The 144,179-nt window shown below is 37.8% G+C and overlaps 5 protein-coding genes across 10 annotated transcripts; 3 read left to right on the forward strand and 2 right to left on the reverse strand.

Moving 5' to 3' along the window:
* Positions 1–15,462: 15,462 nt before the first annotated feature.
* On the reverse strand, positions 15,463–16,937 carry LOC111540349 (putative olfactory receptor 10D4). The gene is given in 3 exon segments (XM_023208653.1): positions 15,463–15,758; positions 15,761–16,413; positions 16,843–16,937. Coding segments are annotated over 3 exon segments (1,044 nt in total).
* A 17,157-nt stretch (positions 16,938–34,094) lies between these two features.
* On the forward strand, positions 34,095–61,254 carry VWA5A (von Willebrand factor A domain containing 5A). Of its 6 annotated transcripts, XM_023208519.1 has the most exons (20): positions 34,151–34,215; positions 35,148–35,190; positions 35,302–35,416; positions 36,225–36,282; positions 36,401–36,603; positions 36,938–37,160; positions 37,281–37,456; positions 37,724–37,838; positions 41,677–41,846; positions 42,079–42,167; positions 42,373–42,517; positions 42,948–43,027; positions 49,101–49,215; positions 49,991–50,155; positions 50,430–50,530; positions 50,852–51,105; positions 55,553–55,696; positions 56,397–56,527; positions 59,545–59,671; positions 60,166–60,380. In XM_023208519.1, the coding sequence occupies exons 4-20, from the start codon at positions 36,240–36,242 to the stop codon at positions 60,243–60,245; spliced, it is 2,361 nt and encodes a 786-aa protein (XP_023064287.1). In that variant the 5' UTR covers positions 34,151–34,215; positions 35,148–35,190; positions 35,302–35,416; positions 36,225–36,239; the 3' UTR covers positions 60,246–60,380. The 6 variants fall into 6 exon arrangements, with proteins under 6 accessions (XP_023064286.1, XP_023064290.1, XP_023064288.1 ...); XM_023208518.1 differs by lacking the exon at positions 35,148–35,190 and having other exon boundaries at positions 34,095–34,215; positions 60,166–61,254; XM_023208522.1 differs by lacking the exons at positions 35,148–35,190; positions 55,553–55,696 and adding an exon at positions 55,752–55,880 and having other exon boundaries at positions 34,095–34,215; positions 60,166–61,254.
* An 11,543-nt stretch (positions 61,255–72,797) lies between these two features.
* LOC111540035 (olfactory receptor 149-like) lies at positions 72,798–73,733 on the forward strand. Its single transcript, XM_023208095.1, has one exon. The coding sequence runs from the start codon at positions 72,798–72,800 to the stop codon at positions 73,731–73,733; it is 936 nt and encodes a 311-aa protein (XP_023063863.1).
* A 51,929-nt stretch (positions 73,734–125,662) lies between these two features.
* LOC111540350 (olfactory receptor 149-like) lies at positions 125,663–126,595 on the forward strand. Its single transcript, XM_023208654.1, has one exon. The coding sequence runs from the start codon at positions 125,663–125,665 to the stop codon at positions 126,593–126,595; it is 933 nt and encodes a 310-aa protein (XP_023064422.1).
* Positions 126,596–137,170: 10,575 nt separating this feature from the next.
* Positions 137,171–141,089, reverse strand: LOC111540033 (olfactory receptor 8D1). The gene is made up of 3 exons (XM_023208093.1): positions 141,061–141,089; positions 138,946–139,045; positions 137,171–138,132 (listed from the first exon to the last, which is right to left on the reverse strand). Exon 3 carries the CDS (start codon positions 138,114–138,116, stop codon positions 137,193–137,195), a length of 924 nt encoding a protein of 307 aa, XP_023063861.1. The 5' UTR covers positions 138,117–138,132; positions 138,946–139,045; positions 141,061–141,089; the 3' UTR covers positions 137,171–137,192.
* Positions 141,090–144,179: the final 3,090 nt, after the last annotated feature.

Raw genomic sequence — 144,179 nt, forward strand, 5'->3', positions numbered from 1 at the left:
TCTGGTGTAGGGTTGGGGTTCCTGCAACCCCCTTTTTGGGCTCGATTATTTTGCTAGTGGCTCATAGAACTCAGGAGAACACTTTTTATACTTACCGGTTTATTTTAAAGGATTCTACAAAAGATACAGATGAAGACATGTGTCGGGTGAGATATCAGGGAAAGGGTGAGGAGCTTCCCTGCCCTTCCCAGGTACAACACCCTCCAGGAAACTCCATGTGCTCAGCTATCCAGAAGCTCTCTGAACCCTGTTTTCTGGGGCCTTTTATAGAGGCTTCATTGGATAGGCAAGATCAAAGTATGGGCAACCATATAGAAATATGATTGGAAAACAAGGGTACGATCTAACACTAATAGACTGAGTGGGGAAACCTAGCAAGGCCTGCCTGTTAAGATTCTTTTTGGCCTCTCTGTGCAGCATTCCATCCTCCTGGTACAGGACAGGACCCTCTTTGGAATGAGAGTTTCATGACCCCATATCAGAAAGGCAGGTGAAGCTTAGAGTCCTGCTTGGGCTGGTGAGAAGAGGTCAGGAAAAGGCCAGAGAGATTCTGTTTTCTGAGGCCTAAGTGCCCCAACATTACAACAAAAGACCATAACTAGAGCTATGGGAGTTATAAGCCAGGAACCATGAATGAGAACTTATATATTTTTTATATATAAGGTATCACAGGCTGGGTACAGTGGCTCATGCCTGTAATCCCAGCACTTGGGGAGGTCAAGGCGGGTGGATCATCTGAGGTCAGGAGTTCACGAACAGCCTGGCCAACATGGTGAAACCCAGACTCTACTAAAAACAAAAAAAATTACCCAGGTGTGGTGGCAGGCATCTGTAATCCCAGCTACTCAGGAGGCTTAGGCAGGAGAATCACTTGAACCTGGGAAGCGGAGGTTGCAATGAGCAGAGATCGTGCCACTGCACTCCAGCCTGGGTGACAGAGCCAGATTGAGTCTCAAAAAAAAAAAAAAAAAAAAAAAAAAAAGATATCACAATAGAGAATTATTTTTTCTTGTTTTCAATTGTAGTTAGTAATTATTCCATTTTCACTGTAATTTCTCTATGGTTAGAGAAAGAGATCACAGTTTTAGGACACATTTACTCTTTCTACTAAAATCAAAAGCCCCATTTTTAAATTACGATTTCCTAAGGTTTTGATACTTTTATTTTTCTAACACTCTGCAATGACACGTGGCAAACTTTGGAATTAAAAGGAGGTGGCAGGTGTGACTCATTTGAACGTAACTACATGGGGAATTATGTGTCTTTTTCACATTCTCTGCCCAAAGAGAACAAAGCCTAGGTGAGGAAAAGTGAAAAAGTGGTAGTTGGGGATAAAAGTAGATAGCAGACTGATTCTATAGGCCCTGTGAATAATTAAAACAGAAGCATGGCAAGCAATGTCGGGAACGAGTAAACACAAGAGTATGAATGAGCTGGAGGCCAGCACGGGTCTTCAGGAACAGACCGTTGGAAAATATAACAACTGCGTTCTATCATGCAGCTGTGAGATAATGTGATGTGTGTCTTAAGGAGATAAGAGGAAACTGGCCCGCATCTCAATTTAACATTCGATATTTGACAAGATATCTCACTTTCCATCTTCTTATCACTTATCACTGAGGACTTTCAGTGCCCTTAATGCCACTTAAGATTAGTATATTTTCATTTCTGACCATTTCTCTGGTTATTTCATTCCTATATAGGTTTTGCTAGAATAATTCAGAGTTCTTTGGAGATTTGCTACCATTGACCCAATAACCGTCATTAACAGGATCTTATATTTTACCCTTCCCTAGGTAGATGCAATCTAGTTTCCACTGAGAAACCCTACTGAGGGTCTTCTGATTGGGTCCTAGGAAGAGACAGAGAGAACTGATGGCATGGGAAATCGAATCCTGAGGTTCTTTCACCGTGTAACTGCATGTTCCTAAGGCCACAGGGTAACCTAAGCTTTAGCCTTCCCTCCCTGTTGTTGGGTCATCTTCTCCAGGGACATAACGGGAAAGGCTTTATCTAATGTTCTCATTTACCTCCTGGAGGGTGCCCCCTCAGTACTGTGTGCCCTTCCTGCTGCTGCTGAGCACCGTCTGGCTCTCTGATCATTTCAATACCTGGCACCCCTGGGGAGGCTATGGAGGAGAGAATGTGGGTAGCTGCCACTAGTGGAGCTCTGAGGTTATAACAGCCTGATAAACGAACTCACAGGATACTCTCAATCCAATACGGAGCTGATATAGTTTAAGACACTGATGCAGATGAGAAGAACAACTGCACAGCATATGTACTTCTAGTGAGAATTCATAAACTATCCCAGGCACAGCTTCCAGACCCCACCACAGCATGGACCATGCTTGTTTGTAAAAGGTGAGTCAAATATATGAGGATTCTTCAGTACAAGGAAGCTGGCATTGGATATTAATCATGTGGATCCTTCCTGGGCATGTGACCCGCCCTATTTCACTGCAGCCCATCATATTAATTACATCATATGGTAAGGAATCTCAACAACCAGGTTCTGTTGCTCTCAGTATCCTCAGAACATTGCACAGAACTTGGCAACCTTTAAAATACGCCTCATTTATGATCGGTTCAGCAGGTTCTTCATCTAAGTAGTGTGATCCATTTGGACATCTCTGGGTCTGTAGATGAGTTTGACAGTCCAGCTGATAAGGCCTCTCCTTTCAGTGAAATGGACCACACTTCCCCTTCATGTTTATTTTTCTTTATTCTTCACAATATCACCCATGGGCTGTGAATATATACCAGATGTTCTAATATGTGCGATACAGAGAATTCTATGAGATATACACTGCAATACTGGTTTTTTCATGAACAAGAAAAATTCACCCAAGATGTTAAACCCTTTGCAGAATCAGATATGCCCAGTTTTTAATCTTGCTTCATTCCCTTCATGCTCACATAGCTCTGAAAATTATTCTTCTAACCCTTTTCTATAACTAGTAATCAAATTTCTAGAAAGCCTAATCCCTAAGCATGAGACCGAATTTCACCCTGACCTTCATCACGCTGCATCCAGCAGCACTGACTTCCACCAGTTTGTTTTAATATTCCTCTTTGCTACCTAGGAGCTACCTGCTTAGCCTTACAAATCTCCCACGGGAAAACATTAATTTTCAGAACCAGTAAAGCCTATGTTGATGAGATGAAACGTATAGTTTAAGCTGTGATAATTTGCAAGATTGCCTCTCTCGCAGTGGAATTACTATCTCTCACTATTGGGCAGAGCACTATCAATTTCTTTTCTACATTTTGTCTTTCAATTCTGCCTCCTTATTGTACATAAAAATAAGCAATAGGCTTAAGAGTGAGTCATACATTTTTCAATTGCCTCCTACTGGATGCTTTGACATTTTGATTAAGTCCTCAGGCCAGCATTTCAGTAACAGAAGTCAACATGCATTAAAAAAAAAAAAAAAATTATGTAAACAACATTCTCTGAATTTTCCTCTTATTAATAGAAAAAAAAGCTGAATCAAAGATAACCTAAGACAATTCTCACCATATGAACACAAAGAGATGCAATATCATTATGATAATTGAGGTGAATTTTTCTTTTCTCTATATAGCTTAACTTTATTCCAAAAAAAATCCTGCCTTATCCAGAAAATCTTCTTAATTTTTTGTTCATGTACAGAAATTGAAAAATGTTTAATTTTGAGTAAGCTCTCTTCGAAAACATGTTTAGAATTCAGTGTTCTGACATAGGGGATATTATTATTTTTAGTGGATATTTTTGCAGTATAGGCTGCCTTCCAAGGCTTCTTCCATAGAAATCAGAAAAGGACCAAAAATTGTTTACTTTGCAGGCAAATCCAATGATAAATAGCAATTGAATATCTGCTATATATCTGCTATGCACATAAGCTATATTTACTTTAAAAGCATGGGTACTAGCAAATTTTCACACTAGGATGTAGGGTTTAGGAATGACGTTAAAGACACAGTACTATTTAATGCAAAGTTTTTTTGAAAGCTGCTAAGAAAAGAATATTCAAAATTCCTTTAGAAGTTCATCATCTTCTCATTTATTTTCATGAATAAAATTTGTTCTTTAAATATTTTATTTGAAGCTTGTTTCACACTTTCGTTTCTCAGGCTAGTGATCAAGGAGTTCAAGGAGAGGGTCACACAAATTTGGTCTCTGAATCATAGAATCGCAAAGAGCTCTTGGTCTGAGCTTCTGTCCATGGTCACAAAGAGTTGCAGACTGGTGAGCACTGCAGGTTGAGAAAGCGCCATGCACACTGTCTGCAGAGATAATTTTTGGTATGTCAATTTCATTGCAGATATAAGATATGGAAACAATGGAAGACAGAGGGAGAGAAAAAGAGAGAGGATAGAGAGAGAGAGAGAGAGAGAGACGCATAGGAACACCTGCCCTCTGGGCTTAGTATATGCTTGCATAGGTCACAGTTTGACTTCAGGAATGTGATGGGAATAACAGCCATAACTTCTTTGGCACAGAATTAGGGTAGCTGCCTAATAAAGCATCAGGCAATTGACATGTAGCTAACAGCCTCTCCAGGGCCCTGTGGTGAGCAGTATATACAGTTTGTTCATAATGGTGCACAAATCTTGCAGTGGATAACCAATAGCAATAAAAGGGTGGCACTGTGTCAGGGAATGCAAGAAGATCTCGGGGCAGTGTAGGCAAGGAAAGGAGAAAACTTGGATAGCACGGCCCTGAACATGGATGGCCCATTTCTGCGTTGAAGGTAAAGCGATTGTTGAAGAAAAACTCATGCCAATCACAACAATATTTTTTGAGGAAAAAAATACATGCATGATGTGTGAAATCCAAGGAACAAACAAGGGTCCTGAATATAACATTTCCCAAAAGGGTACAAAATTTACATGATATAATCAGGACAATGAAATACAATTTCCAGCCCTCAGCCATTCACAGTAACAAACTCAGACATCACCGTGTGGTTTTTCATTTTAAAGAAGAATCGACACAGGATATCAATGAAAGGAATATTTTGCTTATAATAAAAATCTTTCTAAACAAATAGCCTTTACGTATACGTACAACAAGTAGAAAAACCATAAAAAACTGTTGTTAATTTGTAACTTGGATTGGCAGGCATTCTTTTTTTAATAGCATCTGTCTCTAAACTGAGCTTTCTAATTTCAGATAATCCTCATTAGCACCCCCCCCCCGAGGAAACTCTTTGAATAGAGTCATTATTTTTTCCATATGTTTTCACCTTACAAATCTTCATAAAACCAGCAAATCACGCTCTTTCCTATTCTCCCACCCTTAGCTTCTGTCTCCCTCTACGCACCATGCTGACCTCTGTGCTGATCTGATTTTATTAAAACTACAGACTCTTTCATGAGATGAAGAAAAATGCGTAAGGAGAAGATGTAAGTTTTTCCTACCTCTAAACTCACCTCATCATGTGGGAGCATCAATGGATTAGAATGGCTATCATCAGAAAAATGAAATGTAACCAGTGTTAGCAAGGACGTGGAGAAAAGGGAACCCTTGCATACTGCACTACTGGTGGGAATGTAAATTCATGCAGCCATTATGGGAAAAATAGAGTTATCATATGATCCAGCAATTCTACTTCTGGGCATGTGTCCAACAGAACTGAAATCAGTATGTTGAAGAGATATCTCATGTGCATTGCAGCATCATTCACAATAGCCGAGATATAGAAACAAACTAAGTATCCATCAATGGATGAGAAGATAAAGAAAATGTGGTATATGTACACAATGGAATATTATTCAACCTCAAAAAGGGGGGAAATCCTGTCCTTTGCAACAGCATGGATGAACCTAGGGGACATTATGCAAAGTAAAATAAGTCAAGCACAAAAAGACAAATAGTCCTAGATCTCACTCATAAATGGAATCTTAAAAAGTCAAACTCGTGAAGTAGAGCTTAGAATAGTGGTTACTGGGGCTGGAGTGACAGGGCTGGGGATGGGGAGGGTGGATGGAGAAAGGAAAGGCGTTGGTTAAAGGATACAACATTTCAATTAGATAAGAGGAATAAATTTTCATGATGGAGTGATATGGTGACTATCACATTGTACCCCATAAGTATGTAGGATTACTATTTGTCAATTAAAAATAAAATAAATAAATTTGAAAGGATTATGAAGAAGATGAGAACACTGTTTCAGTGAGAACACACAATGACTAGCAAGTGTCTTTATTAGGATCTACAGAAAAAGAAAAGTCACTCGCAAAACATCTCATCAGATTTTTATAGATACCCTAGTTTCTACTTACTTTTGCTTTAAAGGAAACAAATCACTCCAAGTATTTGAGAGTTTAAATAAATTTGGTCTTCTTTTGGAGATTTTTTTTTTCCCTCTGTAGTCGTAGTTTCTATTATGGAAAGATTAATTAAGTAGTTCTTATTGTAAACTTTGGTGATAATAAGACTCTTAATTTTGGAATGAAACATGGTTATGATGTCTTTGTAAAATCAGTTTTAACTGGAGACCATGATTGCTGTTGTCAGAGCTATTTAGTTGGCCTGTGTCATAGTATAATAGTCATGACCATTTTATATAACTCTTTCTTGTCCTTCCAAGGCTAATTTCAAGTTGCTTTGTATCTCTGACAGCACATCGATTAATTTTCTTTAGCATCATAGTTAATCAATAAATGTTTGTTAATTGACATTGGCTTATGAATGTATCTATTAGTAATACTTCATTACTTTATTGACTGCTTATTATTGTACTTGGCATTGTACTAGGTGCTTAAGGCATTGTACTAGATGCTTAAGATTTACAATTTCATTAAGAATCTCATTACCTAGCTAAGAAGGAGAGGGAATTAAATAAAATAATTAAAAATTACTGCTTCAGTTCTATGAGCCAGCATTGTGATGTCCTTAATAGATATTATATCATCCTGCCAATATCCACATGAGGGGAGGTGGGAGGTGTATTATTCAGAACCAAAAGGGAGGAAACCAAGGCTCAGGGAGTTCACATAACAGGCCGAATGCCACACAGCGAGTAAGAAGAGTTTCTGGGAATTCAACTCGGGTCTGCATTCCCCACAGTCTCTAAAGTATGCAGCTGAAGGAAGTCCATCAGTAACCTACAAACTAGAGAGAAATGAAGGAGAAATCAACTTCTCCAGAGTTGGGATTGGGGAAGCGACATCATTTGAGAGCAGTCTAGATTGAAGAGTTTAGTAGAGGTTTATCAAACATTCTTGGTCCCACAGCAGAGTGTGTTTGAGAAGCCACAACTCAGTTTCACACACGGACATGTGAACAGAAAGGCCTGCAGGATCTGGCGATAAAGATTTTTACCCTATATGCTATGACGTTTGTACTTCATCCTCCGGGCTGTGAAGAGTGGCCAGTGAGCAATGTAATCAGACAGTGTCTTGAAAATGTGTCATAATATGAATCAGTGTGGACAGGCAGCTGGACAGGGGCCAGTGTAGTGGCTAAGATTCCTTTTAAGAGGACATCAGGGTGTGATCAAGGTGTGAAACAAAGTGGGACCAATTGATAGGGAGAGGGGATGATAATACAAAAAAGATTTTAAAATAGAGTTATGGAACTGAATGGATGATCAGCCGAGTGGGAGTGTGAAAAGGTAGAGGTGTGCTCTTAGTTTCTGACTTGGGCATCTCAGCATGATGTAAAGTCACTACTCTAAAGATGGAAGAGAGAAGGAAAATGTTAATTTATCACAGGCAGTATCACATCTTGAGCCTCATTAAGAGGCTCTGACAACTGATAGATCACCTTCTTCGTAGTGTGTTCAGCATGAAGCTTAGCTTGGTATGCACTTTAGAGAGTATTTGTGATGCTTCATTATACATATTAGGCTGAGGTTAGGAAGAAATTTAAACATGGTTATTGAATTCTGGTTCATAAATCCATTCCCTTGCCTATAAGCAACTTGGATTGTAGGAAGCTCCATAGCGACCTGGGAATAGAATGATGTGATAACGTATGCCGAGGGAGCCTAATCAGTCACCTTTCTGCCCACTTCCTTGTCTCTGTGTACCAACATTGATAAATAGAAATGAAGATCCAATTGGAGCAAAATGTTAGTATCATTAATGATAAAACTGGATTAAGAATGCAAGGGAAAATCGTATCTCTCTTCTTCTAAAGCCTTGGAACCAGCAGCATCTCAGATTGCCTTCTCCACTGCTGGGGGGGAAGCATGACTCTGACTTCAGCCAGCTTGTTGCCAGGCAACCCAGGGAGAGCTGCAGGGAATCAGCCAGCAGGATGCCCTGCTTGGCTCTCTTCAGAACACAGTGTACATTGATTTAATATCAAGGACACACTTCACTCTCAGCCAAAAATGCATTCTCTAATCTATTTCTCATCACAAATTGTCTAGTCATGGCATTCAATATAGCCCCAAAGAAAAAACTGTAAAACGAACATTCACAAGTGTTAAAATATGCCAAATAATATAATGCCAACAAAATTAAACTGCACACAAATATCAATTCTGAATATGAATTTTTCTTATTAAATTTTCAGAAAGAAATTAAAGTACAAATATGAAATATCCTTTTGTTGTATATTAAAGTCCAAAGAATTACAAGTTCAACATTTCTCCCTCCACAATTTTATATTCATGTTACTCTAAGGCTGAGTGCCTCATTTGAGGCCAGAGGTCCTTCTTCTGTGGCTAACCTCTGGGCTTTCTTTTGATGAAATAGAGTGAGGCTCCTTTTAGTATTTCCAAATTTGAATGCTCCAACTAGGAGGCTGTTTGTTAGTTTCTGCTTTTCCAAGCGGAAATATATGAATTTCGCAATACCAACCCAGTACCTAAAATAGTAAAAACCAATAAAAAAAAATCCTAGTAACATTTCAAGCTTCAAGCAAAATAACATTCCCAGGACCCAGGATATGGTATAATTTCAACCAACTGCTACTGCAAAAATTGTATGAGAGAACTAGTGGTCTGGAAGTTAGGAGTGTAAACAGAGACAATGTGAGAGAAAGGAGAAAAATCCTGATGTCATCCTGTCAGGGTACAGTCTGTGCAGGTTGCCTGGAACCCATAAACAGTGAGTCTGGATTTAGAATTCAACTGCCAGTAATATCTTATTGAGAGATTCATATGCTATTAGCCTGCCGTATCCTGGGAAATAATTTGCCGATAGATACTTCTTTCTCTCTTTGGTAAAGAAATGTCAGGTATTCCTGTTTTCATGACATATTTAGAAATTTACAGTGGTGACATCATAGTCTCCAAGTTTTACTTAAGGCTCCCTTCTTCCTTTAATGTAAGTTTCTTAAAGGTAGGGCCCATGTTAGTTTTATTCACCTCTGTACCTGAAGATCCTAACTATTGTACAGAGTATATCAACAAATAAAGTGCTGAATAATATCACGCAATTCAGTATATGCTTAACCTATTAATTTCCATTCCTTTTGAGCCTTGTGTTTCTGACACACCGATTATAAATGAAGTACAGTTATTCTAACTCATCTTATAATCAGGGGACCCTACATTTATAACTCTGCAAGCCTTGTTTATGGTTTTGCATTCTCTCCAGACAAAATCTCCTTCATTCTACAGAGGCGACTTGCTCTACGTTCAGTTGTGTCACAGGCTCCTCAGTGTCCATCTCTTATAAATGTCCAAAAACCGTTTAGGGGTCTGCCATTTAACTTATTGCCCACGTAAGTGGGTTTTAGACAAAGTTATTTCATATCATGTGCTGAAGGTGATAATCTGCAGAAAACCATAAAGGTTTATTAAGATTTTAATGGACAAAGAAATCACGTTTTTAAAGTGTTCTGGGCCTGGCGCAGTGGCTCACGCCTGTAATCTCAGCACTTTGGGAGACGGAGGTGGGCGGATCACAAGGTCAGGAGATCCAGACCATCCTAGCCAACATGGTGAAACCCTGTCTCTACTAAAAATACAAAATATTAGCCAGGCGTGGTGGTGGGCGCCTGTAGTCACAGCTACTTGGGAGGCTGAGGCAGGAGAATGGTGTGAACCTGGGAGGCGGAGCTTGCAGTGAGCTGAGATCACGCCACTGCACTCCAGCCTGGGCGACAGAGTGAAACTCCATCAAAAAAAAAAAAAAAAAAAAAAGTGTTCTATTCCCAATGCACTTGACTTAGGCCTTTTGACTAGTATAGAGTGCAAGACAATTATATTTTGTAGAAACTGTGAAACTTTTAAACAGCTTTGGATGATGTAAAAGTATAGATAGAAATAAAGTCCTGATTGAGATGGACGATGGAATTCTTGATGTGATTTCCCAAGAACTCTGGGAAACAGGTTCATTTTCTAATTCTGCAGCACCTAACTCAGAAATGTTTTCAGAGCAAATGCTGTAGACCACAGAGACTGAAAGCAGTGGTTTAGGACTTTGTCACGATCTGAGTTTTCTGTGCACACTATTCTATAATCGTATTGTGTACTCGTATAATGCTGAGATGAATGAGGTATAACTGCTCCTGGCTGAGGTGGTTGGCAACACATACATACAGGAATGGTCAAGCCTTATATTCTAATGTACACTCTGAAGGGAGTGAATGGTGTTTCCAGAGGCTCTAATGTAAACTTATTCATTCCTTTATTCTCATGAACAGCCCTGTGTTCAATGGCGAGATTTGGGTCCAGGGAACTTGCATTTCCTGTCTTGAAAAATGTTGGTGATCTCTCTATAATATATTCTGATCATGTCTCTTCTTAAAACAAATAAATCCTGTTATTTATTTGACTGCCATTGTTGCCTAGCGTTTAATATTTAATATTTACAACTGGCGGATGCCAAGCAAGTTAAAGAGGAATTTTTTTATTTGTTGGCTGATTTACAAAGGCTTCCTAACACCCCTCCCTCCCAGGCTTCCCATATGCCATTTCTTCCTCTGTCTATATTTCCATTTTTCCAACGACGTAAGTGATTTTACAGTTATGAGACAGCCATATGGAATCACAGAATTAGTATTTCAGAGTTGGAAGGTAACTTAAAAGTCATCTAGTTTAGTGGAAGGATCTCCCTTTAATATTTTTTTACATCTCCTCTCTTAAAAGGGGATGTTTCTCCTCCGATGAGAGATAATGTCCTAGTGTAATCATCTTTTCCCATGATTCCAGCTGACAGAGCAAAAAGATTGGTATCGCATGCTTTATTCAGTTAGTTACAGTGGCATTTTGATACAAATAGAGGGAGCGATAAAGATCTTCTTTATAATAGAAAACCAATTACCTAATGTGGTAAGAATAATTAATTTGGAAAGTTATTATTTGGCAATTATAACAATAATCAATTCAGACAAGAGTCATCTATGGATGCTAAAACTAGCAGGTAAAATTGAGAAGTAATAGGATATGTGCATAATTGCAAAGTTTCTATCCCTCCAAAAAATCACTATTAATTAGGAAGGTACAATAATAATTTTATGGTTGAGTAGTCTGACAGACACTACCTTAACCAAATGATCAAAATTAACCTCGCTACTAATGGAACAAATTCACAGCAAGTACCTCCTGATATAATATACTAGAAAGAACACAGTATCATTTCGGAGTTGGTTCTGTCAAAAACACATTACATATGTAACAAACCTGCATGTTGTGTACATGTACCCTAGAACAGGAATAATAATAATAAAAATAATAATAATAATAATAATAATATAAAATAAAGGAAGAACTGGCAAAAAAAAAAAAGCACATTACCTGAATCTAATCAGGAGAAAACGTTAGACAAACTTAAACTGATATATGTTCTACAAAGTACGCATCCTAAAATATTCAAAAACAATAGTCTCCTGGAATACAAAGGACTCAGGAACTATTCCAGATTTTAAAAAAAAAGATAAATAACATTATGCAATATATAATCCTGGACATTTTGTGCTATAAAGAACATTATTAGAATAATTGGGAAAAGCTAAAGAATACCTGTAGACCGGATGATAGTATTGTATCCATATTCATTTCCTGGTTTTGATAACTATATTATAGTTATATTAGAGGACACCCTTTGTTTTAGGAAATACACTTTAAGTAAGATACGGGGAAAGGACCACATGATTGCAACTCATTCAGAATAAAATGTACACACACACACACACACAAAATATTAGGGGGGCAGAGAGAATATGAGAAAGAGAAGAAATAAAAAAAATACAATATGCTGATAACATTGGGAATCTGAATAACAAATATATATGGACTTTATATTACTTTTTCAACTTTTCCGTAAGTCTGAAATTGTTTAAATCTTTAAAAGTCAATTTGATGAAACTTCTAGGAATGCTTCTTTCAGAACAGAAGAACTAGAAATTATTTCTTTTGTGTTAAATTTTTTTTAAAAAACTTTCAATGTTTTATATTAGAAGAAATAAACATTCTGATTCAATAAAGTTACCTTCTTACAACAAAATATTTATTTTTATTTAGTATATTTATTGCTGTTATGACTTGTGCAAAGATTAATTAAACTTATGTTGCATCAAGGTTATCCATAAATTTCTCACTTGGCATTGTAAGTTTGTGAAGTAAAATGAGAACTGAACTGAAAATCAGAAGACCCGGATTCTACTTGTGGTTCTTCGATTAACTAAAGAAATTTCTGAATCCAGGTGCTTAGCCTGTAAACCAGACCCTTGGATGAAAAGTGAAGTAACTGGAGAGAAGAGCTGGAATGACATTTTAATGTACATTAGAGGAAACTGTCAGGGAAAAATTCAAAGAGATTTTCTAAACCATTGTAACTTTACAAGTGATTATTATTTTTTAGTATTGCCATCTGTTTCTTTGTAGTGACAAGTGGTGACATGCTTAAAACAGAAGTGTGCGTGTGTGTGCACATGTGCGTGTTCAAAGACAGAAGAGTGGAGGTTGCGAAGCATATGGCTGTTTCAGCACTTGCATGCCAAAAAGAGAAGGCCAGGAAAGAAAACATGGACATTGAAGATAGGAGTGACTATTATGTGTCTTGGTTAACAGAACATTTAAAATTACAACAACCTTGCTGTAATGGATAGTTATTACCTGTTTCAATGTTTATATTAGAGAGATAAAGGGAAATAAAGCCATTATTTACATTTTATCTTTTAATATGTGACATGTTTAATATTACAATCCAATTATTACTTATCTGGAAGGAACTTCAGTGTTACAAAGACCTCTTGAAATTGAATTAGTGTCTATTTTATTTCTAGATAGAGTAACTGACTACCTGATTGCTTGTGAGGTACACTTATGGTTAACTCATCTTAGAGACTGTTATGTAGCACATCACAAGTCACCGGCCACCAATGTGCCTTCACTGGAGCTCATTTAATATCTTTTAATAGCTCACTGCATGCTCAGTGTGATGGCTTATAGTTTCCACTTGGAGAGCTGATCTTCAATCACCTGCGTTGATAGGAATTGAAGGTAAGAGAAGGAAGGTAATAATCATTCCATCATGAAGTACTATTTGAGCTCTAAATAAGCTTGCTTTCTATCTCCCTTATTCTTTCTTTCTTTCTTTCTTTTTCTTTCTTTCTTTTTTTCTTTCTTTCTTCCCTCCACCCTGCATCCCCCTCCTTCCTTCCTTCCTTCCTTCCTTCCTTTATTCCTTCCCTCCTTCCTTTCTTCTCTCCTTCCTTTCTTTCTTCTTTCTTTCTTTTTTTCTTTCGTCCTTTCTTTCGTTCTTTTCTTTCTTTCCTCCCTCCACCCTGCATCCCCCTCCTTCCTTCCTTCCTTTCTTCCCTCCTCTCTTCCTTTCTTCCTTCCTTCTTTCTTTCTTTCTTTCTTTCCTCTTTCTCTCTCTCTGTCTCTCTCTCCCCCCCCCTTCATTCCTTCCTCCCTCCTTCCATCTTTCTTTTTGTCTGCTTCTTTACAAAAAGGACTTAATATAGCTTAAAAGAAAAGGCAGACAACTTGGAAGTAAAATATAAAAAGAAACAGAAAACAAAATCAGGAAAAGAGAAATAAGAATACATTCATTATAAAGTGTAACATTATTTCCATAAGCAAAATTTACCTACTTTTTCCCAGCATTATGGAACACAGAGATTAGAAGAAGAAAAATAAACTATATAGGCTGTATTATGAGAAAAAAAGAAATGTGCTTTTTCTCAGATGTACAAATTTATTATTACCTGGATTTCAATGAAAATTCTAACATGGGCTTTCTATGACAGACATAAATACATCTACATTGCTTTTTAAATTAAATTAAATTAAAATAATATTTTTTAGGAAAAAATGTACACATACCTCTCCAGGGATTTAATAATACAAGGAAAATATATAGATTCCAAAGGAATCTGTATGCTAGAAAAATCTTGAAGTCGCACAAGACTGAATACTAGAAGGATTACCACTTAAGTTACTTTGAGTTTTAATATTGATTGGCAGAAAATTAAAGATTATAATCTGCAGTAAAGTAGGATTTTCTGATTTCTTTCATTCTCCCCTTCCTTTATATATATTTATATAGATAAATATATTTATATTTATATATATGCACTTTTAACTGTGACTATGATACGAGAAAGCAAATGTGTTCTCTTAACTCTTTCAAAGGTTTAAAGAACAAAGAAATGTTTGGGGTGAAGGTGTGTGTCCATGTGTTAACAGAATCCTTACCACAAAAGAATTGAGCCCATGCGGCTTGCAGTGAGCTACTGTTGCACCACTGCAATCCAGACTGGGTTACAGAGCAAGACCCTGACAAAAAAGAAAGAAGAAAAGAAAGAAAGAAAGAAAGAAAGAAAGAAAGAAAGAAAGAAAGAAAGAAAGAAAGAAAGAAAGAAAGAAAGAAAGAAAGAAAGAAAGAAAGAAAGTCAGGAAGGAAGGAAGGAAGGAAGCCAAGAAAGGAAGGAAGGAAGGAAGGAAAGAAGGAAGGAGGGAAGGAAAAGAAAGAAAGAAAGCAAAAGAAGAAAGAAAGAAAGAGAGAGAGAGAAAGAAAGAAAGAAAAAGAAAGAAAGAAAGATGTGCAATGTCTGCTAAATTACTCTATTAATTATATTTAATTCTAAGCTGGGTTTAGTGGCTCATGCCTGTAATCCCAGTACTTTGAAAGGCCAAGGTGGGCAGATCACTTGAAGCCAGGAGTTTGAGACGGTGAAATCCCGGCCCTACTAAAAATACAAAAATTAGCCGGGTGTGGTCCCCACTACTCGGGAAGATGAGGCGGGAGAATCGCTTGAGCCCGGGAGGCGGAGGTGGCAGTGAGCTGAGATCACGCAACTGCACTCCAGCCTGGAGTGCGGCAGTTACACATTATTTCTTTAAGCCCTCCAAAAGTAAAAATAATAATAATAATAATTCTAAAGTATAGGGAAATATACCAACAGGCATATATTTTAAAATAGCGAAGTTAAGTAGTAGATTGATTCAGAGTACATTTCATTTCAACATGCCTTGGCGGCAGTAGATGGGAAATATCCTTAGGGAATGGAGAATCAAACTTTAAAATGTAATCAAAATCTTAAATCCGGCAAAGCTTTAAATTGTCTCATTTATTTCCCAGAGCAAAGTTTTTCTTGGGAAATACATTCCTCAGGGCTGTTTTTACATCCTTATTCCTAAGGCTATAGATTAGTGGATTCAACATTGGGGTTACCAGATTATTCAATATCTGAATGATGGCACCAAGCAAGGCACTGGGATTGGGTTGTAGATAGTTAATGATGACTGGCCCATAAGCACAAAGGATTGCAGTGAGGTGGGCGCTGAAGGTGGAGAAGGCTCGTTGCCTGCCCCCTGCTGAGCGGATTTTTGATATGCAAGTATAGGAAACAAGGATGAGAAAAAGCAAATGAGAGCCAAAAGACCAACATTTGTAAAACCTACCCTCTGGGCTAAGGATGTGTCCTTACAGGCTAGCGGTAACACTGCAGGAATATCACAGAAGTAATAGCCCACCTTGTTAGAACCACAGTAAGGTAACTGGAAGGTGAGGGAGGTTTGGATCATGGCATGAACACAGCCACTCATCCAGGTCCCTGTGGCCAACATAAAGCACACCCTGTGGTTCATAATGACCATGTATCTCAAAGGAAAACATAAGGCAACAAAGCGGTCACAGGCCATCACTGTGTAGAGGAAACACTCGGTACAGCCTAGGAAATGGTAGAAGAAAAGCTGGGACACGCAGCCCGCGTATGAGATAGCATGGCTGTCCCCCGAAAGGCAGAGCAGCATCTTGGGAACAGCTGTCGAAGAGAAACCCAGGTCAAAGATGGAGAGGTTTCCCAAGAAAAAATACATAGGAGTGTGAAGCCGAGTGGAGGAGATGATAGCTGTAAGGATAAGCACATTTCCCAAGAGGGTGCATAAATAAAATGAGGAGAACAGGAATAAAAGGGCTGTCTCTAGGCCCTCTGTCTCAGGGATTCCCAGAAGGATGAGTTCAGTCACCATTGTGTGATTTCTCATTCCTAGGGAGGAATCAGCTCTTGGGTGTCTGTGAAAAGAAATAGGTGGTTAAATTTAATATGCATGTAAATTACCTGTGTTTAGATCAATGAAATAGAAAAGAAGCAAGAGATCTAGACAGTTACAGAGGAATGCTTCCTGGTAGAATCATCTTGATCTGCCTGCTTTGCTCTGTACTGGATATCATTCTGCAGTGGTTTCTTTTCTTGTTTGTAACTTTTTATTTTTACAGATTTAAGAGGTACCAGTGCATTTTTGTTACATGGATATATTTTGTTACATGGATATATTGCCAAGTACTGAAGTCTGGGTTTATAGCACATCCATCAGCCAAATGGTGTACATCGCACCCAATAGGTAATTTTTCTTCCCTCACCACCCGCTCCCACCCAAATCAACTTTTAGAGTTATTCCACTCTGTATGTCCACATGTGCCCATTGTTTAGCTCCCACTTACAAGTGACAAGACTGCAGTGCAGTTTCTAATTGCAGATGCCTCTCATTTAATAATTTCACCAAGAAGCCTCGCATGACTAGTCTCATAGCTGCCATTCTTCATATTTACCATTAAATAGCATAAATTATACATGCGCTAAAAGGACAAATGTAAATACTTAATGTCTTTATAACAAACAAAGTCTCATCCAAATTTCTTATATTCATCTAAGACAATTTGGTTACAGTAACTCTCCAAAAGTTATTTATAATTCCGTAAGACGTATACAAAATGTAGAGTATCTTTCCCTCATTGTCTCCCTGGCCATGAGGGTCAACAGTGAGAAATTATTCAAAAGGAGGATCTCAGATAGCTCTTAATGAACAGAAAATTACAATCACAAGTTCCTCATCCTCTGCAGTCACCTGAATTCAGTGCACATGAGTAACTGGTAGACTTCATTTCTGTCTCCAAAGTCTGTAATTGTCTAACCAGACCCAAGTTAAGCCACATCCCAATTTTGTGGCAGCAGAAGGTACAGGGGTAGCAGTAGTAAAGACTCCTTTCCTTTCCCAGTTTCATACTTTAAAAAAATCGAATATGTTTTTCTACTTGTTTTAATTTTTTTCGGCAGTGAGATCTATAGATTATAGATCAACTCATATATTCTACCTGGGATGATTCCCTTTCTCTCTCTCTTTTTTTTTCCTGGAGATTGGGAAGGGAGAAAGAGAGTGAAAACCAAGATAAAAAGTGAAGGACAAAATGTGTGCACTTACGTGGGAAACAGGGAACATAATTGTCTGCTGCTTGTGAGTGTTGTCTTCCTTTCCTTCCCCAGCAGAAGGAAGAAGTTTGTGCCTAAATCCCAATCAGCCTAGAGTCTACAAGTAGGTGATTTGAATTCTTTTTCTTTTCAACCACTTTCAAATAGAATGCCACAAATCTAAATATGCATCAGCTGCCTTACAGTAATTTCCTGTCTAACTCTAGGAACTGCAATCATTCCTCAATACAGGACATTTTAAATAACCTTGGTCTTCCCTGGGGTATTAATCCCTCAACTCAGGGAACTTTTTGAGCAAGGGAGCAATTAACTGCTTGGTATAATTACACCTTAGAAATGAATGAGAGAAGAGAAGAGAGAGAGGGAGAGAGAAAGAGAGAGAGCCTGATTATTAACATTTCCTTTGTAAAATATACTTCTGTGGAAGAATATTTTTAAACATTCCTTTGACACATATATCACACATATTTGTTGTGTGTTTTTATATTTACTGCGTTTCATGTGTGCATACTTTTTTAATAAATAAATTATACCTTATTTTCCTACCTAGTATTGACAGAATTGACTATTGTGAGCAACAGTAACTGGGGTAGCTTAGAGAACTAAAGAAACTAATGGAAAACTAGGCCCAGGAAGGGTGGGAAGTAGGGCAGCTGGAGGGACCTTAGCTGTTAGAATTCATGGAGCAGCCTCAGGGCATCGCCATCAGCTGGTTCTACCTCAGCTACCTTTGCTCCTGTGTGCCTCACCCCAAGATTGGAATCTGACTTCCTTGGCTGAGTCACATGCTGATCTCTGTGAGCAGGGTACAGGCTAAATGGTGGAATGGAGATGGGCAGTTCTCCAGCAGGGAGTGAAAGGGGCTGTTGCCAGAAGAAATGCAGCTGGAAATCACCATTCTCAACAAACTATCGCAAGAACAGAAAACTAAACACCGCATGTTCTCACTTATAGGTGGGAACTGAGCAATGAGATCACTTGGACACAGGAAGGGGAACATCACACACCGGGGCCTATTTTGGGGAGGGGGGAGGGGGGAGGAATAGCCTTAGGAAATATACCTAATGTAAATGACAAGTTAATGGGTACAGCACACCAACATGGCACATGTATACATGTGTAACAAACCTGCACATTGTGCACAGGTACAATAGAACTTAAAGTACAACTAAAAAAAAAAAAGAAAACATCCTAAAAAAAAAGAAAGACAGAAGAAATATGCTGGGAGTTCAAAAATAATGTTAATCTAGCACTTGAAGTATCTGTCCTTATACTTCCTGACATCTATTAAAACTTCTGAGCTAAATACCTTCAATACTCAATACATATTAGGGGTTGAGGTGGAATACAAACTTCCTCATTGAATACATTCTTTCATTTGTTTATTTACATATACATTTACCTTAACAAATGTTGAGTGCCAATCAACTGTCAGCATTGATTATTTGCCAGGAGAAAGGTTGGGGGTAAGTGAGGTGGGTTAGACATTGTCTCTCTGCTCAAAAAACATGTAAGCTATCTGGCAGAAAAATATATTTTACAGTTTTATTGAAACCTCAAAACTCTGGTGAAGTCCTCTACAGATGAGGAAAGTAAGGGTCAAAGAAGTTAAATCACTTTCTTAACCTGGAGGGAGTTTAGATTTGGTGTCTTCTTTAGGACTTTTGGTCACAAAGTTTCAGTGTTTAAGGAATGTTTAGGTAGTTGCACTATTTCAAATACATCTGGAATTTTTATATGAAAAGAAAATGTTCTGCTGCACATCTAGCAAATGATAAGAGTGGAACATTCAGTAATTCTGTCATTCTATTTATCTTTGATTATCTTTAATGTTTTGAAACATGACTAACTTGAAAAAATATTGTGTGCAAAAAAGAAAAAAGAGGAAATAAACTTTTAACTAGCAAGTAATATCTCATGAAATTTACCTGGTCTGGTAAAAAATGTATTCAGGGAAGTGAAATGCCACAGACTGTTTTAGATCTCCAAATAGAATGTTTTAGAATAAAAGTGGCACTTGCTAAATTAATGAGACGGTCATAGTAAAAACACTCGTGTTCTACGTTCCCAAAGGTCAAATGTTCTCAGTGATAATACCTGTTACAGAAGAAATAGTGATCAGATCATGGCAGGAAAGACTTCAATACAGTAACTAAAATGTTTTCTGGTCGGTTGCGGTGGCTCACACCTGTAATCCAAGCACTTTGGGAGGCCAAGGAGGATGGATTACCTGAGGTCAGGAGTCCAAGACCAGCCTGGCCAACATGGTGAAACCCTATCTCTACTAAAAATACAAAAATTAGCTGGGAGTAATGGCGCATGCCTGTAATCCCAGCTACGTGGGAAGCTGGGGCGGGAGAATGGCTTGCACCCAGGAGGTGGAGGTTGCAGTGAGCAAAGATGGCGCCATTGCACTCCAGTCTGGGCAACAAAAAAGAAACTCTGTCTAAAAAAAAAAAAAAAATGTTTTCTTATTACTGCTTGCAGTTCAATTATCATAAGCAACAAAAGTATCATTGCAAGTTGTATTTTGTCTGCATTTTAAATCCAAGTTTCAAGGTTTGATCAATTTTCGTGTTAAACGTAGATTCTATATGTGTCTTGAACATGTTACATATTTATATTTAATAAAATTTAACTTTATTTTAACTGACAAATAAAACTGGTATATACTTAGGTCTACAACATGATGGCTTGAAATATGTATACATTGTGGAATGGCTGAATCAAGCTAATTAACATGCGTTACCTCACATACTTTTTTGGGGGGGTAAGAACACTTAAAATCTATTCTCTTAGCAACTTTTCAGTGTACATTATTAACTATAATCACCATGTTGTACATTAGATATCTTGAACTTATTCCTTTGCTTTAACTGAAATTTTGTATCTTTCACCAACATCCACCCCACCTCACCTGGTAATGGTAACTATTATATAATTCAACTCTTCTGTTTCTGTGAATTTCACTTTTTTAGTCTCCACATAAAAGTGAGATCATGTGGTATTTGTCTTTCTGTACCTGGCTTATTTCACTTCACATAATATCCTTCAGTTTCATCTACACTATCACAAACGAATCGGCCGGGCGGAGTGGCTCACGCCTGTAATCCCAGCTACTCTGGAGGCTAGGGCAGGAGAATCGCTTGAACCCGGGAGGAGGAGGTTGCAGTGAGCCAAGATTGTGCCACTGCACTCCAGCCTGGGTGACAGAGCGAGACTCTGTCTCAAAAAAAAAAAAAAAGGTTGAATCATATTCCATTCATATTCCATTGTGTAGATATACCACAATTTCTGTACTTATTCATCCACTCATGGGCACTTAGAGATTGAAAGGTTGGCTATTGGGAATAGTGCTGCAATGAACACGAGCAAGCAGACATCCCTTCAATATACTGATTGCAAAGAAATGTAAATTTTTAAATTTTTGTTTCATTTAATTTTACACAGCAAAACCATGTACTCAGGATTTCAATTTTCTTCAACAGATGAAGGTTACATTAGGAAAGCTATCATGTAAAAAAAATTATCCAGCAGGAAATTTAATTTATTAAAAACTAATAATCATTCACAAAGCCTTGCAATGCATATAGCACTGTGCTCAACAGTAAAAGTCATATAGAAAACTAAATGATGGCATGGTGTTCTTGACCTAGGCTTTCAATATTGGACAGAGAAAGGGTAAAGAGTACAGAGAACTAGTGGGGGACACCATCATTCTTCCTTTCTCTCCTGGCTTCAGCTTTCTCCCTGTGACAGGTGGAATATATCAGGTAGCTCTTGGGCCGCAGGTCCTGCTGTCTCCAATTCAGCCTAGAAAGAAGAGTCTCCACTTAGGCTTGATTTAAGTCACATTTTCCACTCAATTTCCCAGAGAACTTCGTGATTTGGAATATTGAGATCTTGCTGATCTTTTCATTCTCCATTTGCTGGTGATTTCGATTTTCGTTCTTTGTGAGTGACAGCCTACAAGTTAAGTAGAACTTTCAGACCCCAAACTCATGAAGAGGCATTCTAGTAAGAAATAGGATCAATACTGTAGAAGAAAAGTAATAAAACTACCAGCAAACACTTGGGATAGATAATAATAAATTTGTAGGGTTGCTGACCTGCTTGGTTTGTGATTTTTCTCTAAAACAGCATAGCAGGGTGGGTGCATGAATGGAACAGGCAGGTGAGCTCACTGAAGACTGGGCAGGAACACATGATGGAGGGAAGGATTTTAGTAATTTACAACTAAGTACAATAATGTTTAAGAAATCTGAAGCAGATAAGAAGTTAAGCAAAGGCAAAGGCAAGAAAAGGCTATAAGAGGTGAAAAGTTTATGTGAATAAATTAGAGATTTTATTGAGGTTATTTTGGCCATTATTAGATCAAAAACTTATTAGAGCTATGATGATATGCAAAAACAGCCATGTTCTGGTGAACAGGAACTAGCCGTGGTCTCTGTCCTCAATGAGCTTATAGTCTAGTAGAAGAAGAGAGGCATTAATCAAATAATCCTACATACAGAAATGATAATTACTTAAGGTGGTAAGGGCTAGGAAGAAGTGCTGTGGATTGAAAAGCTATTGTGGCAGAGTATTTGTATCCACTCATGTTCCTCTTCCAGATCAGTAAATTAAATATGTATTCACATCATGATTTATATGGCTAGCTGATGTTCCTTGAAGGCAGAAGAGGACTTCCCCGAGAAAATGTTATCCCTGCTGAGACCTGAAAGCAAAAACCTTTCTAGGCAGGGGTAAGAGCATGTGCAAAGCCTTCACTGGAAGGATGTACAGTATATTTGAAGAACTTGAGGAAAGAGAGCGAAAAAATTGAGATAAAGCTTGAGAGGCAGAAAAGCACATGATGACTAAAGGCTCTGCTCCTTAAAGATTGTAATCTCTACATTAGGAGGCTTAAGAAAATGTAAGACAGTTTTAAGCAGCACTGCGTTTCGGTACATTGTGGAAGAGAGAATGTGAAAGATAATTCTAGCTACAGTCAGGAGAGCAGTTGTGGGGAGCAAGAACACATTCAGGGAGACAAATAAGGAAGATCACTGGGCTCTAGAATTTTGAGTTATTTGGTCAGGAAAAAAAGAGGAAAGATAGTCACTAGGGCAGAGAAATGCTACAGAGAATGTGTGTAGATTAAGGCCCTGCTTTAGCCTCATGTGAAAATGTCAGAACAAAGCTTCATTTTCTGCTTACGTTTCTATACCTGAATGTGCGCTATGAACCATACTTTAACTCTAATTATCAGGTAAGGTCCCACACAGGTATCTTCTGGGAATACCTAGAGGATTAGAACCAACAGAAGATAGTAACAAGATAGGAAGGAGCATAATCGCACCCCACTCTGTGGGATTAGAATATTTTACTACAAATGAGTTTTCTCTCAGATGAGCTTTCACGCATCTGAGAGATTGAATGGCAAAAAAAAAAAAGTTAGGGTAAGTTTTTTTGGGGGGATGTGGAAGGCCAAATGTTTATTCTAAAGTTTCAACAAATTTGCTGTATTGTGCATAGCTGCATGAAGATCTGAGACAGATGCCCATTTACATCCACAAACTAATTGTGTGGCTTGAAAAAAATTACCTAACATCCCTTAATCTCATTTCATCTTCTGTAAAATGATCTCATAGAACTCATATGTAGTTTACATTAGATAATACATAAAAAGCAATTCCCCAGTGCCTGGTAAGGAGTAAGGACTCAATTAATGGTAACTTATGATTATTACTCTAGGCAGATCTTCTGAAAAGCTACCTTTGACTACATTTCTCAAACTCTCTCCCCACACCAGGTGGAGGTATAAAATATAAAGAAACAGTGATTTGGGAGGGTTCAACTAAAGTAGATGTAGTTATAGGAAAAAGGAGATAACTAATAAACCACAGAATGTGTGAAAACTGCATAAGCAACCTTTAAAAAAAAAAATGTAGGCCAGGTGTGGTGGCTCATGCCTGTAAGCCCAGTACTTTGAAAGGCCAATACGGGAGGATCCCTTTAGCCCAGGAGTTTGACACCAGCCTGGGGGCAACATAATGAGATCTCATTTCTAAAAGAAATTTCAAAAATTGGCTGAGTGTTGGGTGCACACCTGTAGTCCTAGCTACTCTGGAGGCTGAGGTGGGAGGATCTCTTGAGCGCGGAAGTCCAGGCTATAGTGAACCATGATTGCACCACTGCACTCCAGCCTGGATAACAGAGCAAGATTCTGTCTCAGAAAAAGAAAATTGTGGTAAAATACACAAGGCATAAAATTTAATGTCTTAACCTTTTTGAAATATAAGGTACAGTAATGTTAAGTATATTTCCATTGTTGCTCAACTGTTTACACTGTTGCCCAACTAATCTCCTGGACTTTTTCATCTTTCAGAACTGAAACTCTACAACCATTAAACAACTTCTCCATTTCCTTCCAACATCAGTGGCTCCTGGGAACCAACATTCTAGTTTCTTTTTCCATGAATGTGACTATTCTGGATACCTCATATTACTGGATTTATACAGTCTTTTTGTGACTGGCTTATTTCACTTAGCATAATGTCATAATGTCAACATTGAGGTTCATCCATGCTGTGGCATGTGTCAGAACTTCCTTTCTTTCTAAGTCTGAATAATGTTTTGTTGTGTGTATATACCACATTTAGTGTATCTATTCATTGAGTGAATACTGGGTTGCTTTCAGCCCTTGTCTATTGTGATTAACGCTGCTAGGAATGTGGGTGTTCAAATGTATCTTCAAGACCCTGCTTTTATTTCGTTTGTGTGTATACCAAGAGCTGGAATTGCTGGATCATATGGTAATTCTATTTTTACTATTTTAAGAAAATACAATACTGTTTTCCATACCAGCTGCACCATTTTACATTCTCATCATTAGTGTACAAGGGTTCCAATTTCTGACATCATAGCCAAAGCTTATTACTATGGTAATTTAAAAAATAGTAGCCATCCTTATTGAAGTGATATGTCATTGTGGTTTTATTTTGTATTTCCTTAGTGCTTAGTGGTATTGAACATCTTTCCATATGCTTATTTGCCATTTTTGTATCTTCTTTGGATAAATGTCTATTTAAGTCTCCTACCCGTTTTTCAATCAGGTGATTTGGTTTTGCTGCTGTTGTTGTTAATGAGGTAAGATTTTAAAAAGTGATTGTGTGTGTCTGTGTGTGTTTATGTGTGTGTGCACTTGTGTTTTAAATAAAATCTCATGTTGTGTGCTTTTAGATCCAGGAAAGATTTAAATGGTTAGTGTTTGTTTTCAGTGCCAGTCATTGCAACACTAATTTAGAAAAAGCCAAAAAGTTGGTCATTCAGATTTTGTTTTTTATATATCATCAATTTTACCTAAACATGAATATATATTTAAATTCAGACATAGTATTATTCCGTATCTTAATTATTTCACACATATTCCTCTGTATCAACAAATATACAATTGCATCATAATTTGAATAGGTAAAGAGGTATCCATTCATTCATTCAACAAACCTACACTGGAAGCTTACTATGTCACTGGGCTATGTCTTATGGATACAGTGATGAGCAAGCACACATAATCCCTACTTTTATGAAACTTTCCATTGTCTAGAAAACAAATCTATTATAGAAGTATCAGTGTGTTGAATATCTGTTCCTAAACACTAGTCAGGCTTTACCAGATATCATGACATGTAGATACTTCTACAAATATCCTGCATTAGTAGAACAGCAAACTAACACTAGGGTTATTTGAATCCAGCATATCGTCTCTGATAGGCATCCGCAAAGTGTGAGAATAAGATGCTGTGGCATCATGGATTTTTGCCAATCAAGTTAGGAGGAGCCCTAGAATCCTCCTAGTGCTCTAAAACCATTTAACTATGCTTGAAGGAGCTTCACTTTATCATTTTATCCTTTTAGCTTCATGCTATTTGTAAGGTAAGCATTTTTATTAGAGATTTTTACTTGTTTTTGTTTACTGGTTTCAAATAGAAAGGGAACTTTTGAGACTACAAATGGAATAGAAGAACTACAAATAACTAAAATGTCATGGAAACTAGGAGCTGACATGTCTGTGGGATCCCCAGTTAATAGTACCTTTTTTTTCACTTTAGATTCTGAGAAAATTGAGAAACAGTTATCAACTCAAGTCTTGTTGGAAGTTAAGTTACAAAATGTAACTTGCTGGGAGAATCAAATAAGCCTGCTAATTAAGCCCCATAATTAGACCATCTTCTCTTCAACAACACTGGATGGAAAGACTTTCCCCTTGCGTTTGCACTAAAGAGTATTTTGATATATTGGCAGTGCGGTGCAGTAGGAAAACGATGACACAGCAGGACTTAAGAGGACTTGGGTCTAGGGCTGGCTTTAGCATAACTAGATGTAGTACACAAGGAAGACACTTATTGCTGTATCTCAGTGCCACCATCTACAGGTGAGAACAATTGGTAATAGAATAGAGTAAGTGGAGATAATAATAAAGTCAAATCAGTCATCCTTCAGTATCCTCAGGAGATTGGTTTTAGGACCCCCATAAATACCGCAATCCAAATATGCTTATGTCACTTATTTAAAATGGTGTAGTATTTGCATATAACCTATGCACATCCTCCTGTATACCTTAAATCATCTCTAGATTACTTGTAATACTTAGTACAATGCCTACTACCATTTCATGCACATGAATTCAATGGAGTACTCACATGAGGCAAATTCAAGTTTTGCTTTTTTGTAAAATTTATTTTCTGAATATTTTTGAACCGCAGTGGTTGAATTCACAAAGGCAGAACACATGAATATTGAGGGCTGACTGTATATAGACGTAACCTCTGTCAGTACTTATTTTACCAGTTATTTATCAAACAACTTATTTGTATCATGAGAGAAGTAATTAGGATGAGTAAATTGCCAAGCAGGTCACTTAGGGCAGCTGTGTGGTACAGGAATCTATAGCAGGGAGGTGATTTGGAGTTAACTGGAGCTGAGTTTGAGGTCTGATTTGATGCTTAATGTGTAACATTGGGTTCATTATTTGAAGACTTTAATCCTCAAAACTCTTTTCTACATTACATAAAATCTACTTTATAGGGGTGAAGATTTAATAAGATGATGTATATGAAATTCTCATCACAATGCCCAGAAGACAGATCATGCTCTATGAATGTTAGCTAACCTTCTTCTTCGCAAGATGGAAGAACTGAAATGCTTATAGGCAGAAAAGAGGAACAATTACATTTTAATTAGGGCAAAAAAATAAGGTAAAATTGAATGTTGATTTATACAGAGAGGAACTACTGAAGGGTACTTCTTGGACTGCTACAGATCCTCTCTGTCCTCAACCAGGAAAAGTTGGCTACCCATTATAGGGACAAGAAATCTGTCTCCAAGTGCTTGCTATGCCCTTTGGATTCCTTATCCAGAATTAAGAGACAAAGAATAATGTTAATTATAACATTTATTCCCAATAATATCTCATAATTTATTCACAGACAGTAAGTAAAACATTTTGGAATACTCTTTTCAGGGAACTTTTCAATTCCTTGTTCCTTAAGGAATAGATTAATGAGTTCAGCATGGGTGAGACAATATTATTTAATATTTGCACCACGGCACAAAGCAAGGGGTTGGGTGTGGACTTCAGATAGATGATGATTACAGGTTCATAGGCACAGAGGATTGCAATGAGGTGAGCACTGCAGGTGGAGAAGGCTTTCTGCCTACCCTCTGCTAATGGATTCTCAAGATGGCAATCCCAATGCGAGCATAGCAGACACAGACACTGATCAAAAGTGTTAAAGCCAGAAAGCCAACATTTATGGAACCCACCCTCTGGGCCAGGGCACTGTCAGTACAAGCCAGGGGTAAAACAGCAGGAATGTCACAGAAGAAGTAGTCTACCTGATTGGGGCCACAGTAGGACAACTGAAAGGTAAAGGAGGTCAGAATGGTGGCGTGAAGACAACCCACCAACCCGGCTACCACGACCAAGCTGACACAGACTCCAGGCTTCATGATGAGCATATACCTCGTGGGTGACATATGGCAACAAAGCGATCATAGGACATTACAGAACAGAGGCAGCCTTTGGCAGAACCCAATAAGTGATAGAAGAAGAGCTGTGAAGCACATCCCTTGTAAGAAATGACTGGGCTCTGGCCAGAGAGATACAATAGCATCTTGGGACATGTTACAGATGGGAACAATATGTCAAAAATAGACAGGAGTCCCAAGAAGAAATACATAGGCGTGTGAAGGGCAGAGGAAGAAACAATTGATATAAGGATGAGTAAGTTTCCAAGTAGGGTGAAGAGGTAGATGAATGAGAAGACAGCACAGAGTACAGCCTCCAGTCCCTCTGTCTGAGGTATTCCCTGTAGAATGAACTCATTCAGCAATGTGTGATTCCTCATGTTCATGGAAGGGTAGTCTGGGTTTTCACAAAATATGTGAAAATATGAATGTGGAGGCAGATTGGGATAAATACAATACCAATACATTCATTAGCACCAATTTTTGTTTAAACATTAAGTTGATGTTGAAATTAAGAATTAGAGATTCTTCCGCAGACATTTAGGGATTAGTAAAGCATGCATATGCCTTCATATCTTGAGATATATTTGTTCATGATTATAGACAGCAAACAAAATGCAACATTAATATGGTGAAATGCTGGATGGGCTAAGATAACATAATTAATGTCCGCAACTAATGATACAATAATGAATGCCCTAAAAAGACCAACTCATAAGTCAGATCCTCCTGATTCCTCTTCAGAATATTTCTACAGTTACTTAAAGATGTGATCAGATGCCCTAATTATTCACCAAAAGTCAATTTTGTCATTGACATATCTAATAAGAATGATGGACTGAGACACAATGCAATGAGCATTAAGATTTGGATTGTGTTAATATCATTCTAATTATAGATAAACTTTTTAGTTTTGGCACGTTCTTATTTGGAAATATTCATTTGTCTGAAAAGACACTAACAGTGACTAATTTTGTTGTTACTCTGGGGTTTTAAATTGCTTAGAGATTAGCAGCTGAGATGTATTATCATATCCTAGTTTTAGGTTTGAGTGAAGTCACATCATATATAAAGATGCAGACATGAAATATTTCATCTTTGCTAACAATTGGAATTTTTGAATCCTTAGAATAATGAAACTAAAATATTTCAATTCTGAAGCTTTTTGTGTGTTTTTGTCTTTTAACATTTTTTTATTATTTTGTTGTGTAAGAGCACTTAACATGAGAAGTACTCTCTTACCAGATTTTCAGTATAGAATACAATACAATATTATTATTAACAATATAGGGACAATATTGTACAACAGATCTCTAGACTCATCTTGCATTACTAAAACTTTAGAGCCATTGATTAGTAACTCTCCATTTCCGTCTCTTTCCTGCACATGACAACCATCATTTTGCTCACTGCTTCTATGAATTTGACTGTTTTATTTTAAGGGAAAGAGGTAACTGTATATGCAAAGAATATGTAACTGCCGCTGGGGTATGACAATGCTTGAATATAAAGGCTCTTGTGAATCATCCAAGAAGGATGTTTTCATTTTCAGTTTTTACTTTTTTGATATATTTACTTTGATATTCCCAAATACGAAAACTAATAATTGCCCTTATGTCTACTTACAATTCCTGGTCAATTTCTCTGATCCTCTTTATAAGTAATAGTTACTGATTGATAATTTTAGCCTCTAAAATATAGAAGTGGTAAGATAGATGAATATAATCCATATGTACACAGGAAATACTGAAGGAATTGAGTTCAGGTTCTGTTAGACTGCCAGATCCCTGAGAGTAGTGGCTATAATTTGTCATTGAATCTGCAGTATGTATAGCAATGCTTCTGAATAGGTGGAATTTAAATATTTGTTAGAGGAATGAATGAATGAAAAGTCGGAAATGAATTTATGGATATTATCTGACTGTGAGTTCTATGAAGAGACCATGTTTATTATTGCTCATCATTGTATCACTAGGATTTAAGAAATAGCAGTACCCAACAAGTGTGTTTATTTCGATCAAATTTTTGAATTCTCTAGAATTATTCCTTTGGTCCTTCGACTATTTCAAGTCTTTTTTCTTAACCCCAGCCAACAATGGTTGTAGTCAGCCTACTTAGGCTTCAGATACCATGCCTAGCAAAAGGAATTTAGATATTCATTGAAATGTAGAGTACCTAATTGCTGAGCTAGGAGAGATAGGATGAGCTTTGAATATCTTCAAAATTGCTGTTAACTCATAATTACCTCTTGCTGGAGGAGAGTTAAGGAAGGCAAATGGACCTTTCTGAAGAGAAGGAAAAGAACAAAATCATGATTAGTGGAAAGTTCTGTCACAGCAACAACTAAAGAATGTGAAAAGGAATTATTGTAAAAAATATCTTAAATAGGACAAAATTATTCACACAATCTTAGGTACCAGATTTAGATCATATGTTTTAGATCATGTGATAATCAAATCTGGAAAAGTGTTATCACAAGATCTTAATGAAATTTATGTACTTTATTATTATCTGAAGGCATCAAGTCTATAGAGATTCTGTTTATTGTATTAAGTTCTTTGGATTTTGGGGTCCTTTGGGGTTTCTTGTTGGGGGAAAGCTACTGTTCTTCATTCTCCCCAGTATCCCAACTCCCCACCCCAGGATCCTTTCATCTGCTTCCTCTGGGGGATCATCTGGACCTGAAATGAGTTTGTATGTTTGCCTTAGTTGTTGAAGAACAAGTGCATGGCCACTGGGTGGCCTCCAAGATCCGGATTAGTCATCTCTTCACATAGGTATCTTGGGAGGTTTCTGAACAATTTCAGTTACGCTCAATGAACAGAGGGCAAATAGAGTTAACTGCTGTGTAGTTATTTTAACATATTCCTAGAAAAAGAGGTTTAATAACTCAGTACAGAAAAGTGGAGTGTACTATGTGACTTTTAAACTAAAAAAATGTAGGGGATAAATGGCAAAAGTAGTTAGATGTTGGAAATCAAGATCAAGTGAATGGGAAAATATTGCCAAAATGTGGGATGTTCTTATATTGTGCTTGGTATATAGTGAGTATCCACTAATGTTTGTTTTTGATGAACTGAGATAATACTTACCTCACACAATTGTGTAAGGATTACATATGATGATATTCCTGACATAACCTTGAAAAAGATAGAGAATTCTATTGTTCTCTGCTTGGATGAGAGGAGCCAATAAGGCAACGTGGATAAGGAAAGACAAGATTTTAAGCCTGGCAGATTTTGTTTAACATCTACGCTCTTACTTACTAATTCTGTGACTCTACCGTGACTTCAATTTGCTTATCTTTAAAATAAGGATAGTATTACATTCTATGACAAATGATGACATGAACTCAGAGTAGTTAAATTGCTTTCTCATGATTATACAACTATTAAGTACTAGAGGTAGGAATTAAGCCCCAGACTGAATCTGAAGCTCACAGATTCAATTCTGTGACAGAGCCAAGTTGATCCTGATAAATTAGAACCTGGTTTCTTGTTTTCTCTACAATTTTCCGAACCTCTGGATGAGCAACATATGTTCTTTACAAGCCCTCACAGATTTTTAGACCCTTGAGCTGCATCCTGCCTATCCCCTTTGGCATTTATCTGTGCTTTGGGTTTGTCAGGAGCATATTTGCTTGTAATCAATGAAAATTGCTCCTCTTAAGCAATGGTCACCATCATCCAAGAAATTTCTGACAAACAACTAAGTGATTTGTGATGACCGGCATTATTCCTGTCTGTAATTAATGTAATTTGACATACTATGTAAATAATTAGCACTGGTTTCAAGTAGGAACTCAATATATAGTACTATAAGTATTTGTAAATCCACCCTACCTATCCATTCATGTATAAGTTTCTGCTGAGCCCAGGTTGTATGTGATATCTTCAAACACGAAATTTCCAAGTTATCAGTGATCTTATGAAAATTATACTTATTATTATAATTGTTATCACCAATATGTAATAAATGCTTATAAGATTTGTGAACATGTCTGAGCATTTGTTATTTGACCTTTTGAAATCTATTCTCCAATATCGATAGTAGATTGCAATTACAAGGCCTAAGCGTATATTCAACCACCGGAATTTATATGTATTTATTAATTAATCAAATAACCTCATGCATTTTAAAAACTTATTTTCTTAAAGGTTTACAATTTTAAGAGCACATAAAGGGCTCAGGTTTGATAAGAACAGTAGGAAGTTTTAGACGAATTGCTATGGAAATATCAGAGGAGAGACAACGAGTAGAACCGTACACTTAAAACTCTCCATGATGATAAAGATAGAGAACATCGAAGAAAGAGAATAACAGAAATGAGACAATGAGCAAAACAGTTTATTGAAAGCCTGTTCTGAACCAGAACAGAGTGTAATAGAATGCTAAGAACTCTATGACAGCCTTTTTATTTCAAGAAGGGAAATGGCTCTCAGAAGAAGTAAAGAAAAGTAAGTAGCAAACTATGATAAACATAATCAACACACACCAGCATAATTCAGGACACATGTGTTACAGTGGTGGGTGCTAAAGTAAATTGGATATTGTTCTCATAATATACAGATTTCTATTTCCATTATAAGCAAATGTGCTTTTCATATTCCCAAGAAGATAGTTTCCTTAAAAGCCTACTTTTTAATTAATCATTATCAAATGTATTAGGATAGGATAAGGACCCAAAGATCTGTAATAAACCATGGAGAAATTCATTACTTTATCCTGTAAAATTCTGTGATGATGCAGTGGCTTGCTCTATGAGAGTGTCAGGGACTCAGGATCTTTCTGTCTTGTTGCTTCTCCAGTTTTAGGGGAAATACTCTAGGCTTTATGGTCTAGTCTTTATGGTTCAAGCTGGCTCAGGATATACCTGCATTCACACCAGTGAGCAGGAAGAGGGTAAAGTGAATGGGAGGCCATCTTCTTGTCTTTGAAAGGGCATGACATGGTGTCGTAATTATTTCTTGTATCCTATTGTCCAGAGCTTAGTTACAAGGGCCACACCAGCTTTAAGGGAGGCTGGGCAATGTTTTTATTCTGAATGGTCATAGACATTGTGAAACTTGGGTTCCTATTAGTATAAAAAAGAAGGTAAGAATCAATCTTGAGGAATGCCTGGCAACGCTAAGGCACAAGGACAGACTTTTAAGTGAAGAGACCTCATCTATATCAGTTTAATTGTGTATATTGTGCTCGGTTATGGGAATTTTCACATAGTTGTCTTTTCAACACCCAGCATCTTCTGTGTGTTTCCTGATTCAGTGCCCTCTAACCATGCTGCATGCCTGGTCTGTGGCAGACTTTTAGTGCTAAGCTCTAAGCCCAGCAGGATCAGATGATGAACTCTGCCCACGTTTCCAGCTCCTCCCTTTTGTTGCTCAGATGTTTCAGCCAATGGAAAGAAGGCACAGTCACAAGGAACAATACCAGACATGATTTCTCTCCAGAGAAAAGGATAATTTCTTCTCATAATTAGTTCAGTACATGTAAAAAACATGGTTGTAGAGCTCAGTACTGATAAAATAGAATTTGTGCTTATGTTATGCTTTACTACATATGCATGTATTACATGCATGTAACTGTATATACATGTGTGGTGTACATACATACACATATATACATCTATGCATGCACATGCATGTATATAAATGCGGGTGTGTGTGTGTATGTATGTATATATATATATATATAACTTTTATAGCCACTAAGATTCATTAGATCTCAAAAAAACAATCAGTGGAGGTATGTCATTATCTCCATGTTTCAGATGAGAGAACAAATAACTTGGGGAGAGTAACATATCCACAAAAAATACACCACAGAGACCAAAATCAAGCTGCGTTTTCCATATGTATCATGTATTATTTACCCTATAGATTCTCTACAGCAATATGACACTTTAAGTCCCAGATTTAATAGGTTGTTTTGAAATAGAGAAGCCATGGGGACCTTGATAACTTCTAATGTCCTTTAGCCAGGTAAACGAGCATAGACATTCTCAGTTACTTACATTGTTAACCCAAACATTTGGTTTCAGGATCCCGTAAGTGACCCATGACAGGAAGACGTGGGATTGCCTGGCTAGAGCTTCTCTCATTAGAGCAGATGTGTGTGCCTTGCACTATCTCCTTATCTTTCCCCGTGCTGTAGGGAAGGTGCAACTTGGGGAAAAATGACTCACATTAGAGATAAGGTGTCAATGATATAATGTCCATAAAGCTTTGATTAACAGGGCCCAGGGCACAGTTAAGCCCTTGGCAATTAAGTTTTTACAGAAATATGCAGTTTTTCATGTCATTGTTGATGTTGTTCCTGTTGCAGCATTTTCCCTTTCTCTCTTTGCCGGTTCTCTGATTGTTCCTTAGCAAAGAGCAAATAAAAAAAGCAAAACGTTCCAAAGTCGAAGACTTTTCCTTTGATACAAACAAGCGAAAGTTCGATTATTTGTTTAATAATTTTCCGTTGATCCCTTAGTCTTCTAGTCCCTACTTTATAAACGGTCCCTAGAAAGGGGCGGTTCTTTCCGGAAATTATGACCGCAGCTGTTTTCAATCCGCTGTGACTCAGAGCACACCGGACTGCAGGAGAAGAAGGTAGGGGACCAAGCTGTCGGTGCAGGGCCTGGATCCATCCCCTGCGCTGGAAGACTGAGAGCTGCGCATTCTAGCTCCCTTTCCCCAGTGCCCAAATTTGTAGGGGCTCCTTGAACTGCACGCCCCACGGGTGGCGGATTTCATCCTGATGTATGAACCCCAGGAAGGTTTCCTGCAAGTTTGGTAGTTTAGGGGAATCTTTTGGAGGCTGAAGGAGGGATTTGGGCATCTCCTAATCCCAAGGCCCTTCTTCCTACTTTCCTTCTCTTTTACTTTACTTTTTTACCCCCTTTCTTTCTTTGATATAGACAATTGATGTTTTCTGAATTTCAAGATAGTGTAAACTGAGGAATGAGGCTGTAAGCCGCTATCTACTCCAATCAACTGCAGCCTCTAAGCCCTTCTATATAGAAATATAAGAGACTGACGCAGTCCCTTGTGTAAATACGTGGACATTGGAAATCTAGGACTGAAATGGAAAGGTTAAATCAGTCTCTGATTGTATCCAAGCCCCACTTCTCACCCCAAATCTCCTTCTTGTCTGGTTCCGGGTTCTCCACTTCAACCCCTGCCACAGGTCGCAGGGGTGTGTGTGGCCGGTGGTGCCACCCAGCTCCCCTCCCTCCCTTCTAGCTGCTGAGCAGCCCCTGCTGGGGCTGCATTCCGGAAGCAGCTACCTGGCTAGGCCAGAAGATTTGTATTCTCCCAGCTGCCTCAGATTCATGGCTTTCAGCTTGGTGGCCAGTCTCTACCTAAGTCTTACAAGTTGCCTTTCTGAAGTGCCATCCTGAAAGACAGAACTAATTCTGACCCAAACTAATTTTGTTTGTACTGGGAAGAGTCAGGGCAAGGGTGCAGAATAGCAAGTTTTCCTCAATGGAGGATTTTTTTTCTGAGCTTAGAATTGGAAAGTGAAGGCTATTTCCTTGTAGGGGACACCCTCTGCGTCTCTCTCTTGTACTCAAGCCACCCTTGGTGAGTATTGCCCAGCCTGAGAGCTTCTCTTTCAGCTGTTTTACTCCTGTGTGAGTCTCCTGCTTTAGGCTGTCTGCTTAATGAGTTATTAGAAATTCTTCCCTCCCCCAGCCCAGCCTGTTCTACCAAAGAACTTGCCCAGGTCAGAGGTCTGCGTAGAAGCCCTTTTCTGAGCATCCTCTCCTCTCCTCACGCCTGCCACTGTCCTCTGCATTGCTGTCAAATTGTGAGTCATTTTGCCACACTCAGTTTTTATCCAATTTCTCAAAATAACAGATATGGAATGAAAAGCTTGATTTACTGGTGCTGTTTAGTTGGGGTGCAAATGTAGGCTATGTGCATCTATAATATTTATATTTATTAGAATATCTTGGATGGATACAAATATGCTTGCATCTTTTAATTTTGAGTCCCAAAGAAAAGCCACAAGGTAAATGGCCTCTGGCAGGAGTCCATCTTGGATCACACAGCTTCTCACATGCAGCACGTCCCTAAATGCCATGATCCAAAGTGAATGGCGGCAGAGGTTTATTGATTAACAGTTACAACAATAATAGGGATAATAGTGATGTCTGTCATCACTGAATAAATGCCTCCTATGGGCCATGTGCTATTCTAGGGACTTCACATGTATTAATTCATGTATGATGTGTGGATATTATGCCACTCATTTTAGAAAGAAAATACTGAGGCTCAGAGGGGTTAGTGACACCTATTCCATATGCCTAAGGAGTGGTGAATTAAACACACTTTTGAGAAAGTGGAATTGGTGTTTGAAACAGCCTCAGGGTGTTTCAGAGATTTCCTGTTTAGTAGATACCAGTGAATCTTATACCTTCCCCACCTAGAACTGCCATTTAAAAGGAGCCTTATGATCGAAATCTTTGTCTCCTTTTTTTAAAGGTTCCAGATTCCTAACTCCAACATTAACCCTTTGACTGTATTCTTATGCCAGAGAAAAGCACATAAAGTACTGGTGTTTGAACAGATAACTTCCAACATGTCTCCCTGTTTGCGATATGTCTTTTCTGCAGAAATCTTGCATCACCATGGTGCACTTCTATGGCCTACTCACCCTCCAACGGGAGCCAGGTAAGCTTACTTTGTGACTCTTACTTGCCATTGAATCTTCGGCACTTAGCACAAGGCTTGATCTACAAGGAGGCATCCTACTGAAGCTTGATGAACTTGAATTCTGGTCTATCTCCAGTGCCACTGAAGAGTATCTCTGTGAGCGTGTCCATTTACGAGTTTGTGGCTGATGTGTCTGCAACTTTGAACTATGAGAACGAGGAGAAATTTCCTCTGGAGGCTGTCTTTCTGTTCCCCATGGATGAAGACTCTGCTGTTTACAGCTTTGAGGCCTTGGTGGATGGGAAGAAAATTGTAGCAGAATTACAAGACAAGATGAAGGTAGTAGAGATTACCTCCTCCCTTCTTATTACATTACCTCCTCCCTTCTTATTACATTACCTCCTCCCTTCTTATTTCCTTAACGCATCCTCTTTATGATCTCTACTAAATGTACTTTCACAAAACATGCTGATGTTGAAAGCTCTTTCTTCCACTCTTTTCTGACCGCCATTTTTCTAAAATCATTTGGGGGGAAAAATCAATCAGAGGCATTCAAAGTATAGCTGTGATTAGACAAAACCAATCACAGTCACTCTGCACTACTCGTCTCTTTTTCAGCCATGTCACCTTGGATGTTCCCTTTCTTTCCCATCCCTCGCCCTATTCTTCTCAGGCCCGCACCAACTATGAGAAAGCCATCTCCCAGGGCCACCAGGCCTTCTTATTGGAGGAGGACAGCAGCTCTAGGGATGTGTTTTCTTGCAATGTGGGTAACCTCCAACCTGGGTCGAAGGCCGCAGTCACCCTGAAGTATGTGCAGGAGCTGCCTCTGGAAACAGATAGGGCTCTGCGCTTTGTCCTCCCAGCTGTCCTGAATCCTAGATACCAGTTCTGTGGTGAGTACCTCTCCCCTTTGAATACTAGTGGTGGGTGACATAAATGGGGAAATTTTCTTAAGGTTGAGAGTGTCGTAAAAAGTGTTGGCAAGGAAGACAGAACTAGGTCACTTTTTATAGGGTTGTCGAAGGACAGTTGCCTTAATGTGAAGACTCCTATAGTCCCTGTGGAGGACCTGCCCTACACACTCAGCATGGTCACCACCATAGATTCCAAGCATGGCATTGAGAAGGTCCAATCCAACTGCCCCTTGAGTCCCACTGAGTACCTCGGAGAGGACAAGACTTCCGCTCAGGTAGTTAATGAGAGAATACTGCTGTTGTCAGTTCCTCTGTTGCTTGAGTCTTGACTTGGTCCCTACCCAGTTCTTCCCAAATGGTAACCCAGATGGGGTCCCACATGCTCCTTCCATATCCTCATTTAATCTCCAGAGCCTTCTCTCCAGCCTCACCTCTGTTCCTGGTCATGTTCTCTCATGGGGGAGGACTGTAGCCCTGACCTCAACCCCAAGAAGCAAGCAGTGATGATTCTAATGTGGCTCCTTTACCTGTCACCAACTCAGGTTTCCCTGGCTGCTGGACACAAGTTTGATCGGGACGTGGAACTCCTGATTTACTACAGTGAGGTGCATACCCCCAGTGTGGTTTTGGAGATGGGGATGCTTAAAATGAAGCCAGGTATTTTTTTCTTCCTTTGTAGTAATCCTCTAAGGGGCACCTCCCTCTCTTGGAATTACTGTCAAATTACTCTCTTTTCTTTCCTTCCTTCCAGTGGTGGTTAATACGTGTGAAAACTGAAATAGTTTACACTATGTTATGCCAAAATGCTTAGGTTTAATGACTGTCATGTGATATGTCTTGTAGGCAAATTTAAGTAGATCGGTAGATAATTGGGCAAAAGCCAGCAACAGATAATTTACAAGAGAAAACATGACCAGTTTATAAACATGTGGCAATGATCAGTATTGACAGAAATCCAAATAATCATGTGACATTTTCATCTTTCAAATTATCAACGATTTCCAAATCTGATGCCACATGCTTTAAAAGGTGTGGTGAATTAACCTTTTGAGGATAAATTTGGCCATATGTGTTAAATAAATGTTAACTTTCATAATTTCACTTTTAGAAATCTTGCCTAAGGAAATAAATCTAGATGTAAGTAAAAATATGCACTGAGATGTCCCCCACCATTTTAATAATATTAAGTATTAGTACGCAATCAAAATGTCTCTTAGTGGCTAAATTTACTATGCTTAGGTATACTTCATGAGTTATTATGCAGCTCCTAAAATAATGTACACTGACAGATTGAAGTAATTGGAAAAATGACCTCCAAAGAATGTTAAGTAAAAGAAAAGTAAGTTATAGACAGATTACCACTATAAAATAATCTGTGCTTTAGGAAAAACATTTTAAAACACAGGAAGAATGCAAGCAGTAATTGTGATTAGATTGACTAAGTTTAGTTCTTAATTTCTTTTTTATCTAATAAATAATTTTTATTGATTGATTCATCACGCTACATGCAGTCTCAACTGAAGTTTTTTTTCTCTTTTTTTGAGATAAAATATACATAACAAAATTGACCAGTTTAACTATTTTTAAGTGTACAATTCTGTGGTCTTCAGGACATTCACTTTGTACAACCATCACCACCCTTCATCTCCGAAACTTTTTGTTTTGTCCCAGCTTTTTAATTCCTAAGACTAAGTTTAGCTTCTTAATAACTTTAGTTTCTTGTTTTATTTTAATGTTTCTTGCTTTTGAAATTTCCCTTTATGTATACACACTCTTTCTTGGAATTTAAATTGGTATAACCCATGTCAGTTTGCTGTGTTCTTGGGGGCTTCGTGGACTGCCATGCTCCTGGGTTTCAATGACGCAGGACTGGAGTGCTATTGTGACTTCTGAAGCATTTACATGTGGTGGAATGGACATGTCCTTGGTGACAATCATATTCAAAGTGGGACGACTTGAGTTAGGCTCTTGCTTTTACAATTATAACTGTTATCAAGAAAATACCCTGTAGTTGTTTTTCTACAGAGTACCCTACTCTCTCATTGTTAATGTTTGCTTCCAAAGTAGCTTCATACTTGAGCTCACAAATTGAACTTTTTAGTTTTCCCTCACTTGTTCAGCCACTCTTCCTCAGGGCCAGCTCTCCCTGCTAAGGTCATTCAACGGGCTCCCAGTTTCCACCAGATTTGCTGTAACCAGCTCCTCTTCCATGAAGCTCCATGCCCTGTCTTTGTACATTAGTATTCTGCTTTTTCCTTTCCTTATGGTGACTGTTTCCTTGGGTGTCCATGAAATATTCCCATCACAGTGACCTACTTGTCAGTTAAGATTATTTTAAAGGACTGTTTTCATCAGAGAAAGTTCCATAAAGTTGGATCTCAAAAGGTAAGCATTGAGATCTCAGTCCCTGTTTTTCTAAGAAGTTCCCTTGGTCCCTATGCAGATTTTCTCATCTAGTCCCCATGACCAGTTCTGAAGGCCAAGGGGGGACATCAGGGGCAGTCTTTACAGTCTTGTGAATCCCTTCAGCAGGACTGCTCAAGTTTTGCTTCCCAGGTCATATATTTAGTCAAGATGACTTGCTGTTCTCATCCACACAAGGAAGCAAATGACAACTTTAAGCGGCAGCTTGGCTCACTAAAACCATTTAGAGTTCTGCCAAATGAAACCTACAGCTATATGACAAAAACACAGTATGTTATTTTTTTACAAACTTAGAACAGATGCACTTACGATATTAAGAACATAATGTCTTTCTAAAATTAAATTTATAATTTAATTTAAAAAGTGTGTAAAAATACAATTTAGAAATAATTTAATAATATTGTTATTATGGGTTTAATCTGAGTTGAGCCCTAAACTGAGTTGCTTAAGTATATTATATTACTTAACTCTTAAAATCAAGCTTGTTCAACTCAGAGTCTGGGGGCCGCACGGGGCCCAGGACAGCTTTGAATACAGCCCGACACAGATCTGTAAACTTTCTTAAAACATTATGAAATTATTTTGTGATTTTTTTTAAGCTCATCAGCTATTGTTAGTGTTAGTGTATTTTATGTGTGGCCCAAGACAATTCTTCTTCTTCTTATATGGCCCAGGGAAGCCAAAAGATTGGATACCCCTGCTTAAAATAATCTTGACATAGGTGTTACTACCTTGGTTTTTCAGAGGAAGACATGAGGCTAGAGGAAGACATGAGGCTAGCAAGCAGAGGAGCTAAAGTTTGAAATGCCTCATTTGAACACAAGCTGAGACTCATGGAGGTGAAAATAACTTGAGCCAGGCTAAAATTATAGTAGATAATCCACATATAACGCTTACAATTCATCTGGCATTGTTGTAAACAGGTTAAATATGTTACCCCATATCATACTCATGCCACCGTTTCTGACTCCTCAGTATAGCACCATCTCCATTTAAACCAGCTGTCTCTGAGAATGGAAAGGAACCTTGCTCACCAAAAAAGCTCCTCCTCTGTCATATATCCAGACATCTGGATTGTATAAATGTTATTTTTGAACCAATATCCTATCATATATTTGATGGGCAACACCCATCTTATTCAGAAGCCAGTTTGGTGATTGACATATCCTATGGGAAAGAAATTAAACTGAGCCACATTCTATTGTCATACCAAATCCCGGGACTACTGAGAATATAAACCTATGATCCTGGAACCACTTTGTAAAAACGAGATAATGGAATGTAATTATATAGCCTCTTATATTTTCTGTAAAGTTGGAGTTAACCCAGCCATTCTCATTGCATCACTATCTCAATACTAGCATTTCAGTTCCTGTATCAGCCCTCATTTGCTTCTAAAAATAGTCATAGCTATGGCTTTGACAACGTGGCCAGATAGACTGGGCTCCTGTGGTCACCCCCACACCATTGTTTGGATGATGCTAATAGAATCCAACACGTATCTCAGTGTTTCCCTTTCTCCTGGGGACTATCAGCAAGTTATTTATAGCCAAAGCAGACAGACTTACCTTGGTGGGTATAATACTTATACTCTCAACTCTTGTAAATTGTCAGCCTAAAAATTGTCCTTGTGAGTATCACTTTTTTCAAAGCTGTAGTTAAAGACTTAAGGCCCATGTGATACATTTCCCATTTATTTGATTTGAAGAAAAGGTTTGATTCTGTAGGTAAACTTGTCTGATGCTTTTGGCAAATGCTGGAACATTTTAACCTAATGTGTTTCATTCATTTGCCTAGCTGCCAGGAAACTAGTAATCAGTGATAATGTTTTCATTATTGCTTGTGTCTACTAATGTCTATCCTCTTTCTTCTTTTTCGTATCTGTTCTGCTTTTGTCTGTCTTATATATTTATAACTCACCTCGACCCCGTTGCAAGCAGTATACGAATCATCACAATGTTTTAGATTTCAGTTTTCTTAGCTCTTAATTGAATTCACTACCATTGATTCTTAGGTACTAGGATTCTTGAGTTCCCTTTTGTCTTACAGTGGCTTTATCCTTTCTGAACAGGTCGTTTGATGCGAGATCCATCCGCAATGGTGAGTTTCTATCCAAATATCCCGGAAGATCAACCATCAAATACCTGTGGAGAGTTTGTCTTCCTCATGGACCGCTCGGGAAGTATGCAGAGCCCCATGAGTAGCCAGGATACATCTCAGCTGCGCATCCAGGCAGCCAAGGTAAAGTTTCTTTCCTCTTCTGGGTCACATGCTCAAGTGAGGATGAATCTGAGGGGTTAAATTAGGGTCTATCTGGAGCCTGAGACAGCAGCATGACGACCCCGAGGTTAGCTTTGGAATGTAAGAAGGCACAAGGTGGGTGATGGTCTACATCCTCCAGAGTCGATTGGCAGGGCCCGTGTGTTTTGACGAGCCTCTGTCACTCTGTCTCCTCATGCTCTCTTACCTTCAGGAAACACTGATTTTGCTGCTGAAGAGTTTACCTATGGGCTGTTATTTCAACATCTATGGATTTGGCTCTTCCTATGAGGCATACTTTCCGTAAGTTTCTGGAAAGACAATAGGGAGTACAAAATGAGACTTTAAAGAAAGAGACTAAATTGTTAAAGGGGTTACTGCGGAGTTGACTTTGGCATTGGGGGTTTCGGATAAGACTGTCTTTTCATGGGGGTTTCTGAATTCAGGGACTCTATACTGGGCAAAGTTAAGTAGCCCTCATGTAACTGGGTGTGTTTGTTTTTCTCAGGAAGAGTGTGAAGTACACTCAGCAAACAATGGAGGAGGCTCTGGGGAGAGTTAAGCTTATGCAGGCCGACCTAGGGGGCACTGAAATCTTGGCACCACTCCAGAACATTTACAGGGAACCCTCCATCCCAGGCCACCCCCTACAGGTAAGAAGTGGAACAGAGCTCACAGAAGTGACTGCAAGTGTGAAATCCCTAGCAATCTATGCCCCTGAGCTTCATGCAGTATGTTCAAATATGGTTTGTAATTCAGTCTTCTATCATATAGTAAATAGAAAAAAAAAAGACGATGCATTTTTCTTCTTCCTTAACTCCATGCGATGGACACTGGAAGGCCTTTTATGGAGTGCCACAATAACTTAGATGCAGCTAGGAGGGGAGATGCTAAAAATTCCCTGGGTTCTGAACAGATCATGTGCGAATGTGGTGCTAGTGACTGAAACATTAGGGATTTCATGCCTCTTTGAAGAGGTACCAGAGCCTCTGCAATGAAATAGGTGGATTTTTCAAGGGCAAATTCTGGTTTCTTAAAATGAACTTGACAAAGACCTGATGAACATTTTCTTTCTTTGTACAGCTTTTTGTCTTTACAGATGGAGAAGTTACAGACACATTTAGTGTAATTAAAGAAGTTAGGATCAACAGACAGAAACACAGGTATGAAGAAAATGTGATTTCTGGGTAATTGGAGCTAAGTAGTGGCATACAGACGCTAGTGCCACATGATGCCACTGTTGACATTCCTTAAAGAGGACCAAATGATTTCAGAATTTAGTTTTAGCAGGTGAAAATTTATTTCTCCCTATAAAAAGTAAAGACAGTTTTCCAAATAACATCAACAACACAGCAAAACCATTGTTTCTTATTCTTTCTAAACTATAATGGACACGAGAATTGAATAGTAAGATGTTAATTTTTTTTTACTATAAACATTTTTAGGGAAGTAAAACATGCAGAAAACTACAAAAATTATAAGTATACAACTGGATAAATTATCACAGTGAAAGCACTGTGTCATCGCCACATAGGTAAAACCTGGAATGGTAGTAGGCCTCTCCATCTGTACCCTTTTCCATCACGTCCTATTCCCTGTCACTACACACTAAAACTTTCCTGACTTACAACATCATGGGTTATTTGTGCTTGTTTTTGAAAATAAATGAGTTATACAATATGTTTTTGTTTCTGTGTATATTGTTTCTTTCAGCAATATGTTGAGAAATTCATATATATTTTGAGTATAGCCATAGTTAATTTTCACTGATGTGTAGTATTCCATAAAATGACTATACCATAATTTATCTATTGATTTTAATGCTGTAGGACTTTGATTTGGCTGTTAGAAATGATGCTGCTGTGAACAGTTTTGTATTCTTGTACATTATTGGTTTGCACACACGTGTATATGCATACATACATATTTATATACGTAGATTTTTCTCTGAGTAGACAGAGTTGTGGAGTTTCTAGGAAATGCCAAACATTTTTCCAAATGATTGTACTAATTTAATTCTTTATTGTAGGAGTGTTCCAATCGCCTCATTTCCTATCCAAAACATGATATTGTCTTTAAATTTTAGTAGTGTGTGTGTGTCGTGGTGTCTTATTATGGTTTTAATTTACATTTTTCTGCCGATGAATGAAGTTTAGCACTACTTCGTATTTGTTCACCAGTTGTATGTCCTCTTTTGTGATGTGTTTTTAAGTCTTTTTCCTGTTACTTATTTATTCCTATTAGGTTGATTTTCTTATTGATCTATGGTTCATTCTGTAGTCTGGGTACAAGCTCTTTGTTGATTGTATGTTCTAGAAATACTCTATAGTTTGCTCTTAGCTTCAGAATGTATTCAAGTAATAGTTGTTAATTTTAATGTAGTTCGATACTTTTTAGTCTTTTCCCTTATGGTTAGTGTTTTCTGTGTCCTGTTAAAAAGTCTTTCCCTATCCAAGGTTTGTATTTTTGTAATGTAGGTGTCAAATTGACCCTATTCCATTTATGGACATGTTTGTTCTTTCCTCACTAATGCCCAGTGTCATCTCTGTCAGCAATAAGCATCTATGCACATGTACATTGTTTCTGGATCCTCTGTTCCATTACATTGGTCTATTCATCTAGATGTGTGCTAGAACTACACCATATGAATGAGTACAAGTTCATGATAAATCTTGATTTCCAATAGTGATAAGCCCTCAGTTTTGTTCATTTCATAACCAAGACTGTCTTGGTTACACTTGACTGTTAGTATTTGTATTTTAGCATTAGCTTGTCAGTTTTTACCAAAAAAGGAAACCTATTGGTATATTGGCCAGAATTGCATTGACTAGATCTATTTAAGCAATACTGACTATTTACTATATTGAGCATTCCAATCTATTTACATAGTATATCCTTTCATTTACTTTGGTCTCTGATTTCTTGAAGTGTTTGTTTCCAACATTTTATTAAGAAACCTTAAACATATAGAGGTGTTGCAAAAATAGAACAATGGAGAAAATGGCATGGGCTGGCCGCAGTGATTCATGCCTGTAATCCCAGCACTTTGGGAGGCCGAGGCGGGCAGACCACGAGGTCAGGAGTTTGAGACCAGCCTGGCCAACATGGTGAAACCCTATCTCTACTAAAAATACAAAAATTAGCCAGGGCATAGTAGTGTGTGCCTGTAATCCCAGCTGCTCAGGAGGCTGAAGCAGGAGAACTGCTTGAACTCGGGAGATGGAGGTTGCAGTGAGCTGAGATCGCACCACTGCACTCCAGCCTGGGTGACAGAGTGAGAATCCCATCTTGGAAAAAAAAAAAAAGTACAATGGACACCATATACCCTTCACCCGGGTCTACCAGTTGTCAACCTTTTACCACATTTGTTTCAGCTATGTTTTTTGTCTATACATACATATCTATGATAAAATTTAACTTATAAATTATGCATAGGAAGTGATTAGCAATAACTAATAATAAAATGAACAGTCAAGTAAAATAAAGGTCACTTGAGCATAAGTACTGCAATACCACATGTGTCTGTCTGATACCTGAGACTGCTACTAAGTGACTACTATAGACAGCATGGAGACGCTGGACATAGAGGATTCATGTCCAGGGTGGGATTGAGCAGCATGGCACAAGATGTCATCATGCAACTCAGAATGGGATGCAATTTAAAATGTATGAATTGTCTATTTTTGGAATTTTTTTGTTTAATATGCTTGGACTGCAGTGGACCGCAGGTAACTAAAACTATAGAATATAAAACTGCAGATAAGGGAAGCCTTCTGTACACACAAAATCTCTCTGTAATATTTTATAATTCTCTGTGTAGAGGGCTTCATGTATTTTTTTATTAAATTGTTTCCCTAGGTGTTTGATGCTATTTTAAATAGTATTTTTTAATAATTTTATTTACTGGTTGTTTATTTCTATTTAGAAATGAATTTCTATAGCTTGTTTTACCTTGACTTGTATTTAATGATGTTAATTAATTTAGATATTAATTAAATTATATTTTAATTTAAGAGTCTGCAAATATGATATATTTGCAGGCTCTTTTAGATATTCTATGAAGAATCACATTTGCAAAAAAATCAGTTTTATTTTTCTTATTTTTAAAAATTTTCTCTTTTTCTTATTTTTTAAAAATTTTTTCTTCTCTTCTGGATTAGCCGGGAGAGAACCTCTAGTAGAAATCTGAATCAAAATGATCATATCCTTATTTCATTTTGGACTTCAAAGGGAACATTTCAACTTTGCACAATTAAGTATGGTGTTTGCTGTAAGGGTTTTTTTTTTTTTTTTTTTTTGTAGTTATCCTTTCTACGATTAAGGAAATTCCCTTTTGTTTCTGTTTTGGGGGTTCTTTTCTCTCTTTTCTTTCTTTTGTTTTGAATAATGAATGATTGTTGAATTTCATCAAATGTATTTTATGCATCTGTTTAGATGAATGTATGATTTTATCCTTTCTTCTTTTAAAGACTGAATTCTAATGATAATTCTTAAATGTTAGACCAACCTTGAATTTCTGGAATAAACCCAAAGTAGTTGTGATATATTAATCTCTTTCATATATTTTTTGATTCCTTTGGATAATACATTTTTTAGGATTTTGAATCTATTTTCATGGGAAATATTGACATATATTGTCTTGTCAGGTTTTGATATCAATTTTATGCTAGTATCATAAAATGAGCTGTGAAGGTTGCCTTTTTTCCTTGCTCCAAAAGATTTTCTTTCCTAACTATTTATTATAATTTGCCAGCAAAGCTCTCTTGGCCTGGATATTTTTTTGAGAAAGTATTTGTTTTGAACTATTCATATTTTATGTGTTCTTTTTTATAAAAGTTTGCATATTTTACTGAACTTATTTGCATTAAATTATCTATTATATTGCCTAATAATATTATTAAATTTTGTAGAATATGTAGTGATATTACCTTTTCTTTTCTAATGTTGGTTATTTGTGCCTTTTCTATTAATATTTCTTTCCTTGCACTGAATATTTATCAGTTTTAATAATAATTTCAAAACACCAGCACCTTTGTGTTTGTTGGTACTTTCTATCATATAAGTGTTTTCTATTTCATTAATATCTACTCCTGTCTATCTTTATTATTTTCTTTTACATTCCTTGGGTTTATTGGCTATCCTTTTTTAACATCTTGAGAAAGACGCTTGATAGTTGATTTTTAGACTTTCTTTTCTAATTGTATATTCAGAGCCATAGATCTAAGCACATCTGTAGCTGAATTTTAAATGTGGATATGCCATTTTCCATTGTCATCTACTTAAGAATATTTTCCAATTGTCATTATGATTTTTAAGCTTGTATAATTCACAAGTACAGTGCCTAATTTCCCAATATTTGAGGATTTTCTATTTTTGTTAGTTGTCAAATAAAAAATTATAGAAATTAGATGATCCTCTAGATGACATCTTCCCTCTGAGAGGATCCATTCTTTTTATTCTTTGCTTCTGAATGGTCACTGGATAGACTGGGAACAGGTAATCTTAATCCAGTGAGGGTCTGATGAACTTCAGTCATGGTGATGGCTGGTCTATTTCGGATTCACCTCTGCCTCTGGGATGTAGTCCTTTAGGGTTGTATCCTTAATTCTTAGGTGTTTGCAAGAACACCTTTGCTATGAAAAGCGCAAATTGCTATTTTGTTCCTCCCGCCTGCGTGTAACCGCTTGGGTTTTAAGTCATCTGTCTTTGTACTTGGCACTTGCTTCAAAGGGTCAAGGAACATCAGATGCTGGGCTCATTTCTCTCAGCTTCTCTCCTCTCCCAGGTCTTGGCCCATAGATTTTTATCTTGGTAGACCTTTGATGTTCTCAAACAAATTGTTGTAAATATTGTATACAGCTTTCCTCATTCTATGCTGGCCTGAAATAATTTACAGTGGCATTGCTGTGAGCAGAACTTTCCTAGGGTGTTATATTTTAAGTCAGAAGTCATTGATTTAAGTTACAGGTCTTCTGCTTGCCTGCAGAAGATAAATCAACTAATCTCTCTATGCCTTAGTTTCCTCACATGAAAATTAGGATCCTAATAGTACTCACTTTATAGATTTATTGTTATGGTTAAAAGAGAATGTTAGGGAAAGTGTTAGGAACTGGGCTAGACAAAAAGTAAGTGCTATATAAACTTTTGCTATTATTGTAATATTTTGATTTTTATTATCATCCACATGTAGCACTGTCGTGAGTTCTAGTTAGTCATCAATTTTTTGTGGTTCGATTGTTTAGAGATAGGGTCTGTCACTTTGTTGCCTAGGCTGCTCTTGAACTCTTGGCACAGGCCTCCCAAATTGTGAGCCACCACACCCAGCCAAAATTGTTGAGTTTTGATTTTATACAAAAGACCTTAAAAAAATAACGGCACTTTATAACATAGGCTACAATTCAAAGATCATGTTAGAAATTTAAAGGTTGTGATATGAAGATGCTGTCAGGTCGTGGTATTTAGGAAGTCTCGTCACAGGTAGGTCCAGTTAGAAGTCAGTTCCTGAGTCTTACAAGTGTAGAGCATTGATCCTAATGCTGATGCCACTAGACTTGGAGATGATGACTCACACTAATCTAAGAGAGACTGATACATAAACCAAAATTGCAGGGTATTAATTTGCAATGAAAACTTTGTCTGACATGCCTTCCAAAACACCTGTGCTAGTACTACCAATATATTCTTTGTTTATACATAATTCTATTTGGGAAATCACGTTATGTTTAAGAAGTTACTTGGTGCACATGGACTAAGGCAGGGCAAGAACTCTCCAGTTAGAAGAGCAGGAGGCACACTTCATTTCCCTAAGAATGATCTTGCTAGGGGAGATACGGTACCAGCACATCATTAGGTAGGAACTGGTGTTAGTTTCTATCTTTCTGTTAGTTTGCCAGAGGGATCTTGCAGTAAGGTAGATCAGTGCTCCAGTGACGTTGCTATCATTTAGTAGTTGCATGATCTTGGAAAGATTTCTTAAACTTTCTGGGCCTCAGTTTCTTATCTGCAAAGTGAAGCAGAAGCCTGCTTTTTAGGGGTTTTGTGATGATTAAATTGAATCATTGATTTAAGGCATTTTTATACCTCCTAAAATATAGAATATACTCAGTAAATGGTAGCTATTACACTTTTGGTCAAGAAAGTAGACTATTTCCTTATGTATTTTTGGCCATTATGTATTAATTTTCTATTTTTACTCTTTAATGCTTGTGTCTAACCTCTGTCCTTTTACAATTGCAGGTGTTTCTCATTTGGTATTGGAGAAGGTGCCTCCACCAGCCTAATAAAAGGTATTGCCCGGGCATCAGGCGGCACCTCAGAATTTATCACAGGCAAAGACAGGATGCAGTCCAAGGTGAGGGACAGACTGGCTGTGTCTGTTCCACTATCCAGACCAAAGTGGAATGGCGGTGGGGGGGCACTGTGCAAGGGCAGGGGTAGCAACTTTCCTCCAGGATACCTGCTCCTATATCCCCAAGGCCTTAGGCTGTATACTTAGTCGAGCTACTTTTGGACTCATGTAAAAGAAGCTCACTGTAGTATCTGGAAATATGACATCTGGTCCCAATAGCTGCAAGCTCAGAGACAAGATGCTGAAAGGGATCGGGGCCTTTGCATTTAAGACCAGACACAGACAAACTAAGAGCTTTGACTGTCATTCATGACTGAGATTCTAGGTCTGCGCTTTAGAACCTCTTTTTGTACTACCTGCATCCTGCATGCAAACTATACAAAGAAAAGAAGAAGGAATAATCGTGATATGTCTAATGGATTGGAAGAGATAGTAAATTGCTATTCCATTTCATCTTTCTGCACAAGGAGAAGACCCCTCTGGTGGTATTTCTAAGCTCCTCTTTCCCAGTTGGTGCCACCTGTTATCTAATCCCCTTCTCCAAGGGTCTCGTTACGCAAACATTTTCTTTATTTACATTTATGTTACTAAATATTTCAGCTTTGGCTTATTCATATGTAAAGCTTCTTCATATATAAAGCCCATCTGCTGGAATAGTATTGAGTACTAGGCATGACATGTATTATATTGTATCACATCTGATACATAATTGTTCAGTTAATTGTAGCTGCCATTGTCTGTATCATGTGTGTTTATTCTGTTCTCTTCCCTCCATTAGGCTCTCAGGACTCTGAAACGCTCTCTGCAGCCTGTGGTAGAGGATGTCTCTCTGAGCTGGCATTTGCCTCCTGGTCTGTCTGCTAAAATGCTTTCCCCAGAACAGACCGTCATCTTTCGGGGTCAGAGATTAATCATCTATGCCCAACTGACCGGGAGGATGCCAGTGAGTTCCCATTCTTGTTTGTTCCTCTAGTCAAAGAGCTACCACACTGACCATTTCACTAAAGCTGGTAGGTGGATTTCAATCTCAGCCAGAGATGGCACTTGCCAAGTAGAGCTAGCCTACTTCCTTCCCATCGTTTCAGGTCTCTGGTTTCCTAGGCTACCTGATTCTTCATCAGATATTTTAATTCATTGTTTTGGGTACCTGCCCCTGTTCTGATCCTTCCATGGATGATCTCTTTCTTGTATCATTTCTACTCATCTCTAATTTGCAGGCAGCAGAGACAACAGCAAAAGTATGCCTCAAATACACACTCCAGGGCAAGACTTTTGAGGATAAAGTGACATTTCCTGTACAACCCAAGCCTGACGTCAAGTGAGAATTCAGTTTTCCCTCCCTTCCTTCCTTCCTTCCTTCATTCCTTCCTTTCTTCTTTTCCTTCCTCTCTCCCTCCCTCCCTCCTTCCTTCCTTCTTTCCTCTGCCATCTTTGGGGATTAGATTTCTTCTCTTAATTCTGGGCTTCATTGTAATTGTTTCCCTACAATCATTTTTTATTTCTAAACCACCCAAGTCTTATCTCTCCCCTTATCTGACTTTATCTTAACTCTTCTATTCCTAACTTTTAGGAGCCCTGAGAAACTGGTATATGGGTGTCTTTCCCTACATTTCAGTACTTTTTAATTTTTTCCTTTCAGCTTCACCATTCACCGCCTTGCTGCCAAGTCCTTGCTCCAGACCAAGGACATGGGCCTCAGGGATACCCCAGCAAGTGATAAAAAAGATGCATTGAACCTTAGCCTTGAGTCTGGTATCATAAGCTCCTTCACAGCGTTCATTGCTATCAATAAGGAGCTCAACAAGCCAGTTCAGGGGCCTCTGGCTCATAGGGACATCCCAAGGCCAATGCTGTTGGGTGCTTCTGCCCCATTGAAGATAAGATGCCAATCAGGTAATGAGTTTTATTGCAATCAAACTCGTATAGAATAAAAGGTTCTGACTATCTGAGCACACTATTTAAAGGAAAAGGCTGTGAAATGTTCTTTAGTTGCTTTGTTTTCCTTCTACCTCCACATCTAGGATTTCTGGTTAGTGTTAAACTTTTCTGTCCCAGGGAACTAGAATGCATCACATTGGCAAGGAGATTTAAAAAAATCCAAGAGAAAACAAAAAAAACAAACATTAAAATGTAGAAAGTGCAGGTAAACACTGAGTAACCAAACTGCCTAATCTGTGTGTCTTCTTTTGAGAAATGTCTATTCAAGTCTTTTGTCCACTTTTAAATAAGGTTATTTGCTTTCTTGGTTTTGAGTTATATATATAGATATCTTTTTTATTGAGATATAATTCAAATATCATACAATTCACTCATTTAAAGTGTACAATACAATGGGTTTTAGTATGTTCACAGAGTTGTGCAACCGTTGATTGCCACAATCAATTTTAGAGCATTTTCATCACTAAGAAATAAACTTCATAACTATTAACAGACATTTCCCATTTCTCTCCCTGACTCCACCTATCTTCTCCTCCACTCCCCTCCCCACCAGTCCCAGTAATCACTTACCTACTTTCTATCTCTATATATTTGCCTATCCTGTCTTTATATATTTGTTCTGGACTTATTTTCCTTCTTTGTTTTTGAGACAGGGACTTGCTCTGTTGCCCAGGCTGGAGTGCAGTGGCACAATCATGGCTTACTGGCTTACTGTAGCCATGGCTTACTGTAGCCTCAACCTCCCAGGCTCAAGCAGTCCTCCCACCTCAGCCTCCTGAGTGGCTGGGACTACCATGCCACCATGCCCAGCTAATTTTTTGTATTTTTCGTAGAGATGGGGTTTTGCCATTTTACCCAGGCTGTGGCTGGCTTATTTCACTTAACATAATGTTCTCCAAGTTCATCTATGTTGTCGCAAATAACAGAATTTTGTTCTTTCTTATGGCTGAATAATGTGACATTGTGTATATATAGTACATTTTCATCATTCATTCATCCACTGATGGATACCTAGGTTGATTCCATTACTTGACTGTTGTGAATAGTGCTGATATCTCTTTGATATTACTGATTTCCTTTCTTTTGGCTATATATCCAGCAGTGGGATTGCTGGATCATATAGTAGCTCCATTTTTAACGTTTTAAGGAGCCACAGTTTTCCACAATGGCTATACTAATTTACATTCTCACCAACGGTGTGCAAGCATTCCCTTTTCCCCATGTCCTCACCAGTACTTGTTATTTTTTGTCTTTTTGGTGGTAGTCATTCTGACAGGTATGAGGTGATAGCTCATTGTGGTTTTGATTTGCAATTTCCTAATGACTGGTAATGCTGGACATTTTTTCACATACCTATTGGCCATTTGTGTGTCTTCTTTTGAGAAATGGTCTATTCAAATCTTTTGTCCATTTTTAAATAGGGTTATTTGCTTTCTTGGTTTTGAGTTAAATTCCTTGTATATTTTGCATATATTAAACGCTTATCAGATGTTTGGTTTGCAAATATTTTCTCCCATTCTGTAGGTTGTCTCTTCACCCCGTTGATTGTTTTCTTTGCTATACACAGGAGGTAACCTCATTTATCTATTTTTGCTTTTGTCACCCATGCTTTTGAGCTCATATCCAAAAATAATTGCCCAGACCAATGTCATAGATATTTTCTTTTATGGTTTCTTCTAGTTGTTTCATAGTTTCACCTCTTACATTTAAACCTTTAGTTCATTTGAGTTGGTTTTTCTATGTGATGAGAGATAAGGGTCTAATGTTATTCTTTCATATGTGCATATCCAGTTTTCTCAATGCCATTTATTGAAGAGACTGTCTTTCACCTATTGTATTCTTAGCACTTTTGTCAAAAATTAGTTGGCTGTACCTGTGTGGATTTATTTCTGGGCTCTCAATTTCTGTTCCATTGGTCTGTGTCTGTTTTTATGCAAGTGCTAGGCTGTTTTGATTACTATAGCTTTGTAGTATATTTTAAAGTCAGATAGTGTGATGCGTCCAGCATTTTGTTTGTTTGTGTGTGTGTGTGTGTGTGTGTGTGTGTGTGTGTGTGTTTTCTCAAGGTTACTTTGACTATTTTTTTTATAATTCCATACAAATTTACAATTTTTTAATTCTGTGAAGAATGTCTTTGATATTTTCATAGGGATTGCATTGAATCTGTAAATTGCTTTGGGTATTATGGCCATTTTAGCAATATTTATTCTGCCAATCCATGAATGTGAGATATCTTTACATTTATTTGTGTCTTCTTCAATTTCCTTCATCAATGTCTTACAATTTTCAGTATAGAGATGTTTTACCTCCTCAGTTAAATTTATTCCTAAATGTTTTAATTATTTTGTAGCCATTGCAGATGATATTGTTTTCTTGATTTCTGTTTCAGAGAGCTTGCTATTTGTGTATAGAAACACTAATGACTTTTGTATGTTGACTTTGTATCCTTCAACTTTGCTGAGTTTGTTTATTATATTTAACAGTTTTTTTTTTTTAATAGAGTCTTCACGGTTTTCTATGTATAAGATCATGTCATCTGCAAACAGGGGTAGTTTAACTTCCTCTTTTCCAATCTAGATTCTTTTTATTTATTTCTCTTGCCTCATTGCACTGGCTAGCACTTCCAGTACTATATTGAATAGAAGTGGTGAAAGTGGGCATCCTTGTCTTGTTTCTGATTTTAGAGGAAATGCTTTTAACTTTTCCCTCTTCAGTATATTAGCTGTGAGTTTGCCATAATTGTCTTTATTATGTTGAGGTACATTTCATCTGTACCTAATTTGCTGAGAGTTTTTATCATGAAGTGATGTTGAATTTGTTTAATACTTTTTCTGCATCTATTGAAATGATCATATGTTTTTGTCCTTTTTTCTGTTAGTGCGATCCATGTTTATCAATTTATGTTTATTGAACCAACTTTTCATCTCTTGGATGAATCCCATTTGATAATGATGCATGATCATTTTAATGTACTGCTGAATGTGATTTGCTAGTATTTTGTTGAGGATTGTGCGTCTGTGTTAATCAAGGATATTGGCCTGTAATTTTACTTTTGTTGTTTTATCTGGTTTTGGTATCAGGGTAATGCTAGGAAGCTTGTTTTTAGGGTAACACTAGAGAGCTTGATGGAAGCAAGCTGACATATAGGGAAAAAAGTAGAGAAGTCAAGAACTTACTAGTCCAGATGAGGTCAAAGATCAGGTAAAACAGAAATCTCTAAGTTAGAAAACTAGAAAAATCAGATATTGTATTTTAAAACTAGGAATTTAAAAAAAAAAATTTTTTTTTTGAGTCAGGATCTCACTCTGCTGCCCAGGTTGGAGTGCAGTAGTGTGATTGTAGTTCACTGCAGCCGCGATCTCTTGGGCTAAAGTGATTCTCCCACATCAGCCTCCCGTGTAGGTAAGACTCTAGACATGCACCACCATGCCTGGCTAATTTTTAATTTTTGTATTGTTTAGAGATGAGGTCTCACTACATTGCCTAGGCTGGTCTCAAACTTTTGGCCTTGTGTGATCCTTCTGCCTGGGACTGTAGGCATATATCACCATGCCCAGATAATTCTTAAAACTTTTTACAAAGATGGGACCTTGCTACCTTGTCCAGGCTGGTATCAAGCTTGTAGGCGCAAGTGGTCCTCCCACCTCAGCCTCCCAAAGGGTCAGGATTACAAGCGTGAACCACTGTACCCAGCTTCAATTTTTCAGTTTATTTTCTATGAGTGGGACAATTCTAATAACAAGATCTTCATGGCTTGGGAGGAAGTGGCAATAGTAGAATGAAGTGGAAGTCATTGGATTTGATGAAGTCAAAGAAGCTTTGCATTAGGGTATTGGATACGCTATCTACATGGGTGATGAAATCTCTCAAGATGATGGTAGGCCTTTCAATGGAGTGGAAGTCTATGGTCTGGTTTTCAGATACTTTAGTGAATGATTGGAAGTAACAAAGGGATTAGAAGTAGACAATAGTGACGACAGGTGGAAGGTAAGCCACATTTAAGATCTGGATGCAGCATGAGGGACTGAAGAGGTTGCCAACCCCTACCTCCCTACTTGAAGTGTGGTACATTGAGCAACAACCATTTGAGAGTGATAGAGGGAGAATAGTCTTTTGGGAGGACAAATTCAGTTTTAAGTTGAGACTTAGCTGGCAGAAGCCTCCTGTAGTAAAACTAAAGATGCAGGAAAAATTGTTTAGCATGTGTCAGGAGTTCCAGAGGACACAGTAGAAGGAGGGCGAGGGTTTGTACCGGAGGTGGGCATATGAGAGAAAAATAGCACAGTAAGGGTGGTGACTGAAGCCCATGTGGATGGGAGGGTATCTCGAATTGTCAGGGTCCTTCGTCCACTGCAGAGAGCAGGGAGTGCCACCGTCTTAATGTTTGTATGGATTTTTTCAGGTTTTCGAAAGGCCTTACCCTCCAACCATCCTCCTTCTGCATCTCAGCCCAGAAGGGGAGTTATGTGTTGTGAGGCTGTCTCATTCCAGATGGACAGTTACAGTCTCTGTGGGTTGATAAGTCACAAGGACCAGCACAATCCAGGTGAGTACCTTAATAGGAACATTTTCTCAACAGTGTTTTTCTGTCACACATATAGGACTAGGCAAGCTAAAAGCTTGTAGTTACAGCTATGACAAGCCATGGATGTCTCTCGAAAAGTTGCCCTGTCTGTTGGAAAAGATTCATTCCTGCACCCACAGAACCAACTTGGAAACTTACCATGCAGGTGAGGCAGGCCTTGGTTCACCCCTCCAATCTATCAGGACTGACAAACTAACCTTCAATGTTCTGCTGCCTCTGGCTTTCTTTACCCAGGAGGTCATCTGTTTGAAAAGCACCGGGCAGATGGTCAGATTTGTTCCACCGCTATGTTTCCCAGGGTCAGCCCAGGTAGCTTCATTAGTGTATCATATGGGACCCTGAAACCTGCTATCTCAGTGGAGTCTAGGGTGACCCCTAGTTGAACAAACTCCCTTGACGATCTCAGCTCACACAGCTTGCCTGCGGGCTGCCCCCGCCCCCCGGCAGAGCCCTGCTGCCACCCTCTGTGAACCCTTGTTCCACTGGTCATCCTTTCACAAGTAGGGTTTGAAGACCGATCTTCTGGATGTTGTCTGATGACTTTCTTTCTATTGCATTCTTGCTATGGCCTGTCTCTGAATTTAGCAGCCCTAAATTCAAGTATGCTGAGGGGCCAATAGCTCCATAATTTCTCATCCTCCCCTTTTCTTTCTCCTCAAAGGCTTTGAAGAGAATCATCTTGTGCAGCTGATTTACCACCAAAATGCAAATGGTTCCTGGGATCTGAATGAAGATCTAGCCAAGGTCCTAGGTGTGAGTTTGGAAGAAATAACAGCTGCACACCCTGCTGAGGTAAGATTCAATGGAAAAAGGAGTATGTATGTTTTTGAGAGAGAGAGGTCATCATCGAGAATTGAGGTGATTCAGGACCTATCTGAGGAAGGAAAATATAGGGGGCCATAGAGTAAATTAATTTGTAATAAATAGAGGCTGAAGGTTTTTCTGGTCATGTTAGAGCAGAAAGAGCAAGGGATTAATGGGGAAGCTAGTAGGAATTGATGGTTTTTTGTTGGTGGATGACAAAGGGAAAGCAACATCCTTCTCCACTTTAATCATATTCCCTGCCAATCGTCTTGGTTATATAACTAATATTTAGTGAGCAATTACTCTGTGCCAAGCACTGTACTAAGCAATTAATATTCATGAGCTTATTTATTTCACACATTAATTTAATAAAGTAGATCCCATTTGTGTTGCTGTTTATAGATGAAGAAACTGAAGTTTAGGGAGGTCTAAAAAGGTGTCTGAGTTTACCTAGCCCATCAGTGGCAGAGCCAGATTCAGTTCTAAGACTGTCTTGAGAACGCCCAATAATAACCTCATTATTGCTCCTCTTCATACTGATGAAATTGGTCCAGACATTGGCAGAGTTAACTGAAGTCAGTATACGTGAAGTGTTGTTAATAGGAACCACCTAGTTGTTTCAGATGTATTTAAATATGCTGATGAGGATAAATTGCATTCCAGAATTTCAAGGTAACTTGCAAAATCTTCTAACACTCATTGAGAAGTTGTTAGACATGAGACAGGTGCAAAAAGCCTGAAGGACAAATATCATTCTAAATTTTCAAAATGTGGAAAGAGATCAAATAAATTTAAGATATTCTGCAATTTCACTGTCCAATGCAGTGTCCACTAGTCACATGTGGCTATTGTGCCTTTGAAACGTGGCTAATACAAATGAGGAATTAAATTTTTAATTGAATAGAGGGGTGCTGTGGTGGGAAATCCATACTAATTGCAAAGACTTTATATAAAAAGGAATAACACATTTCATCAACGATTATTTGTATATTGATTGCATGTTAAAATGATGACTTTTTAATAGATTGGGTTAAATAAAATATATCAGTAAAGTAATTATATCTCTTTATTTTTACTTTTTAAAATTTGGCTACTAGAAAATTTAAAATTACATATGTGTCTAGCATTATATTTTTATTGGAAAATGCTGTTCTAGAAAAAGTAATTAAGATGATAATTCATACATACTTGGAAGAGGATACAGGGATTATTTAGATGCACTGGAAACAAAAAACATCAGACTGACATTTCCTTCTTTGGAATGGTATCCAGGCCAATGGAATCAAGTGAACCAACAGACCTGGTATGTCTGAATTTCAGTAAGGAATTTGATATTTTTTTTTTAATGAGGAGAACATGGACCAAGTACAAACTAGTTGAAAACCGATGGCACTGAATGATGAATTGATTTCAAACTTGAAACAGATTTTTAGACCCACCAGGCTCTGAATTCTCTGGAGATCCACAGTTTCAATGAAGATTTAGATGAAGATAAAGACCAAGGCTTTCCTATTTGTAGATGACAAAACTGGGAGATAAACTATCAGTCAAAAGAATCAGGATCCCAAAAAACCTCTGAATAATGAGTTGCAATTTTTCATTAAAAAAAAAAAAAAAAAGAAAAACAACATAGTAGGAATAAAAGCTAAGTACTGTTTTGAGTTGCAAATTCCCAACTCTACAGGTAGAGAAGAGAGCATTTGCACATGAAAATCAAGGTTTTAGATGACTACAACTATATGAGTCAGAATATTTAACTAAGTAATGGAGGACAGCAGGGTTACCTGAAATGCTACTGTATTCTTGGGCTGTGATTGTAGAATTCTGTAAGTACATTTACCTCCAGATAGACCATTTAAGGAGATAGGTTTTTGAAATCATTATGCTGTTTGTTTTTAGACTAGAAGAACAAGCGTGGGAATATTTACTGCTTTGACTTAAGCAGTCCTCTTAAGGAAGAAATGGAGGAATTGAGAATTCTAATGTGAAATAAGACCACTCAGAGAGGACATGATAACCATTTCCAAGTTTATTTATTTATTTATTTATTTATTTTCGAGATGGAGTCTCGCTCTGTCGCCCAGGCTGTAGTGCAGTGGCACGATCTCGGCTCACTGCAAGCTCTACCTCCCGGGTTCTCGCCATTCTCCCGCTTCAGCCTCCCAAGTAGCTGGTACTACAGGGCGCCGGCCACCAAGCCCGGCTAATTTTTTGTTTTTGTGTTTTAGTGGAGGCAGGGTTTCACCATGTTAGCCAGGATGATCTCCATCTCCTGACCTAGTGATCCGCCCGCTTCGGCCTCCCAGAGTGCTGGGATTACAGTTGTGAGCCACTGCACCCGGCCCCATTTCCAAGTTTTAAAGGTCATGATATAAAATAGGAATTTCCCTTGATCTCCTGACTCTAAAAACTGAAGCTGGGAGCAGTGGGTGTAAACTCATGGGAGATAATTTTCTGCTGTATGGTTGAGATTTTCTATTGAGAAATAAGAGCAATACAACTAGAATCAGAATATTTGGCCTTTAGTCTCACTTCTGTCATTTGCTAGATGGCTAAGTTTGGGCAAACCATTTTGTTAATACTTCTATATGAAATCAGTTTTCTTTCTTAAAAATGTTTATTGATATTTTTTCATGATTTTTGCGGGGGGGTATAAGGGTTACAATTAAAAAGACTCATGAAGGTACTTTATAAACTATAAAGTAATTTTGCCTATGTTTCTCTTACTAGAGCTGGGTAAGCCTTGTCTTAAGGGTTTCCAGAACTGTCCTGGTGGTTACACTGGATTTAAAACTTAGGATTTTCTATTTCGAGACTCAGTGGATTGCTGCCCTGAGGTTCAAGGCCTGGCATTATGCCTTGCAAGTAGTATCAGGAGGTAAAGAGAGACCAGGTAACTCCATCTAGTAGCATTTAGAAGGATGCTAAGTGAGGAGGGAGGGAATCTTTTTGCGTCCTTTTGAGGGACTTCCTGCGCCATCTGGAGCTCTCTATCTACCGTGCAGCTTGTGGATTCCTCAGGCTGGGCCACCATCCTGGCTGTGATCTGGCTGCATGGCAACGGTAAGGACTTGAAGTGTGAATGGGAGCTTCTGGAAAGGAAGGCCATGGCCTGGATGCGTGTCCATGCAGGTAGGAGCACAATCCTAAGGCCTGTCTCCTTCCCCTTCCCTGGCCTGGCAGAAGGTTACCACAAGAGAGTCCCATTGTCACCTGTCTCCACCATCCTGCTTTACTAATCTTCCTGCTAGTTCTTTTCTTGGGAGGACAAGGGTGAAATCTTAAATTGGGGACAAGGTAGGCGGGTGAGTAGGGAGGGAGAGGGACACGAATGGGGAGTGCGAACTGTGAGAAAGACAAGTGGCATTGATTCTCCTTACTGTCTCAATACCAAGCTGAGTAGAAGACTCGACTTGGAGCGTTTTCTCCCGGCTGTTCGTTATCTCACTGCAGCTGAGCGTATCTGGGGCCAGAGAAGATTCAAGGAGAATCTGGGCAGTAAGATGAGAAAAAGCAGGGATATTGAGGACAGAGAAAAGCACAACTCAGCGTAGATGATCTGGGAGGTTTGGAGGAGCCTCTCATTGCGATCCTTCATCCCTGATTCTTGTTTTTCCTCACCACAGACTCCACCATGCCTTTGGTTGTGAAAGCTGCTATTACTTTCCTGAAGTCATCTGTGGATCCTGCTATCTTTGCCTTTTGAAGATACCATCCAGGAAAAGAAGTGCCTTTAATTTGCTACTGTCATTTCCTCTATCATCACTTCTTCTGTGATAATGCGTTCTTGTGTTTTATGACTCTTTATTTTTTGCCATAAAAGTAAAGGATGCTTACTCCACTTTGCTTCTCTGCTCCAGGTTCACTTTGGATATGAGCTTTCTTTTCCCAACATATCCCCTCAGAAAAGTGACAGTGGTCCCAGAACCTATTCCCTTTCTTGAAGAAGTTCAAACCATGCATAGGCTTGTAATGTTCCTCCCAGGGTTTCCAGGGAAACCACATGAAAAACAGGTGACATGAACTGCAGACTAAAGATTGCAGCCTTGATGTTAGGGAATGCCTGAATTACAGAATTTTCTGCATTATCTTTGTCTGTTCACTTTCTATTTTATACGCTTGTCAGGACCATACTGGTAAGCTTTGAAGTTTTCTATGTGTAGGAGGAGTTAGAGGGACGTTGAAAGCCAACATCTGGATCAATGTAATGTTAAGATCACAGAGAGATTTCAGGGGTCCACTGTGAGAGATGGCACTGTTGGGGACCTTCCTGATTCATTCTGCCTGGGCTTTGCTAGACTGCACAACCTACATGCCTTTTCTTCCACTGCCTGAAAGACTTGGGTTGAACTATAATTGTTGGAGAGAGATGTTCCTCCTTAATCATGAAACACCTTAGGAAGAAGTCTATAATGCAATCCTTAGTCCTACCCTGAACCTATGAGTCCTCTAAGTCAGGCCCTGATCTAGTGCAGTAAAGGGAAGGGTGGGCTTAATGGGAGCTTTGCCTGGGACCTGAACCTGGAGCACTTACCACATTAGGAAGAAAGGAACCCCCCCATGATCGCTCCTGACCCTTGTGTCTCATATACTCTATCCTAGTGGAAATGATCCTATTTGGTATGCTGTCCCTTAAAATAACTCGTATCAATGCTGTCCCTTAAAATAACTTGTATCAATATTAAAATGACTATTTCTACCCTTTGATGAGTAAATGCAGTGGTTCTTAAAGTGGTCTCGTCTCCCTACCCCACAAATCTTTTGCTACTGCCATTTTGGGAAGCTAAGCTAGGATAGTAAATTGACCAGAACACAGTCGTGGAAATTTCACCTGAAGTTAGTGAAATATAACTTTAAAGAGTCGGGAAAAAAAACTTAGTAAGAGGTCTACTCTTCCATAGATTCATTTATTGAACTTACATTGGTTTTATTATCCCTTGTTTTCTGTCCCAGCTTTTCTGATGCCTCCACTGTTCCCATGGTATCCTGTCCCTCTATTCTTCTGTTGTAGGCTGACTTCTCTTACATGAAGCAAGTAAAGGATACTAATGAGAAAACCACTGTAGAATCCTGACCATACCCTTAAATAGTTATGTGATGATGGGCAAATGATTTCACCCTCAGGCACTTAATATCCTCATCTGTAAAACTAAGGGATTAAACTAGAACTTTATTAACACTTTTGAATTCCACTCAGAATTCCTAGAGGAACATCAGTGCCTTTTCACTCAGAAAATGGGTAGACTAGGCCTGAGTTTCTTTAAGTTGTTGAGTTACCTGGTATTAGGAAGACTTGTGTGACTAGCACAGTGGAATCTAATCTCTCAGTCTTTCTTCAAGTTTGTTTATGCTGAATGTGATCTGTGCAACAGGGTTGTAGCACCACCTAGAAGCTTGTTAGAAATGCAGAATTTTAGTCAATACCAGGAACTACTTTATTTAACAAGACTCCCAGGTAGCATGCGTGCACATTGAAGTTTGAGAAGTAAAGGCTTAGTATTTTCATGCAATAGGCTTGTATCCAAGTCTGCCATCTAGACAGACCCTACCTATGTAATCTCAGAAAATAGTTTCCTAAGGACCATGAAACTTGTATAGCTAACCTCTGTGCACACAGTGCTGCAACTTTACATTTATTATGCAGAGCATTTATTGTTTATCTCCTTTTTTCTCACCCTTCAGTTTCCAGACTGGGGCTTGAGGACTTAATGCAGGGCCTTCTAAAACAAAAAACAAAATGAGCCAAAAGAAACAAAAAAAAAATTATCAACCTGTCTTTTATCCTCTTTAAAATAAGACAACTACAGTTTTAAAGTGGCATGGTTTTATTTTTCCACTTGGGCTCCTGCACAATGAAATGTTGTGCCAACTGTAAATTCCTCGAATCTAAACAAGTGTCAGTCTTCATAATCAGCAAATGGCATTTTGGCACATTTGTTGAAACCCCATTTCAAGCCTGTGCTTTATGTTTTGGGAAAGTATGAAGAACCATCTGTAATTTCAGAAACTGGTGGTCCAGGCAAGGAGCCCAGGAGAGAAGCTGTTCTCATCTCCCATTGGTTGCCTTTATCTAGTACTTGTTTCCCCACAGCAGCAGACTTGGCCACAGGAAAAGTGGCAGATACCATTCCCTCAAGATTCTTCCACTCAAACAGCCCAGGAGCTCCCCTGGAGGGTTCTCTGTTCTACACAGACTTATTAATGAAATTCATCCCCTGTCTTCCCCAAGTCTAACACAGTCCCACTCAGGGTCACTAAGCATCTTCTCTTCCTCTGCCAACTCACATCAGTTGCTTCCTTAAAAACAGTCCATCTGCTTTCTGGAGTATCGACTGACCAGGAGAAAACCAAGAAAACAACAACAACAACAACAAAACCCATGCAATGAACTATGTATTTTATCAGTTTTTGCCTCATATATTTTGATATTCTCCTAAGTGCATACACATTTAAAATTATTATACATCCTTGGAAAGTTGACTCTTTTATCATTATTTAATGCTCAACTTCATCCCTGATTGTTGTTGTTGTTGTTCTGAAGTTGGCTTTGTCTGAAATTTACGTAACTACTGCAGATTTCTGCTGATTGGTTGTGGCAGGGTATATCTTTCTCCATCCCTTCACTTTTAGCCTATATGAGTCTTTTTATTTAAAGTGGATTTTTGGAAACAAGATATGGTTGGGTCTTATTTATTTGTTTTTGTTTGTTTTTAATCCACTTTGGCAATCACTAATTTTAAATTATCTACCCATATCATTTATATTTAGAGTAATTATTGATAAAATTAGGTTAATATCTACCATGTTTGTCCACTGTTTACTATTTATTGCATTTTTTTCTTTGACTTTTATTTTTGTCTTTTCTCACTTTAACCAGGCATTTTATGTGATTTCATTTTATCTCCACTCAATATATCCATCATATTTCTTAAGAATACTTTTAGTTGTGGCTCTGGAGTTTGCAATACACATTTATCACTAATTTAAGCCCACCTTCAAGTTACACTATATCACTTTACATGTAGTGCAGTTACCTTATAACAGAGCATTCCTAAGTCCTTCTTCCCATCCACTATGACATCACTGCCATTAATTTCACTTATGTCTACATTTTAACTACCCAATTGTTACTATTATAACTTTAACCAGTTATCTTTCAGATCGATTAATAAGAAAATGAAAATATGCATTTCACTTTTATTTCTTTGCTGACATTTCCTTTCTTTACATAGATCTGAGTTTCTTACCTGTATCCTTTTTCTTTTTTCTGAAGAATTTGTCTTAATACTTCTTGTAGAACAGATCTGTGGGCTTAGTTTTTCTTTTTGTCTGGGAAAGTTCTTATTTCTTCTTCACTTTTGAAGCTTAATTGTGCTGAACATATAGCTCCGTGTGTGTGTGTGTCAATTTTTTTTTTTTTTTTTTTTTTTTTTTGAGACATAGTCTTGCTCTGTCACCCAGGCTGGAGTGCAATGGCACGATCTTGGCTCACTGCAACTTCCACCTCCTGGGTTCAAGTGATTCTCCTGCCTCAGCCTCCCGAGTAACTGGGACTACAGGCACACACCACCACACCTGGCTAATTTTTTTGTATTTTTAGTAGAGACAGGGTTTCACCACGTTAGCAAGAATGATCTCGATCTCCTGACCTTGTGATCCACCTGCCTTGACCTCCCAAAGTGCTACAATTACAGGCATGAGCCACTGCATCCAGCTGTCTTGTCTTTTAACACTTTAAGTATTTTATTTCAATCCCTTTTAGCATGAATAGTTTTTGGCAAGAAATATGCTGTTATTCTTTTTCCTCTATAGGTAAAGTGTTCTCCCCCTTTTGCCCCGTAGACTTCTTTCAGGATTTTCTCTTTGTCTTTTGTTTTCTGCAGTTTGAATATTATAGTAGTAAATGTAAGGTCTTTTGTATTTATCCTTTTGGTGTTATTTGAACATCCTGAATCTGTAATTTTGTGCTTTTCATTAATTTTGGAAAAGTTTTGGCTATTACTTCAACTGTTTTTCTGCTTAGTTTTTTCTTGTATTTCAATTACACGTTACACCTTTTGAAATTATCCTGTAAGTTTTGAATGTTCTGCTCTGTTTTTCCTAGGTGTTGTTTTTTATTTTTTGTTTGTTTTTATCTTTACATTTAATTTTTGGAAGTTTCAATTGGTCTATCTTCCATTCCAAAGATTCTTTATGTAGCCATGCGAACGTGTCTATTTTTAATTTGGTTTTGTATTTATCTTTACATTTAAGTTTAGGAAGTTTCTATTTGTCTGTCTTCCATTCCAAAGATTCTCTTCCAGGTTTGTAAATGTCAGCAGTGGATCTGAAGTCACCTCTCTCTCAGGATTTCAGGATGACTATGTGCCTGTGTTCTCAGTTTCTAAAGGGTACAAAGAAATGAGTTTTGTATTATTCCATTCTTGCATTGCTATAAAAAGAAAACCTGAGACTGGGTAATTTATAAATAAAAGGTGTAATTGGTTCACAGTTCTGCAGGCTATACCAAAAGTATAGCAGCTTCTGGGGAGGACTCAGGAAAATTAGAATCACAGTGGAAGGCAAAGCAGAAGATGTCTTCACATGGCCGAAGTAGGAAGAAGAGAAAGAGGAGGGAGGTGCTACACATTTTTAAACAATCAGATCTCATGAGAACTCTATCACAAGAACAGCACCAAGTGGGGAAACCCACCCCCATCATCCAGTCACCTCCCACCAGGCCTGTCTCCCACACTGGGGATTACAGTTCCACCTGAGATTTGGGCGGGGACACAAATCCAAACCATATCATGTTCGTCCAGCTTTTTCTTGTGGTAATGATGAGAGTGGTGATTTCCAAACTCTTTGCATGTTATGGTTGAAACTGGCCTCCATGTATATCTACCAAATCTCTACCAAATATCTACCAAATCTCCACCAAATATCTACCAAATCTCCACACTTCACTGACCCTTCATATACAGAATTGTACTTTTTGGAACTTACAAGGTAGAAAACATTTTTTTTTCTATTGTCTATCTAAAGCTAAAAGTTTGTGTTTGTTTTGCACATAAACCAGTTTTTATTACTAAGTGATGTAACAAACAGACATCTTTAATGGTGAGATGTGAAAATGAGGTGAGGTGTGGGGAAGAACTCAGCAATGCAGTGAGGGTCCGTAAATAGACAGAGTCTCAGGGAGGGATGAGGGTATAATGTTAAGCAATTCTTAAATAATAGTAAGCATAGTCATAAAGCTGAAAGTGGAATTGTATAGGAATACAGTCAGGCTTCATGAGATTATATATATATATATATATTTAAAACCTTTGTCAGATATCAAGCTCTGTATGGAGTTTGGAATCCATGCTTTTTTAAGCCTTTATTTTACCTTTTAAAAAAAAAAAGCTTAATGAAGTGTAGTTTATGTACTGTAAAATCCATTCATTCACTTTAGTCATTTTTTGAGGTATTGTAATATTCAGTAGATTTTTAGGGTAAAAACGCTTAAGTTTACAAGCATGTTTTCTGCTTTACTGAGGTATGATAGACAAATAAAAATGATCAGTCTGTGTCTTTTGATTGGAGAATTTATTTCATTTACATTTAAAATAACTATTGATAAGTGAAGACTTATCACTGCCATTTTAATTATTTATGTTTGTTTTGCAGTGAGCTTGTTCTTCTCTTGCTTTCTTCCTTTATTTGATTTTTTTTTTTTTTGGTTTTATTATTTTCTCTTTATCTTTTGAGACTTTTCTTTGTGGTTATCTTAAGACTTTCATAAAAATATCTTGTAGTTAAAACCATCTGTTTTAAGTTAATAGCAATTACAACTGCATACAAAGACTCTATGATTGAAAGTATTATTATTTTTTACTTTTAAAAATAAAAATATGAATAGCTACTTGTTTTGAATATTAAGAACAAAGATTATAATACTTTATTATAAATTAGCTGAATTATCTGGTTTTGGGAGAATCTGTAATCACTATTACATAAAACTATTAAAATGAATGTTACAGATATAATTAATACACAGCTATATATTTTCCATTTTGTACCAAAGCTTTACTCTAAACAATAATCATCTTATCATAATGTTCAGGTGTAAATAAATATACAAATGACACTACCACCCTGGTCCAAGATACATAGAGTTGCACACATTCAAAACAACCCTATCAGTTATGATAGACTAAAAATTAGCACATCTGCTGTTGTGATTTCTTAATGTCCATGGCTAAATAGACACACATTAAACAAAGAAGATACTGTAAAATGAAGCTGTAGTTCAGGCGGATCAGATTTATCTGAGGAATACATCAAAATATTCTCTTATAACTATATCTATTAGAATGCATGACCAAAGGACATGGTGTGACGTTTAAAGGCATAGATTCTGAATTTTGGTTCAATAATTTCTGAAGCTCCAATAACTGATAGCTGGTTCCAAATGGCCTTAATATTGATTGAGACACCAAATACTTTCAGGCTTACATTTCCACTGAGAGATGTAAACTAGTGATTCATTTTAGACATTGAACTGCTCCATCTGATTCCAAGGACTGGTCCAGTATTCTAACCTGTTATGGTTACCTGACTTATATCCCAACAGGTTATAGGCTTTGAAAGTGGGAGTGGGATCAGATAGAAGCATGAAATTTGTTTAGGAATTAGTGATGATTGAGGATTCCAAATCATTCAAGAGAGTTTCCAAGGAGTCAAGTCCCTGATACTGCTTTCATTCCCATCTCTCCCCAGTAAAAATGCAGAAAATTTTCAGTTCTATATTCCTCCACTAGATAGATCATACCTTTTCCATAGAAGCCATCAAATTTTTAGGATGCCAAGAACTTTTCCACCAGGAAAAAAAAAAGATAGGAAGGGAGGAAGAATAGAAGGAAGAAAAGGAAATAGCAGCTTCAGATATGTGTCACCCAATAAATAGCCATCATTATACTCTTTTCCATTTGGGGCTTGCAGCCTACTTCTTCTCCACTGGGTTGTCACAGATAAAGGAAGAAACATGATTGACAATTCACCGCAGACCCTTATCCTGCCAAGAAACAACAAAGCACCTGTCATTGGATCAAGAACGCCTAGACTTAAGCTTGCTATTTATAAACAGAAAATTTTGCTGAAGGATTAGTTGAGGAACCAGTTGTTGCTAGACTATGTCTTGACTTACTTGAATACCTGGAGTAGGAAAAAAAAGGAATTAAATTAAGCAGACTTAAACAAAGATGATGGAAATATAATGCAAATTTCCCCACAAGTCATACCATGGCAAGAGACCTCTTCTGAGAAATATGTAGTAAACTTTCTAGTGGGACTTTTTCCCTAGGAAACAGAACATGAGCTAAATCAGTTTCTCTCACTCTCTCTGTTTGTTTCTCTGACACTTTATCTTATTCTTATTGTTATTATTGAGGCAGACTCTCGCTCTGTCACCAGGCTGGAGTGCAGTGGTATGATCTCGGCTCACCGCAACGTCTACCCACCTAGTTTAAGCAATTTTGCCACCTCAGCCTCTGAGTAGCTGGCATTACAGGCACGTGCCACCATACTCGGCTAATTTGTGCATTTTTAGCAGAGGTGGGGTTTCACCATGTTGGCCAGGCTAGTCTTGAACTCCTGACCTCAAGTGACCCACCTGCCTCATCCTCCCAAAGTGCTGGGATTACAAGCATGAGCCACCATGCCCAGCCTATCTCATTATATTTTGATGCCATAATCTTGTCAGGGAATCCATGATAAAAACAGTAATAACCATAAGGTTATACAGAAGGCTTAACCAAATATCCAAATGAATCTATTAATAATTTGTCTCTCATCCAGAGACAGCTGCTTTCCGTATAGAGTCACTTTGGGAAGCAGTGATGATGTAGTGGAAAGACAGCTAAACCTGGGAATGCCTGGGCTCTTCTACTATCTAACTTTAGAAAAGCCAGAATTGCTCTGAGCTTTAATGTCCTTATTTGTAAAGTGGAGTTAAGAAAATCCACCTTACACAGCTCTTAAGAATTAATTAAAACTACATGAAAGTATATTGGAAAACTAGAACAACTGCAAATGTTAGGTGCTATTAATTATTAATGAGTATTTGAAAATCAAAATTGGTAATAAACTTATTTGTCTTTATAATACAAAGGGAAAAGCCATATTATTCTGGATTTGAGATACAACTCTATCATGAACCCACTCTGTTACCTTGGTTATGTTAGTTAAAGTCTTTGAGATTAAGCTTTCTACTATAAAAAATAGATAGAAATAAATTTTTGGTAAATATTGAGAGATATTAAATACAGAGCCCTCATCACAATTCCAGTATACAACAAATCCACAGAAAACGTTAGCTATTATTTAAAATGTGATGTACTTACTAAGACATCCCAACAAACCACGTTCATCCTCTGAGCCTCTATCTGAGCAGTGTCTGTACACCCTCCACAACCTGCTTTTCTCCTCTTTTAAAAATGCTTCCGCAACAGCTTTGGTTTTACAACGGTAATAGTTTTGTAACCTTTGTAACTACTTTTGTAACTGCTATGGGCATATTCATAATTGCTTTTGCTTTAGGGGTTAGTTGAATTATCGTCATTAATTTAAAGCTCCACTTGTATTGTGTTCGGTCAGAATCATTGAAAAGTTTTATGGTGGAAATAAAATCAAATAATTTCATACTAAGAAAAAACTTTAAGGTTTTTGAATTCATGTTATTCATTCAAATTGAGAATTTCCTTAATGGTATACCTGAAAGATGGTTCTCTTTACTTCTTCTTGAATACTTCCAGTGGTGAGATCATTACATCAAAAGGTTGCTTATTTCATTGATGTAAAATTTCTAATAATTAAACAATTCTTTTTTACATTGAAAATAAATCTATCTTTCTACTACATCTGCCCATGGTTCTTGAATCTGTGTAAAACAAATCCTATCAAGTCTACCCACCAGCTTTGCAAGCATTTGAAGACCACATTAAATCTCTTTCTCTTCTTTTGGTGCAAGAATCAAATCTCTGCAATTCAGCATAGCTTAGTGCTTAAAAGAATTGGCTTTGAAATTACAGTCTCAGCTCATTTACTTTCTAGTTGTGTAATCTCTAGATTATTTAATCTGTTGTTCAGTTTCTTTGTCAAATAATACCATCTACTTCCTAAAGTTTCATTTGGAGATTAAATGTAACAATGAATTAAACAAATTAGCATGACAGTTTATGGTAAGTACTTACAGTGGATTGTTAATTAAATAATAACAGTTTAGTTGATTGTTTTTTGGTTTATAGCTCCTCTATTTATACTGGTCATCTTCCCAGCAATGTGTCCAGTATGTGAGACTTTTTCTGTAGGAGTAATGACCTGAAGATACATCATGATAGTAAGTGCATAATAAATAACTACTGATTAGGCTTCTGTCTTGAATAGTGATGTTTATTAGAGCTAGCCATATAGTCACATGCATGTATAGATAATTTGAAAAGTGATGAGGCAAGTGGTAACACAACTATCATGAGATTGTTAGCTTATGATATTGATCTGAATTGGAGCAAAGACTTGAAGGTGTAACAGACAACCAAACAAAGGGATAGCAATGCAAGTGATCTAATGTTAAAACTAGTGTTTTTCTACTATGCAAACAGTCTTGGGGGAACATATTTCCCACTTTAGAGCATCCCTTTCCAATGATATTATTACTGTTATCTCATGATTGGGTGATGAATGTTACTGACAAACTAATTGCTCCCTCAGAGCTATCACTGAGTCCCAAGTAGGGCTTAAGGGGTTCTGAAAAGAAATTTCAAGAAAGCAATCCAGAGAGAGTGAGTGTGTACAAGTCTTGATTGTACAAATCCTATGAGATCTGATCTTTATAAATAGGAGAATTAAGGCTCCTTTGGCTGGAGCACACTGTGCTCTGCTGAGAAAAAGTAAATGTGAGATCTTGTTGTAACAGTTGGAAAACTTGACTGCGTTCTCAGGTGGACAGTGTGAGTGTTCAAACTTCTACCTATGTCTCACTGTTAGCGTCTTCCCGTCACACACTAATGGGTTCACACATGGAGATCTTCCTTGTCTTTGGTGACTTCTTTCTGAAATGGACTTAAAAATCAAATTATGGAATCACAGGATATCATGGTGTCTGATCATAGGCAAGAACCAGATGCTCTCCCTCTTGCCTTTGCTGACCAAAGTGATGAAACTCACAGGAATCTGTGTTGCTCAGAGAGAATTCAGGTGTGGCTAGAATTAATAACAAGAGGCAGACTGCAGAAGCATTTCTTCCCCAGAATGTCACTGTTTCTATACTGTCTTTACTTTTGCCCAGTTCTTGGGTAATATGTGGGTGACTCATTCTGGCTTGGTCGTTCTCTTTAGAGGTGCTTTTCCATGACACTTGCCACAGCTTATGATTGGGATCCCTATGTTGAATGTGGCTCCGCAACTTGAAAGCTCCTGAATTGGAGCTGATACTAAGGTCTAGTGTTAAAGGGATAGAAAACACCTGTTATGTGATCTCTAAAACTAAATGAGGTATTTATCAATTGGGCTCTAAAGTCAAGACTGGAAATGACCAGGAGGAAATAGGACATGAAGACTTTTCCTACCTTAATATAAAGCAATGATGTGAATGCATCTGGAAAGAGTGTCATTGCCAAGCAATGGGTACCTTTCCAAGCAAGGCTGTCTTAGAAAGCAGAGGCAAACAGAGGGCACAATTTCCTAATGATTAAGGACACAGGAAATGGAATTAAACAAATCTGTCACATACTAGCTTTTTAAGCATGAGAAATGTGCTTGATTTTTCTAAGCTTCACCTTCCTATCTATAGATAAGAACAGTAATTAATAATAGTAATTTCTTTTTATAGGTAAACTTTAAAAATAAATAATAAACTTTAAAATGCTGAGCCTGTCCTTGGAACACAGTAAGTATTCATTAAATGGTGTGTGTGTGTGTGTGTGTGTGTGTCTGTGTGTGTGTGTGTGTGTGTGTGTGTTACCATGATTATTACTGAGTAATGAGAGATCCCTGAATCTTTCAGGTGGTATACTCTGCTCTTAACTTATGTAACCTACCTCATTAGTGCTGTTCTTTTTCTTTCTTTACATGGATCACTGTATTTCTTACTTCATTACGGGAACATGAATTGGATGCTTTCCTTGCTGATACTGCTTCTCAATATTTCAGTCATCTTAAGTCGGCTTAGAAACAGAAGAACCAGAACAGCATGTCTTATTAGAGTTGGAGATCTTTGACCTTTCAGGTCTAGAAAGATGTAGTCTGAAGAGTATGTAATCTTAGATCTATTCAATGATGTTATTTAATAAAATGTTTTTTGCAAACAATTACAGGATACAAACATTAAAGGAAGGTACTTAAGAATTAAGTTTAAGATATATAAAATAAAGGGAACTAAGCTATGAAGATGCAAAGGCATAAGAATGATACAATGGACTTTGTGGACTTGGGGAGAAGAGTGGGAGGGGGGCGAGGGGTAAAATACTACAAATATGGTGCAGTGTATACTGCTCAGGTCATGGGTGCACCAAAATCTCACAAATCACCACTAAATCACGTACTTATGTAACTAAAAACTACCTGTACCCCAATAACTTATGGAAGAAAGGAAAAAACTTTTCATTAGGGTTCATAGTTTTGCCAGACATTTTAGCAGATACTTCATAAACTTTAATACTAGGATATTTGTGTTACCAATGTTATAATAAGTATGATTTCCATTTGGCAGATGATGAAACTAAGTCTATGAAAGATGCCATGTAAATTGTTTTAACAAGTATAGCTAACAAATGGAAAGGCCAGGATTCATATTAAGTTTTCTGGTTTCTAACATAATTATTTTTCTGTTACGTTGCAGAGGACAATGGATAGTGGAAGTTTCTTACGTAAAGACATCACAAGAGTTCAAATAGTAAATATGCTCAAAAAGAATAAATTCATGGTACATAGGCTTCTAACTTAAGTTGAAGTGTTTTAAATATGCCTCTAAACTTCTCATCCTGTAGAAGACAAGCATCTGCCTTTACAAAGCATTCCTTCCATGAGTTGAAGAGACTGACTCTAAAATAGGCATTTCCTTACTATCTGATTTTTTTTTTTTTACATGGATCTCTCTCTTGCCTTTCCTAAGAAGGCAGGTTATTCCTTGTTAAAAACATAGCCAAAGCACTCATCAGCAAAAAGCTTGAGAACTTGACATTGGTATTTAGACTTCGGTGTCTTGGGTACCTTTTCAAGGTTAGATGTTTTCACAGTCATGAAGAATCTCTCGGTGGTGTCCGAATTCATCCTGCTGGGCATCCCGCACACAGAGGGTCTGGAGACTATGCTCTTGGTCCTGTTTTTGTCCTTCTACATCTTCACCCTTATGGGGAACCTGCTCATCTTGCTGGCTATTGTCTCCTCCACTCGGCTTCACACGCCCATGTACTTCTTCCTGTGCAAGCTGTCTGCTTTTGACATATTTTTCCCTTCTGTGAGTTCCCCTAAGATGCTGTGCTATCTTTCAGGGAATAGCCGAGCCATCTCCTATGCAGGCTGTGCATCCCAGCTTTTCTTCTACCATTTCCTGGGCTGCACTGAGTGTTTCCTGTACACGGTGATGGCCTACGACCGCTTTGTTGCCATTTGTCACCCTCTACGCTACACCGTAATCATGAGCCACAGAGCGTGCATCATCCTAGCCATGGGGACCTCATTCTTTGGCTGCATTCAGGCCACCTTTCTGACCACTCTCACCTTCCAATTGCCTTACTGTGGCCCCAACGAGGTGGACTATTATTTCTGTGATATCCCAGTCATGCTGAAGCTGGCTTGTGCAGATACCTCAGCCCTGGAGATGGTGGGGTTCATCAGTGTGGGTCTGATGCCCCTCAGCTGTTTCTTTCTCGTCCTCACCTCTTACAGTCGCATCGTCTTCTCCATCCTGCAGATCCACTCTGCCAAGGGCCGACGCCATGCCTTCTCCACCTGCAGTGCCCACCTCACTGCCATCCTGCTTTTTTATGTGCCAGTGGTCCTCATTTACCTGAGGCCAACCCCCAGCCCCTGGTTGGATGCAACTGTTCAGATTCTGAATAACCTGGTCACCCCCGTGCTGAACCCCTTAATCTACAGTCTCAGGAATAAGGAGGTGAAATCATCACTAAGGAGGGTCCTACATCAGCTGGGCTTCCTTCCTGAGCAGTTGTAAAGAGAAATAAGTAACAACCACTTCAACCACACTTCATAGCTTATAACAATTTTTATTTGGCTCTCACAAATATTTTTGAAATTGAGGGCACAGGTATTATTATTTCCATTTTACAATGTGGAGACTAACACTCAAAGTAACTTGTCCAGGGACATGTGAGGAGTGAATGGCAGAATGAGGACTCTAGAGCTGGTTTTGTGACTCTGGGGCCTGTGCTCTCTTGAGGAAATCATACTGAGAGAGAGAGAGAGTGAGAGAGAGACAGAGAGAGAGAGAGAAACTCTTCTCAGCAGGCAGAACAGCCTGGAGCTTCTGCTTCTCAATCTGTATTTTCTTCTTCCTCCCACATCCCCTCCTCCTCTTCATTTCCCTCCCACTGTGACATTTATTCATCTTGACTGCAGTGACTATATCCTCAAATGCCTGCATTGGATAAGCCCTTATTTTTATTCATCTACAAGTTGTTAAAAATGTTATTCAGTCCAAAAGGAATGAGGAATGCCTCCTACAATATGGATGAACTTGAAAAGCTAATGCCCAGTGGAAAAAGAAAGCCAGACACAATAGGTCACATATTGTATGATTCCATTCCTATTAAATATCCAGAGCAGGTAAATGCATTAAAACAGAGGAAATTGATTTTTTTATTTTTTAGTTTATTGTGGGGTGATGAAAATGATTTGGAACTAGGTAGAAGTGATGATTGCACAACTCTGTGAACGTGCTATGTACAATATGAATGTGAATGTACACAATTCCACTGATTTGTTCATTTTAAAATAATTCATTTTTTGTTATGTAAATTGTACCTCAATTTAAAAAATCACTCTCTCAAAAAAAAGAAAGAAAAGAAAGAAAAGAAAAAGTGGGTTTTTTTGTTGTTGCTAGTGGTGGTGGTGGTGCATCCCAACTGATTTAAATAGAATCCTGTTACTTCTGAACCATAAGGAAGTTGTATAAAGAGAAAGGCTTCTGGCTGGGACCTGAGGCAGTCTCCTATGGGTAAAGCAGAGATACCAGTGTGCTGTATCACTTCCAAACCCTGCCTGCCGGGCTTAAACCTGGAAACAGGCCCTGGCTGTGAAGATGCAGCATGTGAGTGAGATGTGAAGATAGGTAGGGGAATCCAAACAAGGGCAACTGTGCTGCGATCCCACGTTAGAAAGTCTGGCTTTGGGTAGGGCGCAGTGTCTCACATCTGTAATCCTAGCACTTTGGGAAGCCGAGGTGGGTGGATCACCTTAGGTCATGAGTTCAAGACTAGCCTGGCCAACATGGTGAAACCCCATCTCCACTTAAATATAAAAATTAGCCAGTCATAATGGCAGGTGCCTGTAGTCCCAGCTGCTCAGGAGGCTGAGATGGGAGAATCCCTTGAACCCAGGAGACAGTGGTTGCAGTGAGCCAAGATTGCGCCACTGTACTCCAGCCTGGGTGACTGAGTGAGACCCCATCTCGAAAAAAAAAAAAAAAAGAGAAAGTCTTGCTCAGTACAACGAAGAGGCAATGCTGGGTACAAGATGTTGTTGTTTGGTGTCTTTGCCTTCTCTGTTGACTAAAAGGGTTTGATTTTGGTCACCCTTCTTACATTTCTTTATTTTTGGCTGAAATATGTTAAGAATGAGAAGTGAGCTATTGTTTTCATAACTGAATTCATTGAGAATCCTATCATACTGGGGAAATATGTTGCTGTGAACTTTGCTCTAACAGGGCTGTAAAGAGCATGATGGAAGAGGAGAGGGCAGAAGCAGAGACCAGTGCTTTTTCCCCACCTGCATTTCTTAGAATTAGAGAGCAGTCAAGAAAGGACCAGAACAAATGAGCAACACTGTGTCAGTGCCTCCAGCCAGTGGTTAAGCCTGCACAGCTCCTGGAAGGGAGACAAATGTTTGCCTGGTCACTACTCAAATTCCTAAAAACCTCCTTCAGTGCTGTTTCCCCCTTGTTTTCCAGTAAACAAGAACCTAAAAGGGAAGCTAGAAATACATCTCAAATTATTTCAAATTTATTCCAAATCACACGCCCTTCTCAAGCCTCTTTGAGTCCACTCTGAAGAGCCCTTCCCATGCCTCAGTTTTCTGGTTGTAGCAGCATAGTCAGTAAAAACAGATGAATTTGTAAACATAAAAGATGGGATCTGATTCCTTTTCAGATTTTCACTATTCAGATGTTGTTTGATGAATAACTCTGTGCAAGGGTGAGGAATACAAAGTTAAAAAGATATGACCCCAGCTGCACCAAAATGAGAGTCTGCTGGAGAAACAAATAGACATACAACTAACTAGAACACCCCATCATTAAACTATGATTAAGATGCACAATACAGCAGAAAATCTGGAGTACGTTTTCCTCATTTGAAGAAAGGACCTTACAGCAAAGGTGTTGAAGATTGAAAATGTTATGTTGTTTGTTTTTTCAATATTAAGAATGGCTGAGGAGTCTTTTCCAGGGAGAGGCAACATACTTCTCAGCCTTTATATGTGAGGGGAGAGCAGTGAGAGAGGATTATTTGGGCAGGTATCACTTAACTGTTTGCCATTTATGACCAAATGCCTTTGCAGGAAAAATAAAATTTAGTGTGCCTTCTGTTTTCAGAGTTCTTCTCCAGCTCAGTTCTTTGTTCATTGAATTTGATGTCTTGAACAAAAAAACTATATCCCTTTCTCCTTAAATAAGAAGACGTTTCTGCTCATCCAAGTGATTCTGAGAGATGCTGTTCTTAAGTCTCCAGGTAGTGTCTGAGTTCTCTTTCCACCTAAGCAGGAGCCCAGAATGCCAGCCCCAACCTGCAGGTGTGCAGGCCCAAGTTGGGTGTGAGGGTGAGCTGATATTTTTCTGTGTTCTGTTATCTAAGGGGTAGTGTAAGAAGAACTTGAGAAAAACTGTCAAAGGGAAAACCTCAAACCAAGTAGACAATCTAGAAGAATATTTAACCCACAGGGGCAAAGCAAGACAAAAAAATCAAGTGCCAAGACCAGGGAGGCCAGAGAAAACAAGAATATTGAAGCAGAGGATCAGAGGATGTTTTGAGCAGAACAGGCTCCAGCACAGCCTTTCCTGAGACAATGGGTTGAAGCATCGTCTAAGAGGTGCATCCAAGACCTGATGCCAAGTGGATTCTAGTTTCTTTAAAGGCTTCTTTGTTCTCCCCCCATTTTGTTTTCTTTTTGCAAGACACTCCTGTATTCTCCAGTCACTGCTCCTTTTTGCTCTATTCTAATTTATTTTTTTACAAAACTGATGCCTGTTCTGAGTTTCACTTAGGTTGTTTTGTTTTACCTGTAGTCCCAAGAGCGCAAAACTATGATGGGGGCATCCAAAATGAAAACCTATGATGCGGACACTAAAAGTGAAGCTAAGGTGATGGCCACTGACATGGCAGGGGAGGATTGTGAAGAGGGGTTTTCAAAGGAGCATTCACAGGGTCTGGGACCTGTTCTGTTTATTTCCTGCCCTCTCTGACCCTTGCTGGTTTGTTCTAAATCAAATTGATTGAAATGAATGAATAACCAGTCAGAAAGGATGTTTTCAGTCACTCAATTGGCAGTTACTTTTGGTCAAGGATATTGACTCCACCTTTGCAAAAATAATTAGTCAAGCTAAGAGAATAGCATTGTTACATTATATGTTGTATTAGTTCACTTAGGGTAAGAGGGGCAATAATACCTGTTATTGTTGGAGTGCTACACTGGTGAGAAACAATTGAGCCTACTCTATATCATTCCTTTATTTTACATTCTGTTTAAAAATATTATTTTAATTATTGTTTTGCTAATAAGCTATAATAATGATACCATTAAAAAGCCATTCTTTATTGTCCTGTTGGATGTCTGTTTTAAAAAAAAGTTTTTATTAAATATTAAACATTTAGAAAATAATACTCATGAAAAATATGTAAAATATAAGGAACTGTGATACAATGATACAATGAACATATGCATTCCATTACCTAGTATAAAAACAAGAGTAATGCTAGTGCCTTGGAAATTCTCCATAGACCTTGGCCTGATCACACATTCTTCTTTCTCTCTAGAAGTTATCATTCTCTCAAGTTTCGTGTTTATTATTCCCTTGATGTTATTTGCATTTCACCTGCTATGTTTGTGTCCCTAAACACCTGTGTTTGTAACCCTTCTTTGCAAAGCTTTGAACTTAATTATTAATATAATTCTACTGAAATTGGCTTTTTTCACTTAACTATTACATATATATTTCAATTTCCTCCCCTTTTATTTTTAGTTGACACATAATAATTTTACATTTATGGGATACAGAGTGATTTTCAATATGTGTACACAACGTGTAATGATCCAATCAGGGTGATTAGCATATCCATCGCCTCAAACATTTATCATTTCTTTGTGTTGTGAACGTTCAAAATCCTCTCTTCTAGCTTTTTGAAACTATATAGTAAATTATTTTTAACCATATTTACCCTATAATGCTATAGAATACTAGACCTTCTTCCTCCCATCTAGCTGTAACTTTGTATCGATCAACCAACCTTTTCTTATCCTCCATTTTCCCTTCCCCTTCCAAGCTTCTGATAACCACAATTTTACTCTCTGCTTCTATGAACTTAATTACTTTAGCTCCCATATATGAGTGAGACTATGTGGTATTTATCTTTCTGTGCCTGACTTATTTCACTTAACGTAATTATGTATTGCATATGTCTGAAATTAACTCATTATTTTCAAAGCGTAGTGTCTCATTGTATGAATATATAAACATGTATTTGCTACTGTTTTTTGTTTTTGTTTTTGTTTTTTTTTGAGACGGAGTCTCGCTCTGTCTCACGGGCTGGAGTGCAGTGGCCGGATCTTAGCTCACTGCAAGCTCCGCCTGCCGGGTTCCCGCCATTCTCCTGCCTCAGCCTCCCGAGTAGCTGGGACTACAGGCACCCGCCACCTCGCCCGGCTAGTTTTTTTTTTGTATTTTTTTTTTTTTTTTTTTTTTTAGTAGAGACGGGGTTTCACAGTGTTAGCCAGGATGGTCTCGATCTCCTGACTTCGTGATCCGCCCGTCTCAGCCTCCCAAAGTTGCTACTGTTTTTATCCGTAAGTAAATAAGTGTACTTTTCCAAAATAGAAGAACTGTTTTTGTTTCTGTTTCTATCTTGAGACTGGGTGTCGCTCTGTGTCCCAGGCTGGAGTGCAGTGGTGCAGTCACAGCTCACTGCAGCCTCTACCTCCTGGGCTCAAGTGATCCTCAGCCTGCTGTATAGCTGGGTCCTCCAGCATAGGCCACCACGCCCAGCCAATTTTTGTAGTTTTTGTAGAGACAGAGTTTCACCATGTTGGCGAGGCTGGTCTCAAACCCTTGGGCTCAAATGATCCTCTCACCTTACCCTCCCAAAGTGCTGGGATTATAGGTGTCAGACACCACACCCAGCCCAGAACTCCTTTATTTTAAATTAACATGTTTTGGTGAGTTTTTTGTACTTATTAATGTGTATACATATGACACAAAGATACCATCACCAAACTCTCCTCAAAATTTCCTTCTACTAGGGCATGCAGGAAACAGAACATTTTATTTAGTTTAGATATGTCCACCAGCAGACATTGAGGCAAAAGTTTGGGCCTAAGCAATTCGTTTGGAAGATGATGTCAGAGAGCATGATAAGGGAGTGAGAAAGAGAAAGGAAAGAACAGCCAACTAAGTGCATGCCTATGGTTTACCACTGTGGTGAACTGGGGCTTAATCCCACGGGGACCTCCGAAATACAGTGTATAACGACTGCCAAGCTGTCCCACTGGGGTGCAAAGGAAGCTGGGGTATTTTTAGTTGGTGGATGTTTTTGAGAGCATTGATTAGGTGCTCCGGCCTGCTTCTTATTCGTAAGCTGAAAAGAATTCTGTGGCGAGAGACTTTCCTCAGGTAGAGGAAACAAAGGATCCTTTGTGTGCTAAAGGATCCCTTAGCACACAAAGAAACTCTCTGAAGGTGACTTCTGGAGTGGGCTGAGGAGATGTGGACAGAGGTCCTAGGAAATGTTATGGTCATAGTTTATTCACATTCTAAAGTAGTTTCTTTCCAGAATGGAAACCACATAATACTACTCTGTTTCTTTTGGATTTTCAATAATTGTTTGTTGCTTATAGGTTGAATTAAAATAATTCAGTACTGTAGCTGCAGAATTAATGATCAAAACCAACATATCTCTTTAGTCTCCTCAAAATCATAAGTTCACCCAGCAATATCCCATTGCTCTCTTTCTTGTCATTGTTTAAATACACCACTTCATATTTTTATTCATACATTGATTTGTTATTTCAATAAACCATTTTCTATTTAATACGTATCATGTTAAACACTGGAATTGGCCGGGCGCGGTGGCTCAAGCCTGTAATCCCAGCACTTTGGGAGGCCGAGACGGGCGGATCACGAGGTCAGGAGATCGAGACCATCCTGGCTAACACGGTGAAACCCCGTCTCTACTAAAAAAATACAAAAACTAGCCGGGCGAGGTGGCGGGCGCCTGTAGTCCCAGCTACATCGGGAGGCTGAGGCAGGAGAATGGCATGAACCCGGGAGGCGGAGCTTGCAGTGAGCTGAGATCCGGCCACTGCACTCCAGCCCGGGCGACAGAGCGAGACTCCGTCTCAAAAAAAAAAAAAAAAAAACACTGGAATTACAAAGATCTGTATGTCTTATTCTTATGAAGCTCATAGCTAAGGATGGGAGATAGCTACAGAAATAATTAAAATAATATGTGAAAAATATTTAATCAAAGTATATATAATTTAGAAAAGCAAAATGAAGGCAGAAATGATTAATTCTGTGCAGATTTTAAGAAGACCTAAAACATTTAAAATAGATTCATTCACGATTCTGTGACTTAATACATTTTAATGTTCTCTCTTGGTGTGCCCTTCCCTGATTCCTCTGCTGGACAAACTTCTACTCATCCCACAACACCCAAGTTAGCAAGTCATTTTCTTTAAAATTTTCCCATCTTAGACATAATTTCTTTTTTCTGTGTTTCAGTTTTGTATCATGGCATAAAACGTTATCTCGCTATGTCAAAATAAGATTGGCAAAATGACTTTTAACAGTTAACTAGGGGCAGAGAGGTAAAGAAAAAAGACAGATGAGTAGTCACAGTTCAGAACTGTCCAAACCTTCATTTGTTGAATAAATACATGAAAGAATGGTTTGTGGAAACATTTCGTTGATGATCAGTACCTCAGTCTATACATTTGTTAGATGTCATTGAACATCTGCTAGGGACAGACTCATGATGTACTTTGAGAAGAATACTAATATTTATGCTGACAGAGGTAACATAATCCGACACACATGATTTGAATTTCATCTTAACTTGTATAAACTTATGATTTTAACATGTTACTCAGCTAATTTAAGTTGTTGTATTGTAATTTGTTGAAATAGTAATATTTAAACTTACTTTGCTTAATTGTAAAGATTAAGTTCGTTTTTTAAAACATCAAAAAATGTATCTTGAATATAATAAAGATCTGATAAGTATGTTACCTTCCCCTCCTCTCTGTTTTTTTTTTTTTTAAGAAAACTTTTTATGTAAAAAAATAAAAATAAAAAGTAATAGAAAATCAGTGTTCATGGTAAATGGTTTATATTCTTTTGGGCATCTACCCAGTAATGATGGTACTTCTGTTTTTAGCTCTTTGAGGAATCACCACACTGCTGACCACAATGGTCAGACTAATTTATACTCCCACCAACAGTGTATAACCACTCCCTTTTCTCAGCAAACTTGCCAGCATCTATTCTTTTTTCACATTTTAATGACAGCCTTTCTGGTATGAAATGGCATTTCATGGTGGTTTTGATTTGCATTTCTCTAATGATCACTCATGTTGAGTTTTTCTTCACATGCTTGTTGGTCACATGTATATCTTCTTTTGAAAACTGTTCATGTCCTTTGCCCAATATTTAATGGGGTCGTTTTTTCTTATACATCTGTTTAAGTTCCTTATAGATGTTGGATATTAGACCTTTGTCAGATGCATAGTTTGCAAAAAATTTCTCCCATTCTGTAGGTTGTCTCTTTCCTCTGTATATTTAAATATATATATATATATATATATATATATATATTTTTTTTTTTTTTTTTTTTTTTTTTTTTTTGCTGTGCAGAAGCTCTTTAGCTTAATTAGATCCCATTTGTCAGTTTTTGCTTTTGTTGTGATTGCTTTTGACAGCTTCATCATGAAATCTTTGCTCATGTAGATGAGCAAAGAATGGTATGGTCTATGTCCAGAATGGTATTGTCTAGGTTGTCTTTCAGGGTTTTTAAAATTTGGGGTTTTACATGTAAGTTTTTAATTCATCTTCAGTTGATTTTTGTATATGGTGCAAGGAAGAGATTCAATTTCAATCTTCTGCATATGGGTAGCCAGTTATCCCAGCATCATTTATTGAAAAAGGAGTCCTTTCCCCATCACTTGTTTTTGTCAGCTTTATCAAAGATCAGACGGTTGTAAGTGTGTGACTTTATTCCTGGGCTCTCTATTCTGTTCTGTTGGTTTATGTGTCTTTTTTGTAGCAGTACCATGCTGTTTTGGTTACTGTACCCTTGTAGTATAGTTTGACATCTGGTAACATGATGCCTCCAGCTGTGTTCTTTTTGCTAAGGATTGCCTTAGCTATTCAGGCTCTTTTTTGGTTCCATATGCATTTTTAAATACTTTTCCTCTAATTCTGTGAAGGTGTCATTGGTAGTTTAATAGCAATAACATTGAATCTGTAAATTGCTTGCGGCATTATGGTTATTTTAATAATATTAATTCTTCCTATATATGAGCATGGAATGTTTTTCCTTTCGTTTGTGTCATCTCTGACTTCTTTGAATAGTGTTTTGTAATTCATGCTTTAGATCTCTTTCCCCTCCCTGGTTAGCTATATTCCTAGGTATTTTACTCTTTTTGCTGCAGTTGTAAATGGAGTTGTGTTCCTGATTTGGCTCTCAGCTTGGACATTGTTGATGTATAGGAATGCTGATGATTTTTGTACATTGATTTTTTTATCCTAAAACTTTGCTGAAGTTGTTTATCAGCTGAAGGAGATTTTGGGCTGAGATTATAAGGTTTTCTAGCTATAGAATCAAGTTTTCTGCAAACAGGGATAGTTGGACTTCTCTTTCTAGTTGAATGCCCTTTATTTCTTTCTCTTGCCTGATTGCTCAAGCCAGAACTTCCAATACCATGTTAAATAGGAATGTTGAGAGAGGACATCCTTGCCTTGAGGTGATTTTCAAGGGGAAATCTCCTAGATTTTGCCCACTCAGTATGATGTTGGCAGTGGGTTTGTCATAGATGGCTCTTATTATTTTGAGGTATGCTCCTTCTACCATAAAGACATATGCTTGTGAATGTTCATTGCAGCACTATTTATGATAACAAAGACATGGAATCAATCTAAATGCCTATCAATGACAGATTGGATAAAGAAAATGTGGCACATATATACCATGTAATGTGATGCAGCCATAAAAAAAGAATGAGATCATGTCTTTTGCAGAAACATGAATGGAACTGGAGGCCATTATTCTTAGCAAATTTACACAAGAACAAAAAAACAAGTATCGTCACTTATAAGTGGGAGCTAAATGATGAGAACTCATGGACACAAAGAGGAGAACAACAGACACTGGGGCCCATTTGAGGATGGAGGCTGACCAGAGGAGGGAGAGGATCAGAAAAAGTAACCATCTGGTGTAGCAGCAATGCTCATACGGGGGTACCAGCTGTTGGGTGGGGCCTGTCCCTTGCAGACCCCTGACCCAGCAATGGATGGAGTACACTGACGCACAGATAGTCTGCTTTGCCAGTACAACTGAGTGTGTCCAAGCTGCTTACAGACTCCCTGCTGAGTCCTGTAAACAGTTGCAACTCAGCCTGATCAGCTAGTGAGACTTGCATTTATTCAGTAAGATTAATTATCAAAGGCTTGAGTCAACACCTTTCGAGGGTATTGACATTGTGGACTTCCCTAGTGGAAAGCACGTAAGCACCCAGGATATATCAAAGGTTAGTCTTAGATCACATGAGTAAAGAAGCTAGCTAGGTAAACTACTCTGCCTTCCTTTGTTACTACTTTAATTTGTTTAGCTAAAGGTAAAGGGACCAGCTTGCCTTAGGTCAGATCTATTACCGAAGTTATGCAAAATTCTCAGCCTTCCAAGAAGATTTGTGTCTATCGCTATAGCTATCTCTAATATTTTTCCCACCAGCTTGATTGAACCCCAACAATCAGGCACTAGGCTTAGTACCTGGGTGGCAAAATAATCTGTACGACAAGTCCCCATGACAAAAGTAACTATATAACAAACCTACACGTGTACCCCTGAACCTAAAATAGATAAAATAAAATTAAAAAATAAAGAAAATTAACATTGAACTTATAAACTTTTTCTTTGGAAACAACTCTTCAAGAATACTAGTGACAGTGTTTAAGAATGTGCTCAGCTTTGTGGTCAGACAGATCTGATTTTAAGTTTCCACAAAGTCACTGATCATTTGTGTGGCTTTAGACAGGTCCTTGGAGTAGAGTCTTGTCAAATGTATTACAAGGAGGATCAAAGTACTTAACTCATATGGTTATTGTGAAGATAAAATTATGTTATCCATGCAAAATGCTTAGTGCAGAGCTTAGCATGTAGTACAAAATTAACGTGTAAGCCAGTCAGGCTTCGTAAAAGAAAGAGAACCAATAGAAAAAATATATATAAAACAAGATGATAAGGAATTGGTTCACATGACTATGAAGGCTGAAAAGTCCCAAGACCTGCAGTTGGCAGGTGGAGGCCCAGTAGAGCTGATTGTGTAAGTTCAGTCTGAATCCAAAGGCCTGAGCACCAGGAGAGACAACGGTGTAAGTTTTAGCCTGAGGGCAGAAGTCCCATGTTTCAGGTCAATCAGTCAAAGTACCAAAGTTGTGTCTTTCTTAGTGTTTTTGTTCTATTCAGGCCTTCAACTGATTGGATGAGGGTCACCCATGTTAGGGAGGGCAATCTGCTTTACTCATTCAAATGTCAATCTCATAAAAAAAGTCTTCACAAACACACCCAGAATAATGTTTGACCAAATATTTGGGCACTCAATGTCCAGTCAAGTTGACACATAATATCAACCACCATAACCAGTATTGAATATTGTATATAATAAAACTTTCATTTTAATTTCAAATACTCACTTTAAAGGTTATTTTGTACTTATGCAACGTGTTGGGTTGAAACAAAATTGGATGAGGCTGTTTCCCATTATAGTTCTCAGAATTACTTTTCCTTCAAACGAAGTTACTGAAATGCTGAATCCTTGAACATGTGACCCCATAAAAGTAATAGTTATTGGAATTACACAGTCTGTGTCAACCCATTGTATATTTGGCCTTTAGCTATGCTAACAAATTATAGGTAGACAAAAAAATTACAGGTAAACAAAGACTTAATAAGAAAAAAAAGCAGCGAAAAAGACCCTGTTCTCAATTTGTCTCAAATCCTCAGGAAACATGAGAAATGGCAACTGTTACTGGTAAATACTGCCAGAAATTAAGAATTTATCAAAATAAGTTAACACAATCAACAATACAAGATTAAAGGTTACATTCGATTAAATAGGACTGAGATTAGATGAGCAAACTGATAGGTTTATTAAAATTGTAAGCGTGAATGGAACAAGATAAGGAGATAAAGCTACCATCAGGAATGTTTGAAATACAAAAAAAAAAAAATGTAAAATTTTGTTGTGGTAACTAAGATTTATAGAGCATTTATCCTGCTGCGAACACTATGCTTGGTCCCTTACAACCTTATCTCATCTGGATCTTATAGTAACCCTGTGAGGTAAGTCCTTATTGTTATCTGCTTTTTACAGTTTAGAAAAATGAGACTGAGAGCTTGAGCAACTTGCTCAAAATCACACACATGTCCTGTAGTCTTCAGCCCTCATTTTGTCTGACTTTGATGCCCAACTGTGCTCTCATGCCTCTCATGTACAATGTATGATGTGTAGCATTGGCCAAAGCAAGTGCTTTCCATAGTCACTCCTATTAACATCGTTTGTTAAAACTCAGAAAATGGTCACTGTTTTTTCAGTTGTATAATGGAAAGCTCCTGGCAGGAAACACATGTACAAAAACTTTTGTTATTGCTGACATCAAGCTATAGAATCTCTCGAAGGGAATCATTGAGAATAATTTTTTTTAAGTTAATTGATGTCAAAGGCATTCATTTCTATGAGATACTTTTTATGCTAATTATGATTTTGGCTATTTTGCCCTTAATTGTTGGTTTCCACTTGTGAGCTGTGTCATGAGGTAAAGAGGATTAGTTAGTTAGTCAATGCAAGAAGGCTTGTTACAGTGTTTATATCTTGGATTCACTCTGCAATTGTTATTCCAAGGAAAAACTAACTATGAGTGTAATGCATACATGTTATTATACAACTTCATTTCCAGACACATGTTCATGGATAATTTCATTCACATCAGTTTTTTCAGCATTTCCAAGGTGAGGCTGATTCTTTCTAAATCGCTGCATTAAAAAGCAAACAAGCAACTTCCCCCCTCCTCAAAAAAAAAAAAAAAACAAACAAAAATTTCAGAAAACTAGCTTCCCTACAACATTACCTCTCCTGTGGGAGTTAGTGTTAAAACTGTCACTTGTCAATTGCAATACAATTAAATAGCCTTGGTTGAAATTGACAAGAAAGAACAGTGAAAATATGGAGTTTTAAATGTCAAAGCTCTAAGTGGCTGCATATTCTGAGTGTGGACTTTTCTCACTTCAAAGAAGCATCAGTGGAACCTGTCAATCATATTTCATTCCTCAGAGCTGGCTTTGATCAGCACATGGTGAAAAGCTCAATTAAAACCCCACAGTTAAATTGAGCAGCAGGGCCAGGGTAAGTAATTTGAGACTTAGTGTGAATTTCAAGAGGGACTGTTAACCATGACACTCCTCATAGATTAAATTAGGTACTTGCTAATTTTTTCCGTCAGTACTTGCTGTGAAGATGTATTACACCGCATGACAAACCGCCTCCCCACCATTCTGAAGCCCCAAAGTTAGAGGCACTTTATGTTCTTAGTCAGTTACATGACATTAGGGGGTATTTAATTACCTTAAATACCTACAAAGAAACACACACTACATACACACACATACATGCACACACAATATAATTAATCAAGGTAACAATTTTGATAATACACCAATAGAATGAAATTTGTTGCTTTTAATTAAATATTAGAAAAATCCTTTGGGGTCCACAATAACAAACCATCTCTATCAAAATAGAAGATAAATGCTTATGTACTTATAAGTGGATGGAAGTGGATGGGACCTTGAGTGTCATGTAAAGCTTTAAAAAAAAGTATGATAAAACAACTGGACACAGAAAGACCTAACAGCATACACAAAATAACACAGAAAAAGTGAGAACAAAGTGAGGTTCTCTGCTATCCAAGGTTACTTTAAGAAAAGGATTGAAATCTAATTCAGGATTTAAGTCTTCTATTGATCTTGTCTGATTTTGAATAAGGTTTTATAATTATCTTTGTATTTGTCTTATCTATTGCACACATTGCAAATTCCCCAAGAATAGGCACTGTGTGCCCCGTATGTCTTCTACCACTAATCCTGTCTTTATTTCTACTGCAGTGGTTCAGCACAAGAGCCTGAGCAGAGCTGAAAGCCTATTAACTATTTTTAATATTGAGTTGGCTATCTCCTTGTAAATGATATCCTTATGTAGCCAGCCCTTAGGCCTCTGCCAGTCTCATTACTTACAGAGCTGACCCTAGCCACTCAGAAGCCAACGGTGAATAGAATTAAAGAGAAACATTTAGACTAGACTTCACAACAAAAGCTTACCTACGTGCACCATAATCATATCTTATTTTTATATATGATTATTAAACAGAACTTTTGAACTAAAAGGGACCTCAGAGATCACCAATAAAAACACAGCTCTTTTAAATGAGGAAAAAAATCTACATAGCTAGGTGAGTGTGCACATAAACAAGTACACTAAATTGGGAATTCTGCTTCTCATCAAGATATCTGAGGGATAAGTAGGTTTTCTCTTATTTTAACTAGCTGATATATTAATGTAGCAAACATTCATTGAGGATCTACAAAGATACTTAGCTAGGAGCTATAAAAAATGTGAATCAGACAGAGGCCTTTATAAAATTAACTATGCAACAAATTATATATTACCAGTCATAAGAAAAATACATTTAAAATTTGAAGTGGATTCAAATGAGAAAGGTTAGTTTCATCTGGGTATATCATGGTTGGCCTGAGGGAAAACGTGACATTCAAATTTAGCTTTATTGGCCTCTAGAATTTGAAAATTTGGGAATAGCAGTTGGTTTTAGAGAAAAAATCCAGGAGAGACTAAGGCATAGAAATAAGAAGAAAATGAAAAAAAAAATTAGTTCTTATTTTTTCTTTAATTAAAGAAATCAATAATGTAGAATACTTAATATTATCTATTTATATTATTGTACTATTATACAGTATACATTATTTTTATTTTATATTATTATTATAGAATAGTATTTTATAGAGTTTATACTTATAGTGTTATATATTTATATTTATTTCGTATAAATAATATTCACTTAGCCATGCTAAGACATTAGCTCTATAGTCAGGACCCAAGGAAAACAAAACAGCAAGCTCGAAATTAATTGTTAGGCTACCTTCCTGTGCTTTGCTTTCCTCTCTGCTTTTGGTTTCCATGGAGACCTTTCCAGAGAGGACCCAGTGAGTCAGCAACAGACAAAGCCAGTTCACTGAGCTCTGTGAAATTAGCAGTAAGCTTTAAGGTCAGTGATAATGTTGCAAGTGAAATACACTGCTCAAATAATTTTCAATGTTCATTAAATTTAACTAGGCCTATTATCTTCTGCTCGAAATTCTGCTCCAGCGATTATATTTTCAGGCCCTTGATTCACACCCAGATATATGTGGTAATAGAATTGATGTCACTGTCATACCTCTTGGGGAGCCACAGCAGATTTCAAACATACTGAGAGGATACAAAATGGATAAACTATTGTTCACATGCTACAAACTCAGATATAGAAAAATGTAATTTCTTTTGATTTTTTTTTAAACTGAGCTCATTTTTACTCCAAGATTTCATTTCTGTCAAGTGATAAGAAAAAATAATCTAGTTCTCTTTAAGTAAACCCAGTCAATTTTGAGTTTTCTCTCCTCATCTTCATCTTCACAGAGTTTATTCTAAGCTCTGGGACTTACACAACACCACAACATTGGTGGGGAGGAGGGTCTACTTTTCTCCTTTGATAGGCCTTCCTTTGCCCTCCGATAATATGTACAACATCTTGTGATGGCATTTGATCATTTAGAGCCATCTGCACGTGTTCTGGGATTAACCTATTCCTGTTACGGTTGTTATACTGAGGTTCAACACCACTCTTCCTTGGAGAATTATTTTACAATAATTTGAAGACCGTTTTGGATTGATAGTTTTCCTTCAAAATTTAATTTTATTTTCTTTAAAATTTCATTATTTAGCTAGTAAAAATATTATCCTGATAAATCAAAAAAGTCATTTTTAAAAGAACTAAGATTACAAGAGTAAGAAAGATGGCTCAAAGGATGGCCAAATATACTTTGAATCATAGAATCAAGTTGATATGTAAAACACAAGACTCACAAATATAAATATTTTATTATAAAATTCAGTATCAATGATTTGGTTTCAGAAATACAACATAATATGTTAGATCAAATTAATGTTCTGTATTAGAATTGTATTGGTTCTATAGTTGTTTTTTAGCATTAGTTCGTTTTTGTTTCATTACAGTAGAAATGTTGTAAACAAGAGTTTATATCTAACTTTGTGTTTGAAACAGCATACATGTAAGGAAATGAGTAAGTCAGTATGAATTTTTTTTTCTTCTGTGTGTAACTGAAATCTAAATGCCAATAGTCTACATCCAGCATTTCACCTCTGCATGTATATCCAAGAGAACTGAAGACATACGGTCGCAAAAAAAACTTGTATACAAATTTTCTTAACAATATTATTAATAGCCAAAAGTGGAACAAACTCATATGTCCATAAACAAATGATAAACATGTGGTATATTCATACAGTGAAATATTAGCGAATCACAAAAGGGAATGAAGAGCTCATAAATGTCACAATGTGAGCAAATCTTGATAACATTATGCTAATTTAAAGAAATTAGATACAAAAGGCCTTATATTGTATGATTCTGTTTATAGGAACTGCCCAGAAAAGACAAATCAATAGAGACAGAGTGTAGATTAGTGGGTGCCCAGGGCTAAGGGTAGGAACAGGGAGAAACTTCAGATGGGCGTGGAGAATCCTTTCAAAGTAACAGAAATATTCTAAAACTGGCTTAAGGTATTGCTGCAAAACTGTAACTTTACAAAATATAATTGAATTCTACACTTTAAAAGGATGTGTTTCTGGTATGTGGATTATATTTCAATAATCTTGTTAAAAATTCTGATAGTTTAGTTCTCTTAAAGACATGATGCCAACCATTTTTAATAGTGCTTATTAAATAAAAATAATTAAACTAGTGTCAATTCTTCACATTTGCAGATAATTTGTATTTCAAGAAAATGTTTGCACACACAATATTTCAGTTGAAATTCATAAAATAGATGTGAGAGTTAGTATCATAATCTCAATTTTGTAGGTAAAGAAATTCAGTGATATTGAGACAGTTTAAGTAACTTGTATATTCTTATACATCAATAATTGCATGATCAAGATTTGAACCCAGAACTTATGATTCAAAATTGTATGCTCTGGTTGTCATGTAGCAATCATTGGTTTGAGGAGCTATCAATTACTGAGAATTTTTAAAATGTCAGAAAGGAAAATTTTTGAAGGAAGACTATCTCTGCTTTTCAGGTAAAATTTACCAGTTGAGTTAAAGTGAATGCTCTCTGAGGTGCCTCATAGATCTTCCAGAGTGGTCCTGAGTAAAAGTTTCACCATCTGGTGTACATGAACCAATTGGTTATGTCCTGGTTAAAAGAAAATCATTAGTTTCTCCAAACTAATTAGTAAGACAATGATGCAATCTCTAAGCCTTAGGGACTCAAGACAGACCTCATTGAATCAGGCCCTGTAGTGATGCCAGTTCTGTTTAAACCTCTGATACCCACTCTTGGGAGAAGCATGAAAGCCTGCAGAAAGGACCAGAGGATCAATGGGTTTAGGGGTTTATTTGCACACACCTTGACTAGCTCAAGGGTAAAGGCATAGAAAAACCACAATTCTAGGTGCCAAGACCAAGTCAGTCTGTAGAACCCTTTCTTCGTAAGGTGACCCATAAAATCATCCGTAAGTGGTACCAGAAAAATAAAAGAGAATAAGCCTCTATTTGACTTGGACCAGAGCATGATATACATGAAAAATGTAAGCCTATACTTTTATTATATACTTAGCTTCTCTCTCTCTCTTACTCTTTTCTTTTACATTTTCCCGTCCCTCTATTTCTTCTTCTCTGCCCTTTCTGTATCTCTTTTTTATTCTCCTTGTTTCACCATATGTTCTAAGTGGGCTAGTTCCAAGTGTTTCACTGTTTTTTGTTTGTTTGTTTTTTAGACAGAGTCTTGCTCTGTCACCAGGCTGGAGTGCAGTGGCGCAATGTTGGCTCACTGCAAGCTCCACCTCCCGGGTTCAAGTGATTCTCCTGCCTCAGCTCCCCAAGTAGCTGGGACTACAGGCGCCTGCCACCACACCAGGCTAGATTTTGTATTTTTAGCAGAGATGGGGTTTCACCGTGTTAGCCAGGATGGTCTCGATCCTTTGACATCATGATCCACCCACCTCGGCCTCCCAAAATGCTGGGACTATAGGCGTGTGCCACCATGTCTGGCATCACTGTTTCTTTATATAAAATGAACAAAAATTATTTTTTAATCTTTGCTCTAATCTGCTCAATCATAGATATAATGTATCATTTTTCTAGTTGAGTCTGTTAAGTGGTAGTTCTTCAACATTTTGATGATTGTAGATCCATTAAAGAACACAATAATACTGTTGGATATTTCCCTAGAAAAATATGTATGTTGTATGCAGGTCATTCTCCATAAAATGTTAAATGTAATATCAAAAGATTATAAGGGTTTAGATTGAACTGATTTAGACTCACAAGATACATCATATATTGGATCCAATTTTTGATCCTGAGTCTATGACTTCATGCGAATTTCTTTTCTGCTTACCTCTATTTCTTTACTTGATATTTGAGACATTAAGTGAGAAAATCTATTTCCTTTCAGGCTTAATCACCTAAAATTTATTACACATTAGCCCCAATACATATGACTTCTCTATGGCCCTTTTTTATTTCGTGATGGTAAACGTACGTCTTCAGTTAAGAAATTGTGCCATAGGATTACCCATTGGAACCTTAAGATTTGGACTCCTGGACTGTGAAACATTGACTGGCATTTTATTCTCACGAATTTAGGGCTTACTAGAAAGAAGAAATGTAGAGTCATCATCCTAACACACTTAAAATCTTCTCATCCCTGTAGGCTCATTCACATGACTGGCATTGCTTAAGGCGTCATTTTCTGGAATTAACTTCAATATCACACATGAAGTAAATTCTCATCTTGATAGACTTCCCTATATAAAATTCAGTAATTTTGACTCACTCTATGAAATATCATTCACACAACTTTATAAGACTTGCTTTTCTCCAACTTTCAAGGACAGGTAGAATCTAGAGTGAAGCTCTAAAAAGACCACCCCCTCCAAACAAAATCAAATTGGGCCAACTGTAGCTAGATGAATCTTCCTTACCCTGAGATATTACCAGATCTCTATTTTTATTGAGCTCCAGTAAATAGTAGTCTGGTAAACTTGGGCAAGTTACTCAACCTTCTATGACTCAGTTTATTCTTCTACAAATTGGGAATAATATTATAATAGTATCCACTACAGATGATTGTTAAGAGAATTTAATTAATGTATATAAAGAGCTTAGAAAGGTGTCTTTCTAGTTCACAGTGAGTGAAAAAATACATATTAGTTCTTCTTATTTGTTTATGTAAATGCACTGATTTTAACTGTATCTGAGCCAAAGAATAGTATGAGGAATGGTGAGGAGGAAGAAGTGAAGGAAGGGCTCAGGACTCCCCATACTTCTCAAGTGTGCTCAGCTCTTCTTGTGCACCCAACAAGTAATCTGATTTACTTTCCCGTCTTTAGGTACATGGTTAACCCTACGTCTTCTCTTTAGCTTCAGAGTCATGTATCCAACTGCCTTTAAGACAGCATCAATCAGTTGGAGCATAGGTTCTTACATAGTTTGAATATGTGTCCCCACCAGATCTCATGTTGAATTTTGATCCCCAGTGCTGGAATTGGGGCCTGATTGGAGGTATGTGGGTAATGGGGGAAGATTCCTCTGGCGTGGTGCTGTTCTGGCGACAGTAAGTTTTCATGAGATCAGGCACCTCCCCTCTCTCTCTTGCTCTTGCCTTTGCCATGTGACACGCCTGCACCCAATTCACCTTCCACCATGAGTAAAACCTCGCTGTGGCCTCCACAGAAGCCAAGCAGAGGCTAGCACCATACTTATACAGCTTATAGAACTGTGAGCCCACTAAAACTCTTTTTAAAACAAATTACCCAGTCTCAGGTATTTCTTCATAGCAATGCAAGAATGGCCTAACAAAGCCTTCTCAAGGTCATAGCACAAAAATAATCCTATTATTTCTCTTTAAAAAACATAGATATTCTTTCTATAATTCACTTAATTCCATGTATCATTTAATAGCACTACTATTCACGTAGCCTTTCCATTATTTACTGAGACATCAATTCTACTTGGTAAGTCTATGTGAATTTATCATTTCTTCTTCTTTTGCCTGGATGGTTGGTTTAGATTCTTGTCTCCCCAGCTCTAGACTATTGACCCTGTAAAACATACGGGGCATTGATTGCTACCGAATCATTTATTTCAAATATGAAGCCTATCATTTTGCATCCTTAATTAAAACCAACAATTCTATTCCTTCAGATGTGGGATTTCACAAGTCATAGTTTGGACACTTTCCTCCTTTGTGAAGACTTCCCTATAAACTTCAATAGGAAGTATTATTTCATAAATACATGACAAAAATAACCTTAATGATACAATTATTACATTGCTTCATCTTTGTTTAATTATTTATATTCAATTTTCCCTTTAGTCTTTGTGTGTCTTGATAGAAGAGCCAGATGATTAATTTTGGTATCTCAGCATCTCACACAGTTTCTGGTCACATAATACAATCAATATATACTTATTGGATAAAGAGAATAGCTTAGCATTATAAGAATTAGTTTTTTTTCTGGTTAATGTCTAAGTTTTTAAAAATCTTGCCTCATTTTGTGTTATGATTCTTCAACTCTAATTTAGTAATCTCTCGTCATTTCTCAAACTCTTGAACTTGTAGGATCAACAGAATTGATTCTGTTGATTCAATAGAATAAATACTACATGTCAGGCCTTGGTCTGACATGATAAGTAGATAGATGGATAGATAGATATAAATAGTTAGAGATAGATATAGATATAGATATATAGTCTTTTATTTTCTAGCCGTATTGGGCTAACTTCTCCTCTTTTACTTCCCCATGTCCCAACAAAGCCCCATGATGCCAAGCCCTGCAAGAACTAACTTACAGAGTACTCCTGACTCAGTAGATTAGAAGGGCTCACTAGATTCAAGCTCCCCGTTTTGCCATTCCTAAATCTCTGAAATAATGTAAAATATATATTATTCCAAAGGAAAGAAGCCAAAATGTTACAGAACATACAGCATAATCTCACTAACTACTGATTTTGACCTTTTCTGAAAATACTGTTATTCATCATGGGTGTTCTGGCTTCGGTAGAAGTTTGCACACCTGTTACTCTTAAATCAACATTATTTTTTCTTATTGGCCTGTTTGTATATTCATTGCTTTCTACCCTTGCAGTTATCAGATAGAGGTTTAGAAAAGAATTACATGTCTGAATGTTAAGATCCAGTCTGAGGAAGTGACAGAAGAGAAAGAATAAAAGAGTGACTCAAGAAAAACATTCTGTATGGGGGAAAAGTACAGAGAGGAACATGGGGCAGTACCAGTGGTCACACTGTCTTCCTGCATTTGCTAATCAGCCCATTACAGGTTTTTATTGTTAGAGTCCTTTCTGTTACTTTCATCTCCAGAGGTGATGATACCATTGCCTTACATCTCTCCTCGAACACACTGTCTTGAATGAGCTTAATAGTGGAAAAATCTAACCCACCAGTGTCCAATTCTTCCCAGCTCCATACTTTTATGTGAATACCATCTTATTTCTCTTGTATATGTAATTATGAAAACTCAGTACCGTTTCATTTTTCCCCACTAACACTCTGCACTGTCATCTTCCCTGCAGGAGGGAATGTTGTTTAACTCTAGGCCACATGCCATGTGTATTATTTGGGCTGGCATCCAACAAGTCCTAGAATTATGGAACTGGAAGAGATCAATGTGTCTTATTAAAGTGAGACTCAGAGCATCCATGGGTAAACACTGAAAGGAAAATCTCTACTTAGGAAGTGCTTATTTTTTTTTCAAAATGACCTCAAATCTGTTCCCATGTGTCTCATTTTCCCCATGCATCTCCATCACACTTTGATTAATGTTTCTTCCATTCCACAGGTACATGCATAGGTTACTACCTTCAGGTAACAATCTGACCTGGTTTAGGCAAAACGTTTTCTTCTCCAATTTCTTTTAGCATATTTGTGAAAGGCTGGCATTTTAAAAAACGATGTTAATAAATCAATACTAAGAGAAACAAAAAGAAAACAGAGAGACTATATAAACACAAAATCAGGTTGTCTTGTGAAGTCAGACATCATCCTCTCAGCAGTGACTGCCTTCCCATGAAAGCGCCTTCTCCAGGGAGAAAAAAAAAATAACACCAGCTGAAGATGTTAAAGTGTGTTAAGAAACTTTGGCCTGCCGGGCGCGGTGGCTCAAGCCTGTAATCCCAGCACTTTGGGAGGCCGAGACGGACGGATCACGAGGTCAGGAGATCCAGACCATCCTGGCTAACACGGTGAAACCCCGTCTCTACTAAAAAAATACAAAAAACTAGCCAGGCGAGGTGGCAGGCGCCTGTAGTCCCAGCCGCTCCGGAGGCTGAGGCAGGAGAATGGCGTAAACCCGGAAGGCGGAGCTTGCAGTGAGCTGAGGTCCAGCCACTGTACTCCAGCCTGGGCGACAGAGCGAGACTCCGTCTCAAAAAAAAAAAAAAAGAAAGAAAGAAACTTTGGCCTAATAAGATAAGTATTCATGACTGTACTGGGAGTAAGACCAGCTGTCATTTTCTTTTTTTCACCTGGAAGCGGCAACGTGGTATAGGAGGAATTAGTTTCCAAGCATGAAGAGCAAATTGACTTCAATACAAAGAAATGCAGAAGATAGGAAAAGGAGACGTCATTCATTCATTCAACAGGAATTTGTTGAGTCCACCTATGTCCCAGGCACAATCTAAATGTCATCATACCTGATGCATTGCCTTCAAGTTTGAGATGGCACCTCAAGGAAGACATCAACAAACTAGAATAGTGACATGCAAAAATAAAAAAAGAACGTGATGTATGAGAGAGAGATGGTTGTGGGAAATTAGAATATTTAGATAAAGAGACGGCAGATATGACTGATTATCTCAAATCTGTAAAGGGATGCTGGATGAAAAGGGGCCCACATTCATTTGGCAGATTACAAGAGCAGAACAAGGACCGTTTTCTACAAAACTCAAGGAGGAATGATTGAATGGAAGAAAATGATTAACCAGGCAATAGTCTGCCTTGAAAAAGTGTCATTCCTGTTCATGAAAGTGCAGGAACGGATCCTGAGTGCTGCAGAGGATATTCTGAATTCTGCAGGGCAGCATTTCCAAATCAGGGGTTTGAAAACCTTCAGAAATTCAAACACCTAATCCCAATCTTTCATATAGGTAGGGATAGCAATAGTGCACTTTTTTCCAATAGGATTCTTAAGAACAAACACACATTAAGAAAAATATTTTAATACCTTTTCATCAATATAAACATTTTTGAGAGCCTCTGTACATGTGGTCTGAGTGAACATGTGCAGTTAACGATATGGGGACTTTGCTCATGGTTCAGTCACTGATTTGTGGTGATTCGCAAAAATAGCAATTGCTTATGTTAACCATTACAATTTTAAACTACTTGTCTTCTTAACCATTTGTATATAATTTATACCTATTTTGGACTAATGATTAACTAGAGGAAATATTAGGAAAAATAATGTTGACCTTAAAATGAATAAGCAGGACAAATAGACTGGCATTAATTAATCGTACATGCTTGGATCATGTTGCAGTTAAGAAATTGTATTCATTTCATCATATTCTGGTATTTCAAAAATGTTAAAAATACAGTGACAATTTTACCTGAAATTTTATTTCATTTCTGAGGATAGATACCATATATCTGGTTATAAAAAATTGAGAAGTGCTTACAAATAGAAGCCTGAGTCTTTCACTTTCTAACATTATTTAAATTCTTTTAACTATGAAGTGCTAACATTCTAAAGAATGTGTTTTGAAAACCGATTTTGTTCATTTGCATACTCTAACATGTCCTAAAATTTTACTCTGTATTTTAATATATATTTAGTGAACAACCCAAACATGGCATAATTCAGCATTTAAAAAATTATGTGTTCAATAAATTATGGTTTTCATAATTAATTTAAATAAATTAAATGGTATGTATTCTTTATTGGTTGGGAATAAATATGTATCTGTTTTATATGTTATTTATATTAGTTTGTATCTTTATAATATTTAAAATAAATTTAATAATATGTTTTAATTTATTTCAGCCAGTTTTAAAAATTATTTTCATGTAAAATTTTTTTAACATATTCTGCAAATTTTAGATATATTACAAAATTTAAAGACTATTAATGAACACATGTATTCCTTAGAGCCAGTGCAGGAAATATAATATAATCTAGACATTCTTTCTGTGTATTTCTGTTAGTCCTATCCTCCCAGAAGTTAATAGCAATCTGAATTTTTGTTAAGGAAATTTCTTTCTTTTATTTATATACCACCTATGTATGCATTCCCAAACAAGATATTATTTAGTTTTTTTCTGGTTTTGAAATTTGTTTAAATATGCTCAAACATGATGCTTTTTTTCTTCTCAAACTTGCTTTTGAGATTCATTCACTTTGATGTATATAGCTATAATTTTACATCTTTATATATTTATTTGGTCTGTGGTTGATAGACATGTGGGTGATTTGTAATTACTGTTTTAAACATTCTTCTGCACAACACTGGGGCACCACTTCAAAAGTTTCTCTAAAAATATGTCATTTAGGAGTGGACTACCAAAGAGATTTCCAGAATGAAATGATTATGACAAATACACTCACTCCCACAGTGGATAATATTTCATAGCACATTCCATTCTTCAACACTTTATATTGACATCCTTCTTAACATCTGTCAATCTGATGGTATGTAAATGTATATATTGCATTGTAAAATTTTGGTCCCTGATTACTGGTAAAGTTAAGCATCTTCTAATATGTTTAATGACAATTTAGGTTTCCTCCTTTGGAAAATGTATGCTATTTTTTAGTTTTCTTTTGAGTATTTGGACTTTTATAAAATTGATTCATAGTGATTCTACATGTATTCTGGGTACTAATCTTTTCTTGGTAAGGTGTCCTGCAAATATCTTCTCCTAGTTTGCAGTTTTTCTTTTCATTAGCTTTAAGCCATTTTTTAATAAAATCAATGACTTCCTTTAATGACTTTCTTTTATGACTAAAGATTATTGTGTCTTACTTAGAAATAACATACTACCTTTAATTTTTCTTTAATTTTTTACTTTTTTTCTCTTGTAGATCTTTAATCCTCCTGGATTTGGTTCTTGCTCATGACTGAGGTAAGAATTCAATTTCCTTCTACTTTTAAAAAACACAAGTAGCCAATTGTCCCAGGATCACTTGTTTAACAGTTTATCATTCCCCCACTGTCCTACAATGCCTCTCACATGGCCCCTGGTGACTCCCACCTTCTAGGATTCATGCTTTGTGTAATCACCTGCCCTGATTGAGTGACTTGGTTCTAGTGAATAGAATGTGGTTCTGGTGAGTAGAGGTGATGAAGTATCATTTCAGAGATTAGATCATAAAAGGTGGTGCCTTCCATCTTGGGTTCAGTGGCTCTATCTTAATGTCTCTTGACTTGGTTGCCTCAGGAGAAGCCAGCTCCCAATGTTGTGACACAGCTCTGTGGACAGGGCCAGGTCTGCCAGTAGCCATGTGAGTAAGCTTAGAAACAGATCCTTCTCCAGTCAAACCTTCAGTGGAGACTGCAGCCCCAGCTCATGAGACTAACCTCATGAGAGACCCTGATCCAGAGGAACTGAGTTAAGATGTGCCTGGATTTCTGAGTCACAGAAAGTGTGAGATAATAAATGTCTCTAAGCCACAAAAGTTTGGAGTAATTGGTTATGCAGTAAGCAATAGAAACTTATGCATACGACTCTTCATATTTTCTATTTTTAGTCAGTTTTCACAGATTAATAAGCATTTGACAAATTATTTTGACAAATCATTTGAATATCTTGGCAAATGTTGTGATATCTGTTTTCACCTGCTTAATCCATGTGCTCTGTCATCCTTTCATTCCTCATGTTGTTTATACACGCCTTCTCACTTTTTTCAAAAATCATTTGTAAAGAAGTACCTCTATTTTCTTAGTCTTTTCAAAGAGCTTAATTTAGCATTGCTGATCTCTTTTCTTTTCATTTTCTCTTTTTTTTTAGGTTTTTACACATTTTTCTTTTTTTTTTTTTTGACAACTCTGTAACTGTTGTGTTACATGAAAGAGGAATAATTTCCAGATTACAAATGTCTGGAATCTCAAAGGGCAAGGTTCTTCACTCCTTTCACAGAACAGAAGGTCAGGATTAAGGAAATTTGTCTTGTTCATGGTATTTATTAATTAATGTTTGTTGAGTAATACTTTGATATAATTCTGGAAAATCATCAGGAGAACTATTCCTGGTTCAGGAAAGTCAACTGTGCCAATTGACAAATGTTTATTGGAGTCCAGGAACAGAAATTTTGTTTTCATATCAAAATATTAGAAACCATAGTCTGAAAAGTAGAAGAACTGTTAGTTCACTAGGGCTGCCATAACAAAACAGAATATACTAGATGACATAAACAACAGGAATTTTTTTCTCACAGTTCTGCAGATTGTAAAATTCAAGATCAAGGTTGCAGAGGTTTTGCAGCAAGGTTTGGTTTCTGGAGCTTACAGATGGGGCTGTCTTCTTGCTATGTTCTCACATGGAGGGATAAAGGGAGAGAAAAAGACAGAGAGAGAAAGAGAGAGAGAGATCTGATGTTTCTCCTTTTACAAAGATACCAGTTCTATTGCATCAGGGCTTCACCCTTGTCTCATTTAACTTTAATCACCTTCTTAAAGGCCCTAGTTCCAATACAATTACATGGAATGGGTGTGTTAAGAGTTTCAACATGAATTTTTGAAGGAACACAATTCAGTTCACGGCAAGAACTATGAAGAAACTGAGATTAAAATATTTAAAATTGGATATTTTAAAAAGTCTTAGAGATATGGTTGTTAGGTTGTTATTTCTCATTCCGATGATAAATCCTGAAACTGTGTAACTGGTTTCTCCATATGTCCTAAGATTGGGCTATACCATTCACCTTTTTACTTCCTTCCCTACATCAATCTTAGAGACAGAAAATAGAGATTTGGCTCCCTCTTGTTCCTATCCAGCACTGTCACGGGGGAAACATCATCATATTCTACTTCAGCTAGACAATTTACTCACTTTTAATTACTCCCTTTGCTCAACAACCTCCTTGAATAGGACTCATTCAGGAATGGGGTCCCAAAGGCTCCAGGGATATTTAAATTTCCATGTCAGGGAAAACAATGTAGCTATCAGTGGCTTGGAAGATGTCTTTGCAGAAGACAAGAGACATACATGGCTGCATGTCGTTTAGTCAGAGTTTATTTGGCTGAGAAGAAAGCTTTCCAGATCATGGGTGGAGATCTCCAACCTCTAATATGCCAAAGGAAAATTTGGGCTAAAAGTCCTATACAAACAGATGATTAAATGATCATATTTTCTCTTTGTAAGTTACATAAGGGCCATCTTTGCCCCTTTGTTTCCTTCCTTCCTTCCTTCCTTCCTTCCTTCCTTCCTTCTTTCCTTCCTTCCTTCCCTCCTTTCTCCCTCTCTCTCTCTTTCTTTCTTTCTTTTGACTGAGTCTTACTCTGTTGGCCAGGCTGAAGTGTAGTGGCACGATCTCGGCTCACTGCAACCTCCACCTCCCAGGTTCAAGCAATTCTCCTGCCTCAGCCTCTGGAGTAGCTGAAATTACAGGGGCTCTCACCTCTTTTTTCACTCCTTTTTTATGCTTTGTGTATCCAATGGAGAGGAAAATTTGGAGTCCTCAGTTTACGAAGTCTTCTCAGAGTTCAGGATGAATAGAGCATGGAGCTACTGGCCAGACGAATAGATGTTATTTGCTTGGTTTATCTTTGAGCCCATTGTGCCGGCCCATCAGCTCACAAACCCCATTCTTATTATTTCACTTTATAATCAGGACTTTGGACTTGATTTTATATTACTAAAGTAACAGAAACTCTAAATAAGCCTACATATGGATACCTTCATTTGATTCTTTCTTTGATATATGACAGCCAGGACATTTTTGGAAGCAGTATAGATTATATGTAGCACTTGCCTTGGGTCTGATTGCCTTTTGGAACGTAGTGCAGAGCTTCTTCTGGAGTGCAGGTGACATGATTGTAAACAGAGAAATTCTAAATATACAGGAAATGGGTAAAAGAGAAACAAGTAGATGATCAAGTTGCTTTAGAAGACTGTGAGGAGAAATTACTATCTGATAGTACCACACAAATCCTTGCAGAGGAGGAATGATATTCAATTCTTGCCGGGCATTGAGTGAGTTATCTTACTTCCTTCATGAAACATTTATTGAAAAATTACTCTGCCAGGCACTGTTCTTTGCACTGAGAATATAATTGTAAACACACAAGAAATTTCCTCTCCTAGATGTTATCTCTGTGTGTTTGTGGGGAGATAGCTGGAAACATACTGGTTTTCCATTGCTTACTAAGGAGGAAGAGTAAGAACATTTTGAGAGCCTGGTGATGTACAGAGGAAAAACATGGCTAATACTGGGAAAAGATTTGACAAAGCCAGTAATGCCATGATCTATCACAAATGGATCCATCCAGATCCGGGGGAAAGACTGATGTTTAAAAAGACAAAAAAAGAATGTAGATGCCTAGTTCCAGCATGAACTAGCTGCCTTAATTTGGGAAAGTCACCTAGCCATCCTACTGCTCAAAAGTAATCTTTTCTGTAGACCTCCTCCAAGAGTGACTGCCAGGATTAAACGAACAGAGATTATGTTGTATAAGTGTTTTGAACTTCAAAGCAGTGATCAACCTTTATGATTCCCTTAAAAAACATAGACATAAAATCTAATGTTGTCGTTAATAATGTCTCATTGTGTGTTCTTGACACCTTTGCCAAAAATAATTTAACCACAAATGAGTGGATTTATGAAGTTTCATTTTCACCATATTATATCAAAGGTACGTCCTATCAACTTTAAACACACTTATTACTGTTGATGCCAACCTTGATTTTGTGGTTGAGGTAGTGTTAGTCTGGTTTCTTCACTAAAAAGTTACACTTTTTTCATATTTTCTGTACTCTCTGGAAGAAAGTCAGTATGCATGGCTTACACTTAAAGAGTGGATTGTTATGTTTCACTTCATTTAGGGTGAAGTGTCTTCATAAATTATTCAGAATTCTTCTTTGTGGGATTTTTCTCTTTTCTCATTTATTTATTTGTCCACTCATTTATGTATGTTATCAGCGTGGACTCATGGATATTAATATATATATTGGGTTATAATTCAATAATACTTTATTTGCTGCTCAAATTGTTCTAACATTGTCATCGGAGTTCCTTTCATTGATTCCTGAATCCCTCTGACAAACTTGCATCAATCATCAACGTGGTGTTTTTGTTTGTTTTATGATAACCTCCCTTACTTCTAGCACCATAGTATGCCCCAGGTTTATCTTGCATACTTCCTGCCTAGTTTTCAAATCACTTATTTCTCCTATTGCTAACAATAATGAAAGGAAAATCTTGTTAGCAATAGAATAAAATATAGGCTCCTATCGCACCTCATTCACAAAATGACCAAATATGCCTAGGTCTACTTTTGCACTCTCTATTATTCTGTTTTGTTTTGTTTTGTTTTCTCTACGACCACCTGTAACACACAATCTAATCTGTGGGAAAGAGAGTTTCTGGGATGCCAGATGAGTTGGTCTCCCGTGTGTGAGACACCCATGGGAAGCCATGGGCGGCCTCTGAGGAGAAAAGTCTCCTTATTGCCTTCATGTTTTTATGGCCCAAGAGCATAACAGCTCCGTGGCATGCCACAGGTTGCTCAGGGAGATAACACTCCTTTGCAGCAGTGGAATATAATCAAACATCTTGGCTGCTCCTGCAACCCACTGCCACCCATTTCAGTCCCAATAAGTTAAGTAGTTTAGACACATCCCTTTGCTCGAGGAAATTCACAGAAACCACCACTGCTATACATCTTATTGAATGACTCATGAGTTCTCCTTCACTGATTAATCCTTTTCCTCATCCTTTCCTACCTCTCGCACTAACCCTGAGAACAAAGAGTTTGTAAACCAACGAATTGGGTGGAGGCCCAGAGCTGGGGCCCTGAGCAAGCCTTGGATGCTCCGGTCCTTGGATCCGCCTTTTAAATTCTTATTCTGTCTCTTTCTAATTCCTCTGTCTCCGCTGGACTTGGGGTACCCACCGGGTGGTGTGGGGATGGTTTCCCCAACACGAATCTGTGTCATACTATTTCTCAAAACATTTTAGTTTATATCATATACTTTTGTTCTTCGTCAAGATAGCTTCAGATGTTCTAAGGCAATCAAAATTCCATATGACTTCTAAATTTGACAGACTTGCAAGCAAAAGTAGTCAAATCCACAAGTATTTTTGGAGATACCTATGCCACTCTCAGTCACCGATAGAACAAGTAGACAGAAACATTTTAAGAAAGGATTTCAAAAAGCATGATTTATAAAAAAAAATCAAATTGACACTGTGGGTTTTATCAAAATTAAAAATTTTTGCTCCTCCTATGACATTGTTAAGGGGTTAAAAACATAAATCTCAGAACATACTTGCAGATCAGGTATCAACTAAAGTTTTGTATTCAGAATATGTAAAAATTCTCAAAACTCAATAATAAGAAAACAACCCATAAAATGAACAAATATTTGAATTCATCACCATTGTTACAATGATGGCAAATAAACATATGGAAACATACCACAGTACAACTATTAATTAGAATGACTGACATTAAAAGTATAAGCTGAGGCTGTGCATTGACTGGAACTATCACAATCTGGTAGTATGAATCTAAAATGATACAGCCACTTAAACAAACAATCTTCCAGTTACTAAAAAATTAAACATATATCCACCATATTACTCATCCTTTCCATACTAAGTAGTTACTCAGGAGAAATTAAACATATGCTTATACAAAGACTTGTACATTAACATTCACAGTAGCTTTATTTGTCATAGTCCAATACTGGAAATGACACAAGCATTCCTTAATTGAAAATGCTTTGTGGTTTATTCATCCAAATCCATACCACTCAGTAGTAAAAACACTGAACAATTGATACACACAGCAACATGGATGAACCTCAAAATAATTATGCTTAGCAGAAGGAGCCAAACCTGCACCCCATCACCCAGAAAAAAGTACGTCTATATAATTTCATCTCTGTAAAATTCTAGCAAATGCAAATTAATCTATATTGACAGAAAGCAGATGATTCTTTGTGTGAGGACAGAAGTGGGGCATTACAAAGGGGCAGGAAGAAAACATCTGTGAATAACAGATATGTTCCTATGTTCTATAGCTTGGTGGTGATAATTTTACATATATTACATACGTACATACATATAATATATACACATATGTAAGTGGTGATGTTTTATTGTATATACGTACATAAATTTTTATATATATACATATGTGTGTAGCAAGATAGATAACACCAAGTTGTGTATTTTAAATATGTAAATATTTAAGTATTTAAATTCACAGGAGTTGACCACAAACATTCCAATCTAATTCTAGTCTGAAAATTTTCAAAAAGGTCAAACTTTTTAATCGGATAAATATTTAAAATTTTCTTCCACAACAGAAAGGATAATAAGGCCTAATTATTTAGTTCATTCATGCAGTACATCCGCATTAACTGATGCTTGGTGAGTGGAAGACGGCCTCATGACACTCCTGAGAGGAAGACCTGAGAACAGACAGTGCAAATCAGGAAGTGCAGCCTGGAAGCTTACTCATGGTCACTCCATAGTTGATGCTAATCTCAGTTCTTCCCAATATATTAGGTTGGAGGAGAGGAGAAAACCGGATAGTTCAAAGCCCTCCTTAAAGGTGCACGTCTGAATTCTGCCTTTACAAATTAATGTGTCTGCAGACTCTAAAAATATCCTTACAAATACAAATTATTCTAGAAATTAAAGAAATGAGATTCTGCTCACATTACAGGGAAGGGGGTGCCAGGAAGGCAGAGGAGAAGATAAATTTTCCTCGATTTCAGTTTCAAAGACCCACCCAGTGTGTTCAAACCATTTATGAAAGAAGCCATCTTGTTGAAGTCCGTTTACTAGCTCCCTGTGTTGTGTCAAGCATAATTGTTATTGTTAATTTTACAAAGACATTTTAGCCGTGATCTTTGAGATGTAGGAGTTCACCAGTCAATGGAAGAACCAGGCATAATAACCCACAATAAAATGTGATACTAATAATAGCAAAAACTTGTATCGGGCTTTCTATGTACCAGACATTAATGGAATCACACATATTTATTAACTCATTTAAACTTCATAACTATACTATATAGTAGATATGTCTATTATCTGCATTTTACATATGAGGAAACTGAGGCATGGAGAAGTTAAATAGCTTCTCAAATGTTACAAAGATAGGAAAAGACAAAGCCAGGGTTAGAGCCCAGGCAATCTGACTTCAGCAAACATTCCTTTGTTTCACCATACAGTCTACTGCAATTAGCTTAGCACAAATGTGATAAGACCACAAAACCGTGAGTTACGAATTCTGTTTATGGGACTCTAGGAAGGCTTTGCAGGTAAGTTACATAAGAGTCAGATTTTTAATGATGAACAAAATTTATCATGGAAAAAAAGAAATGAAAGAATGAGGGAATATAAAGCAAAGGGGTGATATGAAGCTCCTCAAAGGGCAGCAAACAATTTGACATAGTCGTGAGTAACAGGGAGAAAAAGGGACTGGCATGTTGCTAACATAATCATTAATCACAGCATGGGTTCATGTAATGTCAAAGAGCTTGATTTGAGTTGGAAAACCAACAAGGGGCAGCAAGAATCAATTCAATAATGAATGCAACAGGGCTACTGAAGTGCTTTTGTTTAATATTTATTTAGTTTTCTTACCAGGCTATTCGTCTTTCTAATGACTGCCATCAACATTAGACAGTTCCCATTGGTACAAGTATCTCAAAACCGACGACGATTATTAAGCGCAATCAATTGCTAGTTATCTTGGGCCTCCAATTGGCGCTGTTTTTCTGCTTGCCATCTTCTGTGAAAGAGTCAGCAAACAGGGAGCATTCTGGTTGGACTTGGAATGGGCCTTACGGATGTGATTGCGGAGTTCACCTACGGAACAGGGAGTTGCTTGGCTGCCAGTGACTGTCCCAAGATTATCTGTGGAGAGCACTGTCTGTACTTTTCCATCATTCTTTTCTTTTTTTTTTTTGGTGGTGAGTGAAGGGGGCAGTCTATACTGGCAGTCTTAGGAATCTCCCTCTTAACAAAACCTATTCCAAATGTACATATTATCCTGAGCAATCTCATGGACATCTCAAGAAAGCTTATGACTTATTCTGTGGTTTGCGGAAGACAGGGCTCAAGCTGCCCAAGGAGGAGGAGGAAGCCCCGAGGAAGAAGCTGTCATGTGAGAGGCCCTTGTGGAGGACTCTGCAGTAAACATCAATGCCGAGGTCCTCCTGGTTGTGGTGCTCTTTGTTTATGGCTAGTTTGCCCGAACTCTGAGCCACTAAAATACTTAATAATTATTAATAAGTAAGCCAAGGATAATTTTATGAATGTTCTTATAGCTTGTTGTGTTGCAAAAGAGAGATGAGTAGTTGGTAATTTTGTCTAATGAAATGACTAAAGACTTGATATTTTGCTTTAATTGTTTCTTTGTATCATTAAGAAAAAGTTGGGCTGGGCGCGGTGGCTCAGGCCTGTACTCCCGGCACTTCGGGAGGCTGAGGCGGGCAGATCACCTGAGGTCAGTCAGGAGTTTGAGACCAGCCTGACCAACATGGTGAAACCCCGTCTCTACTAAAAATACAAAAAATTAGCTGCACATGGTGGCAGGCACCTGTAATCCCAGCTACTCGGGAGGCTGAGACAGGAGAATCGCTTAAACCCAAGAGGCAGAGGTTGCAGTGAGCCGAGATCACGCCACTGCACTCCAGCCTGGGTGCAACAGGGCGAGACTCCATTTCAAAAAAAAAGAAAGAACAAGTTGACAATTTTTAAAACTATTAAGTGACCCTATATGTGTGTAAACCAGACACTTAGGGTCTAAATTATTGTTTCCAGCTTTATTTTGGTATAATTAAAAAATAAAAATTATATGTCTTTAAGATGTAAAAACAAAAAAAAGAAAGGAAGGAGCAGTGAAAGGAACACTAGGCAGGTGAGTTAAAGTTCATCACCAAGAACACTATGGAAAGTTAAGGAGTCTTAACTGTAGCATATAGGCTGCGGATCATGGGGATGAATTCAAGGTGTTAAAGCAGAGAAATGTCAGGTGAGATTAGTTTGCACTGAAAATACCTGTCAGGCCAAAGATTACATTGTACATTGCATTAGCAAAATAGCTCTACTCTTGTACATGACTTCATTATTTCATATCCACTGGGATTTGTATTTGGGCCCAGATCAGTCATCCTCAGAGGCCTTCTCTGCTCTGCAATTTACCTCCTGGATCCTTTCCCTTCTCTTTTCTGATCTCATGCAGCAATCATGTAATGAAGCTACGGAAAAATCATAAGATTTCTGGTTTCTTTGTTATTCTTTTTTTTTTTGTAGAGGTGGCAGGGTGATGAAGTTTCACTCTGTCTCCCAGGCCGGAGTGCAGTGGCACAATCTTGAGTTCACTGCAAACTCTGCCTCCCAGGTTCAAGTGATTCTCCTGCCTCAGCCTCCCAGGTAGCTGGGATTACAGGCATGTGCCACCATGCCAGGCTAATTTTGCATTTTTAGCAGAGACAGGGTTTTGCCATGTTGGCCAGGCTGGTCTTGAACTCCTGACCTCAGGTGATTCTCCTGCCTTGGCCTCCCAAAGTGTTAGGATTATAGGTGTGAGCCACTGTGTCCGGCCTGTTTCTTTGTTATCTTTCTGATATATCACTATGTTTTTCCTCAGTTAGAATTATCTTCTATTTTGTTATATATTACCATGTTGACTGATGCACCTCTAGAGTTCTTTAATTTTCTAAGGTTAAACTGTCGCACAAGTCCCTGTGCATGTTAATCTATGTGAAAGTCGGAAAGAGAAAAAGGTAAAGAGGAAGCTTCAGGAGAAGCAGAGAACCTCCTTTAGAAAAGGAGTTCCAGTCTGAGTGAATGGTAGGCCCCAAACAACTCTAACCTGTAAGAACAGATAAAGTGATACTTTATCTTAATGAATGGGAAACTTCATGGTTAGCAGGATGTGAGTAACGCTCATGCACATAAACCACAGGACCACTGGACTCATGATAAGTAGAACACTGAGAACTTCAATGTCATCTGTTCATAGACCCAAGTGATCATTATCACTGACCTTCTTTCAACCATCAACTTTTTCTAGCTAGTGGTTTACCATCTGTACAGACATTTATTTCCTGGTTTATATTCTCCTAGGGACCTCCAAAATCCAAATATAAATGTGTAAGCAGTCTCTTTTCCTGCCTAGACTTCATAACACCATCTTATGCAATTTGCCATTTACTTCTCTGCTCAAACATTCTCCATCTGCCAGGCTGTCTCCTCCTCCTCTTCCTCCAAACCACCTCTCAGTTGAATCTTTAATCATTCTTTCAAGTATATCATTTTTTTCTGGAACTTTTTAAAAAATGATTAAAATATGAAATCAAAATGAGATATGTAGAGTGTCAATTAAGAGGGTAAAATTGTGTCATCAGAGAATATTACAAACCATACTTTGTGCTCATCTCCCCTATTTTGTTTTCCTAAGTGGCACTTTTTTAAATGAATGAAAATGACATATACAGTGGCAAGATGGCAGACTAGATGCAGCCAAGAAGTTTGGCTCGCATAGAGAGAACACGATTTCAACTACTCCAACATAACTTGAACACATATTGGGAGAGAAAATGCTGAATGTGAATGGAGAAAAGACGCAGTCACTAAGGCTGAAGAGAGGGGAAACTGGGAAACCTGACTGGGGTGCCTGAATGCTAAGGCTGGTTCCTGGCCATGAATGGTGCCTGGGAAAGGAGTGAGCGAAAGGACTGGGGGACTTCTTGCTCTCTCTGTGGACATCTGGGGTCTTATCTGCAGGGAATCCCACACCCCTAGGGACATATGATCTGGTAGAGGGTCTCCCTGAAGATTACACAGAGACAGAGACAGAGCTGCAGCAGGCACACAGCTGGGAACCTTTGAGTGTGGGTCAGCTCCGACAGAGCCCAGCCATAAGCACCTACCTTCTAGGGCTGCCCATCTCTCTCTGAGAGGCTCTGGCCCCAGAGAGAAGGCAAGGCCTGCTTCCCTATGGGACTGGAGTACATCTGTTCTGCAGGCCCACCTGCCCATCAGCTCCTTCCAGTGCTCCTGCCTGGCTGCCCTCTAGGAGTGTGCATACAGTGCAGTCTCTGCTGCCCAGCTTGGGTGCTTTGCTCTGCCTAAGTGCATTCTGGCAACCTAGCAATCCTTTGAGTGCCCCAGCACACTGGGAATCCAACCCCAAGGGTCCAGAAGAGGGAGCCACGAGAAGGTCCTGGCCCCCCACCCAGGGCTGTGGCCCATGGGTCAGGAGTACAGAGCTGGGATCTGGGCTAATGAGGGAGTAGCCCACAATCTCAGAACACAGAGGAAGTAAGTCGCACAGTTTGATGGGCTGGTATGGGACCTAGGTGGGCCTCCCCCAACAGGGCTGGTTCGTTAAAAGTATGGTCTGTCTCTGTACCAGATCTCCCCTCAAAGGTGCCCCACAGCCTGAAAGAACTAACAACAACAAAATTACAGGCATATCATGGAATACGCAACTCCTGTACCCCAGTCCAGTGTGTTCTGGCAGCAGGGACATCTGGGCCAAGAGACCATCTGGACCAAAGATGGGGTGTGGGGCCCTGGATGGCAGCTCTGGCCCAGACATGAATACCTTGGTGTTCCTCCTCCCTCTATTACTGTTTCACCAGAGCTATCTTAGCTTCGAATCTTTGTGTTTCTGAGTCTAGGGTCTGTACCTTTGTTTATAATAAATGCAATCATTTGGAAAAAAAAAATCACAGGCGTAGTGCCAGTGATTGGAGGTGGCTCCCCAAAGGACCAAGAGCAGACCTGGGTCCAGAATCGGACCAAAAGAAGGATGGGGTCACCTCTCTCTCCTTGACATTATAGAATACAGCTGCAAATGCAAGGATACACAAAGGAGCCTAGCCTCCAGTAAGAGCTCATCTACCCCCTGTTGCTCTCTGGTGCTGTCTACTGGATCACAGCCCAAAGTACAACACTAAAAACAACTAATTCTCGGGGCTGTGAAGCCAAAGACAAAAATTCAGCTACAAAGACCCTGTCCAGAGCCTTACCCTCTGAAAACTTCCAGAAATGAGGCCAACTGACTACACTCAACTTACACCACAGTTAAAGGAATATCCACTTTTCCAGATGAGAAAGAATTAGCACAAGAACTCTGGCAATTCAAAAACCCAGAGTGTCCCCTCATCTCCAAATCAGCCCGTTGGCTACCCGGCAATGGTTCCTAACCAGTCTGGGTTGTCTGAAATGACAGTCATGGAATTCAGAATCTGGATGGTAAGGAAGCTTATTGAGATCCAGGAGAAAGTTGAAACTCAATCCAAGAAAGCCAAACACCCAGTAAAACAATCCATTGTAAGATTGTAAGTAAAATATCCATTGTAAGAATGACCCAAATTGAACCTCCTGAGTTGAAACATTCACTACAAGAATTTCATAATACAATCAGAAGTAATAACAGCAGAATAGACCAAACCTGAAGGGGTGGCCTGCCCCTCCACACCTGTGGGTGTTTCTCGTTAGGTGGAACGAGAGACTTGAGAAAAGAAATAAGACACAGAGACAAAGTGTAGAGAAAGGAAAGTGGGGCCCAGGGGACCGGCGCTCAGCTTACAGAGGACCCACGCAGGCACCGGTCTCTGAGTTCCCTTAGTATTTATTGATAATTATCTTTACCATAAAAAAGATAAGGGAGTGGCTGGACAACAGGATCATTGTAAGGAGGAAGTCAGCAATAAGACATATGAACAAAAATCCCCGTGACATGAATAAGTTTAAAGGAAAATGCTGTGCCTTGAGATGCATATGCAAACTCTCCATAAACCTTTTAGCAGCATTGCTCCAGCAAGTCCCACCTTATTCCTAAAGGCGGTTTTCTCCTTGCTCAGTAAACAAAGCATACAATCGGGTTTTACACGGAGATGTTCCATTGCCCAGGGACGGGCAGGAGACAAATGCTTTTCTCTTACTTGAGATTAAGAGAATGGTGATGACCTTTAACCAGCAAGCAGCCTTTAGGCACTTGTTTAACAAAGCACATCCTGCACAGCCCAAAATCCATTAAGCCTTGAGTCACCACAGCACATGTCTCTTGCAAGGACAAGGTTGGGGGTAGGGTCACAGATTAACAGCATCTCAAATACAGAACAAAATGGAGTCTCTTATGTCTACTTCTTTCTATATAGACACAGTAACAGGCTGATCTCTCTTTCTTTTCCCCACACAAACCAAGGAAAAATTCTCAGTGCCTGAAGACCAGTCCTTTGAATCAAGTCAGTCAGATAAAAATAAAGAAAAAAAGAATTAAGAAAAATAAACAAAACCTATGAAAAATATGGGTAAAGAGACCAAATCTATGGCTCGCCAGCATTCCTGAGAGAGAAGGAGAGAGAATAAGGAACTTGGAAAATGTATTTGAGTATATAGTCCATGAAATTTTCCCTAATATCACTAGAGGTTTACATGTAAATCCAAGAAATACAGAGAACTCCAGCCAGATACTGTACAAGACAACCATCCCCAAGGCTCATAGTCATCAGATTCACCAAGGTCAATACAAAGGTTAAAAAAGTTGTTTTTTTGAGACAGAGTTTCACTTTTGTTGCCCAGGCTAGAGTGCAATGGCATGATGTCAGCTCACTCCTGGGTTCAAGTGATTCTCCCGCCTCAGCCTCCTAAGTATGTGGAATTACAGGTGACCACCACCATGTCTGACTAATTTTGAATTTTTAGTATAAATGGGGTTTCACCATGCTCGTCAGGCTGGTCTCGAACTCCTGACCTCCAGTAATCCACCCACCTTGGCCTCCCAAAGTGCTGGGATTACAGGCATGAGCCACTGCGCCCAGCCAAAGGAAAAAAATATAAAGACAACTAGAGAAAAGGGGCAAGTCACCTACAGAGGGACTCTCATCGGTCAGTCTAGTAGCAGACCTCACAGCACAAACCTTACCCAGAAGAGACTGGGGGCTTATTTTCTATGATAAAGGCACTATTACAACTGATCTCACAAAAATAAAAAGATCCTCAGAGACAACTATAAACAGTTATATGCAAAAAAAGAAAAGCAAAAAAAAGAAAATCTAGAAGAAATGGATAAATTCTGGAAGTACACAATTTTCCAAGATTGAATCAAAAAAGATTGACACCATGAATAGACAAAATCAAATTCTGAAATTAAATGAATAATCAAGAACCTACCAACTAAGGAAAAAACAAAACAAAACAAAAAAAACCTGGACCAGATAGATTCACAGCCAAATTCTACCAAATGTACAAAGAGGAACTGAAACGAATCCTACTGAAAATACTCCAAAATATCAAGGAAATGAGACTCCTGCCTAACTTATTCTATGAAGCCAGCATCAGCCTGATACCAAAATCTGGCACAGATACAATGAAAAAAGTAGACTTCAGGCCAATATTCCTCAGGAACACAGCTGCAAAAATCCTTTACAAAATATTAGCAACAGAATCTTGCAGCACATCAGAAAGTTAATATACCATGATCAAGTAGGCTTTATTCCTAGGATGCAAGCCTGGTTCCTATGCAAATCAAAATGCATACCAATAAATGTTTTTCATCACAAAACAGAATTAAAAACAAAAACCACATGATCCTCTCAAAACAAAAACAAAAACCACATGATCCTCTTTTTCTCACAGAAAAAGCTTTCAATAAAATGCAACATCTCTTCATAAAAAAAACCCTCAACATATTCAGCATTGAAAGAACATACCTAAATAATAAGAGCCTTCTGTGACAAACCCACAGCCAAAATCAAACTGAATGGACAAAAGCTGAACCCATTCCCCATGAACACTAGAATAAGACAAAGATGACTACTGTCACCACTCCTATTTAACATAATACTGAAAGTCTGAGCCAAAGCAATCAGGCAAGAGAAAGAAAGAAAAGGCATCAAAATAGCAAATGAAGAAGTCAAAATATCTCTCTTTGCTGATGATATGATTCTATACCTAGAAAATACTAAAGAATCTCCCAAAAGGCTCCTAGAACTGATAAACAACTTCAGTAAAGTTATGGAATACAAAATCAATCTATTTTTTTTTTAATTTTTGGTGTTTTGTTGTTTGATTTTTTTGTTTTGTTTTGTTTTGTTTTTATTTTGAGATGGAGTCTCACTCTGTCACCCAGGCTGGAGTGCAGTGATGTGATCTTGGCTCACTGCAACCTCCACCTCCCGGGTTCAAGTGATTCTCCTGCCTCAGCCTCCTGAGTAACTGGGATTACAGGTGCGTGCCACCACTCCCAGCTAATTTTTGTATTTTTTAAGTAGAGATGGGATTTCACCATATTGGTCAGGCTGATCTCGATCTCCTGACCTCAGGTGATCCACCCATCAACAGCTCCCAAAGTGCTGGGATTACAGGCGTGAGCCACCGCACCTGGCCATCAATAGCATTTTTTTTTTTTTTTATTATACTTTAAGTTCTAGGGTACATGTGCATAACGTGCAGGTTACATATGTATACATGTGCCATGTTGGTGTGCTGCACCCATCAACTCGTCAGCACCCATCAATTCATCATTTATATCAGGTATAACTCCCCAATGCAATCCCTCCCCCCTCCCCCCTCCCCATGATAGGCCCCAGTGTGTGATGTTCCCCTTCCCGAGTCCAAGTGAGCTCATTGTTCAGTTCCCACCTATGAGTGAGAACATGCGGTGTTTGGTTTTCTCTTCTTGTGATAGTTTGCTAAGAATGATGGTTTCCAGCTGCATCCATGTCCCTACAAAAGCATTTTTATACACTAACAATATCCAGGCTGACAGTGAAATCAGGAACAGAATCTCATTTACAATAGACACAAAGACAATGAAATACCTAGAAATACAGCTAACCAAGGAGGTGAAAGACCTCTACAAGGAGAACTACAAGACACTGCTGAAAGAAATCAAAGATGATACAAATAAATGGAAAAATATCCCATGCTCATGTATTTGAAAAATCAATATGATAAAAATGGCCATAATGTCCAAAATGATTTACATATTCAATATTATTCCTACCAAATTACCAATGATATTCTTCATAGAAATAAAGAAAACATTCTAAAATTCGTATGGAACCAAAAAAGATCCCAATTAGCCAAAGCAACCCTAAGCAAAAAGAATAAAGCCAAAGGCATAACACTACCCAACTTCAAACTATGCTATAAAGCCACAGTAACCAAAGGAACTTGGTACTGGCACAAAAACAGACACATAGACCAATGGAACAGAATAGAAAACTCAGAAATAATGTTACAAACCTACAACTCTTTGATGTTCAACAAAGCCAACAAAAACAAGCAATGGAGAAAGGACTACCTATTTAATAAATGGTGCTGGGATAGCTGGCTTGCCATATGCAGATTAAAACTGGACCTCTACCTGTCACTATATAAAAAATTAACTCAAAATAGATCAAAGATTTAAAGGTAGGACCTCAAAGTATAAAAATCTTGGAAGACAGCCTAGAAAACACTCTTCTCAACATCAGCCATGGCAAAGAGTGTTTGGCTAAGTCCCCAAAAGCAATTGCAACAAGAGCAAAAACAGACAAGTGGGACACTGAGTCGGACATTCACAGGCTCAAAGAAAAAGGATGGAGGAAGATGATTTGCAAACTAATCATCCAACAAAGGCTGAATATCCAGAACCTATAGGTAATTTAAATAAACTGGCAAGCAAAAAACAAATAACCCCATTAAAAATGGGCCAGGGACATGAACAAACACCTCTCAAAAAAAAACATTTAAGACACCAACAAACATGAAAAATTTTTCAGCATCGCTAATCATGAGAGAAATGCAAATCAAAACCACAACGAGATACTATCTCATACCAGTCAGCATGACTATTAATAAGAGTTGGAAAACAACAGATGCTGGCAAGACTAGAGAAAAGGAAATGTTTATACCCTGTTGGTGGGAATGCAAGTTGGTTATTACCATTAGACCCAGCACTGGATATATGCCCAAAGGAATACAAATTGTTCTACCATAAGGACACATACACTCACAATTTATTTATCCAATCATTCACTGAAGAACATCTTGATTGCCTCCAAGTTTTGGCAATTATGGAAAAGCCTCTATAAACATACATTAGCAGGTTTTGGTGTGGACATAAGTTTTCAGCTCCTTTCGGTAAACACCAAGGAGTGTTTTTCCTGTATCATATGATGAATGTGTTTAGTTTTGTCAGCAGCTGCCAAACTGTCTTCCAAACTGGTTGTACTATTTTGTATTCCCACAAGCAATGAATGGGCTTTCATTTGCCCATATCCTCCCCAGCATTTGGTGTTGTCAGCGTTCTGGATTTTTGCCATTCTAGTAGATGTATAGAGTATTTCATTGTTATTTTTATTTGCATTTCTCTGATGACATACGATGTGGAACATTTTTCAAATGCCTATTTGCTGTCTGTATAATTTCTTTGGTGCGGTATCTGCTAAGGTATTTGGGCCATTTTAAAATCAGGGTTTTTAAAAATACATTATTTTTTAAAATATAAAAGATACCATAGGTTCTCACTTATAAGTGGGAGCTAAATATTGAGTACATATAGACACAAAGAAGGGAACAACAGACACTAGGGTGCAGGGTAGGGGTAGGGTGATAACTGAAAAACTACCTATCAGATATTATGCTTATTACCTGGATGATGAATCAATTTGTACACCAAACCCCACAGCACACCATCCAGATTCTGAATTCCATGACTGTCATTTCAGACCCCAAGGGATTCCAGGCCTAAATATATTAAATGCAAAACTATGAAATACCTGTAAAACACAGGAGAAAATCTAGATAACCTTGGATTTAGTGATGGCTTTCTAGATAAAACATGAAATTCATGATTCATAATAAAAGGAATTGCTAATCTGCACTTCCTTAAAACTAAAAATTTCAGGTCTGCAAAAGACATTGTCAAGAGAATAAAAATACAAGCCACAGATTGAAAGCAAATATTGGTTAGAGACACCTATAATAAAGGACTGTTATTATTCAAAGTATACAAAGAAGACTTAAAACTTTTTTTCTGTTCCTGTGCTGGTTTGCTAAGGATAATGACCTCCAGCTCTATCCATGTTGCTACAAAGGACATGATCTCATTCTTTTTATGGCTGCATAGTATTCCATGATGTGTATATATACTACATTTTCTTTATCCAATCTACTGTTGATGGATATTTAGGTTGATACCATGTCTTTCCTATTGTGAATAGCACTATGATAAACATACGCATGTATATGTCTTTATGGTTGAACAATTTATATTCCTTTGGGTATATACCCAATAATGGGTTTATTGGGTCAAATGGTAATTCTGTTATAAGTTTTTTGAGAAATTGACACACTGCTTTCCACAATGGCTGAACTAATTTTTATTCCCACCAGCATTGTATAAACATTCCCTCTTCTCTACAACTTCACCAGGATCTGTTACTTTTTGACTTTCTAATAGTAGTCATTATGACTGGTGTGAAATGGTATCTCATTGCGGTTTTAATTTGCATTTCTCTAGTGATTAGTGATGTTGAGCATTTTGTCATATGCTTGTGGGCCACTTGTATGTCTTCTTTTGAAAAGTGTCTGTTTATGTCCTTTACTCACTTTTTAATGGGTTTGTTTTTTGCTTGTAAATTAAATTTGTTTAAGTTCCCTATAGATTCTGGGTATTATACTTTTGTTGAATGCATAATTTGCAAATATATTCTCTGATTTTGTAATTTCTCTGTTTATTCTGTTCGTTGTTTTGTTGTTGTTGTTGTTTGTTTTCTGTGCAGAAGCTCTATTGTTTAATTAGGCCCCATTTGTTGATTTTTGTTTTCATTGCATTTGCTTTTGGCATCTTCATCATGAAATCTTTTCCAGGTCTTATGTCCAGAACAGTATTTCCTAGGTTATCTTCCAGGGTTTTTAGAGTTTTGGTTTAACATTGTATTTAATCCATCTTGAGTTTATTTTTGTGTATGGTGTAAGGAAGGGGTTCGGTTATCCCAGCACCATTTATTGAATAGGGAGTCATCTCCCCCATTGTTTGCTTTTGTCAATTTTTGTTGAAGGTCAGATGGTTTTAGATGTGTGGAATTATTTTTGGACTCTGTATTCTGTTCCTGTGGTCTATTTGTCTGTTTTTGTACTAGTACCATGCTATTTTGGTTACTGCAGCTTTGAAGTGTGTAGTTTGAAGTTGGGTAATGTAATGCCTTTAGCTTTGTTCTTTTTATTTAGGATTATCTTGGCTGTTCAGGCTGTTATTGGTTCCACATGAATTTTGAAATACCTTTTTATAATTCTGTGAGGAATGTCTTTGGTAGTTTGATAGGAATGGAATTGAATCCCTAAACTGCTTTGGACATTATGTCCATCTTAACAATATTGATTCTCCCTATCCATGAGCATGGAATGTTTTTCCATTCATTTGTGTCTTTGAGTAGTGTTTTGTAATTCTCATTGTAGAGATCTTTGTCCTCTCTGGTTAGCTGTATTCCTAGGTATTTTATTCTTTTTGTGACTATTGTGAATGGGATTGCTTTCTTGACTTGGCCCTCAGCTTGGACGTTGTTGCAGTATAGACATGCTACTACTGATTTTTGTGCATTGATTTTGTATTTTGAAACTTTGCTGAAGTTGTTTATCATATCTAGGATCTTTTGGACACAGACTATGGGATTTTCTAGATATAGAATCATGTAATCTGCAGACAGGGATAGATTGAGTAGCTCTCTTCATTTTATTTCTTTCTTCTTCCTGATTGCTCTGGCTGGGAATTACAGTACTGTGTTGAATAGGACTGGCAAGAGAGGGCATCATTGTCTTGTTCCAGTCTTTAACAGGAATGCTTCTAGCTTTTGCCTATTCAGCATGATGTTGGCAGTGGGTTTTTCATAAATGGCTCTTATTATTTTGTAATATGTTCCTTCAATGCCTAGTTTGTTGAGAGTTTTAACATTAAGTGATGTTGAATTTTACCAAAGTATTTTCTGCATTTATTGAGGTGATCATGTGGTTTTTGTCTTTGGTTCTGTTTGTGTGGTGAACCTCATTTATTGATTTCTGTATGTTGAATCAATTTTAGAATATGTGTCATGTACAGATGAAAAGAATGTATATTCTGTTGGTTTGGGGTGGAGAATTTTGTAGATGTCTATTAAGTTCATCAAGTGTTGAGTTCAGGTCCCAAATATCTTTGTTAATTTTCTGTCACAATGATCTGTCTAATATTAGTGGGATGTTGAAGTCTCCCACTATTATTGTGTGGTTATCAAATCCCTTTGTAGGTCTTTAAGAATTGCTGTATGAATCTGGTTGCTCCGTTGTTGAGTATGTATATATTTAGAATAGTTAGGTCTTCTTGTGAATTGGGCCCTTCAGCATTATGTAATATTCTTCTTTGTCTTATCTTTGTTTGTTTAAATTCTATTCTGTCCAAACTACTAATAAGTCCATCAAAGGTATTCTTCATTTTTGTTACAGTATTTTTGATCTCTGGCTTTTACTGAGGGAGGAGTTCTTTCTTCAAATGTCACTCTCTTTGCTCTCATTACTCATCTGTTATTGCATGCTGTCTACTTTATCCACTTAGAGCCCCTAGCATAAAAGCACATTTTAAATTCTCAGTCTAATTAGCTAGGATTTCTGCCATATTTGAATGTGGTTCATATGCTTACTCTGTCTCTTCATCTGTGCTTTTTGCCTTTTGGTATGTCTGGCAGTTTTTTTCTTGATAGCTGGACATGAGGTACTGAGTAAAATAAACTATTAGAAATAGGACATTAGTAATGTGGTGGTAATGTGTGGAGGAAGGAAAAGCTTTCTATATTCCTATGGTTGGTTCTCAGTCTTTAGTGAGATTCTGCCTTTAGACTGTGAAGTTCACAAGTGCTTCTCAGTTCCTCCCCTGTCCTCAGCTGGGACAGAATGGCTACTGTGTTAGAGGGTGAGATTGTTTTTCTGCCACATAGAAGGTCAGTGCTGGCTAGATTTGGGTGTTTTCTTTCCCCTAGGTCATTTAGGCCCTAATAAAACTCCAGCAGGTTAGGTGCTGACTTAGTAGTTTCTCCTGAGGTCAGACTAAGAAAAACAGAATTCTTTGGAATACTTTAAAATGGTTCCTTTTCCACTCCCCCTGCCAGAAGCACTAAGGAACTTTTCTCCGATATTCACTATGAAAACCTGGCCAAGCTTCTGGAAGCAAACCTCACAAAAGTGTGGAGACTCTCCTATAACTGGATGCCCCTAAGTTTTTGAATCTCATACTTGTCCATACTGAACCTGCAACCATTCATCAATTACAGTTTAGATTTTTCTACCCCAGCACTGGTTCTGATGGAGGTTTCCATTCACAGTTTTCTGTTCCAGTAAGATGTGATTCTGTGTATTCACCTATTTCTCCAATTTTGAGGACAGTGGCTTTACCTGTGGTCTCACTCCTCAGATAGATCAAAGAAGAGTTGTTGATCTTTTAGTTTAGTCAGCTTCAGCTTTTTACTTGTTGGTAGGATAAAGGATTACCCTGAAGCTCTTACATGCTGGACCAGAAACCAGAAGTTGCCAATCGCTTTTCACAGTCAGTCATTTATATTAATGAAAAATAATGGCAACAGAATTTTGAAGGTTGTTTTGATATATGAACAGATTTAACTAGTATAAACTATTTGTGAAAGTTTATTTCTTGATGCTTGGTCTGAGGTGTTTATTTCCTGTTCTTACGATGCATAAATCATTATGGGTCCCATTAAGTCAAGAATTTAAAGCTAACACACAAATAACTCAAGGGTATCCAAAACCACTGAAGGGGCTCCAGAGAGTTAATATGACCCAGACCAAGACTTAATATTCTGATACAATTGGACTGCAATGTGTTGGAGAGCATAAGCCTTTGAACATTTCTTCCAGCTTTCTCATAGTCTAGGAAGAAGTTTGTGTGTTACATCAATCATATTCCTTCTCAAATCTTTATTACATGATGTAATCTCTGTGATGGTCAAAGTTGTTTAGAATACATATTAATAGCCTCTTGAAAATAATCTAATTGCGGCCGGGCACAGTGGCTCATGCCTGTAATCCCAGCACTTTGGGAGGCTGAGGCCACCTCAGGTGGATCACCTGACGTCAGGAGTTTGAGACCATCCCGGCCAACATGGTGAAACTCCGTCTCTACTAAAAATACAAAAATTAACCAGGCGTGGTGGCAGGCACCTATAATCCTAGCTACTTGGGAGACTAAGGCACGAGAATCGCTTGAACCTGGGAGGCAGAGGTTGTAGTGAGCTGCAATTGTGCCACTGCACTCCAGCCTGGGTGACAGAGTGTGACTTTGTCTAAACAAACAAACAAAACAACAACAGAACACAACTGATTGCTCTCTAATTGATGTATAAAACCAATATAATTTATGACATTTGTTTTAAAAAAAAAAGGTTGTACTATTAGATCAGCACCCTAAGACAAATTATTTTGGAACTCTGGTAAGTCTGAAATTATTGCAGGTGTTGGTAACTTTGAGGTACTCTAGAAGATGGTTTTCAAGGGATAAACACCAGCAATTTTCTCTGAACTCCTATTTATCAACAAAATTAGATTATTATTAGATACATATTTGGTGTCATGACAAAATGGGAGGCATTTAGCCACTTTTGCCTAGTGTTCCATTATTGGAACACTAAGCATGTGGGAGTTACTTATATCCTACTGCTTAAGGTCATTGCCAAGGTCTGATTGCAAAAATTTAAAAAATTGCAACTTCAGGTGTAAATGGGTTAAGAAAGATGGGTATTGTAATAAGTAATAGAGTGTTATACTTAAAGTTTTGTTAAATTTTTTTCTGAATTATGCAGTAAACACTACACTTAACTGCTTTATGATGCTGGTTTGAATCATAATAAAATAATATCTCTTAAGAGGATCAAGCCAGATCAGTGTCAGCTTTCTTTTTGTTACTTAGGAATGCTTCATATCCATAAACCCAAGTAGAGGAGAACTATGGTATGAGTGACCATTATGCTCTTTCAGAGGTTGAGGACTTACCTTTTTGCAGGATGACTTAGAAATCTATATCAATAGCCATGATATCTAGAGTAAACCTTAAATCTTCCTTTCCAAACTCTTGTTGGACATTTTTCCATATGTATATCCTGAATCGCATAAAGATTATTTTCTGTTCTGACTTAAATTCAATGAATCAATCTTTGGGGCATTAGGGTCCAAGTAACTATGCTTGATTATTGCCTCTTTGGTTTCTTTGAGAGAGTCTCCCACTGCCACCAACAAATGGACAGATAATATGTGAATAGTTATTTTTATTAGAATAATTGGGGGTTACTATAAATACGTGAACATGAAACAGTGAAACCTTTCATTTAAAGGGTGGGATCTACCTCTATGGGTGAGATCTTTTCAGTTATGTCTGAAATATTCAGGCTTACTGAATATTTGAATTCATAAGCAGAAGTAAAACAAGGAGATAGGCTGGAACAAGGAAAACTACCTGTTTTACAGAGTTTTGGTAAAGACTAACAGAGTTAATATGCATAAAATATTCAGTACGATGTTGTACATATTTGTTTTTAACATAATTGAGATTTTTTGTTTTTTTTAAAGCTACATACTGTACACAAAAGCATCCCAATGAGCATCTACCATCCCAAGGGACTCTTCTTCAGCGGCATTCTGGCTTTCCCCATGGCATGTGCTTCTCTTCTTCTAAGATGCATTAAAAATGGTATTAACTTGTTACCATGGTAACTACTGCACATATATTCATAGTTCTTATTGGTTTTTCTGTTTGTTGTTTTGGGGGGGGTTTTAAACTTTTATTTTGGATTCAGGAGTACATGTGAAGGTTTGTTACATAAGTAAACTCATGTAATGGGGGTTCGTTGTGTGGATTATTTAATCACTCAGGTACTTAAGCCCAGTATCCAGTAGGTATTTTTTCTGCTCCTCTTCCTCCTCTCACCTTCAATCCTCAAGTAGACCCCCATGACCATTTCCTTCTTTGTGTTCCTAAGTTCTTATCATTTAGCTCCCACTTATAAGAGAGAACATGCAGTATTTTGTTTCCTGTTCCTGCATTAGTTTGCTAAGGGTAATGTTTTAAAGGTGAATAGATCACGTTTGAAGTACAGGTGTTAAAATGTCACCAGAGGCAAAGACATAAACAAGTAAGAGACAGGCACAAAAAGAACCATGAATCCTCGAGGTCAGGGTTGGAGTCCATTCTTCAGACAAGCACACTGGGAAGAGGTGTATATATTTTCTCTTTCAAAGCATCTCACTTTTGCTATTTTATTTTGGGTGGCAAACGTGGTTAACTTTAATTGCTCCCTCATAGCTACCAATGACTACATCATGAGAAATGCCCAATGGTATCTGAAGAAAGTAATCCGGGGAGAATGAATGTGTTCAAGTCTTGATAGTATACCCCCTTGGGACCTCCTTCTATAAACACCAAATTTCAGTTCCTGAAGCTGAGATACCACACTCTTCTGGAAACCAGAGAATGTGATTTGGATTCTCTTTTACAATACTGCAGAAAATTCCACAATGATCTATGTGGACTGCATGAGTGTTCAGAGGTATTAAAGTTTCAGATTTTGTATTTAAATGTATGATTCATTTAAGTGTATTTTTATATGAGGTGTTAGGCATGGGTCTGTGATCATTGGTTTTGTTTTTGTTTCATTTTGTTTTACTGTATGAATGGCTAATTGTTTCAGAATTATTCGGTATTTGTTCAAAAGATCATTTTTCTCTATTCACTTGCCATTGCACAATTTGTCAAGAATCAATTGACCACATATGTGTGGTTCTGTTCTCAGGATCTCTCTTCTGTTCTATTGAGCTATGAGTCTCTTCATCAATACCATCAAGACTACATGGTCTTGATTTAACATAGCACTATAGTAAGTTTTAAAATCTGGTAGTATGAGCCCTCAAACTTTGTTGTTTTTCAAAAGCATTTGTTTATTACAATTATTATTTTTTACATATAAATTTTAGAATCATCTTCTTAATATCTAAAAAAAATCTGTTGGGATTCAGATTGAGATTGCATTGATGATACACTTTAGGGAGAACTGATTTCTTAACAATGTCGAGTCTTTCAATCCATAAACAGAGTTCGTTTCTCCATTTATATATGTCTTATTTGATTGCTTCCATTAATGTTTTATTTTCAATATACTGATCCTGGACATATTTTACTAGACTCAAAACTGTGTATTTTGGTGCTGTTGTAAATGATAGTATTCGTTTTACTTTTGATTTACAATTTTTGGTTGTTAATATATGGAAATATAACACATTTTTGTATATTGACTTTGCATCCAGTGACTTTACTAAATTCCCTTATTAGTTCTAGAAGCCTTTATTGTAGATTCCTCGGGATTTATTATGGAGATAAACATATTGTTTGTAAATAGAAAAAGTTTCATTTTTTACTTTGTATTCTCTTGAGTTATTTCTGCCTTTGTCGCACTAATTAGAACTCCTGGTATGATGTTAAATATTTCCAATCTCTTAAGCATCAGTTCTACATTTCAGTTCTGAAAGTTTTCTCTGTTTCATTTTTTATAGTTTATATTTGTCTACTGAGAACTTCTAATCTTCCATTTATTTTAAATTTATTTATTTATACCTCATGGAGCACAGTCATAACAGACGCTTTAATATTTTTGATAATTCTAAAGTCTGGGTAATCTCAGGGTTGGTATTTGTTGATTGTCTCTTCTGTTGAGAATTGGTTACATTTTCTTGATTTTTTGTATGCTAAGTAATTTCAGATTTCATTCTAGACACTTTTTATTTTATGCTATTTAGACTCTAGATCCTGTTAAAATTCTCTGGAGAATATTGATTCTTGTTTGTTTCTTTGTTAGTTTTAACACATTGTCAATCCATAGCATCAGACAAGTAGTTCCTGTTACCTTCCATGGGCAATGTTTCCAATGTCAGTTCAATTTTCAAAGCCTTTAATATGCCGCTTGTGTTTGTCCTTCGAAGGTACTGCTCAGAAGTTAGTATGAGATTTTGTCACTCAGGGGTCAGTCAAAGCTTTTGTGATACTTCCTTGGGTCTGTTCCACACATGCACAGCTTAGGAGTGAGCTCTGGCTTTGTTTCCTTCTCCAGCTCTCTTATCTAAAGAAATATACACCAATCTCCCCTGTCGACCCCTTTACACACACACACAAGCACACACCCACACACACACACACTCCTCCATGCTTGCATGCTCTGTTCAGAAAGTGGAGTTTATCTCCAAGTGTTTGTTTCTCATGCTATTGCCTCATAGTTTTAAAATTGGGAAGACTGTTGTGACACAGCTGGAATTAAAACTAGAGGGACAATGCAGGAATTCCCTCACATGCTTTAACCACAGAGGCCTCTTTTATCAGGTTTCCTAGTGAAAAACATGGGTCATCTATTGGGGTTTCAGCATCCTGAGCAGCCTCCTCTCAGTTCTGTAACTTTGGCCACCTTCCGTTCAAAACCACAAGATTAGAGGAGAAATGTAGTAGAAATTCATATTTGAAGGGGTTTCTCATCTAGGTTTGTCTCCTTTTGCCCATCTGCCTCTTGTTTGCTTTTCAGAGTTCTTAGGCAAATAAGTTTTGTGATTTTATATAGAGTTTTAATTGTATTCTGTGAGAAAGAGGCTGTGGTGACCTTAATCCAACCTGGCCAAAACCAAAAGTTAAAGACTACGGTCGAGAATCTTTATCATCCTTATATTTTTATGTAGATCTGCCCCTACATAAGAAGGTTGACTGTGGGATGTTAAAACATGAAGCCAGCACATCTATCAGACAGCTTCTTGATTTGACGTCAGTATTCATACTTTGCAGACTTGTGTTCTTTTTTGAGGTCCAACGCTCTGACAAAGATGAGGAATCTCTCCGCGGTGACTGAATTCATCCTGCTGGGCATCCCGCACACGGAGGGTCTGGAGACTATGCTGTTGGTCCTGTTTTTGTCCTTCTACATCTTCACCCTTATGGGGAACCTGCTCATCTTGCTGGCTATTGTCTCCTCCGCTCGGCTTCACACGCCCATGTACTTCTTCCTGTGCAAGCTGTCTATTTTTGACATATTTTTCCCTTTTGTGAGTTCCCCTAAGATGCTGTGCTATCTTTCAGGGAATAGCCGAGCCATCTCCTATGCGGGCTGTACATCCCAGCTCTTCTTTTACCATTTCCTGGGCTGCACTGAGTGTTTTCTGTATACAGTAATGGCCTACGACCGCTTCGTTGCCATTTGTCATCCTCTACACTACACCTTAATCATGAGCCACAGAGCGTGCATCATCCTAGCCATGGGGACCTCATTCTTTGCCTGCATTCAGGCCACCTTTCTGACCACTCTCACCTTCCAATTGCCTTACTGTGGCCCCAATGAGGTGGACTATTATTTCTGTGATATCCCAGTCATGCTGAAGCTGGCTTGTGCAGATACCTCAGCCCTGGAGATGGTGGGGTTCATCAGTGTGGGTCTGATGCCCCTCAGTTGTTTCCTTCTCATCCTCACCTCTTACAGCTGCATCATTTGCTCCATTCTGCAGATCCACTCTGCCGAGGGCCGACGCCGTGCCTTCTCCACCTGCAGCGCCCACCTCACTGCCATCCTCCTCTCCTTTATACCAGTGGTTCTCATCTACCTGCAGCCCACCCCCAATCCCTGGCTTAATGCAACTGTTCAAATCCTGAATAACTTGGTCACCCCCATGCTGAATCCTTTGATCTATAGTCTGAGAAATAAGGAAGTTAAATATTCTCTGAGAAAGGTTCTGCAGCCAGTAGCTTTCCTTCCTGGGAGGTGATAGAAAAAGGATCCGTAGCTTCACACTAATAACACCACAATACTTAAAAAGGTATTACCTTTTGTGTGATAAGGAGCACAGATATTATCATGGCCCCCTTTTACAGGTGACAAAGTGAAGACTTGAAGACATAAAGTGAATGACTGAAGGTGAGGTAACTAATAAATTATCCTGTCCGGGAAAAATTATCTCTTGCCACTTGGCAAGACGTTCTGGACCTTCTCTTCAATTCTCTCGTCAATTTTTCTGCCCTTACATCTTCTCCTTCTCTCCTATTTCTCCTTCCTCTGGCACTTTTTCATCTTCGCTGGCATGCTTATCTAATTAACCCGTTAAGTGTCAGCACTGATTAAATAAACCTTCCTTTGATAGTGTAGAAGTTGCAGAAAAATGGAAGAGGTTCAGCTACATGGAGGTGGTATCCTGCAACTTCTTAAGCATAAAGAAGTTGTATAAAAATAAAAAAATTTCTGGATGGAATGTAAGGCAGATCTCTTATGGATAAATCCGAGGAACTAGTGCACTCTGTCTCCTATAAAGTCTGTCTGTTAGTCTTAGATCTATAAACAGGCCTTGGTCTGGTGCTGAAGCAGTAAATGAAAGAGAATGTGGAGAGGGTAGATAAAATAGTCTGTGAGGGGTGACTGCTTCTGTTGTTTTTTAGTATTAGAAAATTTGAGTTTGGCTGTGTAATCCCCAGCACAGACATGGGGCATTGCAAAGTCCAAGCTGCTGTTTTATGGTTTGGATACTCTGTTTACACAAAGCCTTTGACTTTAGTTTTCTCCCACCTATATGTCTTTGTTCTTCCTAGTGAGCTTAACATAAGAAATGTGCTATTTACAATTCAGACCACAAAAAATTTGATGGGAAGAAGAGCAGTGAGAAGATGGTGATGCGAAAGAAGGTGACTGTGGGAAGAAAAGGGGGTGCCAAGGAGGGAAAGACAGAAGCAAGTCTCCCTTCCTTTTGACTCTCTTCAGGATCTGAGGTCAGCCAAGGAATCTGCTGAGTTCAGCCAGGGAATCTGCCAGATTGAATCAGACATAACATTTGTTTGGACCTCATATGAGGGTAGTGAGCAGATCCACTCTTTTGAAGGAAGCACACTTTTTCCTGCTCACTTTTCTCAAGCTCCGTGCCTTTTATTCTCTCCACCTGCAGTGCTCTTTCAAGTCTTCAGCTGGACAAACTCATTCCCATCATTCAACGACCAGTTCAAATGCCATTTACCATGCAAAAACTTTATCTCAAGCAGAGTCAGAGTCCCCATTTTTCTATATTTTGAATCAGACTTGACAATGTCATCACTCCATTGTGTCAGAATATGTTTTGGCAAAGCATTTTCAAAAAGCAAAAGTCAGATATGTTCATGGAGGGTGAGGACAAAAAAGGGCCCGTTGGGGATGGACAATACAGAAGTGACAGCTCATTTGTTGACCTGCTGTAGATCTGAATCCCAGATGATTTTTTGTTGTGGTTGGTGAAACAGAATTTCAGTCTTCTCATATCTGTCAGTTTTTGTTCACCTATTAAGCATCTCCAGAGTAATGAGAGCATATTCTTCTTCTAGCCTTTGAGAAAAAACTTCAGTGACAGTCACAGTCCTTGTCTTTTAAAGAGCTTTTATCAAATGAGGAAACATTATAGCAGTCATTTTCATATTTGTTCAAAAAAACATTTATGAAGCTGTCATTTAGGAAAAGCACAAAACAGAGAGGAAGGCAGGGAAATAGAGCACCAAAGACCAAAATGTAGTAAGTGAACTAATGCACACATTCAATAGATACTGAGGATATCAAGGCCCTCCGTCTAATCCTTCCTTCTCCTACTTACTTAAAGTTTGGCCCAGAAGAAAATGAGTTGTTGGGGTGAGGAAATCTTCATTAAGAGAAATTTAAGTCATCATTGCTTACTAAGCAACCTTAATAAGCAGGGAGCTTAGTAAGTAGAAGAAGAAATTCACATGTATATATGTATGTGTGTGTGTGTATATATGCGTATGTTCTGTCTTAAGTTGTGAGCCTTGTTTTCTTCCCTCGCAACATGGAAATAGTAATGCCTTTCTTGCATTGCTGTTGTAAAGATTGAATGACACAAAAGCAAAATACTCATCTGACTTAATGTAGGGACTCTAAAAACTTGGTAATTATAATATTTTTTGTATTTTTAAGAATTTTTTTAGCTTACGCCCTCACTTCATTCTGGTCTTTAATGCTCAAATGTTACAAACACAGAGAATACTTCCACACTTATACTATTAAAGTACTCTCCCTCCTTCATCACACTTTTCTTATGTATCTCGCTAAATGTATATATTTTTAACTTCCATTTTAGGTTCAGTTTTCTCTGCTTTAGTTTTTGGAGTTTATATTTGTCTACTGAGAACCTCTACTCTTCTGTTTACTTTAAATTTGTTTAGTTATACCTTACGGAGAACAACCATAACAGATGCTTTAATATTTTTGATAATTCTAATGTCTGGGTAATCTCAGGGTTGGTATTTGTTGATTGTCCCTTCTGTTGAGAATTGGTTACATTTTCTTGATTTTTTGAATGCTAAATAATTTCAGATTTCATTCTAGACACTTTTCATGTTATGCTATTGAGACTCTAGATCCTGTAAAATTCTCTGGAGAATATTGATTTTTGTTTGCTTCTTTGTTTGTTTTAACACATTGCCAATCCATAGCATCAGACAAGTAGTTCCTGTTACCTTCCATGGGCAATGTTTCCAATGTCAGTTCAATTTTCAAAGCCTTTAATATGCCGCATTGTGTTTGTCCTTCAAATGTACCCCTCAGAAGTTAGTATAAGATTTTGCCACTCAGAGGTCAGTCTAAGACCTGGGTGGTGTTTCAAATTGTGATTCAGTTTTCAAAGACTTTGTGATACTTCCCTGGGTCTGTTCCACACATGCTCAGCTTAGGAGTGAGCTCTGGCTTGGTTTTCTTCCCCAGTTCTCTTATCTGAAGAAATATACACCAGTCTCCCCTGCTGACCCCTTTAAACACACACACACACACACACACACACACACACACTCCTTCATTTATTATTATAAACTAGGGTTAATAATGGGAATGTAAGATTCATTTGACATTCAAAAGTCAATCAGTGTAATTCACCAATAAACAAGACAAAATAGAAAAACCTATGTGCATTCCCAATAAAAACTCTCAGGAAATTCGGAATAGAGGAGCGCGTCCTCAACCTGTAAAAAAGCATCTACTAAGATTGACGGCTAACATTATGCTTAACGGTGAACCACTGAATGCTTCCTCTGTCCGTTTTTGAGCTTTCATCTCTCATTTCTAAATTCATCCTTTTTACAGTCTCGGTAATAATGAAGCTAAGCCTTGTAAAATAGTTCTTCTTTGCCCTTGGACGACATGTTTTGTGTTGTCAATACATTGCCCTGGAGGAACAGCTAAAGAGAAATGGATTTTGTCCTCCTGGTAAAGGCTTGTCTCTCTTGCCCATGTCCTATAGAGCATATTTTCTTTTTCTCCACTGTAGGGCCTCCCATGGTTTCTTCCATGCTAGGCTTGCGTGGGCTGGAAATTTCTCCAGCAGTTGGCCACCACTCATTTTTATTTATTTATTTTTTCACCACTAAACTGAGGCAGTGGTGGCATTGCCAAGAGAGTTGAAAGAAACTTGCAACCCAACAGAGATCAATGTTCTTCCTACTTCAGGGCACATGCACGTACCCTGGGGGGTGGTCCTACAGGGCAATTAATGCAGCAAGCTAGGTACACAGTTTTTACCTGATGCAGCCAGCCTGCCGCCTCTGCCCAAGATGGACACTTTTATCATTTAGATAACTCAATCTTGCTAATTGTGCAGCATTAGGTAGACAGTTTGGAGACCAGTCTCTTACATTGTTATAATCCAAATTAAATGTACAAATGCTTTGAAAATTATGCTTCATATAGAAAATATAAATTAGCAATGACTATAAAAATAATATACATTTATGTGTAAGATTATACATTTATTATAAACAAATATAAAACATGCAAGCACAGAATAAAGACAAATAGCACACTCTTCAGTAATAACCATAATAATATATTCCTGTACAATTTTCATCAATGTATGTGAGGGTGTATTCATTTACTTATATAACTACTAGATGACATTTAATTTGGTATAATCTTTCTGAAATGTGATATATAGCAAACGTTTATAAAATACTCTTATTACTAACCCAGAAACTACTTTTCTAAGAACAAATTTTAAGGAAAGAGTATGAATAATAATTTAGCTATTAGAATGACTTGACATTTTGTATCATCAAAAAGGAAAACTAAAAGAAACCTAATTGTTTAAAAAAAAGGAATGAACTATCACTCAATAAATATTAGCTATTCCTATTAACAGGACGTCTTAGAGCTGAAAATAGTCATCAGGTTTATTTGATCAATTCACCATTTTTACTGGAGGCCCAGAAAGAGGACACTATATGCCTCAATAGCCATTCCATGATAATGTAAATATGTATCTAATTAACAGTTTGTCTTCTCCTATGCTATTTTATCTACTATAATAACAAACATAAATTAAAATACCATTTAAATTGTAATTAAAATACAATGAAGGGGAGGACGAGCATAGCTGATTTTTTTCACTTTGTTCCATTTTCCTACTTAATGGATTGTACTTATTTGGCTTCACACTCGGCTTTTCTACAGGGAAAGAATGAGTCATGCGGACTGCATTATGCAAGTTCTGGTGACAAACTCAGTTCTCCTTTAAATAAATACATTGACCTTCTGGTTGTGGATCTATCTCCCATGTAACCTGACTGAATCAGAAGACTGACAATACCTTCAAATGTCCTGCATTTGTTGTAATTTAAAGACTAGCATTCTGCTCCTGTGCATCAGCTGCTTGAGCTTGGTTACTGTGAAATCCATTCCCAAAAGAATGATTTCCTCTGCAGACAAAATTAGATTTGCAAGCTTGCAGGGCTGAGGACAGATTCTAGACTAAAATTAATATAGCAGGGTTGTGACTGTCATTCTGTGGGACCTTTTGAACAGCGTGCCAGGCTTCTCCTGGGGTGCACTTATCTATATTAAATATTCCCTACACAATTACACTGATAGAACTGTGGAAGACAGAGGCTTAGGTATTTTGTACTGGAGCCAGGTTTCCAATTTAAGTCCTCTAAGTCCTGGTTCTATGCTCTTTTGATAATTCTTAAATTTTTTCTACTAAAGTAACTCAAATGGCAGATAAGAGTTAATATGCTAAAGGCATGAAATGAGGAGGAGAATACAGGTTAAAATTGTTGCAATTTTTAAGTGTCTTATTTATATTCAACCTTCTAGTACATCAACAATTTTAACATAAAAATTGCTGGGTTTACACTATCACATTTTTAAGCCAAATTAGGTCTTTAAGAAAATGAACTCTGTTTATGCTTTACATGAGTTTTCCCAAGTCTGTCTTCAGCTGTGCCTTGTCCACAATTTGAGAAACACTGTATCGTTTTCTTACCAGCCATGTTGAAAGACACAGTGAATGTTTGTGAGAGATTAATGTTTGTGGATGATGTTATCACTCCTAAATAGATTGTAAACCTGTATGCAGAAAGGTATGTGTACATGTATTGGGTCTGACATTTCATTACAAATAACTATTTCTCAATATGTTGAGATTCTCTTTAAGGTTTATAGCCATAAAACTGATAGCTTCCTGAGAAGTGCATATACAACTTGCCTGTACCCATTTTAGGAAAAAGAAAATCCAAGCCTTTAAAGAAGAAAGGGCTTCATAGTTTTCAAGTCAGAGGAATCATAACAAATGATGTTGTATCAAATTTATAAAGATTTACAATTTTATGTGTTCCCACATTTTACTTATCTTACTCTCATGACGGTTTTATAAGAAAGGAAGAATTAGAGTAGTGTAATTTCTTTACAAATGAGTATATCCAGGAATACAATTTCACAAGCGAATCTGGAGCCAGGGCTTCCTGTCTCCCAATTTACTCATGGCCTCTTTACTAGGAAAGATAAAGGAGACCAAAACTACAACCAGTACAGAAATGAATCTGTATTAGTCCGTTTTCACATTGCTATAAGGAACTGCTGGAGACTAGGTAATTTATAAAGAAAAGAGGTTTAATTGACAATTGACTCACAGTTCTGCATGACTGGGGAAGCCTCAGGAAACTTCCAATCATGGCAGAAGGGAAAGGGAAAGCAGGCACATCTTACGTGGCAGGAGGTGTGAGACAGAGCAGGAAAAACTACCACTTAAAAACCATCAGATCTTGTGAGAATTCACTCACTATCACAAGAACAGCATGGAGGAAACCGCCCCCATAATCCAGTCATCTCCCTCTCTTGACACTTAGGGATTACGGGTCCCTCTCTCAACACATGGATGTGGACACAGGGCTAAACCTTGAGTCCTTGACATGTAGTATAGTAAATGGTCATATTTGGCTGATTCTGTGAAGTTAAACATTGCTCCATTTGTTTACTGGCTACTGGGCATTCTGTTTTCAGTGTGAATTGCTGCTTATATCCTTTGCCTGGTTTTCTATTAGGCTCCTTGTCCTTCACTTATTAATTTGTGGGGTTTTTTAAAGTATGGATATCAATTCTTTTGTGTTTCAATTATCCTTTTCTGATTTATAGCTTGCCTTTAGCTTCTGTATGATGCCTTTTATTGTGAAGTTTTTTAATGTGGCTATATTTATGACTCATTTTCTTTAAAAATTATGCTCACTTGAAGTCATAAAGTCCTCTATATTCTCTTATTTTTATATTATAATCATTTCAAAATAATTACATATAGCAAAATGAACAGGTATTAAGTATATAATTCAATGAGTTTTGACAAATATATTCACTCAAATAACTAGCACACCTATCAAGATAAAGAGTAGCGGTGCAAAATATGGGTTATGGGGCAAATCCAGCCCATAGTTTAGTATTGTTTATGAGCTAATATCACTTTTTACATTTTTAAATGGCTGAAAAAAATTAAAATAAAATTATATAAAATTCAAATTTTAATGTTTATAGATAAAATTGTATTGTACAAGGCCACATTCATTCATTACAATGTAATTGTTGAGTAGTTGCAATGAAAAACCTTATGGTCTGTGGATTCTAAAATATTTGTTATCTGGTTCTTTAGAGAAACATGTCAGTCTCTGATACAGGCCATTTCTATCACCTGAAAAATTTCTTTTGTGTTTATATCCAGTATGAGTACTTACTTTTTCCAAAGAAACAATCACCATTATGAATTTTATCTTCACAGGTTTATAGTGCCTCTTCTTGCACTTGAAATAAATTGATTTATATTGTGAATACTCTTGTGTTTGTGGTTTCTCGGACTGGACATATTATTAAATGATATTCATCTGTTTTGTTGTATGCCTCAATAGATTATCCCTTTTTATTACTAAGTAGTGTTCCATTATACATATATTCTGTAATTTCCTTCTCTGTTTATCAGATGATGGACATTTCTTGATTTTTCTGCTATTATCAATAAAGATTTAATAGACATTCTAGTATATTTTTGTTTCTGCACTGTTTAACATTTTACACTATAACGTGTAACATTTGAGAGATGCCATTTCTCTGAATCCTCTCTAATACTTAGTATTTTAATCTTTTAAATTTTAATCCTTCTAGTGGGTGTGTAATGGTATTTCTTTGTGGTTTTAATTTGAATTCTCCTGATGACTATTAATATTGAAATTGCTTAATGTATTTGAAGCCTTAGTATACAGTTTATGTAAAGTTTCTTTTACTCATTTTTTAATAATTGGTTGTAGGAATTATTTATAAAAGTTGGATATAAGTCATCTGTTGGACACATTTGTTTTGTGTTTGTGTATGTGTGTGTACATTATTTTTTCCAGGCTGTGTGTGCACTTTCTTTTTTTTCTAAAACAATGTCTTTTGATAATAAAAAATTAAAATTTTGATGGAGTCACATTTATCATTTTTCTTGGTATTCTATGTAAGAAACTACGTCCCAGTCACAAAGATAGGTCTTATGTTCCCTTCTGTAACCAATTTCTAGTTAGTGTGTGTGTATGGTGTGAGGCATTGAATCGGGTTCAGCTTTTGGACACAGACATCTAGTCAATCAGAACAATCTCTTGAACAGATTTTCTTTTCCTTGTTGATTTCCATCAGGGCATATGCATGAAAATAATAAAGATAGACAAATAGAATATAGGGTACAAAATAGGTCCCTAAATAGATGGTCAACTGATCTCAAAAAAGGAAAATGTCAAGGAAAGTTGATAGTGCTATGATGCATGCAAATCATGGTGAATCTAAAAATAATTATGCTGAATTAAAGACATCAAGCAAAGAGTACATACTGTATGGCCTTATAAACACAAAATTCTTGGAAATGCTAGCTAATGTACAGTGACAAAAGTGGATTCATGATTGCCTAGGGAATGGTGGAAAAAACTTGAGGGAAGGATTACAAAGGAGTATGAGAGAAGTTTGTATAAAGTTCAAGAAAAAAAAAAAGAAAATGACCAATTGTACAAGTCGATATAGTGGGTACTTCCTGAAGATGGGTATTGACTTGGGAAGCGCATAAGGGGGCCTCCGGGAGTGTTGCTAGCATTCTATATCTTTACCTGGAGAGTCACTAAACAGATATAAACGTCATTAGCAATTTAAAGAGCTATACTCTTGGTGCATTTTCTGTGTACACATATATAAAATTCAGTGAAATGCAGTGGAGGAATGTCTTTAAAATGCTTGGAGTAGAAGATGAAGCCCTTTGAACCTCTGTATTCAACACAGACACACAAAAACAATGCTAAGACACCACTAAAACATTATCCTCATTTATTTGCATGCTACATACTTGTTTCAATGTGAAAGGAAAAGAAAGAATGTCTGTTAAAGCACTATGGATTTTTTTATTCAAGTGTGTCATACGTATCATATCATTTGTCATGCCTATCTTCTTAATATATAATTTGCATATTGGCCCTGCCAGTACTATTTCACAAAATTATTTCAATGGCTGATTTTTAGTCTACTGTGTATCTATACCATATTTATTCTACTGCACATCTGAATCTTACTCAAACGTGTAACTTTGAAGAACATTTAACTCAATTCATTATTTTGTTATTGTCAATATATTTATAGCTCTGCCTTTGACAACGTTACTTTTATTTCTTAAGTATACATGCCTAGAAATTGAATAACTTGGTAAAAGGTTGTATGGAATTATTTGACATATATTATTTAATATATATTATCAAACTGTCTTACAGAAATTAATACAGGTATCTATATATATTATCATTCTTGTTTACCTCACCTTTAAGATTAAAATAGTATTTACCATTTCACAGGTAAATAAGCATATGACTTACTATTTTATTTGAATTTTTTTAATGTGGTTGACCAAGTTTAATAGCTACTATATATATATAGTAGCTATATATATATATAATGAACATTACATATATAATATTCACAGTGAATGACTTCTGCATACTTTTCTATGGGATATTAATTTTTTTTGTATCAACTTGTAATCACCATTTATGTATTTTTATTTTGGTCAGCTAAAATTCTTTTTCTCTTCTCCATTGATTCTTCTTTTCCCTTCTGTAGTAAGACCAAAACATCCTAATAAGTGTGCTGATGAGGGGTTTTTTCAGCACAAAAAGGATTTTGTGTCACTTTTCCTAAGACTTACTTCGAATTTCCCAATTATAATTTTGAATCTTCTGTATTTCTTGATTCTACTTTTCTCTAAAATAGCCTTGCCTTTTTTTCTCTCTCTCTCTTAACTGATAGGAATTTGTTTTTCTAAATCCCAGGGTATATGTAGGAAGAATGTGGGGGTTATATCTTCCCTGTGAGGAGGGTTTTACAACATTAGGCAACTCCACTGCAATAGATAGTGAAAACACGTGGTCAGAGGTCCCTTAGTGTAGAACTGTGGTGCTAAAGTAGATAAATAAATACAAAAAACAAAACAAAACAAAAAACCCAGGTCCATAAGGAACAACAAAGAAATGGAAATAAAGAGATTTTTAACATACTGAGTAGAAAAAAATAGTAAAAGCATTTTGAGTAAGACCTGCTGACTAGAATTGCCATTCTTGTTCTTAACTTTTTCTTTTCTTTTCTTTTCCCTTGTGTATTTGTCTAATTCCCTGAAGAATTAGTAGATATCCAGGATCAGGCTAACATTCCTCTTAGCATTCACATCAGTGGACAACTCAGTACCTCCCACATAGCAAGTATTCAACAAGCAAACATGAGATATTAGGAAGACAGGACTAACATTGGAGAAAATCTGAATTCTCATGTCTTCTCTATCACAATTGGTAAGAAAAATTAAAACTACCTAGACCTCAGTTTTCCTATCAAAAGATAAGAATGTTAATACCTGCTTTACAAATTATTTTATTTCATTGAGAAGGCTGAATCAATCATAGATGGGAAAGTAATTTTAAAATCTAGATATTATGTATGTTACACCAGAATAACATGAAAAATAGAAAAAAAGAATACATGTTCACTGGAACTATTCATTTTTCCCATCTATAAATCCCCCAAATCAGGACTCATTTTCCTAAGACCTTCCTCAATGCTTTCTTCACATCCTTGTTCCTCAGACTGTATATTAAAGGGTTCAGCATAGGGATCACTGTGGTATAGAATACAGAGGACACCTTCTCCTGGTCCAGGGAGTTACTTGAAGGGGGCTTGAAATACATGAAGGTAATGGACCCAAAGAAGATCCCCACAGCCATGAGATGAGAGCTGCATGTTCCAAAAGCTTTGGACCGGCCCTCTGAGGAGCGGATGTGAAGGATGCTGTAGAATATGAAGGCATAAGAGATAGCAACAGCTAGGGTGGGCACCAAGGTGTTAAACCCCGCAATGATAAAAAGCAGAAGCTCACTGAGGTGTGTGTTGGAGCAGGAGAGATTGAGGAGGGGAAGAACATCACAGAAGTAATGGTTGATAATATGGGATTTGCAAAAGGACAGCTTCATCATGGCACTTGTATGAGCCAAGGCAGAGAGAAAGCCCAGGAAGAAGGCAGCCAGCACTAGCAGTGAGCAGACCCATGAGGACATGATCACCTTATAAAGCAGTGGGCTACAGATGGCAATGTAGCGATCATACGCCATGGCAGTCAGGAGGTAACCCTCAGCCACCACAAAGATCACAAAGAAAAAGAGCTGGACCATGCACTCAGAGTAAAGGATTATGTTCTTCTTTCCTAGGAAGTTCACCAGCATTTTGGGAGTAATGACAGAGGAATAGCAGAAGTCAACGAAAGACAAGCTACTGAGGAAATAGTACATGGGGGTGTGAAGCAGAGGGCTGCCTGCAATCAGGAGAACCATGCCCAGGTTGCCCATTACTGTGACCAAATAGATACCCAAGAACAGGAGGAAGAGGGGCAGCTGGATCTCTGCTTGCTGTGTTAAACCAGCTAAGACGAACTGAGTTGCCGTAGAATAATTTTTCATGGTCATTCTTCTTTAGGCATTTCTGTGAAAACAGAAAATGTGAATTACATTAATATGGGCTCTCACTGTTCTTCCAAACAAAACCAAACTGCATAAGCGAGGTTGACGGCAGCTAACAGACTGAGTCATAGTTTTCAGTGTCTCTAACCTTGATACCTCTGCCTTGTCTCCCTAAAGTTCCCTGGGCCTCCTCCAAGTTGGTCCAGAATTTAAGTTACAAAAAAGTACTTCCTGACTGACTCGGTAACATTTGCCTCCTGAATTTGGTAGGAAAAAAAGCAAATGTTTACTTTATGGGGAGAATTTCTGATAGAATTTCTCCTGTTTAACTGTTTGTGACAGTTAAACAGGAGAAGAGATTGAAGGGAGATTCAATCACTTTTTCAATTTCCCCAGTTTTCTCCTACTCGAAGACCTGCACATATTTCTCACAATATCTGAAAATAAGGAGAGGATGAAGCCTCAGCCTCAGAGAATTGAAAATGTCTATTACTTCCAACTGGAGTGATGGTGGGCATGGGGTTGAGTGTAAGGCATCTACTCATTGTGCTGAATAAAAATATCTCCAGGGTAATAATACTGCAGAAGTAGGAGTCTCCACATAACACCTCTGGCCGTCTGCTAAGCTGGAGAAGGGTGGGGGAGGCAAAAGCTTCATCATTGGAATCACTGATGAAGGACAATCTCTTGTAACCCAGGTGTTCATCTATAAAGTTCACAAAGAGAGCCTTATCAGACCTCAACTATTGTCAGAAGAGTTGGCTGGCTGGAATCCTAGCAGTGAACTACTTCCCCCTTACTTATGAGATCCGCACCCCCCACAGAATGCCCTTACCGTGGCAGGAAAAGGTGCTTCTGAAGATGTCTGAGAAGAATGTTGCTACAAGTATAAATCTTGAACTTTCCAAAGCTTGGTACCCTTGGTGGTTTGAGCCCTGGATATAAAGAAATAAAAGAGAATGCTGTGCTTTTCCCAGAAGAAATACTAGAATCTAGTTGGTCCACCCTTTTCAATATGAACTGGCTCCCTGGTGGAGCCATTTCAGAGAAGTGTGTATTTTGTCAGGTGCCAGTTATTCATTTAAGGCTCTAAATAGTCCAGCTAGAAAGAAACCAGCTCAATTTTGTGAGCTTAGCACTTCCAATATCTATTTGATAACAAAAATATTGAATGAGCTGACTGAGGTGAATTTATAGTCTACTCAGCAATGAATGGAGAGGTTTGGATATCAAAGTAGGTGTATTTCCAGGTTTGACTTTACCGCAGTCTGTAACACTGGACAAGTCATTTCATGTAAACTTCATTGTTTCAATCTTTGAAGTGGGATACCCATTTCAAAGGTAACATATAAAGATTCATTATCTAAAAACACTTGTCAACATTTCATGTGGCACATATTTTTAACTACAATTGAACAGAGAAAAGTACATAACATCAGGAGATGAAAAGACACTACCTTTGTATGAAGAAAAGACAGACACAGGTGTTTATTTGTCCTAGGTCCTTCACTTTGGTAAGAATAATAAAAATGTTTTAAACATTTGGTGCTGGTTAGGTTTTAAAACATTTGTTTTCAGATTTGGAAATTTAAAAGAGGAATTTAAAGTGTTGGGCCTTTTTTGAAGGAGTTGGGGGCATTCAAGTGTTTTCATCCCCAAGGGACAAGTGCTTAAGAGGCCAGGAAGAAACATAGCAGAGCTATGCAAGCTGAACGGACTCTTGATCCATCTCCTGGTGACCTGAGAACATTTCTTTCCCTTTTTTTTTGGAGACAGAGTTTTGCTCTGTTGCCCAGGCTGGAGTGCAATTGCGCGATCTCGGCTCATTGCAACCTCTGCCTCCCGGGTTCAAGCAATTCTCCTGCCTCAACCTCCTGAGTAGCTGGGATTACAGACACGCACCATCAAGCCCAGCTGATTTTTGTGTAAAGACGGGGTTTTATCATGTTGGCCAGGCTGGTCTCAAACTCCTGACCTCAGGTGATCCACCCACCTCAGCCTCCCAAAGTGCTGGGAGAACATTTCTTTAAGATGGATGAGAGGGTAGGAATTTATGTTTAATACTCTGTCCAGAATGAATACTCTACCTGGGATTGTATCTTTATCTCTTAGAAATTGGAGCCAGGCACGGTGGCTCATGCCTGTAATCCCAGCACTTTGGGAGGCTGAGGTGAGCGGATCACCTGAAATCAGGAGTTCAAGACTAGCCTTGCCAACATGGTGAAACCCTGTCTCTACTAAAAACACAAAAACTAGCTAGGTGTGGTGGTAAGCATCTGCAATCCTAGCTACTCGGGAGGCTGAGGCAGGAGAATCACTTGAAATTGGGAGGCAGAGAATGCAGTGAGCCGAGATCACACCACTACACTCCCGCTTGGGCAACAGAGTGAGACTCCATCTCGAAAATAAAAGAGAGAAAAAGAAAGAAAAAGAGAGAGAAAGAAAGAAAGAAAAAGAGAGAGAAAGAAAGAAGAAGAAAAAGAAAGGAAGGAAGGAAGAAAGGAAGGAAGGAAGGAAGGAAGGAAGGAAGGAAGGAAGGAAGGGAGAGAGAAAAGAAAGAAAGAAAAAGAAAGGAAGGAAGGAAGGAAGGTGTATGTGTAGGCTGGTGTGCAAGAAGACAAGTAACACTAATAAATACATAAGCCAGAAGAATTTCAGGGAAGCAAACACTTCACAGCCGTATGGAAATTCCAGCGAGGCTCTCTGCCAGAACTGGTTGAACTTAGATTAGGAATCATTCCTGCAGATTGTGTGACCCGGGTTATAAAGAGGTGATGAGGCAAGATTAATAGAAGAGGAGAAGTGAGGACATAACCTAGAGGAAAGAATGGTGGGGCACGTGCTCCTCGGTAAACAGAAAATGTTGCACAAGTGTCAGCACGGCTGCTAATCACCAACTGTCCTTGCATTAGATATGATATAATTGTCATAAAGGAAATGGGACACTTACCTTGGTCCTGCACAGAGACAGAATTTCTTAGGAATTGTTCACTTTGCTCAGGTCACAGGTCCCTGTAATAGCCAACAAAGAACAAAGTCTCTCCTACTACCTTATACACACATTTATATGCCAGGGGCTGAATTATTTGGTTGGCTAAACGTAAAACATCAAAATGTATTAGATCGTACAAACAACTCTCGGACCTCGAAGCAGACCATGATATCCAGCTTCCCCAGCCTTAAAAGCAAGAGGGTGGCATGATATGCAGCTTTCCTCTGAGGTTCAGTGAGCTTAGGGATATCATTAGGAATACAAAACAAACCCATACACACACAAATCCCCCAAGACCTATTGAGCCCACAGATTACCAGTGTGCTCAGCACTTAATAACCCTCTGCAGAAATGATCACATCATGTCCTGGGCCCCCTATTGCCATTTATCCCAAGAGTATTGGAGGTCCTGAAAGAAGTTTATTTTATTTTTAATGTTACCAATAAGGATTCTGTAACACAGAGGAATTAGATCAATGATTCCCAAAATTGATTCCGAAGTCAGTTGCTGGTTCTTGACTAAAAGTTCATCAATGAGTAAAAATTGTTTTAAACTGAAGAAAAACAAAGACAACATAGTATATTTTCTAAAACTAAACTTGTTCAATGTAAAGGCCGTCCTTTTCTGAGGTTGTCGATTTTATCTCTTTAAATGTTTTGGGATTCGAAATATTCTTTCATATTATTATGTGGTTCTGACAGTAGATAATAGTTATGTCGTTTGGTTGCTTGCTTGTTTATTTTTACATTGTGTTTGAATGCCTTTACTTGGAAAACCAAATTTTTGGCAACCCTATTGTGGTCTCTCATTGCAATTATATTGTCTTGGGGCTGGGTGCGGTGGCTTATGCCTGTAATCCCAGCACTTTGCAAGGCTGAGGCAGATGGATCACTTGAAGTCAGGAGTTCGAGACTAGCCTGGCCAACATGGTGAAAACCCGTCTCTACTGAAAATACAAAAATTAGCCTGGCGTGTTTGCACATGCCTGTAATCTCAGCTACTCCAGAGGCAGGAGAATCACTGGAACCTGGGAGGCGGAGGTTGCAGTGAGCTGAGATTGTGCCACTGCACTCCAGCCTGGGCGAAAGAGTAAGACTCCATCTTAAAAAAAAAAAAAAAGAAAGAAATTGTGCTGTCTTGGGAAAGCCAAATTCTGACAACTATGAAGTTGGTTATCATAGATAATCAGCGTAGAATGACCTGCTTCTCCTTCCTGTGAAAGAGTTCAGATCAGAAATGTAAGATCCTGAGAAATGCTTTCCATGGAATCTTTTCAACTGAACCAATTTTTAATTACCACAATTTAATAATTATTCAGCCTCTGTTCCTGTACTATTTCCTGTGACTGCAGTTTATGTCACTCAATGGCTTAAGCAGCTTTAACATATTCCACCCTGTCCAGGGTGCCTCCCATTCCAGATCACATGAGTTCTATGCTATCCTGATGTAGAGCCACTGTCAAAGGGGATGTAGCTAAACTAAATAGAGCAAATAGCAGTGCCACTTTAGCCTACAGCCAGTGCTGCCATATGCAAACATGATTGCTGAAACACCAAGGGATAAGGGAGAAGGGTGGACCAGGACAGAGTCTACATTCTCTCATCTCATCATTTTTTCATTCACTTGCGTCCTCCCTTCTCTCATCAATAAAATTAGAGGCAGAGGCCACAGGACATACTCATTGTCATCTCTCCTTACATCTAAGATTGGCCATGTGACATAGCCACATGATTAAAGGGAGAAGGGAAGCCATCTACTAGCTTCTGGAAAGGATTCACTTCATGATAGATATAAAGAGAGGTACATAAGAAGAACTCTATTTCTTGTTGCCTTGTTTCCATCTTTGGATACAGTTGCGTTTAGATGTCATTCATGGAGCTATGACAGCCATTTTGTGATTGTGAAGTGATAAGCCTGAGGTCTAAGACTAGCAGACTGAAGACAGTGGCATGAAAAGCCCTGGTTGTTGATGAGAATGCTTAGTTGCTGAACCAATCCTAGGACACTCTCCCTCCAGATTTATTGTTACATGAGGAAAAAATAGTTCCTAATTAAAATAGGTTTTTATTTGAACATTCTATAACTTGCTGCTAGAAACTTTCCAACTGATATCATCAACTGAAGGCTACATTCTTCAGATGTTTTTTAAAAAATGCATTATTTTAAGAAATGAACACCTTAGAGGAGATGATTTTCCTTTCAATAAATATTGAAGAGTAAAACTAATTTAGTATGACGAGTAGAAGAGTTGTACAGTTTTAGATATTAACTTTAAATATAATCTTTGGTTCTTATTAGTGTTCCTTATTATACCTTTGGGATCCTTTTTTAGCTTTTATTTTAGGTTTAGGGCTGCATGCGAATGTTGGTTATATAGATAAACTCATGTCATGGGGATTTTGTTGTACAGATTATTTCATCACGCAGCTGTTAAGCCTAGTACCCAATAGTTATATTTTCTGCTCCTCTCCCTCCTCAAAATCATGCAATTACATGGAAATTAAACAACATGCTCCCGGCTGACTTTTGGGTAAATAATGAAATTAAGACAGAAACCACTGTGGTCTTACAATGTAAATGTTTCCCAACTTTTCCTGTATTTTTAATTGTGAGAGGACTTAAGAGTTTTAAAAAATACTAAAAGTGCTAAAAACACTTAAACCAATTAGAATAGTCCATTCATGACATCTTATCAGCTACATGTTGAGCATCTCAAATCTGAAAATTCAACTTTTCAAAAGCTTCAAAATCTAAAATTTGTTTTTCTTTCTTTAAACTTTTTTGTGTTTTTCCAGAAGTTATTGGGGTACAGATGGTTTTTGGTCACATGAATAAGTTCTTTAGTGGCGATTTGTGAGATTTTGATTCACCCATCACCTGAGAAGTATACACTGCATCCTATTTGTAATCTTTTATCCCTCACCCCTCTCCCATCCATCCCCCCAAGTCCCCAAAGTCCATTGTGACAGAGCAGGAGCACCATCAACTCAGACAGTCACTTTAAGTTCCAGCTCCCTTTCTAGCCTCATTGATTTCAAAGAAATCACTTCTCTTCTAACTACAAGAAGCCAGAAAG

Source organism: Piliocolobus tephrosceles, chromosome 13 (genome assembly GCF_002776525.5).
Source record: "Piliocolobus tephrosceles isolate RC106 chromosome 13, ASM277652v3, whole genome shotgun sequence".
Classification (NCBI taxonomy): Eukaryota; Metazoa; Chordata; class Mammalia; order Primates; family Cercopithecidae; genus Piliocolobus; species Piliocolobus tephrosceles.

Coding starts and splice junctions, on each gene's coding strand:
- VWA5A (XM_023208518.1), top strand. CDS start 36,240: ATGGTGCACTTCTATGGCCTACTCACCCTCCAACGGGAGCCAG. Junction 37,161..37,280: donor TCCTAGATACCAGTTCTGTG/GTGAGTACCTCT, acceptor CACTTTTTATAG/GGTTGTCGAAGGACAGTTGC. Junction 50,531..50,851: donor CAACCCAAGCCTGACGTCAA/GTGAGAATTCAG, acceptor TTTTCCTTTCAG/CTTCACCATTCACCGCCTTG.
- LOC111540035 (XM_023208095.1), top strand. CDS start 72,798: ATGAAGAATCTCTCGGTGGTGTCCGAATTCATCCTGCTGGGCATCCCG.
- LOC111540350 (XM_023208654.1), top strand. CDS start 125,663: ATGAGGAATCTCTCCGCGGTGACTGAATTCATCCTGCTGGGCATCCCG.
- LOC111540033 (XM_023208093.1), bottom strand. CDS start 138,116: ATGACCATGAAAAATTATTCTACGGCAACTCAGTTCGTCTTAGCTGGT.